The following is a 144179-nucleotide window of genomic DNA, read 5'->3' on the forward strand; positions in this document are numbered from 1 at the left end:
TTAACACCTCTTACCGCTTCGCCATTAAAATATTTCCCAAGTCATCGCCAGTCCCTATTATTTTTCAGATCACTTTTTTCTTTCCCGTTATGGTTTTTTGGTGTAACCTTTTCTAAGGCCTAAGGCCGAGCTCCGCGTAGGGCCAAAGGGCCAAAGCGTCCAGGGAGGTCAGTGCTCAAACACAGAACAAAAGTTCGTATCTAAAAGCGAAGGCTGAGCTCCGTTTATGGCCGAAAGCCCGAAGTAATTCAACAGGGCAGTGTTAAGACACTGAACAAAAATATAAGAATCTAAAGGCGTAGGCGGTAGGCGTTTTTAAGGCAGAACAACGCAAAAGAAATGTCTATCGCGTCTTTCGATCTAAACTCCCAAAAATATCTATACATTTTCTACAAAACTACTAAATATTTTATTGAAGGGTAAGGGTCAAATTGTTTCTACAAGGCCACTTCACATCCGTCAGGGTAATTGGATAATATAGCGGCATTTGGTGGCCCGACGCGTCCAAGTGGTGAGTGCTTTAACAAAGATCAAAAATATAAGTGTCTAAATGTGATGGTGGTATGCGTCTTCGACACAGAATAACTCAAAAATAATATAATCCGCATCCTAAACAAAAAAAAAATATTTTCTACAAAACTACTAAATATTTTATTGAAGGGTAAGGGTCAAATTGTTGCCACAAGGTCACGTCACATCCGTCAGGGTAATTGGACAATATAGCGGCATTACCCATATATTTACGACGCCCGCCGCGTGTAAATATTTAAGGAGTTGGCAACGGCTTTATGGGCGGGGATAGGGAAAGGTGAATAAAATTCGGGGGAATTTTTGTTTTGGCGAAAGTGGGAATAGGCCTCCTACTAGTCAAATCAGCTTCTTTTTAAGAACTGTCAAAACGATTTGCCAATATGAAATTACTAGGAAATACTGAGGAGTGACGTCACGGTCAATTCATTTACTTTATATGTTTCTCTTTGACTTATTAAATATAAATTATGTTTAAAAATAACTACTGTCCATATTTTCCTTCTAACTATGTGGTGCTTTATTTCGTGCACTGCATAATTTTTTTTAATTTTAAGTATAGGAAACTAGCCTATTAGCTTCGAAAACTTCAGCGAAACATTAACATGTTCAATAGGCAACTTGACTGTAGGTACTTCAAATAAAATATTATATACCTTGCACGAAATAAAGCATCAGATAAATATAAGAAAAACATCGATAGAAGTTATTTTTAAATCCAATATTTAATAAGTCAGGTAGAAATATATAAAGTAACTGAGTTGACCGTGACGTCACTTAATTCGATTTTATATTAATTCCATATTAGCGAGACGTTAATTCGTTTTGACAGTTCTTAAAAAGAAGCTGATTTGACTAGGAGGCAAGTAGCCTATGAGGAGCACACTCAAAGGTTATGACAGATGGCGCCACCTCATTAGTCCACAGAGCAGAAGAATATTTTTTTTTTCTTTCACACATATGAATGACAGTGACATGCCTAGACACTTGCACAGGCGCCGCCTGGCGGGATAAAATATCAGTGTGCCTCCTCATTATACCAATATCAAAATAGGGTAATTTCATATACTTAAAATGTAATATTTTATACATACATACAATCACGCCTAGTGAGTAAATACTCAAGAGTATTTACTCAGTATTTACTCAAAATACCCGTATTTACTCGTTTTTACTCAAATTGGTGGGTATAAACTATTTCGCGTGCTGAAATGGAAATACAAATTAGAAATATTGGTATATTTTGTTATCGACTACTAAGTTAAGTAATCAAATTTATATTAATTTTATTTTAAAGACGTGCTCTCCATACATGTAACTATTTTTCACAAAAATAAAATTCAGAAATTACCAGTGTGTTATACATCATCTGATAGGTCTTTAAAAATTAATTGAATGTTTCTAAAAAAGTTTTTTAATAATATGAACAGTTTTGGAATAAAACGATAATTAAGGCCGAAATAATGTTTATACCTTTATAACTTTCGAAATTGTTGTTGGAAAAATATCCAGAAACCGTCAAATTATTGGCCATATAATACAAAACACAAAACTAGTACTTTAAACGTCACCAGCTGAGCCATTTTTGAGTTTTCTTTAGAAAACTCTTAATAAAAGGTCGTAAGTGCCACATTAACAATCACTTCCGAACGTCATGCCGTTATCTAGAACATCAATTTCATTGAAGTCTCATACTTTTACTGTAAATACCTGCTTTCTTAAAACAAAACTGCTAACTAAACATTATCACTATTTTTTTCTCACAATGATTACCTTTTTTTCGACAAACTAAGACTCCTATAAGCTTCTAATAATATAAATCTCATTTAAACATGTCCATTGTCCACACAGTTAAAATAAACACGACTAAGTACTTAAATCTCATTTTTTAAATTATTTTTAGGTAACAGTTTCTACTCACCCAAATGAGTAAATACGAGTATTTACTCGGTGCTTTGAGTAAATTACGGGTAAATACTCAGTATTTACTCACCCCTACCCATCTCTAATCACGCCTGTATCCCATAAAGGGGTAGGCAGAACACATGAAACTACTAAAGCTTCAGTGCCACTCTTGGCAAATAAGGGGTTGAAAGAAAACGAAACTGTGACATTGCAGTGACAGGTTGCCAGCCTCTCGCCTACGCCACAATTTAACCCATATCCCATAGTCGCCTTCTACGACACCCACGGGAAGAAAGGGGGTGGTGAAATTCTTAACCCGTCACCACACAGGCAGCAGGCAGGGTAATATTTTATGCAGTACGCAAAATAAAGCCCCAAACAATTAGAAGGAAAATATGGACAGTAGTTATTTTTAAACATAATTCATATTTAATAATTCGCATATTTTATAAGTCAATGAGTTGACCGTGACGGCACTAAGTGCGTTGTCTATGTCTATGTCTATCATACCTTTTAATTCAATATAATCACGCCTGTATCCCATAAAGTGGTAGACAGAGTACATGACTACTGTCTCAGTGTCTCAGTGCTATTAATAATATATTCTAAATATATTAATAATTATCTGTATGAATTTAATTGGATGTTATTTTCGAGTATGTAGCAGTAAATGTAAAAATATTTAATTGAAACAATTAATTTCGTCATTTTGTTTTCTTTAAGAGCCTAGGCCGTTTTCACATTATCCGATCCGATATCGGATGTCGGAAGGATTTCAATGGAAAAAATCCAAGATGGCGCCTGCAATGTATGGGATATCGGTCCGACATCCGATATCGGATCGGATAATGTGAAAACGGACTTAAGAGTTAAGATCAATACATATTATTTACAAGCATGTCCTTTTAATAAAAAGTAATATTCATCCCGCAAAAAAACATCATAACATCCTGAACAGAAAAACAACATTTAAAAAACGCGCCTTCATATACATTCAGATATCCCTGTCTCAAACAAATATTTTAGAAAAACAACCTTAACCTGGTTGGTCTCTGAATACAAACATTTTCGTAGAAAACTTGTATCAACCAGTGTTTGAACTAGGGATGTTCCGAATATTCGGAAACTATTTGGCCGAATAGGAGGCCGCCAGTCTGGAACTCCTCGGTGTGGAGTTGAGTTCAGTCCTCAACTTTGACACCTTCATTGAGTCAAGCCAAAGCACAAACTGCGACCAGTGGCCCGTTTCTCGAAAGGTACAACCCTTGTAACAAGTATTACGAGTGTGTTTCCATGACAATCCATACGATTTGACAGTTCGCCCACTTGTAATACAAGGCTTGTACCTTTCGAGAAACGGGCCCCACAGTGGCCCGTTTCTCGAAATGTACAACCCTTGTAAGTATTACGAGTGTGTTTCCATGACAACCCATACGATTTGACAGTTCGCGCACTTGTAAATAAAGGCTTTACTGGATAACCCACTGTATTCAATACGTGAATTTTTTGACATAACTGTATAATTTATTATTCTCACTATCCTATTGTTATTATTCTGACATTGTTGTGTTTATTTTTATTCCTTATTTTAATTATATTGATACCATTTTCTTTCTTTTATGACGATCACAATATAAATTCTTATAAATTGACATAAACGTAATTTGTACTGTAATCATGTTGTGAAATAAATATATCTAATCTAATCTTTTCTTGTACCTTTCGAGAAACGGACACCTGAAAGCTGGGAATCCTAAATAAGGTGAAGCTATATCGATACTTTACACCTGGACAGCTTGTAACACTACAAAGCTCAAGTCCGATCCTGTAGGAGTATTGCAGCCACCTGTGGGACGGCTCAGCTAAATACCAACTCGCCGCTTTAGACTCAGTGGAGCGCAGAGCCAGGAGGATGATTGGCGACAAGAAGCTAACGGCCAAGCTACAGTCTTTAGCCCATCGGCGGAAAGTCGCCAGTCTGTCCGTGTTTTACAGGTTGCACTTCGGGGAGTGTGCTCAAGAGCTACACGAGCTTATTTCACCATCCCCATTCTACCATCGGACTTTTAGACGCACGGCCGGTTTCCATCCTTACTTGGTAGATATTCCGCGAATTCGCACGAAGCGCTATGTTTTTATTTTCTTATGCGCACTGCCAAGGAGTGGAATTCCTTGCCGGCGGCTATACTTCCGAGCTCATATAACCCGGCAACCTTCAAATCAAGGGTGAACAGGCATCTTCTGGGCGAGCGCACTCCATCGTAGGCCACGTCTTTGCCTTTGGCTAGTTTGTGGCCAAGAGTAAGCCCTTTATAAAAAAAACCGGCAAAACCGAATACCGAATAGCATCCAATGATTCGGGCCTTCCCTAGTTGCAACCCTTGAAATATATCCGATGTAACGGACGTCTTAGGTTAGCTTTCGTCTCACGTACACGGTGTATATGTATACACGATGTGTACAGGTATACTGTACCTGTATCAAATTTAAATATACATCGGGAGGGTACGTGCTTACTCATTACGGTGTATACAGGGGGTTTGGGTTTTATAATTTTTCGTTTTATTTAACTAATTTAAAACAAAGGGTTTTTTAATTTGAGCCATAAAAATATTGCTATTATTTAGGGCCCGCCCACATCTAGCGTCTCGCGAGCGTAGCGTCGTCGGGCCAACTGGAAAAGACGACGTGTCGGCGCGTGTGCGGCATCTTTTTACATACAGTTGGGCCCACGGTCGAAGGCAAACAGACATACGGTCCATCTTATGGTAACGCCAGTGTGTGGCGATACTAGGTAATTTTTGTTTACCTATTATAGTGGTAAATTTGTATTTTGGTATCGTGTAAAATGAAATATACTATATTGTATAAAAATAAGAAATCATTATCATTCCTTTCATCAGTAAAATAATAATTTTATTGGTACCTATAGTTTTTACTTAGTACTTAGAAAAAATCCATTGCTCATATAAAACAGCATCCTGTAGCTGTAGAGAGGGGCAGTATCGAAAGTAACCGAGCGGTAAGTGCAGTATTTTGTACGAAATTATAGCATTGCGGCAACTAGGGAGGGGACATGGTGAATATTGTGTCGATATCGACAGATTAAATATTAATGGAATTAGGGTGATTGTTGATTTTATTATTTGACTATGCTAGTTACTACACTGACAGACACTTTCTGTCAGGTCACAGAGCAAAATATTTTTTTTTCTTGATGAACATCCATACTAATATTATAAATGGGAAAGTGTGTGTGTCTGTGTGTTTGTCCGTCTTTCTCAGCAAAACGGAGCGACGAGTTGACGTGATTTTTTAAGTTGAGATAGTTGAAGGGATGGAGAGTGACATAGGGTACTTTTTGTCTCTTTCTAACGCGAGCGAAGCCGCGGGTAAAAGCTAGTGATGCCATAATCCTGTGTTGTATGCATTATTGTGTTCTTTGAAAATAAATTTCAGGTCTTGCAACAAAGATGATTCGTACTGTATTGCTGTCTTATATAACGGAATACAAATAAATAATGAACACAAATAAAATATTATTAGAGTATTTTTGAATAAATAGTAAAAAAAAACATACCTTATTAAATTAAATGTGTACTCTTTCTTTGTTAAACTGTAACTGTAATCGTAAATTATTATGTAACTACTAAAAGTTCTATTTTAAAACCACAAAACCTTAATAATATCATAGATTAAATATAATATTCATCGATATCATTAAACACTATCGACAACTCATTACTCCCCGCCCTATAATAGTCCCGCTAAGTGCAGTCTCGCCGCCATAAGGTGCGCGACGTACAGCACTAATTATCGATACTGACTACATCACTAGACTGTATGACAAATCGTCTGCGAGTGCTTTTAAATTGATATTTGTTTTATTTAATGCTCTGTCTGGTTAGGTCTTGAGAATAATGGAGGACATGTTTGTGTGAAGTTTTTTGAATGATTGAATAGATAGATAGATAGATAGATAGATAGATAGATAGATAGATAGATAGATAGATAGAATACTCTTTATTGGCACACCTCAGCAAAAGATACAGTGGAGACAAAACAAATGATTATAAATAGAGGCAGACAACAGGCGGTCTTAACGCTAAAGAGCGATCTCTACCAGACAACCTGAATATGTTGCGAATCTTTACTTTCGGATCTATATAAGTTTTAAAAGTAAACAATTGTCTACACCGTGTTTTTTTTGTTTTCCGTTAAATTCGACACGCAGTTAGGTTCATCATCAGGAATACAGGTGGTATATCGCTTTTTGTTAAATTCGAAAATAGTTATTTGTTATACAAGGGGGCAAAGTTGTATTTTAACGCCGAGTGTGGAATTGAAAAACGAGCAAGTGAAAGGATTCTATAGTTGAACCACGAGCGAAGCGAGTGGTTCGAGAATAGAATCCTGAACTTGCGAGTTTTTTAACACACGAGAAGTAAAATACATTTGCACCCGAGTGTAACACAAAACTTTTCCCCTCACTATAGCGAGGAAACTACACCGCAAAAAATGCGTTTATCACTGCTTCCAGTAGTTCCACAGGTGGTAAATTATCTTTATTACTGGGTTCACCTACTTTTATCAATTTTAAAGCAGTTAATTTGACTTTATTCAAGGTCAAATTACTTTACCCACTAGTGGATAAAATGCGTTTTTACCCGCTGGTATTAAAGGACAAAACACGTGTTTCCGAGCTAGTGAGGGGAAAAAAAAGTTTTTCGTTTCCATACATAATAAATGGATTAATTAGTGTGAGAGGACCTTAATCATAACATTAAACGCACACGAACGCAAACAAGCACAAGGAATTGAAAACAGGGTACTGAATAATACTGTTGTAATATCAGCTAAAATTGCTAAAAATTATTGAGCATTACACTTTTTGTTCCTCGCGACATCTATTGACAAGTAGCAGTAGTGATTATTTACACTGATATTACTCTGGAAGTCTCTAGACTCTATCCTGATTCAGGATCTATCCTGAATTTAATTTTTGAATTTCTTTTGTCCATATCCTACTGCTACCGCTTACCATGGTCAGCTTGTTTCTTAACAACAGTTGTAAACAACATCTAATCAAATTACTCCTAACTCCCTAGTGCAATAAAATGCAGCATGCAATACAAGTGCATTAATATTAGATCCGTCTGGTAGTAATAAAATGCAGGAGTGTATTATTTAATAGTTTGAGTTCCGGTCCAGTCGGATGTTGTTACGGTACGACGACGTATATAGTCGTCAAACCCATACTAATATTATAAATGGGAAAGTGTGTGTGTCTGTTTGTCCGTCTTTCACGGCAAAACGGAGCGACGAATTGACGTGATTTTTGAAGTGGAGATAGTTGAAGGGATGGAGAGTGACATAGGATACTTTGTCTCTTTCTAACGCGAGCGAAGCCGCGGGCTAAAACTAGTATATTATATTAAGTATATTGTGGTGACGGGTTAAGAATTTCACCACCCCCTTTCTTCCCGTGGGTGTCGTAGAAGGCGACTATGGGATATGGGTTAAATTGTGGCGTAGGCGAGAGGCTGGCAACCTGTCACTGCAATGTCACAGTTTCGTTTTCTTTCAACCCCTTATTTGCCAAGAGTGGCACTGAAGCTTTAGTAGTTTCATGTGTTCTGCCTACCCCTTTATGGGATACAGGCGTGATTGTATGATTGTATGATGATTAGACTTATATTGACCGGGATATAGACCGTGATTACCTTTTTAACCGACTTCAAAAAAGGAGGAGGTTCTCAATTCCACTGAATGTTTTTTTTTTTTGTCGAGCTCCCGATATTTCGACGCAGTTGCATGCATCATGATCGGGAGCTCGACAAAAATCAAAAAGGTAATCACGGTCTATATCCCGGTCAATATATAAGTCTAATGAAAATAACCGTGAATCATTCAAAACTCTTATTGTATGATGATTGTATATTACATATCCGATCCATATCGTTTTCGGAGTGTAATATTAGACGAATTTAAACTCGAATCAGCCGTGCTGAAACAAGATCAACCATTATCCATTTTACACCTGAACATTAGGGTAACCATACTAATAAATTGTAAGAGACAGAATAAAAAGCTTCTCATATGCAATAAAGCTTTTAAAAGCTATAAGCACGTGACAATAACGTGGCGTGTCAACAAACAGTAAACTAGGGTAGGGTGGCCATGTCTTGGGGTAAATTATAGGAAAGTCCTAGATGAAATAGGCAATTAGGATACTCTTTTTAAACTACATATCGTCACTACTTTAAAAAAAAACTGGTATCTTCGTCTGTCAATGAAAAGAAAACTCGTCTGTCAAAAAAATCAAAACTGTTCGACACAAAAAAAAAACATTGTTCTATCTTCAAAAACCAGGAAGGAAATAGTCGAGAGCGTTTGTATAGAGAATTGACCCCTCCTCTACCGTCTTAAACATATTACGTTGTATTTTATGAAATGAAATGAAATATGAAATGAAATGAAATATTTATTTTCCAAGTAGGCATATTACAATGCGCTTATGAACGTCAAATAAAGCTACGCCGGCTCTAACCCTACGCCTCAGCCTCGAGAAGATTTCAGTCCCCCCTCAGTTGGAGGGAGGTATCCACTATGGGACCGGCAAGAAACTCGGCGGGCCACTTCTTTTCAAAACATTACATCTTATAATTAACATGCATTAAAAAACGAGATACAATTTAATCAGCAAAAGTATTCATCAAAAAAAAGAAATATTAAATTAACAGACTAGGGTTCTCAAGTGAAGTAATAGTTTCGCCATATACAAAAAGAGGGGTGATTTGTTTTCGCTGCAATTTTCCACAATATACGATAGAAAGTGTGGTCACCCTACAGTGCAGTGTGGAGGGGCCCGTCCCGTTCAAATACAACCGTTTAGCGGAATGAGCTACGACAGAACAACATCGTAAACAGATATTAGCATTTATATTATGGACGAGTGAATTTTAAGAATGGGCAGAATATCTTAAAGAGTATTAAGAAAATGTACAATGGTCTTGACTCTTGAGGACATCGATCTAAACTACCTAGATGCACCATCACGGCTTAGAATGTGTCCGCAGCAAATTGTGCTTGAAAATGTTCTAAGCACAATTGGGCGGTCAGTAGCGCTTCATCCGCCGTGTCGGCAACATGCCTAAGTGCTCCGTAAAAAAGTGCAAAAATAACACCTTATATACGTTAAAAAAGGATGACGTATCGTATTTCGGGTAAGTAATTGTTAATAATTTTATAATGTTATGCATTTGTGGCCAAAATGGCTTCCTAACTTACTAAAAACATTTATTTTCTAGAATAATTGAAGTAAATTCCTTGATTTGGTCTCACGCAGTTTGTCTCTTTCTCTCGCGCTATACTAGTAATGAGCGGACGGCGACAAAAGATGGTTGAAGTGGAACATAGTTAAAAATGGAATGATGGAGTCGCTAATTTATATTTTTTGTAAAAGAAGCCTATTTCATATTAATAATGTATGTATTTATTTATTATTATGGACCAATAAGTCTGAAATAAATGATTTCAATTCAATAACATTAATACATATCTTATAAATTACTTTAATTATAAAAAGAAACAACCCGGGAATAGCAAATTCGTTTTTAAGTAATAAAAAAGGTTTTTATTCCAGATTCCCAAAACAAGACGTTGAAAGGGAAAAATGGCGTAAGATTATAGCTGAGGAGCGGAGAGAAGATTTACCCACACAAATCTTTGAAAGAAATTACGTAGAATAATAAATTAATGTCATCATTCAATTCTTCTTTGTTTTAATAGCTACTTAATTCATATTCTCCAAGTGCACCATCCCTCACACACACGGCACCACATACAATCCCTCAACTGTTTACCTTCACATAATCGCTACACATACACTCACTACACGCACACACACACACACACACACGTATGTTATATATATATATATATATACATACATACGTTTGTCAAAAATGCCCTTTTTCTAGCACCCTGTATGTTTTTTCCAAAATCTGTAAATGCCATTTTTCATAAATTTGAAATTGATGGATGGTCCCCTTAGACTATTTTCATGTAGGACTACGGGATCTCATACCGGCCTTACTGACCCGCTATCAAAATACACCCTGTATAAGTCCTCATAGTAAAAATTAAAAAAAATTAAATGCACTTTTACTAAGTTTTGAAAATAAAATGAAGTCTTCTTTCAGCAAAATATGCTATCTACGATATTTAAGGTACTTTCCCTCCATGTGGCATCGCCGTGGGACACCCTGTATATACCTCAGTTGACTCTATTTAATAATGCAAACATTGCAAAACGTGGAGATATTGATCAGTTGCAATTTTCCCCCAGTCCAAATTGTCCCGCCGTACCTTATATATTTTTTTGTTTGAGATAATATCAATAAAAATATCATACAGTAAAAACTCATTTTTTTTCGCTTAAAATACGCAAAATCTCGAAAAATGTTATACCAAACGTTTTGTTCCTTAAGAAATTTTCTATCTAATAGGATTTTTTAAAACAGTTTTTCGCAAAAATACCGCAAATTTCCTCATTCTCGCCTTTCATCTCATAGCGCGACTCCCATGATGCCTCTGTCCATCCTCGTTCCCAATGTAAAAATGGCGTTTAGATTGTTGCAGCGCGAACGAAATTAAACTTATGCTGGTTGCAATAAGACGTAGATTTGTTTAAAAATATGCACACCTGCGATCTGCGGTAATAAAATTTTATGGCTTTCGCGATGATCACATTCATTAATGTCATAACCGCCAATTGCTTGCATTTGAAATTGAACTTTAAGTACTAAGAAATAACGTTGTTTTTGTAAAAAATTAAAGTAGTTTTTACTACATTGCGAAGTTTTCGTTTGTCAACTAGACGCACACATTTGCAACTTGGCGATCGGACACTTTTGAGTGTCGAATTTGTAGGTGATAGTGTATCTTGGTAGTTTAGATCGATGCTTGAGGACGACAAAATTATACATAAGTATATTTAATTTGTAACTAATGATGAGTCTGGGTGTGATATTACAAATTTAAAAAGGGCTACATCAAAACTTGACATGTTCTACGGAAGATTCATTTTTGTCGCAATTTTTTGGGCTTTGTAACATACTAAGTTGGCCAGTATGGCCTATGTATATATCCATACTAATATTATACATAGGAAAGTGTGTGTCTGTTTGTTTGTCCGTCTTTCACGGCAAAACGGAACGACGAATAGACGTGATTTAGAACTGGCAGTTGAAGGGGTGGAGAGTGACATAGGCTACTTTTTGTCTCTTTCTAACCCCCCACTTCCCTAAAATGGGGGGAGAACATTTGTATAGCGCATTACGCAATCTTTAAAGCCGCTGGCAAAAGCTAGTTCACCCATAAATTATGCATAATTCGCCTGCCCTTATTCCAGTCATTTGGGGTCGGCGCAACATGTCCTTCTCTTCCATACCTATGGCACTGGTCCCACCGCGAGCTAGTAAGCTATGAGCTATCGGCTATAAAAACGAACAAAAGATAAGCATTCCCGTGCAAATAAAAGAGACACGGCGATACTGATAGCTCACCGCTGGTCGAGTAACTATAAACATCGCCGTGTCTCTTTTATTTACGCGGGAGTGATTACCTTTTGTTCGTTTTTATAGCCGATAACTCATAGTTTCAACTCCTTCTATATGCGCTGCCTGCGTAAGATCTTGGTTTGGGCATATCAAGATTATCAAGGCAAGACAGGGTGACAAACCAGAGGGTTCTAGAAATCGCACAGCTGCCCAGTCTGACTGCGCTTCTCAAACAGAGGCAACTGCGTTGGCTGGGGCATGTGCACAGGATGGAACCCTCCCGTTTACCACGCCGTGTTCTTCTAGGCGAAGTAGCGAATGCCAAAAGAGATGTTGGGAGACCATTGCTTCGCTTCAAACACTGCGCCAAGAGGGACATGGCAGCCTTTAAAATCGAATACCAAAACTGGGAGAAGCTTGCGGAGAAGCGGACGGAGTGGCGAAAGTGCGTTGGAGATGGTCGCAAGTTCGTCCATGAGAGCTGGTTTGCGGCACTTGCTGACAAAAGGGAAAGAAGACACCATAGCGAAACGTCGCAATCGGTTGCAAGCTTCCCTTGTCAGCTATGTGGCAAAGTATGTCGCTCTCGCATAGGTTTCTTTAGTCATCAAAAGCGATGTCTCTCGGACATTGCACCATAAATCGTCCGAAATAGACGCTAAGGCCAGTAGTAGTAGCTCTTAGCTTACTAGCTCGCGGTGGGACCAGGGGGGCGATTTTTGAATCTCACAAACGGGATTTGTCACTAAAATACGGGTTGAAAACGGTGACTTGCTTATTATTTTCAGTGACAATTTTCTGAATTCGAACGCGTGAGACTCAAAAATCGGTGCCTATCACCCGTCATCTCATCATTCACTTGTTTCCGTTTCATATTATCTTTCACACAGTCTATCCACCTTTTCCTTAAATAAATTACTGAGGGTGACTTTATACAACACTATGTAGCTTTTGCCCGTGGCTTCGCTCGCGTTAGAAAGAGACAAAAAGTAGCCTATATCACTCAACTATCTCCACTTACTCACGTCAATACGTCGCTCCGTTTTGCCGCGAAAGATGGACAAACAAACAGATTTTAACAGATACACACACTTTCCCATTTATAATATTAGTATGGATGTATAACGGTATTACTATTTTAATTTCTCAGCAAAATGAAACACAGATTACAGATTACAAATATTTATTTTTAATTCGTAAATATCAAGCTAAAATAATGCACAATTGCATTAAGGTACATAACATTAGTTGTTCAAAGTTGACTCAGTCATATCTTAAACAGATTCTCCAACTCCATCCTATATTTTATTATATTTAACAAAACTGTCATTTTCTTTTACCAATGCGCTTAATAAATCGTCCAAATTCTTCATTTCATCCTCAACATTCCTTGCTACATCTCTGTTATTTAAATTACCTTCACCAATTTCATTATTTTCAAAGAATCTATTACCTTCATGTTTACGGTCTTTTATATCATCATTTTCTTTTCTCATTTCTTTTTCTTTTATGTTCTTATAGTCTTCAGTAATGTCATCAATGGATGTACGTTTTGTATGTTTCTTTCCGTAGTAGTTTAGGAATTTGTATGATTTCCGTTTTCGTTTATTGTGTAATTTTGGCTGCCGGCGTTTTCGGACCTGTTCTTGATACACAACTGATGACTGAAAAAGACGAGAAATTTATAGAAATTTGTGGAAGATACGAATTCTTTTCATTTTCGTAGTAAGTAGATCAAGCATTTTTAGAACTGAAGTTCGTGGCTCCCACTCTTGGCTTCAGTTTTTCCCATATAATGTTGAATTGTCCAAAAAAAAACACCTTTTTCTGTTACTGAATTTGTTTTATCGATATCTTTCTGATTTTGATAGATATCAGAACAGAAGGAAGATTATGAGGGAGGAGGGGAGAAAAATGTTAACTCAAGCAGTAAAACTAATAACAATACTAAAATTAAATTAGTATTTTCAACTATGATATCGACTTAAAAAGAAGAAATGGGTGAATCAACTTTTTCTTGCCTGTTATTGCCATGGTTACGGTCCCCTGAGTCACGCTGGTTTTTTGCAATATTATGCTACTTAAACTATGGAAACATGCATTTTTCTGGCGTTAAGCAAGCAACGTTCCTTAATTTGCCACCTACAAACATGGACTGCATGCTTGCATAATTTCAGTAGCATAATTGTGCATAAAACCAGCGTGACTCAGGGGACCGTAATTATGGCAATAACAGGCAAGAAAAAAGTTGATTCACCCAAATACATAATACATTTCTACATACCCCATATTCATTGTAGTTAGACAACTGTTGATGTAGATAATGTAATTGATGTTCTAGATATTCTCTCACACCGCTCATCTTGCTCTGAAATACAAAAAAAGAACCTAAAAGTACTTTCCTTTAAAATTATATATCAATGTGTACAGTCAAGTGTAAAAATATGGGTGCGTACAACTTATCAAAAATATGTCCCATAGCACTTTATGTCGGCGGAATAAGGTCTCGGTACATATTTTTGAGCGGATAAAATCGATACGTATTTTTGCACTTGACTGTACTTAAATCAGTATTTATTGTAAAATTGAATATCGAAATTAACACTGTTGACAAAAAAATACTCTGTCTAAATAGAAAACTAAAAATCAATGATTAAGGATCACTGAGTTTCAAAATCATTTCTGAAATTGTGCTCAATTTGCCCTTTTTAAAGGACGCTGGGACGTGGTAGGTTAAAAGTCAATAGTTACATCTCCTTTAGTGCTATCTCTGTATAATTTAGATTGTATAATCTAGACACTCGCTCCCTACATCGGGAAAATATGTCATTTCTGTTATTGGTATCTCTGTCACTCTTTACTGATATATTACCTTGTCCTCTTCACTCATTTCATCATACTGCATAATAAGGTCTTCAACATCGTGTATGGTGCCCAGACACTCGCTTCTAGCGTCGGGTGACAATAGGTCATCTAGGTTGTGCATTGCCGACATGGGACCTAAAAGCAAAATTGCTATACATAAACCCTGTTTTTATTGAATTCCATTAACTTTAAGGAAAGGTTCTTTAGATCAAATACAATTAATTTCTCTAAGAAGCTAGCGTCCTAACTCGGTTATCGATTTATTAAAAGAATAAAGATAATTACTGAACACGCGTGTGACAGCCTTTACCAGTTCCTAATGTTATTTGTTTTGACATATGCCGTCAATCACTTGACACTAACTAGAATGTTATTCTTAAAGGTCTCTCACGCTAATAAATTCATTTATTATGTATGAAAATGCAGAATTTTTCATGCGACTTTAACTAAAAGTGATATACACGTGTCGAATTTAACGGAAAACAAAAAAAAACACGTTTAGTTTTCTCAATGTAAAACTAGTAATGGCTCTGTGAGCTCTTGCAAAGTCTACCTTGCAGGTTAGAAATGTCAGAAAACTTTTAAGTACTTAGTATTTTCTTTATAATTTGACTTGCGTGACGTCATATTATTTATTTATTTACAAGAACGGTTTACACCAATTATACTTGCATTACATTTATATATATATACATTTATATGGCGAACAGCTCATTATTTCCGAGCTCTGATTATCACAGTTTAATGCCATGCCAATTGCGTCGATGGCGCTTAAAAGTTCTTTTTTTCTATCAGTTCCACTTTATGTAGGATAACTAAGAAATTTCTATGGCCCCGTATTTCCTTAAGAGTTTAAAATAGTAAGGAACCCACCAGAATCGAAAGTGTCGACGGAGAAACCGTCGTTTCGTTCTTCAGTGTTTGGCGACATCAACCAGGCGAGGAAGCTGCGTAGGTCGTCTGGTAACTCTGGAACATGTTAATTCATGTTTTCAAATTATCCCATGAGGTTCAAAAGTTTTGAGCCTGTGTCGAGAGATGGCAGTCTATGCTCTGTGACTACACATTTTACTTTAACAGTAACTCTCTGTATACTCGATCCTCTTTAGTTTTATACAACCACATTCCCCTTTTTCTCGTCTTCCCCCCCAATACTTCCCACATTAATTTTTAATACATGTACCTTTAAAACAAACTTCTTTATATTTATTTTTACTAGGTAGCTTAATTCTGCGGCTTGGCACGTGTCGTGTAAAATGCAAAAATTCCATACAAACTTCCACCTCCTATTTTAGGGAATTGGGGGGTTAGAAAGAGACAAAAAGTAGCCTATAATGTCACTCTCCATTTTTTTTTCAACTACATATCTCCACTTGAAAAATCACATCAATTCGTCGCTCCGTTTTGCCGTGAAAGACGAACAAACATACTTTCCCAATATTATAAGTACCTACCTATGGATGGATAATAGACACATTAACTTACGCATGCACGTCTTCTGTTTGACCTGAAGGTCTACCAGCTCCGACATTAGACCGACTACCTGCTGCATCAGGGAAGTCGCTTGATCGCCATCAGCTCGCACTGCAAAACAATTTTCTTTCAGAATAGAAAATATATAGAGGAATTTCTCTAATTGCCTTGTCCTAGGTAGTGTAAACACCCCGATCTCAGTACGCTCTGCCTCTTACGAACGGAAAAGAGGGTGAAACGCCAGAGTAAGTTTTTAAGAAGAATGCCATTAATAATTTAAATTATCACGATATATTGAAAACTTAGTGAATAGGGCCGTTCCCCCTTCTCTCCAGGAGAAGGAGGAACAATGTCGAGTCCCACACAGCTTGCGCAATTGCATTTCCACTCCGTAAAAAAAAGGTGCTGTACCTCAGAAAAGAAAAACGGAGTCCCTATAGGATCACTTTGTTGTTCCAAGTTGTGAGCGTCTATCTGTCTGTTGGTTTGTTCGTCTGACAATCTTTATCTCGAGAATAGATGAAGTTATCGAGTAGAAATTAAATGTATCTCTTATTTGACCTTGAAACTATAAAATTAAACGTCTACGTTCCGTGATAAAGAATAGGGCCGTATTACACCGCTAAAAGCAAATGATTCTACTTTCTTTTGATCTAAACATTCTAAGAATTGTTTTTTAAAAATAAGACTATTCTTATAATAAATTAATACTATTTATTAAATTCAAAACTGTTGATAGTCACCTTCCCTATTGGTAGTTTCGTGAATCGCTTGGGCAGCTTCTTGGCACACTTTTTTCATGTTTGCTGTCAAGTCCTCAAATACACGCTTGCCGGAGTCCTTTAAAAATATTATAATTTAGTCTATTAAAACCAAGAGTTACACAAGGCAGAGAAATAGCGCAAGCATTGCTTTCAACTGGAAACCGCAGAATGCCCGAATGCTCTGAGTGCCCTGTTCACTCATGGAAGCGGTCCGTCGAGAATGAGCTGCGAGCAGCCAGGTAAAGCTGGAGCGAGGCCACGATGGTCGTTGAAGATGGAAAGGCGTAGCGCGAGCTCGTAAAGGCCCTTTGCACCTCTGAGGCTCCTTAAGGCTGCTTTCAAAAAAAACGTCAAAATAATGTAAAATTGATAGTTTTAGTCGGTGAAATACTACACTTTCCGTTATCCAATAGATTTATTTAATTCAAGTTCCAGTTAGAGCATCTTATTATCTTGATTTTTATTTGAAAACTAACTCACTAAATTAATTATGAATTTTTCTCTAATGCACGTTTAGAAAAACGCACGTATAGAGCTGAATCAGTCGATCTTATTTGTAAAATTTGGACAATTTTGAATATTAAAACGGGTAAATTTATAATTCGTATATCCTGTACCACAATCATTTCAGACTAGATTTTTATTTTAAGTTTTTGAAAAAGAGTAAACTAGCCTAAGGCCAATTCAATTTTTTTCAGAAATTACCTAAAATTAAGTGACAATTTCTTTGAAAATCTACATCACATCGAAGCAAGTTTTATACTAAATTAATCTGCAACGTTTACTTAAATTGCTGTTATGCCTTAGTGATTATACATTGCTATTATTGATTTTTGCCAATTTTTTGAAAACGAGCCTTCACCGGTACAATTATTACCACTTTTGGACATTTTCTCATATTTTGTTAGACCAAGTAGAAAAAGTCCTATAATGTGATATATATTTATAAACTACTCGCAAAGCCCTTTAATTTGATACCACTAGGGTTTGCTCCCGAGAAATACCGGTACCGAAAGTACCGGGAATTCCCGGGATTTTTGGCCAAGCAAAGAACCGGGAAATCAACTTGAAAAATCCCGGTACTTTCGGGACTTTTTAGTGAATTTTTTTGCTACAAAATTGATTTATTTCTGTTTATATTATTTAAACAGTTAAAAAATAGGCATAGGTACAGTAACACTCGCTTAATCACTATTTGATAGCGGGTGGCAGTGGCAGCCTGGCAGCCGTGGCCACCGCGATACCCAAGCTAGCCCCACTAGCCAGTTCAGCAGTCTAGTTTTGTATTTTTGGTAAAGGTTTGTTATATTATTTGTGTATTTATTTTTTCTCTCTCAATTTCATTTCTCATTTGATTCATTTTTCTGCATGTTATAAAACTGTGTTCGCGAATTTTGCGATAGACTTAAAAACTACTAAACGGTTATTTATGCGTTTTTCACCTATGTATGAATAGAGTGATTCTTGAGGAATATTTAAGGTTTTTTTTGTTATACATTTATTATTAAAACATGACTATATGTGCTAAAAGTCGGTAAAAATCACGCTGCTTAAGAGCTTCAATCGACCCTGCCCGTACGTACCGATCGACTTATAACAAAATAATTTATGGTGGAATTGTCACTCTTATACATAAATTTAGGCCTAGAAAAAAGTCGGCAATGGCTTATGTCTAACTTTTAAGGATAACTGCTATAAACATGCTTAACTATAAAAAAATGTTTACATATAATGTGGTATTACGGTATTCCACAGAAATTTCCAGAAAATTACTAATTTTCTAGAGAACGCTGACTAGCAAAAAAAATAGTGCATCATCTCAAATGTTTTGTTTCCTTTAGTTTACATTCTTTGCTTCAAATTACATATTTGGGGAATTTTGTAAGGTTTTACTACCGGTCTTTAATCAATTATTACATTTCTTTAATCGTATTTGTCTTATTTCTTTAACTAAGCGATTATACATCTCCCAGTAATAGCAGATCGCTTAATCGGAGCAATGTATTGCAACGGTAACCATTGATGCCTATGTTTGCCAGATCCGAATCCGGGTTTAAGCGGAATTCTTCGCGATTTTTTGCTTGTTCTCCTGACTTCCGATCCCGAGTCATTATAATAAAAAAAGACATAAAATAATACGCCGAGCGAAGGCGGTGCGGTTCGGTTATGGTAATATGGTAATAAAAGATGTAAAATGCCAAAAAATATGTTGTTTTATTTGAAAAAGCGAAAAAAATTGACCAGTCCCGAAAGTACCGAAAATCCCGGGAAATCCCGGTTCCATATTGCTTCGGTACCGAAAATCCCGGTTCTTTAAAACAGTACCGGTACTGCAATCCCTAGATACCACACACGGTATGATCGAGCGCTCGGTTGCGATTTCACTATTTTTAACACGAAAGCCCTCTTAAGACTACAAGACACACAAGCTTATTCCAACGTCCCCATTCTACCATCAGACTTTTAGACAAACGGCCGGCTACCACTCTCACTTGGTAGATATTCCATCAATTCATTATTCCATCAAGCGCTTTGCTTCTTCTTATGCGCACTGGCAAGGAGTGGAATTCCTTGCCGGCGTCTATATTTATTTTCCCAGCTGTTATAAACCGGCAAACTTTCAAATTAAGGGTGAACAGGCATCTCCTGGGGGAGCTTACTTCATCGTGGGCCACGCCTTTGGCTACTCTGTGGCCAAGGGTAAGCCCATTTATTAATAAAATGTGCACTCCAGGAGTGGAATTCCTTGCCGGCGCGGCGTCTATATTTCCTAGCTCATATAACAGGCACCGTCTGGAAGAGCTTGCTTCATCTTAGGCCACGTTTCGCCTTGGCTGATTTGGCCAAGAGTAAGCCACCGCAGCCATTCTCATATTTATTTGAATCTTTCTTGGTGGCTCACTGCAGGACGCGAATTTTTTGATGATACATTTTATAAGGTTAATAATGTTGTAAAAATTGAATGGGATGGTCTTAAAAGGGAAAAATTACACTTACGTTGGATACAGAAACAGATCTCTTGTTATGGGTGCTGGTTCTGTTTCTGAAATCGAAATAATTCAACACTATAAAATGTACTGGCAGAATCACTACCCACGAGGCCAAACCGGTCGTCAAATCAATAGATAAATTATAGGAAGTAGCAAGTGGTTGACTGGTAGCTGTGCTGGTAGATGGTGTCTTTAGGCTATAATTTAACTAAATTCTATTTTATTTTTTACCAGATTTTGCCCGCGGCTTCGCTCGTTTTGAATTTGTATATTGCGGAATGCTCCATACAAATTTCCACCCCCCGTTTTTGGGAAATGGGGGGTTAGAAAGAGACAAAAAGTAGCATCTTTATCTCCACTTACAAAATCACGTCAATTCGTTGCTCCGTTTTGCCGTGAGAGACGGACTAACAGACACACACACTTTCCCATTTATAATGTTAGTATGGATAGTGAGCAATAAAGATACCATGTCCCACTGTTTTGCTTCTGAACTTTGGAATTCTGGAGTACCTTCTAAAATATTACGCGAAATCTTATGGCAATTACAAAATGTTGCTCTTACCTCGCATTTTTAAATTTGACATCCTTCTTCCTTCCCATCTTCCGATTCCTTCTGTCTTTAAAACTTTTAGCAAGCATTTTAAACTTCGTGCCAATCCAATTATCTTTCCCCATAAGATCATTAAATTTCACAGACGATTTGTCCTTCATATCATCTTCCATGGGGTCTTTAATGCCATATTCATCGTCGTACATATCATTCCAAAATATACTATCGCCGTCTGCACTCCTTTTCACTACAGTTCTATTTGATTCTTTGTTTTTGGTTTCAATTTCGGATATGTTTGCTAGTTTCGTTTCTGAGGTCATGTTTGCTTGTTTATCTGTAATTTTAAAATGTGTTATACTTTTGGAGTTGGACCCGTGTCTTTTAGACGCCAATATCACTGGCGCAAATGAGCCTATTTTAACCATTTTCTAGTCATAGTACGTTTCATCGACCATATGCGTGTCAACGCGATTTACAATATAAACAATGCAATCCAGGGTACAAATTAAGTCTAATTTTCCAAAAAGTGATTCGCCTTAAAAATATCGCCGAAACATCACTATTTAGGATACGGGCCTGGAAAAGGGTTAAGTATATCGTAGTTACAAGTTTTAATCACAACAGTGACAAAACTCTTTAAATAAAGACAAAAAAAAAGGTTTCTTTGTCAATGGGATTAGCCAGTTGAAAAACCATATAAATGGCGTTATCGCAGTTTGCTACCTCAATGATGCCTAGAATTGTATAAATATTATTGGCCATTATAATAATGCCTAAATTGTATAAATATTGTTGGTCATTATAATAATGCCCAAATTGTATAAATATTATTGGTCATTATCATTATAGGACGAAGAAACAAACGAATCTACATGTAATGTTGCTCCACTACGCATATTTACAATAAATATATTAAATTACCTTTATTTTTCAGTAAATAATTGTATTTGGCCTAACATAAAAACGTTACAACATTAGTTAGAGTGAAAATTAGTACTTATTAGACTGTGAAGTCTTTGTTATAACTTCACCAATCTTATTTAGCCAATCATATTCTAAATCCGTGTTTTATTAAGATTTTAGGTAGGTACTTTGACAAAGATTATTAATAAGTTACTAACGTAATAGATCCTTCACTTACCCTACGCTTTATTTAACTAACTAGTACTAATAACTTACTATGTAAAACTCATAAGAAACTCAGTAGATTAGATACGTGCCACGCGACCAATCCCCTGTAGTCTTACCGCGTAGTTTTACCAGTTGAACCATTGGCAATTTTCTTCCCAATAGACTGAATAGACTTACCGATTGTAAGACTTTGCTTTTTTTGTACGAAACCAGACGCGACAACTGTTTCGACGGAGCCCCGCTGCGCGGGGTTCCTGTTTCTAGATTGTTTGTCCATCGGGCATCTATAGGTACCTAACAAACCTAACCTACCTATTGCCTAGCCCTTACTATCAGCACAGTATAATAAAGAGTACTATCGTACAGTATGGCCACTCCCGCTCCCCGCTGAAAGTGCCACCCACCCCCTCTCGGTTACCTCACAGTTACCGCCTGTCAAAAACGCGAACAGTCGACCCGTCATATTTCACTCATACAAGCATAGTACGCGTTCACCTACACGAGCTTAGAATGTCTGCTAGGAACGCGCCTCTTTCATATATTTCATCGGCAGTGTCCGAGGTGTGCTATCAGTAAGTCTATTGGGAAGAAAAATCCCAGTGGTTCAACTGGTAAAACTACACGGTAAGATAAGATATAGCCTTGCCACGCGACTACACAAGCCTACACAACTACAAGCCGATAAAGTTAGTTTGTCCCTTTCCGACGTATTGGTGTGATAGAAAAGGACAAACGAACTTTATCGGCTTGATAACTTTAGAATACGTTTACGAATAAGGGGGTTAATGTGGCGGAAGGAGGGTAGATTATAACTAATATAATATCACAATAAAATAAAACAACATAAACTTAGAATCGCTCATTTATTTTCAATTTGACACATTCCATTGCTAATATACAATATTAACAATGGAGGTAGGTAAATGCATCAAAGCTCTCCGAAGTTTTTTAACTCTTTCCTGTAATAAATATTTTCCAGAAATCATTAACATTAAAAAAAAAATTGGACATGCACTTTTGTGTTCTATATCGTCACTACTTTTAAAAAAACCGGCCAAGAGCGTGTCGGGCCACGCTCAGTGTAGGGTTCCGTAGTTTTTCGTATTTTTCTCAAAAACTACTAAACCCATCAAGTTCAAAACAATTTTCCTAGAAAGTCTTTATAAAGTTCTACTTTTGTGATTTTTTTCATATTTTTTAAACATATGGTTCAAAAGTTAGAGGGGGGGGGACGCACTTTTTTTTCCTTTAGGAGCGATTATTTCCGAAAATATTAATATCATCAAAAAACGATCTTAGTAAACCCTTATTCATTTTTCAATACCTATCCAACAATATATCACACGTTGGGGTTGGAATTTAAAAAAATATCAGCCCCCACTTTACATGTAGGGGGGGTACCCTAATAAAACATTTTTTTCCATTTTTTATTTTTGCACTTTGTTGGCGTGATTGATGTACATATTGGTACCAAATTTCAGCTTTCTAGTGCTAACGGTTACTGAGATTATCCGCGGACGGACGGACGGACGGACGGACGGACAGACAGACATGGCGAAACTATAAGGGTTCCTAGTTGACTACGGAACCCTAAAAATCTCGTATCTCACGCTGTTCCTCAAAGTTAAAACGCAGTAAGTCTATATGCATTCCATACATACTTACTACAATTTTCTTTTCATTGACAGACGAAGATACAAGTTTTTTTTAAAGTAGTGACGATATTACGGTACAATGAGGAGGCACACTCAAAGGTTATGACAGATGGCGCCACCCATTAGTCCATACGTGACAGCGAGAAGATGATGTTTTTTCTCTCTCTCACATATGGCGCCGCCTGGCGGGATAAAATGTCAGTGTGCCTCCTCATTTATTTAATTTTTAAAAAAGTTAAGAAGGTGGCTCTTAGAATACTCCTTCTATGACATAAAAGATTTCTTTGACCTACCAAATAACTTATATTAGAATAAAATAATAATGATGTATAAAATCAAATTAACAAATCTAAATGACATATCATATGTAATATAATCAATGAATGCATCTTTCGATTAAATATTCGAAATTATAACTAGACTGAAATTGTAATAATCTTAATTTAATTGCTGTTAAATAATTTTATTGATGAACGTGTAATATTTATAATATTATTAATAAAATGTCTATGTCTATGTCTATGTCTACCTGTACCTAGTCTGTATCTATGCAGTTTTTCTCGTCCGCAACCCCAGGCGTCAGGCAAAGGCAGGCGATGTGGTAATAGTGGCTCTGGACGTATGTGCCAGGGGTACAACCCGCCAGATCCTCTGAAAACAATAGATAATCAGATTATATAATACAAGCTTTTGCCCGTGGCTTCGCTCGCGTTAGAAAGAGATAAAAAGTAGCCTATGTCACTCTCCATGCCTTCAACTATCTCAACTTGAAAAATCACGTCAATACGTCGCTCTGTTTTGCCGTGAAAGACGGACAAACAGACACACACACTTTCCCATTTATAATATTAGTTTGGAAGAATGGATTAGATTATGCCCGCGGCTTCGTTCGCGTTAAATACTAAAATTCGTCACTACTTTGAAAAAATCTCGTATCTCACGCTGCTCCTCAAAGTTAAAACGCAGTAAGTCTATATGCATTCCATACATACTTACTACAATTTTCTTTTCATTGACAGACGAAGATACAAGTTTTTTTTAAAGTAGTGACGAATTGCAAGATTCTCCATACAAATTTCCACCCCTCATTTCAAGGAAGTGGGGGGTTAGAAAGGGACAAAAAGTAGCCTATGTCACTCTCCATCCCTTCAACTATACATACCTCGTAATCTTCGCATGCAGTAAAGGGTTAAAAATTATTTTTTATATTATAAATGGGAAAGTGTTTGCTTGTTTGTTGTCATGGCAAAACGGAACGACGAATTGACGTGATTTTTTTAAGTGCAGATAATTGGATGGATGGAAAGTGACATAGGCAAAAGATTTCAAAAAATACGGTACTAGGTATTTCAGAACGCCCTAGGGAGAACGATTTCCTATACTTAAAATAAAATATTTTAATATTTTATTTTATTTAATATTTTATTCAAGGCATGAAATGAAGCACCACATAATTAGAAGAAAAATATGGACAGTAGTTATTTTTAAACATAATTTCTATTTAATAAGTCAAAGAGAAAGATATAAAGTAAATGAATTGACCGTGACGTCACTCCTCAGTATTTCATAGTAAATCCATATTAGCAAATCGTTTTGACAGTTCTTAAAAAGAAGCTGATTTGACTAGTAGGAAACTAGCCTATTCTACAGTGTGGAAAAATCGAATGCCACATGGATGGCAACTACCTTAAATATTGTAAATAGCACATTTTGTATAAGGGAGACTTTCCTTTGTTTTTAAAAACAATAAATTCTGCATTTAAGGATTTATGAAAAATCGCTTGCCTCAGTCGGGACTCGAACCGGTCAACTATGACAAAAAATAACGTGCCGTATTTTATGATGCAGATTGAAAGGGTTACTGATAAGGTTCATTTTTCTCTAAATAACAAATACAATCAGAATAACGGAAGGCCATGAAACTTTCTTCTTAATTGCGGTGCATTTCGCGTGACGGGTGAGATAAAATGTAAAAGGTAATTGTTAGTTTTCATGGCCTTCCGTTATTCAGATTGTATTTGTTATTTAGAGAAAACTGAAACTTACCAGTAACCCTTCCAATCTGCATCATAAAATACGGCACGTTATTTTTGTCACAATTGACCGGTTCGAGTCCCGACTGAGGCAAGCGATTTTTCATAAATCCTTAAATGCAGAATTTATTGTTTTTAAAAACAAAGGAAAGTCTCCCTTACACAAAATGTGCTATTTACAATATTTAAGGTAGTTGCCATCCATGTGGCATTCGATTTTTCCACCCTGTATAACTCCCGCTCCACCTGCGTGCAATTACTTACACATTTACTGTGGGAGCGTGATGAAAAGTAAATAACTTACGTGGGTCATATTTGGGTGGCGGCAGCCTACAATGGCTGTAGTCAATGGTTAGAACCAAAAGGAGACCCTGAAATATAGACTGTATCGTTAAGTATGAAGACAACTTTGAGTAGCCGTATTTATTTGCTATTATATTTTTTTCTCATAACAAGCCATGGGCTTAATAAGGCACATAATAAGGTACACATTTTGTCCTAGAAACTCGACGTAAAGCATATCGTTTAGACAGTATTGACTTAATCCTCCCGAGTACCAATTACGATTCCGGACAAATGCTACTAGAAAATTCACAAAGTGCGTAAAAGACGATACGATTGCGAAAAAAAATTGTATGGTGCGAACCTCAACGACACATGATCTACAAAGCAGAATATCTGGACATAGTCTAGCCACTGTTATTTAAAAAAAAATAGTTCAGGATCTGTGTATGGCGGCCATTTAGAGAATGTGGCATGGTGCTTACTCTAACTCCGACTTTGATGTCGAATTTGACTATCATACATTGTTTATATCGATCTGGTTTAAGCACTGTTCAAACACAATGAATGTCAATTAGACTTTGGCCTATGGCTAATTTTTTTATCTGTTTCTCTCATCCTGCTAGCATCAAAAATTTACGGCAATCCGGAACGTTGCTCAAAATTGCGTTTTTTTAAATTATATAAATTCGCCGCATTTATTCTACAAGTACCCAATTGGAAAAACCATGAAGAGGAATCTTAAAGAATATATTTTGGCAGCATATTAACCTTTGTTTGTTGAAATCGTACAAAGAGTCATTGAAATATTCTCAAATTAAGCCAGATAGGGGTTGTCCGAAATTTATTTGCTAGACCTTAATGAAAGTACCATAAAGTCCCTAAAATAAAAAAAATATCAGACCTTCTTATATCAACTAGTACTTACCAATACCTTAAGATCATACTCTCGGAACATAATAATACAAAATTATGCACATGTCAACATTTAGACGAGGTTTGTTTTGTCCTTATACTTAACGATACAGTCCTTATACATTAGAATCAAAGAAACGACCGGTCTGGCCCAGCCTGCTACGCCGCGGTCCCGGGTTCGAATCCCGGTAAGGGCATATTTGTGTGATGAGCACAGATATTTATTCCTGAGTCATGGATGTTTTTCTATGTATATAAGTATTTATATACTATTTTTTTTGACATTACAGTGAGATTTCGCCAATAATTATATATATATCGTTGTCCTGAGTACCCACAACACAAGCTTTCTTGAGCTTACCGTGGGCCTCAGTCAATCTGTGTCAAGAATGTCCTTAATAATTATTTATTTCTTATTTTTTTACATAAAAATCGAGTGTATAGAAAATTACTGTCAAAGTAAAATGACAATTAGGGCCAAATTCTTAACTTGGAAGGTATGTTATAATTTTAGAACTAAATGGGACTTAATCGCGTAAACACTTACATGGGTGAATCAACTTCAATAGGTATCGAGACAAACCTTAGTGGTTTAACGATACTATGTAAATTAATTAGAGATTTATGTTTGTAATTACCTAAAATAAATAAAATAAATAACTTTTTCTTGCCTGTTATTGCCATGGTTACGGTTACGGTCTCCAGAGTCACGCTGGTTTTATGCAAAATTATGCAAGCATGCATGTTGTCATGTTTGTAGGTGCCAAATTAAGGAAAGGGCTTGTTAACACCAGAAAAATGCATGTTTTCATAGTTTTAGTAGCATAATTGTGCATAAAACCAGCGTGACCCAGGGGACCGTACCCATGGCAATAAAGGGCAAGAAAAAATTGATTAGCCCACATGATGCAATCGTGTGCAAATCCTGTTAGGTAGTTTAAATCAATATATTGGTAGGTATGTGTTAAAAACTCAAAATTTATAAATAGGTAGTAATACACATTAGCGCCATCTAGCCGAGGGCCAACTAAACCTGTAGCGCCATCTAGACGACCGTACATTTTTCTTGATGGTTCCGAGGTGGGTTAGTTTTGTCTTAGATTTTATCTGGCTGTAGGTATGAAAAGCGGCTTTTTAGGGTTCCGTAGTCAACTAGGAACCCTTATAGTTTCGCCATGTCTGTCCGTCCGTCCGCGGATAACCTCAGTAACCGTAAGCACTAGAAAGCTGAAATTTGGTACCAATATGTATATCAATCACGCCAACAAAGTGCAACAATAAAAAATGGAAAAAAATGTTTTATTAGGGTACCCCCCCTACATGTAAAGTGGGGGCTGATATTTTTTTTCATTCCAACCCCAACATGTGATATATTGTTGGATAGGTATTTAAAAATTAATAAGGGTTTACTAAGATCGTTTTTTGATAATATTAATATTTTCGGAAATAATCGCTCCTAAAGGAAAAAAAAGTGCGTCCCCCCTCTAACTTTTGAACCATATGTATAAAAAATATGAAAAAATCACAAAAGTAGAACTTTATTAAGAATTTCTAGGAAAATTGTTTTGAACTTGATAGGTTCAGTAGTTTTTGAGAAAAATACGGAAAACTACGGAACCCTACACTGAGCGTGGCCCGACACGCTCTTGGCCGGTTTTTTACGGATAAAATAGGTACTACGAACTATTGTATGACCTTTTGGTTTTAGCACCTAGCATGGCTGTGACAATAAATGACTGATTCTGATTCTGATTCTTTGGTTGTAAGCAATCATAATAAAAATGGTAAGATAGATTAGTAGTAAAATAAACTTACCAAAATAAAAGCGTGCACGTATTTCATCTTTCACCAACAGTTTTCAATTAACTTGCAACTCGACAACTACGCCCAATAAACGCTGCATTTCACTTATATACGTACCCGTAGCAAATCGTAGGTTGCCAGTCGAACAAAACGGATTTTTTAAGATATAGTACATTACGATACAAGTGCGTAAAAAAGGAAGTTCGAAACGAGTGGCGATAAATTAATTTTAAATCGACACGAGTTACGAATTTCCTTTTCGCACGTGTATCGTACGACGTTTTTCAGTAGGTCCTAGTTTTATGGTTATTTTTCAGTATGCAAAACGCAGTCCCCTCTTCATTTATATTATGTTTTTTTTTTTTTTTTTTTTTTAGTATAGATAGGTAGACGTTTGACCACGATCACACCTGATGGTAAGTGATGATGCGGTCTACGGTGGAGCACGCTTACCTATGAATATTTTATGATTTTAGGCACAATTTTGTATGAATCGCCCATGATTGTTTGTAGTTATTTTACTGACACGAACCATCCAACTCCTATAAACTGGTTACTAAGATTTCAGAAGTGAAAGACTCTTATAAACGATTTTTGGTATGCAGTATCAAAGCAGTACTGGATATTCACTTTTTTCAGTTAGTTGAATATCTCGCCCAGTCCGCAATGTTCGCAGTTAAATTTTCCAACTACAATACTTTTTAAAAATATTATAAAAAAATAATACAACAAACTGTAATAGAAATGTCTTTTAGAATCCGTGAAGGGGATTAAATTGACGATTTAAAATGATAGACATGGAATAAAAATCAATTATATTTAAATAGATATCGACATGTATTATTACAATAGGACACTTATTGTGCCTAACCCTGTACAAACTGTAATACATTTGAAGACCAATTTTACGACCCACCTTAAGGGGCTCCACAGCTCCACATGATTTTCATCGATTTTTCACAAGTTTTGAGTATGAACTTCTAAATTTGTTCTACAAATAGAATTATAAGACCAACGGCCATCGGTTCTTCAATATTTTATCTCTATTCGTGAGAGAGATATTTCAAAAAAAAAAATATTTTTCAGATTTTTTTAAACATGGTCTAAAAAAACACTTTTATCGAAATTTGATTTTTGTGAAGGGTGTTGACATACATGGAATCCACGTGTTTGGATTTACCTCTGACTTTTCTAAAAATTCAAGAGAAATTTTAATTTTAAAGTGATTAAAACAAAAGTTATGACCAAACAAACAGTTTTTGCTCTTAAAATTGTTCAACTTTGATGCCAAATATCACAGAAACAATGAGCTATGAAGTAAGTATGAGGTCCTATTTTGTTTAAAGACGAAGCTGCTAATATGTTTTAGAAACTGTCTTAATATCAATGGATTCAAATCAAAGGTCATTGGCGTAGGGAACGCCCTTAAGGTCTCAAGTTAAAAATTGTATTACTTTCGCGTTCTTAAATATTCAAGTGAGCCTTGCCTGAGCCAGTTGGTGTGACGAAAAATATTATCTTTTCGGCTCATGGTCATAATAAACTGACTTGGACAAATAAGAATATTTTCATGTATCCAAAGGATAGGAAGGTACGGATGACGACTTATACGACTGGCAAAAATGATACAGATGTAGTGCATAATTGAGAACGTTTCAAAATTTTCAATGTCCCTAAATCGAAAACCATTACGAGATATACGCTTGTAGATCACAAAAATCATTTTTTTTCCGCATTTTTAGTATAAAAAATCTTAAAAATAGTTTAAAGGGGAAGTGACGTCAAATAGCTGATTTAGAGCTGCCACTATATCAAAAAAATCTTCCAGTTGGGATGTCACTTGAGTTTGACAGTGAAACTTATCACAGTTCGTAGCAAAGATATTAAAAAATTCATGGCTTAGTCTATGATTCGTAGTCATTCACTATTGGTTGACAGCACGTTGACAGTGACACTTGACAGTCAGACATACCGTGAGCGTCAGAATGGCGGGTGTACATCAAGCAATGTGCCAAATGTGCGCCAAAATTCAGGCAATGTGCTCTTTGAACTCCAGAGATATTTAAGAAATTAATGACACCCGCCATTCTGACTTCAGGTTGGCGGGTGTACTCCCAGTTCTAACTAATGGCTGCTTACTCGAGGGTGAAATTACTGTCTAAGGTTAGTGCTCGCAATGTGCTTCCACATGTATGAAACACACACTAATTCAGAGAGCCGTTGAAAAGTAATATAAGATTGAATAATTATATCTATAACGCCTGCTGCAATAAAATAGCAATGTTCATTGCCTGCAATGCAGCATTAACATGCAGGCGCTTTTCACAAAAAAATGATACTTATAGATATATTTATTCAATCCCATATTACTCTTCAATGGCTCTCTGAATTAGTGTGTGTTTCCTAGATGTGGAAGCACATTGCGAGCACTAACCTTAGGCAGTATTTTCACCCTTGAGTAGGCAGCCATAAGCTAGAACTGGAAGTACACCCGCCAACCTGACGTCAGAATGGCGGGTGTCATTAATTTCTTAAATATCTCTGGAGTTCAAAGAGCACATTGCCCGAATTTTGGCGCACATTTGGCACATTGCTAGGACTAACTCCTGACGTATACCACACCAGGATTGCTTGATGTATACCCGCCATTCTGACGCTCACGTCATACCGGTCTGTTTAAGCTGACTGTTAAAACTTTTTTTTTAGGAATGATTTTGTCGTTTTCTTAGGTGTATGAAACAACACATGTGACGTCACGAAGCTGTGTCTTGACGTTTGTAACTTACGCTCTTTCTGCTCGAAGCAGTAATAAAAAGGGAATTTCTCATTAAAATAGCAGTTTTTGGAAAAATAAAAAAATACGTGTATCTTTTAGTATTGAGTTCTTTCCAACCAAACAATAAAAAGTAGTACTCAAAAATATGAAATGTTGTCAATTGTTTTCCTTACGTTCTCGGAAGCTATCGTATTTATCGAGCTAGTTTGATCAACGTTAATACTTCTTGTACTGATACCGACTGAAATAGCATGATAAGTTCGTCAGTCTCCGTGAAAATACGAAGGAAAAACATTTCGCACTACATCTGTATAACTATTCTGTCAGCCGTAGTTGAAATAAAAACGTCAAATACGTCGTAGGTGAGCATTTCTTTTTTTGCCACTTTTATTAATTGTGATATTTTTGATGAAAAATATGCTATTTCTACTCAGAATTGCCAGCTTTTTCAATCTTAGTAGTTAAAAAAATTGTCCCATACGATTTTTTTTATTTTGTTACCATTTTCCGTACATGTTGTATGGGGTAATAAAAGAGGAAAGTAACAAAAATGTATGAACATTCTGGGACACCTTTTGTCTCCCAGTGAAAGTACTCGTCATTCTGAGTACAATTGACCTAAAATTCCCTAAAACAATCAAATTAAAAAAAATGGCAAAAAAAAAGAGAAATGCTCAGGTTTGAATTTAATTTTATAAAATTTAACATTGTCTTCGATTACCGCGATAGTTACTCATGAAATAAAACTATGGAAACGGATTAAATCGCGTATAGTGAATTTACAATTCATCCCGACGTTTCAAACACTTTACAGCATTTGTGGTCAACGGGTGACTGAGGAAAAATTACAATGTGCAAAAGCTAACCACGTACAAGAAATATTAACGAACCATGACCATAAATAATATAGATGTCTAAGGCAGGTTCACACGCTATAAATACTAAAAAGCTAATAGTTATACGATATTCAAAAAACCGGCCAAGAGCGTGTCGGGCCACGCTCAGTGTACAGTTAGGGTTCCGTAGTTTTCGTATTTTTCTCAAAAACTACTGAACCTATCAAGTTCAAAACAATTTTCCTAGAAAGTCTTTATAAAGTTCTACTTTTGTGATTTTTTTCATATTTTTTAAACATATGGTTCAAAAGTTAGAGGGGGGGGGGACGCACTTTTTTTTCCTTTAGGAGCGATTATTTCTGATAATATTAATATTATCAAAAAACGATCTTAGTAAACCCTCTTCATTTTTAAATACCTATCCAACAATATATCACACGTTGGGGTTGGAATGCAAAAAAATATCAGCCCCCACTTTACATGTAGGGGGGGTACCCTAATAATACATTTTTTTCATTTTTTATTTTTGCACTTTGTTGGCGTGATTGATATACATATTGGTACCAAATTTCAGCTTTCTAGCGCTAACGGTTACTGAGATTATCCGCGGACGGACGGACGGACAGACAGACAGACATGGCGAAACTATAAGGGTTCCTAGTTGACTACGGAACCCTATAAATTACCATCACTACGTTGAAAAAACAATTAATCAATTAATCTACACAAAATTGACAAAAACAAACTGTACATTTTTTAAATATTGTATAACTAGCTTTATTTATTATGTGTGAACCTGCCTAAATCTATATTATTTATGGTCAATGTGGGTAGCTTTTGCACATTGTAATTTTTCCTCAGTCACCCATTGACCACGAACGCTGTAAAGAGCGTCCGCACGAAGGGAGTATTGTTATCGGAATAAGTAACTATGACTATGACATAAATCCACAAGGTAAACTACAATTCGTAGTATATTGTAATTTTATATTTTTAAATTAATTCTAAAGGGCCTCATTGACGGTACGATTAATCGCCTCGATCGATCAGACAGATATCGTGACGATCGGTCGCATTGATCGTTACGATTGAGCCACACACGAAGCAATAGAGCGTTACGGTCGATCGTCTGCTCGGACGAAACGTAATAATAAAGTCAGTAGGTAAATATGAGAAAAATCGAATCGTTGATCGCAAGCGGCCACACACTTTCGATCCATTGTTGCGATATTCATGATAGCACAGGATTTTGTTGCGATGTTCGATATCGTAGTAAATCGTTAACGATATTGAAATACACTGCCGATCGGTCGTTGCGATGAATTTGTTACGACGGATCGTAAAGATAAATCGTACAATGTATAGGGCCCTTCAGGCCAGTAACTTTTCATATTTCAGCACTAATTTTCTGTTAAATTCTTCGGTCTTTTAGTCGGATGTGGTTTAGATTTACCATCGTCTATGTATCCGTCGGTTCTTATGCATTTTTTCTCGTCTATAAACCCTGGTGTTGTGCACAAACAGGCTATGCTGTAATTGGGACTTTTCACGTAGGTTCCAACCGTACAGTCGATTGCGTCCTCTGAAAATAATAAATTTATACACTTGCAATGCATAAACAACTGGTCAGTAATGTACAGATGCAGTGCGAAAAGCTTTTCCATCGTAGTTTTACGGAAACGTACGAACGTTTCCGGAAAAATACGAAAGAAAAACTTTGCGCACTATATCTGTATCACAAGAATGGTTGTCCTTAAAACCAACGCCAAAATGAATAGGGGTGACAGGACATCTCATTAAGTGAATTTAAGGCCGGCAACAGACAGTCTTAAAAATTCATAATCTTAAAAAAGATTTGTATGCAAACTGACACTGACAGATCTGTCAGTGACAGTTTGAACTGTCAGTTTGCATACAATTTTTTTCTAAGATTATGAATTTTTAAAACTGTCTGTGGAAAGCCTAACACTAGTGAAAATGTCAAAGGCTCTTTAGATATTGGCAGTTTAATTTATAAAACGTAAAAAAAATGTAAAAAAGTGCCAATATCTCGAAAACCATGATATTTTATTTTCATTAAGACCAAATTCGCTTCATGGGTGAATCAACTTTTCTTTGCCTGTTATTGCCATGGTTACGGTCCCCCTGAGTCACGCTGGTTTTATGCTAAATTATGCCATTTAAACTGTGCAAAGCTAGACTCCCCTAAATCTAGAAAGATCGATCTAGCTAGGTTATATTTGTCGGAAGCTTGAATAAAGCCTCAATAAAGAAATATACCAAAATATTTTAAAGAATGCAGTGCAGTTGACTGCGATACTTTCCAATTCAAATCTAACTGACCGTTCCTCTCCGGATCCAACTCAACACGGCTGTCTTAATGACAGTGGTCATCTTAACCAGCCAGGAACTAATCCATTTAACAGCTGTTCGGGTCATATAAATAACAGACACTGTATCGCAGTCAAACACACTCAAGCATAGACTATTTCCATAGACTATATCTTGACATTCCAACATCCGCAGCCGTCATGCTGCGACACGGCCATTCTGACCTTCCACACGTCCGCGTGTGGAGAATACGATCAGGTCCGCACAAGTAAACACTTTAGGTACAGGAGTACACATCCACTCGGCTATCCTGACCATAATCATACGTGCAAAAGCCAAAACAAGTTCGCAATAATCATTTTTAAATGACTAATGAAAATGAAACAATGCCCTAATTGCGTAACCCGCAATCTGCATCATTGGCCAAAACGACCAATGAAAAACACACGGCACACAGCCCACATTGCGTAACCCGCAATGCGCTTCATTGGCTAACCACCAACGGGAAACTCACGGCACACAGCCCACATTGCGTAACCCGCAATGCGCTTCATTGGCTAACCACCAACGGGAAACTCACGGCACACAGCCCACATTGCGTAACCCGCAATGCGCTTCATTGGCTAACCACCAACGGGAAACTCACACGGCACACAGCCCACATTGCGTAACCCGCAATGCGCTTCATTGGCTAACCACCAACGGGAAACTCACACGGCACACAGCCCACATTGCGTAACCCGCAATGCGCTTCATTGGCTAACCACCAACGGGAAACTCACACGGCACACAGCCCACATTGCGTAACCCGCAATGCGCTTCATTGGCTAACCACCAACGGGAAACTCACACGGCACACAGCCCACATTGCGTAACCCGCAATGCGCTTCATTGGCTAACCACCAACGGGAAACTCACACGGCACACAGCCCACATTGCGTAACCCGCAATGCGCTTCATTGGCTAACCACCAACGGGAAACTCACAAAAATGTATGTATGAAATGAAGGTACAGGAACATTATTGAAGTACTCATTGCGAACTTGATTCAGCCTATGCTTCATCAGTATCGTCACCATCTAGATTAGTTGGATGTGGAGTATTATGTGTCATTTTAAACTAATGTAGGGGATGTTATTGTTGGTAAACCGATTGCCAATTAATGGTACTAATGTGTTCTATCACTTTTGTCTTCCGTTGTTACTAGGTACTAGGCACTCAAAAGGCATTTATTCGAAACGATGCACGATAGCACGGCTCAGCTGTTCTACAGCATACTATATACGGTCCGGTCCACCATTGTACCTACCCCGCAACGTGATGTACATAAAGGTATCTAATTGACCGGTAATACACATCCTCTGGGTTCCATTTTAAATTAAATCCGTTTCGCATCAAGTCGTATTTTCATATCTCGTTTAACCAATGCTGTTATTCAACCAATCATATGCAACCAATCATCTTTCACGAACGCTTTTTGTTATGTAATACTGGTCAGTATTTTACACTTGACGACGTGAACTTTATGATATCATCCATCGTAATATTTGAACGGAATAGAAATGCGATTTAAAAGTACAGTGAGCACATCAATACTTGCATTAATTAACTATTTAATATGATCATTATTTTCTTCTCATAAGATCGGAAGTGATTCTGAGTTAACAAGGAGAGAGATAGAGAGAAATACTGGAAACCTAAAATGAAATTTGAAAGTATAACTTTTAATATAAATTTCTTAACACCTTCGTTGCGGCAATTAAAGTATGTATACTTCGTAAGAAGTCTAAAGACCCCTACTGCAGTGAAAGTGTTAATCCATCCTTCCATTAAAAATGTGAATAGTGAACATTTTTACTTAGTAGATACATGGCTTTTATCTTCTATGCTGTTCCTGAAATGAAGACTATTGATTGTGTACTGAATTGAGTATTTTCATTTATCCGCATACTCTACTGTGATAAATGTCACCTTATTAAACACAACTTAAATATGGCAAATGTGCTTAATCGCATTCTCGTCGCGGTTCAGGACCTAGTAATAAGGAGCCAGGATTTCTTCGATTTCCTTTGTTTTAGTAAGTGTATACCTATGCTAGAATAGCTATTTAAAAACTAACGTTGTCATTTTATATCTCATTGTCATCGCTGGGCATTTTAAATAAACAGAAAACAAATAATAATTGTAATTGACAACGTTGTTATTTGACTTTCTTGATTCGATTTCCATTCATCCTACCCCTTGGGAGAGAAGAAAAAAAAAATCGAATTAAGGTAGTCTTATAACCCGCTGCATTTTAAGCCGTTGTACGCCGCGCTGCACACATGTGACCGTTTTTTGTATGCGAAAATTAAGAGCGTGAAGACGTGCGAACGAAGCGTTTAAGCAGAAAAAATTTAGCAATGAGATTAAACGTTCGACACTTGCATTCAGTGTCCAAACTTCTATAAGTATTGCCAAGATTCAAGCCCAAGAAAATATCAATCACGCAATTCAGGAGGTAAGTACATTTAATCGTCAAGTAATTATACTATAACCGTAGAATTACGCATTTAAATGTTAAGTTAAACACACTTCATTTTTTTATGGACTGGCATCAAGACGGTTCTAATAAATTCAAACATATGTAAACTATGTATATCGCTTGAAAGAAACGTTATAATACGGAGTCGATCGGGTATTATAATACCTAATCTAGGCTTTAGTAATTTCTAGATAAACTCATATCTGAATCCGTAAAACTAATAATGTTAGCTTTACACATTATACAACACATTAGCTTCAATCGCTTTAGTGCCAATTCACGTAAACAAACTACGTATTTTTTTGTTTTTAAACGTTATGAAGAGCGAACGGCTCTATTTAAATATTTGTTTATCAATGTCGAGCAATCATCTCAATTAAGAGTATATCATGTCATATTCATCAATCTTACCAAAAGATAGACAATTTTTTTGTGTTAGAGGCGTCAATGTCGCAAATATCGTTCAAAGATAATGGATAGAGAGGATTTTTGTCAGAGCAAAATGTGTAGCCAAGTTTTGCACAATCCGTCATACCCCGTAACAGGGTCGAATCAGGGCTTAACTCGTAGTTATGGTTCCGAGGTACGTTTTTCTTTTTTTACTTTTCTTTTATCTTTATTGTCGTCGTCTGATCAAGTGATCACCATGAACAAAGGCATTTAAAGTTGTCGTGCCCGCCGCAGTTAGCGCAAAAACAACTTTAATACATCAAATGCAGAAATGAAGAGAAAGAAGATACAGTTTCGCTGTCAGCACGGTACCTAGCCAACGTCACAATCGCTCACGCTTCGCAAGCGCATCGCAGTCAGCCCTCCCCATCGCTCCTCTGCAGCGGCGCGACAGAGCCAGACTGATGCGTTTCGATTGCCGCGCAGCGCTCACGACTGACACTTCGGCTAAGCCCGCAACACATTTAAGATGTTTTTTTTTTGTAGTATGTGATTTTATTGCAATTTATAGCAAAAGAGCGTAAAGTCAGGTGCAGTAAGGCAGTTTACTGCTTTGGTTGTAACGAATTCAAATATATGAAAAACAAAGGTTGATAAATTCCTTCTTCAATAGTCGTACCAAAATTAGCCAATGTACTAATTCCGATCGAATTAAAAGAGCGCATTATTCTCATTTTTTTTTCATACTAGCCATTAATATTGTCTGCGTGTTAACTAAAACATTTTTGCTATCAAAAAGTCACCAACATGAAAACGGCTCACCAAATCTGTCAGGTGCAATGCATCGTCAGCAGGACAGGAGCGTTCCTTCAACCAAGTCTCCACACCAACACCAACCGGACACGAAGTTAAACAGTTTAAGCGGCGTGCAGCATGCAGCTAAAGTAATAGTAGCGGCAGCAGATCTTCTGTTTACCATAGCAAGACTTTCCTGGAATTGTGTTTATATGGTATGAATACTAAGCAGTCATTTGTTTTCTAAGGATGTGTGTGGTACGGCGCACCTACCAGCAGAATTTTGACCACATCTCAACAATCATAAAAATATTAAAGTGCAAATAATATTGGTTGGAAAACAAACTAGGTAGTTAATATTTTCATGGCGTTGACTTCAACCTCGTAGTTTTAGATATTGTATGATTTTAAACCTCGCTTATTCTTCTCTAACAATATCATTAATTTGAAAATTCCATTTCAACAACGTTTTTCTGGTACCTACTGGCCAATGGGACAGATTCAAGCCTCTGAACTGTTTAATCAGCAGCGGCAAGATATTTGACATCATATGTAAAATGTAAACACATCTCTACTATGAAAAATACAGTTTAAAATTGAATGAGTAAGTCAAACGTCAAAATGGTTAAAGGGTTCATTTTGAATGTAAATAAATTCATACATACTTTAAAATGGAGTTGATAATCGTGATGTGTTAAAGTCAGCGCGAAACCATATTCACGCGAGTAGTATGAGCAAGCAAGTAACCAAGCGAGGCATGTATAGACTTTACTGTTGAGGGTTGCGCTATTATCGTGGGAAAAACTAAATTTACTTATGCCTTAATGTAGAAATCAACAGCAATAGTATTTTGTTGCTGCACATGAAGCGAAGCTCACAAAATGGCAACAATTGTTGTAAGTATAGTTCTATGCATAGTTTACGGCGAAATATCGGTCAGAATTTTGTGATTTATTAATATAATCAAAGATTCTTGCCGTAACTTCCTGCAAATCTGTCGTCAGTGTACCCCTAAATACACGTAAAAGTAGAACGAAACCTTCCCTTAATTACACTTCAAGAAGACGGACAGGTCTACGTGCGCTCATACATTTGCTTGGTTCGTGGGTCGTGTCTGTCTGATATACATCCAGGTGAATCCCGTGAAGGCCCGGGCTGCCGGAGGACACTACGCTCAAGTAGGTTCACCTGTAATGTTAATTTTCATCCGAGCATGACAAGTTTTAGATGTAAGCACGAACACAGTTTGTAATGTCATGGATCATACCTAAACTGTAATTAAAATCTTAATTAGTTCACTTTTCTATTTAAAATATAACATTTGTTTTGACAGTTGTTTACCAACATAACAGTTGCTAGGCAACTAAGTTTGTAATCATGATTTGTCATGATGTACATGAAGGAAAAGGTTCGTAACCTTTTTAACAATAATAGGTCTATAATGTACTAAATTATCGGAATTCAGGGAAATTAAAAACCGTATGGTAAGAGTTTGACTTTAGGGACAATAAACAGACGACTTTCGTATGTACTTGCTCGTATCACACGCACATTTTTAGGAAGCCTCTGGTATCCTTCACCACCGTGGTAACTACCAAGAAGATGGGAAATGGAACTCAGTCAATTAATATTCTCTATATAAAACATGCGAGCATGCTAGAACTCACCGGATGTATTTTCATAAAATAGCTGATCCGTACATTTAGATGTAGCCTTACCATTACCAAAATATGCACAATGGTCCGTGCGTGAAACAACTTATTTTTAAATGATTCTGTGGGAACAGGTCCAAGGGAGAGGTCTGGCAGATCGTGGTGCTTTGCCTCCGCCTTTTAACGACCACTTCTGATGTCGGAAGCTTGAATAAAGCCTCAATAAAGAAATATACCAAAATATTTTAAAGAATGCAGTGCAGTTGACTGCGATACTTTCCAATTCAAATCTAACTGACCGTTCCTCTCCGGATCCAACTCAACACGGCTGTCTTAATGACAGTGGTCATCTTAACCAGCCAGGAACTAATCCATTTAACAGCTGTTCGGGTCATATAAATAACAGACACTGTATCGCAGTCAAACACACTCAAGCATAGACTATTTCCATAGACTATATCTTGACATTCCAACATCCGCAGCCGTCATGCTGCGACATATTATATCGCTGGTAAAACTATAGTTTCTGACATTTAAATATAAGCCACAAATGTCACTTATGATTCGACATGAAGTTAGGTTGGAATGCTATGACGTCACTACATGCCTGACAGCGTTTTCGGTGTCCAAAAAAACATTATCATTTTTAGTCAAAACTACGTAGTCAACACGCACTTTTAATACCTCAAATCTACCTCTATATTGGTTTCTAAAGTTAAATTATATATAAAACAAACATTTATTGTGCCAATTTCGATATTTAACTCTCATCCTGCCTGCCTGGGAAGCCTGGGGTCCACTTTGACAACTAATCCCAAGATTTGGCGTAGGCACTAGTTTTTTACGAAAGCGACGGCCATCTGACCTTCCAACCCTAAGGGTAAATTATTGGAAGTAGTCCGGTTTCCTCACGATGTTTTGATTTGAGTCTAGTAGCATATTATTATTTGAGTATGTAATTTAATTTTTCTTAAAATACGAGTACCTAACATAACTTACGTGGTCGAAATCTTGGTGGCATAATGCTGCACTCGCTATAGTCAATAGTTAGAATTAAAAAGAGCCCCTGAAATTAAAATCACATTTTTATTAATTAATTTTATCGGTATCCTGGGTGCGATAGCGGGCCGGCTTGATAGTCGCTATATGCAACACTGGTCGAACCTGCACATCTCCCTAGCCAATTTTGAAAATAGTATATATTAATTATGTTGTAATTAGGTACTAAGGCAACTAACATAGTGGTAGTATTAGGTGTGTAGTACCTTGTATGGATTTTGTGGTCCGAAATAAATGTTTTTTTTTTTTTTCGATTGCAACCTTGGACTACTATATATTTTGTGATTGCAACTTAACGCACGGCTCGGTGAAAAAAGCAAAGCGGTTAAATGGTTAAAATAAGCATAAATTAGAAGTTGTACCGCAGTTCCTCGTGGAAGTGAAAATAATTGACGCTACGTGGCGATCGAACTAAAAAAAATCTTGAATCTCCTGGCCCCGTAGCCGAATGGCATTTCTGCATCGCGAAACGCCACCGAAACGCCGCAGAAATGTAGGCTGGCTCTATCGCGCCAACACGCAAAAGCGAGTGTTTCGTGAACCTTTGTGCATTCGGCTACGCACACTGACTGACTGCTGCGTTTCGATCGGCGTCTAGCGTCCAACGATTGTATTTCGACTAGGCCGGTAGAAGAGCGTTTAGGGAGAGCTAGCTTCGATGCATGTGGGTGAATCAACTGTTTCTTGCCTGTTATTGCCATGGTTACGGTCCCCCGAGTCACGCTGGTTTCACGCAAAATCATGCTACTGAAATTATGCAAGCATGCATGTAGTCCATGTTTGTAGATGGCAAATTAAGGAAAGGGCTTGTTAACACCAGAACAATGCGTGTTTGCATAGTTTAAGTAGCATAATTTTGCATAAAACCAGCGTGACTCAGGGGACCGTAACCATGGCAATAACAGGCAAGAAAAAGTTGATTCACCCATGTACGAAGAGTAAACTATTTTGACGTTGCCTATGTATCCTATATCCTGCTAGGGATACCTGAACTGAGCTGAACCGAGCGACGTCATGTCGGTTTAAGTCGAATTTATTAGTGTGAGAGTCCCTTAAGGATCACATTCAAGTTAGTATCAAGTGATTGACTGCACATATTAAAAAAATAACATTAGGAATTGGTAAAGGCTGTCACACACGTATTCAGTAATTATCCTTATTTTTTTAATAACTTGATAACCGTAAGAGTTAAGACGCTAGTTTCTCAGATAAATTAAACGTATTTGATCTAAAGAACCTTTCCTTAAAGTTAACGGAATTCAATAAAAACAGGGTGTATAGTAGTGTCTGCATAGTAAAATTTATTTTTTTAGCATTGTTTACAAGTATTTTTTGTATTTTGCCTACTATTTTCTACATATGTTAAAGATACTAACCTAAGATGAAAGAAGAATAAAATATTACGTTTATACTTACCAAAATAAAAACTTCGAAGTATTTCATTCTTCACCACCAACTGTTTTCTACTCAATTGTATCTTAAACTGTAGCTAAAAAACGTTTTATTCTAATTTATATAGTTATCCGTGAAATTAGTCGAGTTGCCATGCAATAACAAAATATATCGTACAAGTAAATATCGTAAAATATATAATACATATAATCACGCTTGTATCCCATAAAGGGGTAGGCAGAGCACATGAACTACTAAGTTTCAGTGCCACTCTTGGCAAAAAGGGGTTGAAAGAAATCCAAATTGTGACATTGCAGTGACAGGTTGCCAGCCTCTCGCCTACGCCACAATTTAACCCATATCCCACAGTCGACTTCTACGACACCCACGGGAAGAAAGGGGGTGGTGAAATTCTTAGCCCGTCACTACACGGTAATATATAAATAGTATATTTTTTTAATAAGGATTTTTGTACAATGCCACGGGGTATCGTTGGTAATTATCAAACTTATACGCAAACGAACACTGATTTAGTATTTTTGATAGTTTTTTCTTTTAGTCTTATAATTCCAGAAAGAGGGATATGTGGGCCATTTTTTTAAAGTCCCCTCACCCCACTTTTTTTTAATTTGGAAATTTTTATGTGGTTTCCACTTGGATTCCACTCAGAATCGCGAGCTCTTTCAATCCTAATGGGAGAAAAAAAGTGTCCCAAGGTTTTTTCCCATTCCGTTACCATTTAATCATACATTTTATATGGCGGTAACGGAATAGAAAGATTGAAAAATGTACGGAAATCTTGGAACATTTTTTTCTCCTATCAGGATCGAAAGACCTCGCGATTCTGAGTATGAATCGCGTAAAATACCCATGTTACAAAAAAATTGCGGCGGACGACTTTGAAAAAAAATGGCCCAAATATGTTTTTATTTGTAGCTTAGGTACCTACTGCGCTGTTTATAAAGCAAAACCTTTAATATTTTCCTCAACCATATCAATAATATCGTCAATTACGTAGTAAAGCAGCATCCGTCATCTCTATCATACAAAACAGATTCATCCATCCAATATAAAGTGTTCGTGCCGCTTGGAACCGGGCGGCAAGCGGCGCGGTAAGCGGGGTGGCAAGCGGCGCGGTAAGCGGAGCGGCCAGCAGTGTATACGACCAAAATGTATAGATTTCTATAGACTTGTTTTTAAAGACAGCTGCGGATTTCTTCAAATCTGCTGCCTTATTGAATCTGCAACACTTTGTATGTGGGTGAATCAACTGTTTCTTGCCTGTTATTGCCATGGTTACGGTCCCCCGAGTCACGCTGCAAAATTATGCTACTGAAATTATGCAAGCGTGCATGTAGTCCATGTTTGTATTGTAGGTGACAAATTAAGGAAAGGGCTTGTTAACACCAGAAAAATGCATGTTTGCATTGTTTAAGTAGCATAATTTTGCATAAAACCAGCGTGACTCAGGGGACCGTAACCATGGCAATAACAGGCAAGAAAAAGTTGTTCACCCATGTGCTATTTTAATAATTTTATTCTACCGATATTGATAAACATATAAGTACCTATTTTATTGATTTAACTCATTTTAAATTTCAGTGATGTTCTAGCAACACCGATTTTAACGAATCAAATCGATTTACTTTGGGTATGGTGTTAAATAAATAAACCGATAAAACTAGTCATTAAAAAAAATAAGAGCAAATAATAACACCGTGTAAAAAATCGGTTAGTTGCACATTCAAACATGTTTAATTTATACTAGTTTTAACTGCCCGATAACTTTCAAATGGAATAAAGTATATTGGGGCAAATCTCGACTGGGGGGGGAGGGGGGGCAAATGTAACTGGTCCATTTTTTTCATGTTTTTGGTACAATGTTTGCATTATTAAATAGAGTGTCCATCGGTTATATTTACGGTAGGCATGTTCAGTGGATACATGTAGAACTCAACACCATAGTGTAATAATGGATAATGGAAAAAATGGATTAGTTACATTTGCCCCCCAGTCGAGATTTGCCCCGTTGTAACTTATGTTCATATCCCTTTCAAAAATAAATGGAAAAAAAACCTAATGAGGCTGATTTCAATTGAATTGAACTCAAATACGAATGTTAAATATATATTTTTATTTGTTTTCGTAGTGGAGCAACAAAGCGGGAAATTTATCGATATATCCTAGTTCAACCTTTTTGAAACTATCGATATGAACAGCATTGGCCGAAATATGACAACATTTGTGCTTAACCTTTCTTTTAAAAAATTAAATTATGAGGTGCCCATAATTAATTTTGGCATAAATCAAAATTGAGTGTTCATATTTGACATATTCAAAGGTTAATGAACTGTCAATTTAGTTCGCCTGATTCTGGAGGCGACTTTAGGCCACCATACACAGTAACACTTTCTAGGAGAGAAAGTGTCTCAGAATTTCCACACATTGTTGTTTCTTTTGTTACCTCATACAAATTATTTATATGGAAAATGGTAAGTATACTTAGCTAAAGTCAGTTCAGCCTTACTTGTCCAATATAGTAAACAAAGGAAACGTCAAATATGGTCAAAGACAATTACTAGGGATTGGAAGTGTCGATAAAATTATGTATTAACGATAGTTTTGCTGCTGACGTCATCAGAGGATTTTCAATTTTACGTCACACAATATCTATGTTAAAAACAAATTTTTCCCCTCACTAGCTCGGAAACACGTGTTTTGTCCTTTAATACCAGCGGGTAAAAACGCATTTTATCCACTAGTGGGTAAAGTAATTTGTCCTTGAATAAAGTCAAATTAACTGCTTTAAAATTGATAAAAGTAGGAGAATCTAGTAATAAAGATGATTTACCGCCTGTGGAACTACTGGAAGGAGTGATAAACGCATTTTTTGCGTTGTAGTTTCCTCGCTATAGTGAGGGGAAAAGTTTTGTGTTACACTCGGGTGCAAATGTATTTTACTTCTCGTGTGTTACAAAAACTCGCAAGTTCAGGATTCTATTCTCGAACCACTCGCTTCGCTCGTGGTTCAACTATAGACTCCTTTCACTTGCTCGTTTTGCAATTCCACACTCGGCGTTAAAATACAACTTTGCCCCCTTGTATAACAAATAACTATTAATTCTTTTTCGTCACACTTGCAATAATCCTGTGAAAAGGGCTTGTCTCACTTTCGCTTTCTTCAGAAACATGATTAAAATCGGATCATCAATGGCTCTCGGAGTCATGGGTGAACATAAGTACATAAAACATAAATACGAAACTGAATACAGAACCTCCTGCTTCTACGTAAAGAAGTCTGTTAAAAATCTGATAAGTTATTGTAGTTAATATCAACGCATTTTTTCCAAGCTATACAAACTCTAACGTTAATATCGATCGTTCATAACGATAAGTTGTCATCCCAACATTGCGACTTATAGACAATCTAGACTTCGTAATGTCAGGAGTTTTTATGTCATCCGTTCGTAATTACAATTATTGATGAAAATCGTTCTAAAAATGATATTATTCAGTGATTTTTTTATTGATTTCAATACTTTGTGAGTTTATTTAAGTGTATAATAACATTTTAAGTGATGGTTAATGTGTAATATCAGAGAAAATTGAGATAATGTTTTCCAGCAGTGTTTGTTTACATGATTGGACAAGTAAGCCTGAACTGAGTGTAAGTACACTTTTTTACCTATTAGGATTGAAAAGTTGTGCAAAAAAGACATGCTCTAATAAATCTAAATTACTTCTCATACTTTTGTCTTACTTGTGACTACGTACGATTCATTCACTTGTTCAGAAGCTGTCGAGGTAACATTTTCCGCAGGTTCTTCAAAAGAAAATAGAACTCTAGACTTGTGGCCTATATTTTCCATAATTTCTTTATCAATCGAAGGTTCCATAGGTTGTGTATTATTGATTCCTTTTTCTGGCACAGTATTGTTTCTTTGCAAATAGTTCGGATTTAGCATTGTCACGAAATCGTAAAGAAACCTACAAAAAAATAACAATTTAGTTGTGGCAACACTGTATGGGAGCAACCTTACTTACCTTTGGCTTAAAGGTCTCGTAACCAGGCCATAAAATCCTCCAAAAAATCTTACTTACCTACCAACATTTTCTTTTAAATTTGGAATATTTTTGTATTTTTTTTTTCAATATTAAGCTTCTTAGTGACAACAGTGACAATAGGCTAGTTTCCTACTAGTCAAATCAGCTTCTTTTTATCAGCTGTCAAAAAGCGATATGCTATAATATGGAATTACTATGAAACATCAAAGGAGCCTTCTGTACTTGTACTATTATAATTATATTCTGTGGAAATACTGAGGAGTGACGTCACGGCCAATTCATTTACTTTATATCTTTCTCTTTGATTTATTAAATAAAAAATATGTTTTATCATAACTGCTGTCCATATTTTTCTTCTATATATGTGATGCTTTATTTCGTTCACTGCACAAAATATTTTATTTTAAGTATAGGAAACTAGCCTATATTACAGTCAAAAACAATCATTTCTTGTGCCAAATTCGGTTCATCTTTACTTGTCCTATCATGTAAACAAACGAAACGTCAAATATGATCAAAGACAATTACTAGTGATTGGAAATGTCGATAAAATGATGTATTAACGATAATTTGTAAATAAACGCTGCTAACGTCATCACAGGATTTTCAATTTTACGTCACACAATATCTATGTAAAAACCAAAATTTAATTAGGTTTCGTCGCATTTGCAACAATCCTATGGAAAAGGCTAGTACAGTATTCATTTTATACTTAGTACCTAACATTAACATTAATACAACAAAAAATATACTGATAGTAAAATATTTATTGTAAAGAGGTAGGAAATAAAACTTAAAGAAGTCGGTTAATAAATCTGATAAATTATTGTAATTAATTAATATCAACGCATTTTTTCCAAGCTATACAAACTCAAACGTTAATATCGATCGTTCATAACGATAAGTTGTCATCTCAACATTACGAGTCATAGACAATCTAGACTTCGTAATGTCAGGAGTTTTTGATGTCATCCGTTCGTAATTACAATTATTGATGAAAATCGTTTTAGAAATGATATTTTTCAGTGGTTTTTTGATTGATTTCAATACTTTGTGAGTTTATTTAAGTGTATAATAACATTTTTAGTGATGGTTAATGTGCAATTCTAGAGAAAAGTGAGATAATGTTTTCCGGCAGTGTTTGTTTACATGATTGGACAAGTATGGTTGAACTGAGTTTAGAGATTTTTCTTCATTAGTAATATGGATAATAGTATCATTCATTGTAATATTGTGTGCATTATAAGGTTCATATTTTATTTCTATGATATCACTTAAAGAGTTCTGATTATTTTCTTTATTATCCTCAAGATGATCATTATTGATAACACGTGATTCAATATCATTTGTCGTAGATGCAAATCCATCATTCAGTTCATCAATTTTTACAGATTTTAATGATCGTCTATGACCAGAAAACATTATATTACGTTCTTTATGTTTTTGAGTTGTTTTCATGGTAGGTTTAAAAGTAGTAGTCACAATCGTCATCGTAGAGTTTTTCTCCAAAACATTAGACGTTTTTGTAGTTTCAACTTTGACGTTCTTCATTTCTGACCAAAATTTCTTCGAGAATATGTTCAGTATATAGTTTTTTGAAGACGTATTATTCGGTTTTGATGCGCCATTCGATTTTAGTCTTATTCTGTGCCCGTGCGATTCATCTTAAAAAAAAAAGAAAGGCCCTGTCAAAAATATTACAAAAGTATTGCAGTCTTCTTTTATATTACACTTACCAAAGTTATTGTTAAACCAGAATGATTTGTGTGATTTTTCCGATTGTATTGTATTAGTATTCGCTGGTGCCAAATTGTTTTCAACTCTCTCTTTCTTACTGTCCAGTACACCATAATCACTATATGCTTGATTTGCTACTAACTCATTATAGTTAACATCTTCTTTCATATCTTCTTTATTTTCTTCAAAGTTAAAATTATTTTCTTTACGTTCCTTGCCATCTATCTTACCTGATTTCATTTTCATAGCTGCATCAATGAGGAAGTTAATTTCTTCATTAACATTATAAAAAGGCGTTGTTGGTCCAAAATCGATTTTTTGTGACGTTTTCGGTTTCTGTTGTTTTACTTTTGGATGTACATTTCCTTCTGTTTGCACGTTTATTTCCTGGAACAATTAATTCTGCAGAATATTATTATTTCAATTTTAATTCAGTGCATATCTTTATGTGTATATCTAAAATTAATGCATGTTTCAGAGAATCTTAGAACAGAGAAAAGTGAAACAGCACTGAATTTTTTTTTTTTAATATGCTGCATTTTCATCAAGAACTGTCATTTTCCAATAGATATATGTATTAACTGAGGACTATTAAGTTAGTAATTAAATAGATGATTTGGGTATTATTAGAGAGGTAACATTTTTTATTTAAAAATGAATGTCAATGGTTCTGTTCTGTACAGAACATTTTTTTTAATGGCATTACAACAACGAGTGATGAATCAATTCTCGAAATTAGTTGTCAAGGCGGACCCTAGACTTCCATGAGCCAGAGTAAAATGATAAATATTCATAGTTAGATTATAAATGACTTATATCCCATAATGTCGTCATAGCCATCAACATTTGGTAGTTAGAAACAATAATGATTCTTTTATTTAATGGCAATAATTATAAAACTAGACTAAATCCAGAACAGTTTAACATTTTAGTGTTTCAATGTCATCAGGATGACGATGTTAACATTTTTCTGGCTCCTCACGTTGCACCGTATATGTCCTAGTTCTTTTTTTTTCTCATGATATTTTTTTCAATAAAGTTTAAATTTAAGTATAAACCTCTTAACTTAGTACTTCAATGACCTCTATTCTAATGAATATAATAATGCATAGTTTATTGGAGCAAACGTTTGTAAAATTTAAACTACTTATCTACGACGTGAATTTATTCATCAAATTGTTTAAATAGTAAAATGTTTCTCATATAAATGAAATGTAAATTTCTTCTTGAAAAATAAAAGATTCTTTAAACAAAAAGCTGAAATCGCAAAACCAAAAAAAAGAATATTTATTCAATAAAAGTGAAACAGTTTTTACATAAAACTTTCCGCCAAACTGTAGAACAGTTTGTTGGCAGGAATAGGCTCCCTTTCATCACATTTACTGTTGTTTCTTAACCTTAGGTGCTAAAGTGTTAGTACAAGTTACAAACATAGTTAGTTACTTAATAATATTTACTAAATTATTTTATTTTATTTTAATTACGTAATTAACAAAAAAAAATTTGGCTGTTTCATACATTTTGGACATCATGGCGCCGCTGATTTCTATGGAATAGACAATTTCTCTGTCGAGATTTCAGCATTAGTCCCATAATGAAAGTTGTTCATTATGACCTCAAAAGTCACTATGCAAAGTTTGAACGATCTTTTTTATTTCACCCTGTATATCTATATATTGATTTAAACTAACACGATCTTCACTCATATTATTAAATTAAAACGGGACTTAATCGCGTAAAACTTACGTTTTATATTTAACCCGACGTTTCGGACATGACATTACGTCCGTGGTCACGGGTAGACTACGGGTATACGGGTGGTACGGGTATATCTATATTTAAAAAAAAATGTTATTAACTGACCAATTTGATGTGTCCGGCTGTCCTTTTGTCCCTTTCCCAAGGTTCTTTTGTCTGTTCTTCATAATCTTCAGTAGCTCCGTCTTCATCATCATCATCATCATTCTGGAGCAACCTACGATGCTGAGTGGCTGAAGATTCTCTGAAATATAAAATGTTTATTATAATTTAATAGTTATTTATGTAAGTGTTGCATAATGAGAGGTATTAAAACACGAGTGTTGTTTTACGCCTTTATGAGACACTAAGACTAAGACTTAGACTCTGGGTTGGTACGACACAATAATTGACAATAGTTTGATTACCAACTTATATTTTATTCACGTTGTATCCCGATTTCATTGGTCAAAAAACATCAAGTGTCATTTTGCCAACGACCAATAAATAGAGTTGTCCAGCTGTATATGGGAAATTTCAGAATTTCGGTACCCCCAATGAGCGATGATGAGTTCGCTGTCAGTTTTGTGACGACAACTAAGCATAAAATTTGTATAAAAATTTACCTTACATTCTGAACGTAGATTATCGCTTAAAGTTTATGTAATTAACACAAAAACAATATTTTTATTGAAATTTCACGCTTAATTGTGTCGCTTAACTTCAAAACTGGGTAAATCCATTCTGGTATAAGGTGTATTATCTTAAAGATCATATTATATTTTTTATACACCGTGTTTCACTTAACACTAAAAACCTGAAAACCGTTTGTTCAGAATTGATAGTAGAATCGATTGAGCTACATCTTGATGGGGGTCATACTATATATTTTTTTAATTTGTATTATTAGTTATTTTTTACGTGCCCATTCTACAAATTCGTAATACACCATTGTGCATATCGCATTGCTAGAGGTTGTATACCTTTTTCAGTATTTAGGCGTATTCATACTGGCTGGTTACTTGGACGACTATTTTTTCCGCTACGAGTTTGACGTTGTTTGTCAGTTTAATTTTAATGTTTACCTCTAATAAGTCATAACAAATTGAACTTGTACCTAATTACAACCTTGTTATTTTAAATGTTGGGTTTAAATTTGCTTACTGAGATTACCTGTTCAATTTGAAGTTTGCTGTGACAAAGCTTTAAAGTGTTTTACATTGACATATGGTAAACCTTATGTCGTTGCAGTAACATACACAAATAAGTAGTTTTAAGGTTTTTGATGGTAGCTAGCAATTATTTTTTTGAGTGTAGAGTTAAAAGTCGAGTAGAGCTGTACAGAAATTTAAATATTAAATTTAAAAAATAAATAAACATCAGATTAAAAAACCGGCCAAGAGCGTGTCGGGCCACGCTCAGTGTAGGGTTCCGTAGTTTTCCGTATTTTTCTCAAAAACTACTGAACCTATCAAGTTCAAAACAATTTTCCTAGAAAGTCTTTATAAAGTTCTACTTTTGTGATTTTTTTCATATTTTTTAAACATATGGTTCAAAAGTTAGAGGGGGGGGACGCACTTTTTTTTCCTTTAGGAGCGATTATTTCCGAAAATATTAGTATTATCAAAAAACGATCTTAGTAAACCCTTATTCATTTTTAAATACCTATCCAACAATATATCACACGTTAGGGTTGGAATGAAAAAAAAAGATCAGCCCCCACTTTACATGTAGGGGGGCTACCCTAATAAAACATTTTTTTCCATTTTTTATTTTTGCACTTTGTTGGCATGATTGATATACATATTGGTACCAAATTTCAGCTTTCTAGTGCTTACAGTTACTGAGATTATCCGCGGACGGATGGACGGACGGACGGACAGACAGACATGGCGAAACTATAAGGGTTCCTAGTTGACTACGGAACCCTAAAAATGAATACTCTAGATAAGTTTAAAAAAATAAAAATCAGTTGGGGTGTCTGAGGTTTTGAGTGATAACGGAAACACCGTGTATATTCAACCTTAGAGCAGAATGGATTTACCTAGGTTTGAAGTTAAGCGACACAATTATCGTCTCAAAACTGACAGTGAGTAAATTTTTGTTAACAACTTACTAGAATTGGGGGGGTCCCAAATTCTGAAAATGCCCATATATATGTGCATCGTTTATCATAATTATGTACTGCTGATACTGGTTGTCATACTTAAATAGAAAAATGCTGATAACTCATACCTGCCAAATACGTCCTCCCATTGGGTATACTTATTAAAAGGTTTCATGTTATCTTTTGCCTTTTCATCTTCAGTTTGAAACGATTTAAATTCGTTATCATCTTTTTTATCTAATTCATTATCATCTTTTTTATCTTTAGCATCACGTTGGTGTTGAAGTTTTCCTTCCTTTATGAAATAATATCAAACACATGTTATTTGTCCCTTTCTGTCGTGTTAACTTATGTATTTGTGAGAAAGGGACCAAACACTTTTTAACTAATCAGTTCAGTAACTTTTTTATGAATGGGGGGAAGGGGGGGTGCTTATTGTGTCTGTAATGTTTTATGTACTTACCTAGTGGAACTAAAAAAACATCTTGAATCTCCTGGCCCCGCAGCCGAATGGCATTTCTGCGACGCGAAACGAAAACGAAACGCCGCGAAAGGTAGTCTGGCTCTGTCGCGCCAATAAGCAAGAGCGATAGAAATAGATATCTACCCTCGTAGCGCCCACCATACAAAATGTTTGCTAGGGAATTTTGATTCTTATTGTACGTCAGATTGAATTCAAATTCATTTGTTCGAAAAATTTTAGAAACAAAAGAAATATTTTATTTGTTTACATGAAAGTTAAAATTCCATTGAAACCATTATGTACTTTAAAGTACATTGGGCGCCACGAGGCTACGAGCGTTTGTGCCATTCGGCTACGCACCCTGAGAATCTAATGAGTTGGCGTCACTTTACAGGATATCTGATTCCTATTTCAGATCAGAGGATTTATGTGGTTTAACTTTCTAAATTAGTATAGGTACATGCAAACATGTTAAAATTGAATTACCATTTTTTTTTTTTTTTTTTATTTATTTATTTCACACATACAAATATCATTACAGGATGAACCCAATGCGATATTGTAGTAAATCAAACTAAAATTCCTATTAAAATTCCTATTAAACCTTAAATGTACTAAATCAAACTAAAATTCCTATTAAACCTTTTTAAGTTCTAATTTTCAATACTAAATAATTAAACAGCAATATGTTACTTACTTTTCCTTTCTCCAAATCATTAGACCTAACTGCAGCTTCCTTATTCTTTCCAGCATCTCTCGCTATTTTCATACCATCAGTCTGTCTATTATTAAAATTCCCTTTATTTGTCTCATGTCTCCTAGGAGCCCCGAATATTCTGAGAGATCTCTTCAATCTAGCGTTGGGATCCGGCACTTCTAGGTTAACTCGCTTATTGGTATTAGCGAAGCCTTTTTTGAGGTTCTTGATTTGTATGTCGGTTTTTAATAGTTTCCTGTAGAAATCTGTAACAATAATGCCATTAAGAGCTACGAATTTGATCATAATGTATTTGGAGAAGTTAGCAACAATGAACAAATAAATAAAAATTATACGACATTCTTACACAGATCGACTGAGTCCCACGATAAGCTCAAGAAGGCTTGTGTTGTGGGTACTCAGACAACGATATATATAATATACAAATACTTATGTAAATAGAAAACATCCATGACTCAGGAACAAATATCTGTGCTCATCACACAAATAAATGCCCTTACCGGGATTCGAACCCGGGACCGCGGATTAGCAGGCAGGGTCACTACCCGCTAGTCGGTCGTCACAAAATAATCTGAATACGCTTAGAAAAAACAATGGTAGATGAACCAAAATATTGACAGAATGGTGGCCCCGCTTTCGGAAGCTGCGCCTGGCATCCAATGGCTTGATGGGTGGACGACATTTGCAAAACTGCAAATAAATTTACGCGAAAGCTGTGAGTAGGCAACTAGGCATCGACTACCTTGACGTTACCTGGCCATCCTAAATATCGTTAAGCGGATGGAATGGAGGCAGAACTCCGTGAACTCGGAGTTGGCGAGGGCTGGCGAGAGGTCGCTCTGGACCGCGTAAACTGAAGTGCTCTTGTGTTGGTGGTTGTGTTTGTGGTCTTTGTGTTCTGTATGTCTTTCCTTTTTTTCAGTTTTGCGATTTATGTGTATTCTTACTTTGTTATGTAAATAGTTTTATTTTTCTGTCCCTTTTCGTCCTCTTCTTTTTTTATTGTTGTGTGTTTGTTATCTGTCGTGGCATCACCGAATGGGCCCTACGCAAGACCAGCGCTGGCTTCCAGCTAGCGGAGTTGGCGAGGGCTGGCGAGAGGTCGCTCTGGACCGCGTAAAGTGAAGTGCTCTTGTGTTGGTGGTTGTGTTTGTGTTCTTTGTGTTCTGTTATGTCTTTCCTTTTTTCCGTTTTGCGATTTATGTGTATTCTTACTTTGTTATGTAAAAAGTTTTATTTTTCTGTCCCTTTTCGTCCTCTTCTTTTTTTATTGTTGTGTGTTTGTTATCTGTCGTGGCATCACCGAATGGGCCCTACGGAAGACCAGACCGCTGAGTTGGGTCCATTTCGTGATGCGCACTTAATGTTCTGTTCTCTGTTTTTTTTTGTTCTTTTCTTGTGTATATGTACGTAGATACGTGTTTGTGAGCGTCATTAATAAATGTATTTTATCTTTATCTTTATATTTTGTAGTACTTAGAGGCCAAGACTCATTTTGGGTCATCGCGCCCACAAAGTTCATAAGTAAGTAGGTACCTTGACGTTTGGTCTGAGTTCGGGCACGCTAAGTAGATGCGTTTGCTTGTTCATTATGGTATATTTATGAAATCTGTGTATCTGGGTTATTGGGCCAAGTAGTACAAACCTCTCAAGTTATTGCTGCTGTAACCCTCGTTGACCTTTATGGGGTCCAGTATGCTTGACAGGTCTGGTGACAGGTATTCTGGGTAGTCACCCTGCGGACAAAATTATGTTATCAGTATACTATAATTCCCCTTCGAAGAGGAGCTACCAACAGCTGAGGGAATATGGACTGAGCTGGAACGAGGCCAAGGCGGTGGCTCAAGATATAAAGGCGTGGAAGGATCTTGTGGAGGCCCTATGCACCTATGGTGTGTCTTAGGACATTCAACAACAACAACGACATACTATACTGTTTTGTTACAAGAATACCTACTCAACTTGTTATACGAGGAGCCCATGTGACGATGGATTTAGAATTTCACCACCCGCCGCCATAGTTTCCATGTCTGACTATACGAGTATTATAGTACTTAAAAGGTCGTTCTCGCGACATCTTGGACACTGGCGGTAAAATATATGAAAGAGGCACGTTCGTTAGCACACATTCGCTCGTGTAGGTGAACGCGTCCCATGCTTGTATGAGTGAAATATGACAGGTCGACTGTTCGCGTTTTTGGCAACTGTGAGGTAACCGAGAGCGGGTGGGCGGCAATTTTAGCGGGGAGCGGGAGTGGCCGTACTGTACGATAGTACTCTTTATTATACTGTGAGATTGTGTGTTTGTGCACGAAAGTGTTACCGAATACCTTCTTAAATACTACAGCGATTTTGATGCGGTTTGCGGTATTTTACGATAAGCAACATGGTGTATAAGCAATAGCATATCTTTTGATTGAAAATGGCACATTTGTTTAACCTCGTTCTGGTGTACTTGTACAGTGAACCAATTGGAACCCTAGGCCACTGTAGAACTATGTCATAGTAACGTTATAAATCAGATTGTAAGAAATATCTTACTGCTTGTCATTTTGACATGGTTGTAGAGTGGCTTAGGGTTCCAATTGGTTGACTGTACAAGTACAATAGTTTCTTCTTCTTCTTTAGTCGTTCCCTCAATGCTGAGAATCGTGACGTCACGTCATTCTTCTGAAGAAGAAGGTCCCTCCCACAGATGTCATATATACCATAGATCAAGCAAACGTATCTACTTAGCGTGTCAAATGAACTCAGTGAAATCCACTGAGTTGTCCGTCTTTAATCGCAGCTTGCAGCTTTCGGGCGTCAATTTTTGTAAGTTGAAGTCAATCAAAACAAAAAATGCCTCGTTACGTGATATTCAATTGCAACAACACAAAAATTATGAACAATCAAGAGCCTGAGACATATTTAAAATTACAGGCAAGAAACAACTTCAGTACAAAATTTGACACGCTCGGCCCCTATACAAATAGATGAACTTGTTTCCTCTATCTAAATGTAGTTCTGTGGTCCCTCCATAGGCATCTGTTCCTCGCCAAGCGTATGGCCTCGTGCAGTTTTAATCGCATGGGTACAGTAATTAACAAAAGTTTACATACAATTTATTTATTAAATTCAGCATTTTCTTCAGATTAATTCTACTACTACACCGTGTTTTTACTGAATTCCGTTAAATTTAAGGGAAGGTTCTTTAGATCAAATACAATTAATTTATCTAAGAAACTAGCACCTTAACTCTTACGGTTACAGAGTTATTAAAAAATAAAAATAATTGCTGAACACGTGTGTGACACTTCCTAATGTTATTTGTTTTGACATGTGCCGTCAATCACTTGACAGTAACTTGAATGTTATCCTTAAGGGTCTCTCACACTGATTAATTCATTAATTATGTATGAAAACAATTTTTTTGGTGAATTTAATTAAAAGTGATATACAGGGTGGTTGTTGAGACCTGAATCCTTTTAACCAAGCACGAAAAAAAAAATGTACTTAGCTCTTATTTTGCTTAGCTTAAGTGAATTAGCATATTACTTTTTTATTCCATTGCTGTACTCTTTTTGTGTTATGGTAATAAACGTATTTTTATTTATTTTTTATTTATTTATTCCTGACAACCAAAGAGGATCGAGTATTATAGAGAGTTACTGTCAAAGGAAAATGTGTAATCACAGTGCATAGACTGCCATCTCTTGACACAGCCCATATTCTTAGCTCGATATGTTTAAAATGTCAAATATTAATATTAGCGCCATCTAGCCGACCGTATCCCAAAGGTGTAATGCCATCTAGGCCACCGTACCTTTTTCTGTATGGTACTGAGGTACGTATTTTTCATAGACTTTATCTGTCTATACGGAGTTATATACGTCTTTGCTGACAACGAATCTAACAACGTGTCGAATTTAACTGTTAACAAAAAAAAAACACTGTGTATAGTGCCTTTAACTTTGATTTTACTACAATCAAGACCAATGTCTCAGTTCTACCTTAAAAAAGTATCAAAACCTCACTTAACCCTTCCCATAAAAACCGTTGCATAATTAACCCTACCGTCGTTAGGGGCTAGGTGCATAAACTCGGCGCAGGTGCCGGCCTTGAGTTATATGCGCTTTATTTTGCTAAAGTGTTTACTAATACACTAGGGAACTAAGAAAACAGTAGATAATAGTACATTGTGCAACAAGGGGAGGAAGTGGAATATTACTAACGAGAGTAAGTTAAATCGCGACGGCTTGCCGGAGCGATTTAAAGACTCGAGTTAGTAATATTCAATTATTCATACTCCCCGAGTTACACACAATGTTTTTCATCACACTCGCCATGTAAAAAATATGTAAGTAGATGTAAAAAAGTAGATGTAAAAACATCGTGAGTGTACGAGCCGTACACCTTAGATGATATGATTCTTGATGGTTGATTGTAGTCTTGATAGAAACACTGATTTTGATACAGTTATAAATTTATTGATAACCAAGGTATATTGAGTACTAGCTAGGAGCACGTATAAATAAACGTAAACTAATGCATAAATCGATGTATGGCGTAATCGCAAATACAGCAATTAAAATAAAGTCATAATTATATTAATTTTAATGCTGACGCGAGAAATGTGCGATGCTTGCATTGTACAGTGAGGAAACCGGACTAATTTCAATAAGGCCTAGTTACCCTTCGGGTTGGAAGGTCAGATGACAGTCGCTTTCGTAAAACTAGTGCCTGCGCCAAATAATAGAATTAGTTGTCAGAACGGACCCCAGGCTCCCATGAGCCGTGGCAAATGCCGGGATAACGCAAGGAGGATGATGATAATTTTTTGTCCCTAAAATTCCCTGCTGTTGTTAGCTCCACTGTGTCATAATTACTGGGCACTCAATTTATTTACTTTCTTGATAATAGCAACACAAGGTTACAGTACGTCCTTACACTTTTGTATTAAGGATCGTAATTGGTTGGCAAATAACGGCTATATTGTTTCGTGAATAAGTAATTTACTGACAAATAATTGTCAAGTGAACGGTTTTCTTAAAAGGATGAAGCCTATTTTGTAAGCCCCGACGCAAAAACGACGGGGTGTTATAGGTTTGACGTGTCTGTCTGTTTGTCTGTCTGTCCGTCTGTATGTCTCTGTCTGTGGCATCGTAGCTCCCGAACGGATGAATCGATTTGGATTTCGTTTGTTTTTGTCTGAAAGCTAAGTCGGGAGTGTTCTTAGCCATGTTTCATGAAAATCGGTATACTATGTCGCGGTCGGGGTTTTTTTCAAAATTTTAATTTTGTGGTTATCTTAAAAGGATTAAGCCTATTTTTTAGAGTTACTGGTTATTTATACTTTTAACATATTTATAATGGATTTTTTGTGTATTTTTCAGGAAGAAGAAACTCAAGCCAACGCAAGACTTCACAAGAGGCCGATTTTTAGGGTTCCGTACCAAAAAGGTACAAAAGGAAACCTTATGGCGCGACAGTCCGTCTGTTGTCACATTCCTAAATATCTCGAAAAATAGAAAAAGAAAGAGAAAAATATTATCGATTTGAAATTTGGCATAGTTATGAACGTTGTTAACCTCTGTATGTATATTGAAAGTATTATTTTTTCCCCTCACTAGCTCGGAAACACGCGTTTTGTCCTTTATTAATACCAGCGGGTAAAAACGCATTTTATCCACTAGTGGGTAAAGTAATTTGACCTTGAATAAAGTCAAATTAACTGCTTTAAAATTGATAAAAGTAGGTGAATCTAGTAATAAAGATGATTTACCACCTGTGGAACTACTGGAAGCAGTGATAAACGCATTTTTTGCGTTGTAGTTTCCTCGCTATAGTGAGAGGAAAAGTTTTGTGTTACACTCGGGTGCAAATGTATTTTACTTCTCGTGTGTTAAAAAGCTCGCAAGTTCAGGATTCTATTCTCGAACCACTCGCTTCGCTCGTGGCTCAACTATAGAATCCTTTCACTTGCTCGTTTTTCAATTCCACACTCGGCGTTAAAATACAATTTTGCCCCCTTGTATAACAAATAACCATTAATAATGTCATAAATTATTAGATTTTTTATAAGTATGTATACAAATTATCTTCCTTTATTAAAATGTTCCTTCCATTAGGTAATTTAGGTATGTCACGTTATTGGCAGGGTGCAAAGCGGGTGGAGGGGGTAGCTAAAACGATCACAGCGCTCACTACGGCCAAAATTGACATCTTAGTCGCTGACTTGCGCTGTCAAATCCATATTGCAGTAAACATTTTCATGTCGTTTTTGAGATAAATTTAATACGGGCCCAGTAAAATTTGTTATGGCGAATTGTAATGACTCCAAGAAAAGTAGCGACTAAATTCTAGCTATTTCCAAGACCGGGGTGGAAACGAAACCACCGTTTAAATGAATAGTTGCCGTAGGAAGAAAAGTGTCGTCCAATCTCTGAAGTTTTACTTAAAGTGCGTAATCATTTGATACAAGTATTGAATTGAATTTACGGTGAATTTATACTGTAAATTTTATTGGAGGTAGAAAAGCCGACGTGGAAGCCAATCCCAGTTATGTTCGAAAATCATTTTATTTGTTTCCTCATCTGTGCTCCTGTTTACAAATCGAAACGGATTGACGAAAATGCGTAAATATCGAGGTTTCAATGGGAAGAAGGAACACGAGAACAATAGAAGCAGAAACAGTCCATCCACTGAAGGCTTATCACATTTTAAATAAAATTCCTGAGAACTTATTTCATCGCATTCATGATTGTATTTGATGTGATATCTGGTAAACCTCCAATATTTTCAAGTAAATGAAACAAGTTTTTGTAATGTATATTATAATTAAACGTTATTATAGCTAGTTTATTTTTATTTTACAATAAACCCTGTACCCTGCAATGATATTTATAATACCTATAGTTAGCCTATGAATATGACAGGATAGCAGTAAACTGATCAACTATTTCAAAAGCCAATTATTTATTTATACTTTATTGCACATAGGTACAACATACATACATACATACATACCATCACGCCTGTGTCCCATGAAGGGGTAGGCAGAGCACATGAAACTACTCAAGTTTCAGTGCCACTTTTGGCAAATAAGGGGTTGAAAAAAAACGACGAACATAGGTACAAATGGTGGAATAATGTCTTCAATCTGTAGAAAATGCCCAGCTAGCACCAATTTATTGCCTATTCATTGTCTCAGGTTGGAAAATGATTTCGTGAGCGATGGCACGAAACCCCGTTTTAGTCACCAGTTTGTTAATTTCTCACTGAAAACAACGATTTTAATGTTATTGGCGATAATGTTGTAACCACCATCGTCCAAAATTGTCTAATGTAGTAAAATAGCAAAAGAATTCAATAATTTTTTCACAACTGTAGCCTTACCATGACTTTTTTGAGTTAAAAAATACGTTACGTTTTCAGTGAGAGTTACGGAAAATGTATGGAAAAACTGAACAGCGCTCCAAGCGGAAACGCTCACGTACTAAAATTTTCATCGGTACCATAAGTTATCAACGTGTTTACTCCGAGTTTTCAATACGTTCCTAACTTTACAGCTAAGGCGCTCTCTTTCTGATTGTATGAAGTCAATAGAACCAGAACTATTTGACAGTCTCTAGTGAAAACTCAATACTTTACGTGAGTAATCATTGACAGTCACTAGCGTAAAAGTAAACCACCAATTCATAGTCATAGGGCTTACGGAAAAAAACTGCATTTTATGCAGAAAGCAAACCACTTTGCACAGTGATACTAGGGACCAATACAAATGATTTCATCCGAGGAAACACGATTTTCATCCACTAGAATTCAAGATGGCGGACATTTTCCAAAATGGCGGCCGCATATTTTTAAAAATTTATAGAATCATAACGGTTGCACCGATTTTGATGGTTGAGGTGTCTATCAGTTCGTATTAAAGAGTTTATTAATATAAAAAATTAAAGTCATAAAACAATTTAAGATAGCGGCCTAATAATAAGAAAAATATGAAATTTTCAAACTTTTTTTTTCATTCTCGTGAAATTTACCAATAAATTTTCTATGACATGGCTGCATTTTTATGTCTTTTAATTAAACCTGATAATATTACCTACATAAAATAATAAAAATCATGAACATCTGTTGAGTAGTTTTTGAACTATACCCAATTTCAAATGGAGCGCGTGGATTTGAAAGACGTTTTTGCACGTGATGTAAAAAAATTTGGAATTATAACGGCTGCACCGATTTTAATGGTTGGGGTGGCTGTCAGTTTATATTAAAACGTTTATTAATATAAAAATTAAAATCATTTAAAAAATTAAAGATGGCGGCCGAATAATAAGAAAAATATGAAATTTTCAATTTTTTTTGTATTCTCACGAAATTTACGAATAGTTTTTCTACGATATGGTCACATTTTTATTTATTGAAATAAAATCTGATAATATCATCTGCAAAATAAAACAAAAAACATTAAAATCCGTTCAGTAGTTTTTGAACTATATGCATTGCAAATGAAGCGCGCGGGTTTGAAAGACGTCTTTGCACTTGATGTGATGCATCGTATCGTTTGGTACCGCTATACACGCAAGACTGATTATTTATTTTGGTCACAACTTACTATATTACTGTTCAGAATCAATGGTTTTAGTATTTATATACATTATTAGTTTTTTATTCCGAGTTTAGGTATATTTAGATAACCCCCGTAAACTTTGATGATCATAATTTTTATTTTAACACCTACCTAAAAGAACTTACATACATACATACAATCACGCCTGTGTCCCATGAAGGGGTAGGCAAAGCACATGAAACTACTCAGGTTTCAGTGCCACTCTTGGCAAATAAGGGGTTGAAAGAAAACGAAACTGTGACATTGCAGTGACAGGTTGCCAGCCTCTCGCCTGCACCACAATTTAACCCATATCCCACAGTCGCCTTCTACGACACCCACGGGAAGAAAGGGGGTGGTGAAATTCTTAACCCGTCACCGCACGGGCAAAACCTAAAAGAACTTAAATGCAAATAACATAACATTTGTATTAATAGAGAACTCCAGAGATAATTCTCGACAACTTCTGTAGGGGGCTACAGAAATATCTATGTATAAAATAACTTATTTTCTTTTCTCGTCTACTTAGCCTACGTTTGGAGATGGTCTGCTTGTTATACGACAAGGAGCCTATGTTATTGTAGTGCTGACGATGTTGGTGGGATGCTGGTTATTAATTTTGGTTGGAAACAGTTCCTTGCGCACCAAGTTCACCGATAAAGGATCATATATAGGCCGCAGGTGAACTTTTCAAGCTTGGCCATTATTCCTCCAGGAATACACTGACAACCAACAAGGCTTTTTCCAGAAACTGTAGCCTGTTGATGTTATTAGTGTGGTGAATTGTTTGTCTAAACAATTTACTCTCTCAGAGTACATTTGCTCTGCTATTTCAGGGTAAACCATATTAGGAACGTAACCGGAATAAGCCGATAGCCTCATTGTATCTCAGGGACTCACGCGTATCATCAGATCTTCCGATCTGATGATATTCTTGTCTTGGTATTTAAATAAAAACTACTGAACTCTGAAGTACGGGTGAAGGATAGATGTAAAGTCAGTGGCCAGATTCGGGTTTGGACCTAGCTTAGAGCCTCGAAAGGTCTTTTCCTCATGAAGAGGCCTCGAGTGAGTTCAGGGTGGCAAAGTTCACGCTTGCTCACTAAAATATGTGTTAAGAACGGTCCCAATTTGGCATTTAAGCATGGGATCTATGGAGCGCATTATATTGGGAAATTTTAGTCTTGTCTAGTATATTTTCTTAATATTTCAAAGGAGAATAACCTGCCAGAGTATAAGTTATAAAATAGCCAACACTTTGGACACTGGAAGACCGACTGCTCTTCGTGGTTTTTACCCCTTTACGTATGACACCACTTCTTTTTTCAATACAAAAAGAAAAAATCATATTCTAAAACATTGTTTGCACGCCCTGAAGTTATACCAACTTTGATAGAAACATCGCAGTAACTACAAAGTCTTCCTGGAGGAATAATCGCCATGATTGAAAATTTCACCTGAACTTGGTGAGCAAGAAACTGTTTACCACCAAAAATAAATTAGTAACCAACATCGGCACTTGCGCTCCGTGTCGTATAACAACAACAACGCCCCATATTCTGGATATTACTTATATGCCTATGCCATCATCCTGGGGTTGGAAGACGTACAATGATAGTTGAGTACTGCAGTGGTCTGAAAACAGGGAGATATGGTATGAATGGGTATACTTGGTCAATTGCGGTTGTGAAAAAGGCTGCGAAACAATACGCTGTACGTGTTGTGGGTCTACCCTGCGCAATGCAAATAATGCAATGTAACATTTGCAAAGGCAGCTGCCGAAAAAAGTATATTGCAAAAATGATATTATAAATTATTTATTCATTATTTCTATTTATTTATTTATTTATTTATTTAATCTTTATTGTACACAAAGAAAGAAAAACTTATAGTACAAAAGGCGGACTTAATGCCAGACAGCATTCTCTACCAGTCAACCTTTAGGCAAAGCAGAGATATTGTGGGCGGTGATATTACTAAAACTTTACATAAGAAGTTACATAATAAATATACATAAACCTAAATATATATTTCCAAAAATACATACATACATACATACATACATACATACATATATAAAAACAACTAGGAATCCTTCATTCTACCAGCAATGAAAGAACGTACAGATTTCTTAAAAGCGAACTTATTTGGAGCATTTTTAATATGTAGTGGAAGGCAGTTCCAAAGGCGCGCTACATGCACGCGAAAAGAGTAAGACATAAAGCCAGTGTGATGCGGTGGGATGGATAAGGTCATATTGCCAGAAGAGCGGAGCCGGCGCTCGCGAGAGACACCATAGTACTGAAAGAGGGACTTGAGGTACACAGGAGCGTGTGGATCATTAAGCACAGAGTATAAAGAGCAAAGCATGCGGACACTGCGTCGTTGACGGATGGGAAGCCAGCCAAGCTGGGAACGATAAGAAGAGATGTGATCATATTTGCGTAGGCAAAAAATGAAGCGTATGCAGTTATTGAGAAGGCGATCCAACTTATTTAGAAGTTCTTCAGAGATGTCCGGATAGCATACATCACCATAGTCAATTAAAGGTAGAATAAGAGTATTTACTAAAAGAATTTTGGTCTTAATCGGCAAAAAGTGCTTGAGTTTATTGAGAAAGTGGAGAGAGCTCATAACTTTTCGGCTGATCTCGTTAACTTGCGCCCTCCAGCTCATCGTACTATCCAACAAAATACCAAGGTCTTTGACGCTATGACCAAAATGAATAGCTGTACCATTAAAGTTTACTGGAGCAATATCATTGAAATCTAGTCTAGCAAGTTGCCGAGAACTGCCAATGACAATGGCTTGGCACTTGGAAGGGTTTACAAAAAGGCCATACTTCTCAGACCACTTCTGAATGTGTAAGAGGTCCAGGTTAAGTCTGTTGATAGTGCTCGGAAGTTCAGTAACAGCACAATGATCGTAAAGTTGCAGGTCATCGGCATACAAGTGGTGAGAACAGCGGAGGCCAGGTGTGATAAAATTAATAAAGGTGGAGAACAATAGTGGAGATAAAATACCACCTTGGGGCACGCCAGTCGCAAGATTACACCAGTCAGACAGAGACCGATCAACCCTGACTGCTTGTTGGCGGCCACAAAGATAAGAAGCGAACCAGTTTAGGGCAGTAGGAGACACATTCAAATGTTTCAGCAGAGCAAGAAGTATGTCATGATCAACAGTATTGAAAGCGTTGGAAAAGTCTATTAAAACAAGTACTGTGACCATTTGATTCTCCATGCCCTGTCGAATGTCCTCTGTGACTTTAATAAGTGCAGTGCAGGTGCTGTGACTGGGACGGAAACCTGACTGTACCGGGCTCAACAAGTTGTGCGAAAAAATGAACTGAGATAGTTGCTTGTGCACCGCCGCTTCAGCTACTTTAGAGAGAAAAGGGAGTATGGAAATTGGTCGAAAATTACTGAGGGCGGTGGGATTGCTAGTTTTCGGTAGCGGAATAACGAAAGCCTTACGCCAAAGGGAAGGGAACTCACCAGTAGCCAGAGAGCAATTGATGATGTCAGCTATTACGGGAAGCATACAGTCAAGGACTGATACAATCATGTAACGGCTGACATCATCACAGCCCACGGCTTTTGACTTGATGGCTGCAATTATGGATTTAATATCGGATACGGAAACAGGTGAAAAAGAGAAAATATCAGTGACAGGAGATGGCAAAGATGAAATGTTAGAGAGGGTGACGGCCTTAGTTATATTGTCAACAGAAAGGGCAGAAGAAAAATGACAGTTAAGGTCATTAAGAGAAAACGTGCTATCAGATAAACCGTTGGCAGGTTTTCCCATGCCAAGCGATTTGAGAAACTTCCAGACATCGGCCATAGAAGAAGATGAGACATTGTGATGTATAAACCGTCGCTTCGCTGTGCGCACCACCTGATTGCAACGATTACGAGCAGTCTTAAAAAGTCTAAAGTTCTCGTCGGTACGGTTACGCTTAAAAATGGTAAAAGCTCGGTTCCTTTTCCTCATAGCATCGCGGACAGTCTCGGTGATCCAAGGAGCCGGTGGACGTTTGACACGCACGGTGTGTATGGGTGCATGTTTGTTAAAAAGTGTCAGAGTAGCAGCGTTAAACAATGAGACTTTGGTTTCGGCTGATGTAGCCGTGAGAACAGGAGACCAGTCGATTGACTTGGCATCTTTTAAAAGAGCATCAGAGTTAATCTTAGCAAAACTTCGTATGCTAATAAGAGCGGGCTTATATTTAGGTGATTTAATTTTATACGATGCAAATATAAGATCATGGTGAGAGAAACCAGGTGCCGAGAACTGACCATGTTTAGCAACAAGACTAGGTGATGAGGTCAGAATGACATCTAACCACGTATCTGAAGAAGAAGTGTGATGGGTAGGCTCCAGGGGAAGAAGACCAAAACTAACTGAATTAAGTAGAGATGTTAATTTACGAGATTGAGGTGTGTCTTTGCATAGATCAGTGTTCAGATCACCCATGATCAGGTGGTGAGTGTAGTCTGCGCTCAAGGTCTCAAGAATGCGTTCAAGGTCGGAGAAGTAATCGACGGTGGGGGGACAGTAAACCACCCCAAGAACGGCCCTAACCCCTTTGACATTTATCTCAAGAAATATCCATTCCGCAGTACCAGAGTACAGAGATTGAGAAACAGAAAGGATTTTATACGGAATGGAACTCTTGAGATAAATGGCAACACCACCACCACCCTTGCCAGTTCGGTCATTTCTGATTAAAATGTAACCAGGCAAGGAATAAGACGTTGAACTAAGGGTGGGTTTTAACCAACTCTCCGACACCAGAACCGCATGCAGAAATTCGGTTTGAAAGGAGTCTATGAGCTCGCTATAGTGAGAAGGGATGCTCTGAGCATTAATGTGACACACGTTGAAGTTACTAGATTTATGAAATTCGCGGGACACAAGATCGCCCAGTGTAAGAGAACAATCAGAGTTACTGTGTAATGAATGAAACAAAGAACTATCATCGCTAGCAGAATAGAAGGATTCGATTTCGTCATCTGACATATAAAAAAAAAAATACAATTAAATATAAATATATACACTAAAATAAACCTAAATAATATATGGAATAACAGTTGATGCAAGATAGCCACACAATTCCGCTAATCCTGCTGGTCCTGTGAGATACATACAAACAGAGAGAAAGGAAAATAATAATTAAATCAAATCAACATAAAAATAAAACACAAAACTGCTTCAAGCGCTCAATATCCTCTTCGGAACCGACGCGCTCGCGCCGGCCGCAGGCCAACTTCACGAATATGATGCCGTCCTGCGACCAGCAGCTCCGCATCCCAAACGCCTTACGTGCATGAATGAACAACGCCTGTCTCTGGGGCGTGAGAAACTCTGATATTGAGTATCCAGAACCTTTGCACGAAGTCTTCTTTCTCCAAACCTCGGACTTTACGTGCATGTCGTTGAACCGCACAAGAATAGGCCTGATGTGATCTTCAGACTTCTTACCAAGCCTATGGCAAGCCTTGAGCGAAGCAGCGGTGATGTCCGGTATCTTGAGTTGTTCGGTGATGATGTCAACAATGCGCAAACTTACGGCTTCCGCAGGATCTTCAGGAACACGATTGAAGAGGAGATATTTCCTACGGTGTCTCATTTCTAACGTGTCCTGAGTGTCACCAAGTACCCTGATTTGGTCCTGAATAAGTCTCAGCATAGACAATGTCTGCTCCTTGAAGGCGGAGAATTCATCATGGAGAGTCGCAACAGTTACCTTTACTGCTGGTGATTTGCTTAGTTTGGCCTCAATCTCAGAGAACATCCTGTTCACATTGGCCTCCAGCGACTTCTGTGATGCCACAATCTCCAAATAATTTGCCATAGTGTTGTTTTTGTGTTTGATAGGTTATAATTTTGACAGGACAATGACCAGCAGGAATAGCAAGTGTAATATTTATAGAACTATTGCATTTACAGTGCTGCAAATAATAGTATAGTGCCAAAATATCACAAACTGAATTTTACAAGTGCTGAGGGCGTCAAAATGTAAGTATTTATAATATTTTCCAATAAATTATCCAAGACTGATATGTTTCTTTTTCTATGCCTACCGCCCAAAAAAAGTGTATGTATATGTATATAAATACTAAAACCATTGATTCTGAACAGTAATATAGTAAGTTGTGACCAAAATAAATAATCAGTCTTGCGTGTATAGCGGTACCAAACGATACGATGCATCACATCAAGTGCAAAGACGTCTTTCAAACCCGCGCGCTTCATTTGCAATGCGTATAGTTCAAAAACTACTGAACGGATTTTGATATTTTTTGTTTTATTTTGCAGGTGATATTATCAGATTTTATTTCAATAAATAAAAATGTGACCATATCGTAGAAAAACTATTCGTAAATTTCGTGAGAATACAAAAAAAAATTTGAAAAGTTCATATTTTTCTTATTATTCGGCCGCCATCTTTAATTTTTTAAATGATTTTAATTTTTATATTAATAAAAGTTTTAATACAAACTGATAGCCACCCCAACCATTAAAATCGGTGCAGCCGTTATGATTCCAAATTTTTTTACATCACGTGCAAAAACGTCTTTTAAATCCGCGCGCTCCATTTGAAATGGGTACAGTTCAAAAACTTCTCAACGGATTTTCATAATTTTTACTTTATTATGTAGATAATATTATCAGGTTTAATTTAAATACATAAAAATGTGGCCATGTCATAGAAAATTTATTGGTAAATTTCACGAGAATGAAAAAAAAAGTTTGAAAATTTCATATTTTTCTTATTATTCGGCCGCCATCTTAATTTTTTTATGACTTTAATTTTTTATATTAATAAACTCTTCAATACGAACTGATACACACCTCAACCATCAAAATCGGTGCAACCGTTATGATTCTATAAATTTTTAAAAATATGCGGCCGCCATTTTGGAAAATGTCCGCCATCTTGAATTCTAGTGGATGAAAATCGTGTTTCCTCGGATGAAATCATTTGTATTGGTCCCTAGTATCACTGTGCAAAGTGGCTTGCTTTCTGCATAAAGTGCAGCTTTTGACCATAATTTCGCCGTAAGCCCTATGACTATCACTGTGATGTGTCATTATTACTGTCAAATTATATAACAATCCCACAACATTTTCTCGTTTATATTTGCAATTTTAAATACAATTATGACTTATATGTATTAATTTATAATATTACGTGTAATTCAAGAACAGCTTACATGTACCAGTTAGTCAGTAGTTCGATAAAAAGATAAACCAGTGATGAAACCAGTGTTTGATACTTTTACAAAGGTAATGAGTTATATTTATTCATCATTTTGTACTGTTTAGCTACAGTTGAGATGATTATATTGGTTGCTTTCAGAAAAAGAAGATATTATTGAAAACAATATTTCCATGCCAGCCGTATGGTATTCAGCAAACCGAACGTAGAAGATTGTTCAAATTGATAATGATTGAGGCAGTTAAGAATCAACTGATTACCTACAGCAGCAGGCAGTACCAATTCATGGGCATGTTAGTTCCTCAATGCACAATACTTGTACCTGTAGTCACCATAACACCATATCTCGTGGGTATATATTAGAAGTGAACCAAAGGAAAAAACTTCAAAAAAATTATCCTATTACTGAAATAAAGTATCTCATTCTGTGACTTTGTTTAATTTGTAATATTCTTGAGTAACTGGCTAAGTATTTAATAAATTGATGTGAAACGAAAACTAAAAACCTAAAATTCAGCGTTTTCGTACATATCAAACATCAATTACAACGACATCGACATAGGTAAGGGATCATCCATAAATTACGTCACACGTTAAGGGGGAGGGAGGGGGTCGACGAAGTGTGACAATGTGTGACAAGGGGGAGGGAGGGGTCCTAAATTTCGTGACGTCACATTTCAAAATCTATTATAATCTAAGGGTTAAAACACGAACTATAAACTTTCTTTATGAAAACCTCATAAACATATATATATACAAATACAGAATGATCGGTAACCGGATGAAAAGCCAAAAGTAGGCGATAGTCTAGGCCATTTAGAACATTCTTATGTCTTGGACAAAATTTGATTCGTCGTTTTTAGGTTTTTTTTTAAACTTCTCGGTGAAAACTCCAAAATGTCAGACTAAATTGATAAGCGTACTCTTGTTACTGTAGATAGTTGTTTTAGTTTTATTTCGTATTGTAAAATGTCTATCATATACTATACTATAAAATAAATTTGACATATCTATATCTATTTCCTCCTGTAGCACACAGTATGCTAAAAACTCTTTCTTTAGGCGCACTTGTAACTTTTATAATAATTCGATTAATAATATTGATATTTTTGCTCATAATTTGTCCAGTTTCAAGAACAAGGTTCGGCAATTACTGTTTTCTTGTTAACTGTATTATTTTTTCATTAAGTAGATTTTATAAGATGCATCCTTACGTGTGTACCTACTCAACTACTGCGTGTGTAATTTTGTTAACTATTTTTACTTAAATTTATCCATCTAGTAATGTAGGAAACTCTAGGCCTAGATTTATATATATTTTTGTAAACCGTACTTGTAAAAGGCTGTTTGATTTCTAAATAAATTAAAAAAAAAAAAAAAAAATATCTGTGTCTAAAGAAAATTAAACTACAGCAATTTGAAAATTGAATAACATAAAAAAATATTTGAGCGATTACTTAGGTCGAAAAAAAAACTAAAATTTGTCTAATGTATAGCTAAACATGTTGGAAATGGCCTAGAATATCACCTATTCTCGACTTTGCATCTGGTTATAAATATAAGATACCAATTGTTTTGTCGACCGATTCAGAATGTGGAATCTTGAGCGTTGCGGGGGTTTCAAGGCACGTAGGTTAAATAAATTTGTCACTCACACACCAACACGTGGAAAATATTAACTGCAAAACATCAAACAATGTAGTTTGATTCATATTTTTTTTAACATTTAAGAGTCAAAATCATCATTTAAACGTTTATTCTACCAGCCACAGCTAGTTGTGGACATCAAGTTAAAATTTCTATGAAATTACTTTGCACTCTTGTAGATAAAATGAAACTTTGTCATTCATTTTTGAAGTATCAAGACAGCCTTTACCCGTTGGTGGAGTGAAGAATAATTTAAGTACATAAATGGAAATAAGATTGATTTCTACCCGCTGTTTTCATTCAATAATTTGTACGTGTAAATTTGCAAAATATGTGACGTCACACTAGGGAGGGGGGAGTCTAACAAATGTGACCAGCTGTGACAAGGAGGGGGGGAGGGGTCAAAAATCACGATTTTTAGTGTGACGTAATTTATGGATGATCCCTAACGACAGTCTAAGGTAAGGTATAGAACTTTTGAAGGCGATAAGCCATTATGGGGTGTATATGAAGATTATAATTTGATACAAAAGTGAGTAGAAAAAGCATTTTGAAACAAGTAAAAATTGTATCTAATTTTTTGGCAGGGCACGTAGCCAAATGCACAAACGATTATGATTAATATCGTTATCGTAGCTTAGCTATCTCTATCACTTTTCCGTATTGACATGACAGAGCTAGACTGAATTTCGATCGGCGTTTAGCGCATAGATTTAAAGTCCATGGTTCAGCGTCAACGATTGATATTTCAGCTAAGTCCTAGTGTCAAAGTTGACAAAGTTATTTTTTTTTAATTTATTGGGAGCATTGGCAACTTGGCAATCAGCACAAACATACAATATTTAATACAACATACAGCAGAAGAAAAAATTACAGGAATAACAATTACTTTGTTAATCATAAAAGTAATATTGCACATATTGAAATGCTAAACTTATGACTATTTAGTAACTACACAATACAATGTTTTATGAATGAAAAGAAGTATTTTTGAACAATTACAAATTATTTACAAAGCGCCAATAGTGTGCAATTCATAAATTATAGGGTTTATGCCTACAGCCTTCAAGTTCATTTCCCGGTTCTTTGCTTGGCGGAAAATCCCAACAAACCCTAATAGGGATAGGGGTAAGGTTAGGGATAGGGGTAATCGGTCGGCAATCGGTAATTGTAAGCGATAATGCGAGAAAGTACTTTTTACCCACCGACAATAGTGCCCAGATACGGAGCTATGTGAGTTCTGTTGTACAATATGTAATTTCCTCAGTGTATATAGAATACATACCTACTCGTACCTACTACCTACGCTGTGGTTGCTGTGTAACATTTGTACAACCACTGCAAGCATTTCTTTTTTAAAAACAATAGTAATATGAGTAATTGAAAAAAACGCAGACAAACGTCTGCATAGAAACCTACGGATCCAAATGAAAATTTTATTATTTGTATATGTTTGAATAAGAATTCTTTTAGTACGCGAGCGAAACCGCGGGCAAAAGCTAATTCTATATAAGATGCTATGAACCCTTTTTCTGTAAAAAATATTTCTATTTCTTTACTACTCAAGAACATCACAAATAAACAAAGTCAATTAATGAAATACTTTATTTTAGTAACAGAATTATTTTTTGGAGTTGAGGTTTTTTCCTTTATTGGAGCACTTCTATACATATACCTGTGATGATCATGGCCAATAATACCATTAAGTGTATCGCGGAACAAAAACACCTATAAATTGGTACTGCTCCCCTCTGCTGCCCTAAGGTTTTGAGTAGCGTAACTGCCAGAGTGCCACAGTTAATATCAATTGAACCATCTTCCACGTTGACTGAATACCATACGGGTTTGTTCGGAAATATTGATTTCAATCATAGCTTCCGTCATCTTTCTGAAACCAAAAACTGCTTTGAGCATTATAATAATCATCTCAATTGTAAATAGTACAATATGATGGCCAAAAATAACTCATTACCTTATTTGATTTGTTTACTGGTTTATCTTTTTATTCAATTTTAGCTAATCTTGAATTTCACGTAATATTATAAATTAATGCAATATGTTAGTCATAATTTTATTTAAAACTGCAAATATAATTGTGAAAATTCCGTGTGATTTGTGTATAACTTGACAGAAATGTCATGTCAGAATGACGTGGCCTATGGTTTGAGGCCTACTACCGAATACCGAAGTTATCGAAATGTGGACATGCGTCTCTTTTACTCTTATCAGTATAAAGTGAAAGAGGAAGAATCCCTCAGTGCGTATGTTTCGAAATTTGCAGTAGACCCTATATTGACAGATTTCGATAGGTAAATTACATTTACTTATGATTTTAGTTCCATCGCGTAAACACCAGAGGCGTAGCATTCGCCTATAGTTCTTTCTCCGTTTATTGATAAACTTAGAAAGGGATAGAAGCAGCTTCTTTGGCGTGAAGTTAGGCACAATATATTGTAAACAAACGTAAACTCACTTACTTTCTGAGTAAAGTAATACGGCTCTCACTTGGGCAGCCCATGGTAACGGTACTGTAGCCTTACCATGACTTTTTTGAGTTAAAAAATACGTTACGTTTTCAGTGAGAGTTACGGAAAATGTATGGAAAAACTGAACAGCGCTCCAAGCGGAAACGCTCACGTACTAAAATTTTCATCGGTACCATAAGTTATTAACGTGTTTACTCCGAGTTTTCAATACGTTCCTAACTTTACAGCTAAGGCGCTCTCTTTCTAACTGTATGAAGTCAATAGAACCAGAACTATTTGACAGTCTCTAGTGAAAACTCAATACTTTACGTGAGTAATCATTGACAGTCACTAGCGTAAAAGTAAACCACCAATTCACTGTGATGTGTCATTACTGTCAAATTATATAACAATCCCACAACATTTTCACGATTATATTTGCAATTTTAAATACAATTATGACTAATATGTATTAATTTGTAATATTACGTGAAATTCAAGAACAGCTTAAATGTAGCAGTTAGTCAGTAGTTCGATAAAAAGATAAACCAGTGATGAAACCAGTGTTTGATACTTTTACAAAGGTAATGAGTTATATTTATTCATCATTTTGTACTGTTTAGCGACAGTTGAGATGATTAATATTGCTTGCTTTCAGAAAAAGAAGTTATTATTGAAAACAATATTTCCATGCAAGCCGTATGGTATTCAGCAAACCCAACGTAGTAGAAGATTGTTCAAATTGATAAGGAATGAGGCAGTTACGAATCAACTGATTACCTACAGCAACAGGCAGTACCAATTCATAGGCATTTTTGTTCCTCAATGCAAAATACGTGTACCCATCCATAGTCACCATAACACCATATCTCGTGGGTTAGAAGTGAACCAAAGGAAAAACTTCAAAAAAATTATCCTTTTACTGAAATAAAGTATATAATTCTGTGACTTTGTTTATTTTGTGATATTCTTGAGTAACAGGCTAAGTATTTAATAAATTGACGTGAAACGAAAACTTAAAACCTAAAATTCAGCGTTTCCGTACATATCAAACATCAATTACAACGACATCGACATAACGACAAAGTCTAAGGTAAGGTATGGAACTTTTGAAGGTCATTATGTGATGTATATGAAGATTATAATTTGATACAAAAGTGAGAGCATAGTGAAAAGAATTTTGAAACAAGTAAAAATTATATCCCATTTTTTGGCGGGGCACGTAGCCAAATGCACAAACGATTATGATAACATCGTTATCGTAGCTTAGCTATCTCTATCACTTTTCCGTATTGACGTGACAGAGCTAGACTGAATTTCGATCGGCGTCTAGCGTCAACGATTGACATTTTCAGCTAAGTCCTTGTGTCAAAATTGTCAAAGCTAATTTTTTTTTTTATTTATTGGGAGCATTGGCAACTTGGCCATCAGCTCAAACATACAATATTTAATACAACATACAAATAACAGGAATAACAATTACCATGTTAAACATAAAAGTAATAATTGCACATATTGAAATGCTAAACTTATGACTATTTAGTAACTACACAAAACAATGTTTTATGAATGAAAAGAAGTATTTTTGAACAATTACTAAATTATTTACAAAGCGCCAATAGTGTACATAATAAATTCATAAATTACAGGGTATAATTTTGGATATTTTAAAAGAGCCTTCAAGTTGATTTCCCGGTTCTTTGCTTGGCTGAAAATCCCGGGAATTCCCGGTATTTTCGGTAGGTACCGGTATTTCCCGGGAGCAAACTCTAATAGGGATAGGGATAGGGTTAGGGATAGGGATAGGGATAGGGATAGGGTTAGGGATAGGGATAGGGGTAATCGGTCGGCAAGCGGTAATTGTAAGCGATAATGCGAGAAAGTACTTTTTACCCACCGACAATAGTGTCGAGATACGGGCTATGTGAGTTCTGTTGTATGTAGTTTCCCCAGTGTATATAGAATACATATCTACTCGTACCTACTACCTACGCTGTGGTCGCTGTGTAACATTTCTACAATCATTGCAAGCATTTCTTTAAAGACAATAGTATGTATGTATGTATGTATGTATAAGCTTTAATAAGCTTAAATAGTAAGCTTAAGCTTTAATAGTAATATGAGTAATCGAAAAAAACGCAGACAAACGTATGCATAGAAACCTACGGATCCAAATGAAAATTTTATTTTTTGTACATGTTTGAATAAGGATTCTTTTATTACGCGGGCGAAGCCGCCGGCAAAAGCTAATTCTATATATGATGCTATGTACCCTTTTTCTGCAAATAAAATATTTCTCTTTCTTTACTACTCGAGAACATCACAAATAAACAAAGTCAATTAATGAAATACTTTATTTTAGTAACAGGATTATTTTTTTGGAGTTGAGGTTCCTTCCTTTATTGGAGTACTTCTATACATATACCTGTGATGATCATGGCCAATAATACCATTAAGTGCATCGCGGAACAAAAACACCTATAAATTGGTACTGCTTCCGAAGGTAATGAGTAGCGTATCTGCTACAGTGCCACAGTATTCATATTAATTGAACTATCTTCCATGTTGACTTGTTGACTGAATACCATACGGATTTGTTCGGAAATGTTGATTTCAATAATAGCCTCCTGAGCCTCCATCATCTTTCTGAAACCAAAAACTGCTTTGAGCAATATAATCATCTCAACTGTAAATAGTACAAAATTATGGCCAAAAATAACTCATTACCTTATTTGATTTGTTTACTGGTTTATGATGAATTTCACGTAATATTATAAATTAATACAATATGTTAGTCATAATTTTATTTAAAACTGCAAAAATAATCGTGAAAATTCCGTGTGATTTTTGTATACTTAAGTTGACAGAAATGTCACGTCAGAATGACTTGGCCTATGGTTTGAGGCCTACTACCGAATACCGAAGTTATCGAAATGTGGACATGCGTCTCTTTTACTCTTATCAGTATGAAGTGAAAGAGGAAGAGTCCCTCAATGCGTATGTTTCGGAATTCGCAGTAGACCCTATATTGACATAATTCGATAGGTAAATTTATGGAGATTAGAGGTAAGAAGCGAAAGCTTTAAGTATCAGAAGTGCACATATAAAAGAAAAGATAGGTGGCACTGGAATAGCAGGTACATAAGGGTTTGACAATCTCTTAGCCTTCTCGGTAGTGACCCCGCCTACGGAGCAAGAGGTCCCGGGTGCAAACCCTGATAAGAGCTTTTTTATTTTTTTCTACTACATAATATCTTTTCCTAGATTATTTTATATTTTTACATACAATCACGCCAGTATCCCATTAAGGGGTAGGCAGAGCACATGAAACTACTCAAGTTCCAGTGCCACTTTTGGCAAATAAGGGGTTGAATGAAAACGAAATTGTGACATTGCAGTGACAGGTTGCCAGCCTCTCGCCTACGCCACAATTTAACCCATATCCCACTGTCGCCTTCTACGACACCCACGGGAAGAAAGGGGTGATGAAATTCTTAACCCATCACCACACGGCATATTTTATAATTTTAATATCAAAAAATATTTTGTTTTGTTACAACTTTTCGAAATTTCATTCGCAAGACTTACAACATTACCTAAGAATCCTAAGATGGGGCAAACAATGTAAAAGGGCTTAAGTTGACATTAAAACAATAATTAAACACAATTAAAATACACAAAATGAAAATTTAAAAAAAATCAAAAATCAAAAAGAACGCTGTCAGGATCGAACCTGAGAACATCTGCATACGAAGTCAGCGCACTACCACTACATCTTGACTTGTTCGGTATAACGAAATCAGCCTAGAGAATAGAACGTCTAATGTCATGTCACGTCGCTGATAATTGAGCAAGACATGAGAGATTTGTAACCTCAATTACAAGGCATCAGCCGGTCATTTTTGCGACTGTTCTACTTCGACAGATTTTCCTCCTTACCTCTATTCTCCCTGGGTAAATTACATTTACTTATGATTTTAGTTCCATCGCGTAAACACCAGAGGCGTAGCATTCGTCTATAGTTCTTTCTCCGTTTATTCATAAACTTAGAAAGGGACAGAAGCAGCTTCTTTGGAGTGAAGTTAGGTACAATATAATGTAAACAAACGTAAACTCACTCACTTTCTAAGTAAAGTAATACGGCTCTCACTTGGGCAGCCCATGGTAACGGTACTGTTTACTTACTTCTCGCTTGACAGCGGTTACAATATTGTCACTGTCACGTGGCGTTGTCGTCGCGCACGGTCCCAATAGTTAGATTTTTTTGCAAGGTTGAAACTTCGGAGGGCCATCTGTACTGAAAAACGTCGTACTATACACGTGCGAAAAGGAAATTCCTAACTCGTATCGGTTTAAAGCACTCGCTTCGGTCGTGATTTAATGTATCGCCACTAGTTTCGAACTTAGTTTTTAATACCATAAGTAGTTTCGGAACGCATCCTAAATTGTTTACATTTATCATGTCTCGCTCTCACATCATTTTATCATATATATTTATCTCGTCTGGGGAAATTACGGGCATGCGCAAAAGGCATTATCTTTAGAACAAGATTTAAACAATATGACATGAAAGAAGAAAAAGAATATGTCAGAAGATGAAGAAAGAAAATCGGTGACGTTCACGGCGGTGGTGAACTGCGGAAAGAAATAAAGAAATAAGAAATAAAACGGCGAGCGGAAAAACCGTGGATTTAATTAAAACCAAAAGTGCGGCAAAGGCCTATACGTCAAAGCGCGGGTGAGTGTAGGGCTTTTATTTATATATTTTTCTTTTAAGTTCTCCCCATTTGTTCGCATCCCGAAAACGGGTGCAATCTTCCTAAGGTGCCGATTTCCGGACAGAACCAGCGCCCTTTTGTCCAAAGAACCCAAACTCACGCCAATCGGGTGGCGGGGAGGTTCTCTGGTACATTTGGTCTTCGAGCCGGATTTGCGGAAATTCGAGCTCATTTTCGGCGCCTTGGAATATTTCACCCGTTTCATTTCACCAAATTATATTTCGAGCGGTCGAAATATAATACTCATTTCATACAATTGGGGGGACATTTGTTTTTGAGTTCTCATCTTTTAATATTTTTTATGTTTTGACTGGGGATTTTATTTATTACATTCTCGTTCATATCTTACATTTACAAACAATTTCGTCTTTTGGATTTACATTCGCGGCAACCCATTATGGTATTTTGAAAACTAACATTTCAACATTGAAATTTATTACATAAATTCATTAGAAATTCAATTTCTTATAAATTTATTTTATCGTTGACATTTCAAATTAAAACAGTTTGGTTGCTAGGTTACCATATACTCCATATAGGAAACTATAGGATTATTTCGGCTAGGTAACCTAGTGCTTGATTAGCCTTGCGGTTATAAGAGTGGTTTTAGAAGCTGAAGGTTGGAGGTTCGAACCTCAGCTCAGGTGTGGCTTTTTGTGTTTTTCTAAACATTTATATTTCTTACAAAAGTGGTATAGAGCATTATTTATCGGTATTTGATGCTATTTCGGTACAAAATAAAATTTCAGGGGTCTTAAACATTTTCTTAAAAGTTTAAAACATAAACATTTTATAATATATTAAGGTTAGCGGTAAAATCTTAATGTATTATTTGCGGCTTGCGGGTTATATTTAACTTAAAATTTCAAGATTTATTGCGGTGATTTACTAGTGCGGAACTTTTAATTAAAAATAATGTGTAATTGTTACGTGTAGTTTTCATGTTGTGGTTTGTGTTAGGGTTTGGGATTCTATTGATTATATTGATTTGGGTTACGTATTCAAATACTACCAACGGAAAGATGGCGGCAGCTAGGCGGATACAGTTGTTGCAAATAAAACATCATACAGCGTGTCGTAGTATTGACGTATTGGATGCGTTGGCTCGGAATCCTGAATTGTCTCCAGAACAAGAAAGTGATTTCATAGTGAGGTTTCAAGACTTAGAAAAGGTTTATGAGACATTTACGGAAATGTTTTATGAACTTCAGCTCTCTGCTGCGGATATAGAGAGCTTTGATTTGGAAAGTCATCTTCAGGAGTATGACGCGTATAACAAAAAATACTATTTTATTAAACAACGGCATTTAGGGTTGACAAATTTAAACGCTTCAGCTAATGCGGATAATAGCTGTAGCAGCGGTAACAATAATGACAATCCTAAGAGCGCGCGGAATAGGGCAGTTCTCCCTAAAGTGAAACTTCCTACCTTTGCGGGACAGGTGGAAGAGTTTGTTCCTTTTATGGAATTATTCCAGTCGTTGGTGGGCAATGATGCCACCTTATCGGATACTGAGAAGATGTATTATTTAGCGGGGTCGCTTTTAGGCGAACCAAAGACTTTGACTCAGCATCTATCAGTCACAGGAGATAATTTTTCGGTCGCGATTGATTTATTGAATGCGCGGTATAACAACAAAAGGTTGTTAGCGGATCGTTTGTTGCACAACTTATTGAGTGCACCTCATGTAACTTCTAAGGGGGTAACTGGTTTAAAAATGTTTTTGAACACATTAATTGAAAACACAAAAGCGTTGGAAAAGATGGAATTTCCGGTGGATTCGTGGTGTTATTTGCTATTCTACATCAACTTCCAAAAGTTAGACGGTAACTTGAAAAAACACTTTGAAGACAAGCACGCCGATAAAGAATTACCCACATTCGCGGACCTCATTAAGTTTTTGGAAACTGAAATACGGATTTTGGAATCCAGTGCGGAACCACAGGCCAGTACGTCGGCGGGAAGGCGTATTGGTGGTGGGCAGAGCCAGGCGGTAAAGGCTCATGCGGCATTTCAAGGTGCGGGTTCGGCGTCGGCGTCGTCGTGTCGGTTATGCGGAAAAAGCGGACACTTTATTGCGAAGTGTGAGAAATTCCTGGAGATGAAGCCTGCAGCTAGGAAGCGTCAGGTCGTTTCACTTAGATTGTGCTTCAAGTGTTTGAACGGTCACAACATTGATAAATGCACTTATAACAAGAATTGTTACAAGTGTAATTCGGCTAAACACCATTATTTATTGCATTTTGATATTCCGGCAAGTGGTTCAGATCGTGAACAACGTTTGACGTCAAACGTGGCTACAAATGGGAAGTCTCACAATTCTGCCTCGTCCTTTCCAAGTGTTCCTGTTGTCAGTGCGCCCTTAACCAGCGGCAATCCAGAAGGTGCGGTTCCTGGAGTCTCTGGATTGATGGCATCACAGGCAATGAAACCAAAGGTGTTACTTGCGACGGCAATAATTAGAGTTCTGGATAGCAGCGGACGCTACCAGGAGGCGCGGGCCTTACTGGACGGAGGGAGCGAGAGCACATTCATATCGGAGTCTTGTGTGCAGAGGTTAGGCTTAGAGCGGTTTAAGCCTGATGACCCAATCACAGGACTGGGCTGTACTCCTATAACCGGTTGTAGGGGAGCAGTTAATCTGACCATGACACCTAGGCTGACGGATCAGCCAGTGCTGGTGACCACGGCTAATGTCTTAAATAAAATCAGTTATAACCTGCCTGGATATTCGTTGCCGGCTCAGTTGGCGGATAATTATCGGGGACTGGATCTTGCGGATGAACAGTTCTTTGTGAGTCGAGAGATTGATATTTTATTAGGTGAGGATTTACTTTGTGACATTGTACTCAGCGGACGCATCAAAATCCATGATAACATTCCACGGGTGACAAAAACGGTGTTCGGACACGTTTTGTCAGGTCCTGTCAATATTGGAGTTTCCCCTCGAGTTTCTTGTGTGTCTCAGGTCTTTTTCTGTAGCACAAGCACAGATCGGATCTTAGAACGGTTTTGGGAGGTTGAAGACATCCCGTTTAAAGCGGAAAACCCTAAAGATCTCGAATGCGAGACCATTTTTAGAGATACCCATTCACGGACTGAAGAGGGTAGATACTCAGCACGGTTGCCTTTTATATCGGACGCCCCTGAACTCGGTAACACTGTACCCATAGCTATGAAGCGGTTTTTAGCCATGGAGAGGCGGCTCCTTGCAAAAGGCAACGAGGTCTTCAGGGAGAAATACACGGAGTTTATGCGGGAGTACGCCGAAACAGGACACATGTCACTGTGTGAAGGAGAACCAAACGACTACGCCAGTGGTAGTTACATTATACCTCATCATGGAATTTTTAAAGCGGATTCTGATAAAATTCGTGTGGTTTTTGACGCTAGTTGCGCATCTACTAATGGTGTTGCGCTAAATGATTGTTTGCATGCGGGTCCAAAACTACAGCGGGATATCGCGGAAATTATATGTAGGTTTAGGCTACATCGTTACGTGTTTACAACGGACATCAGGATGATGTTTAGACAGATTTTGATTGCTGAGGAGGATCGGCGTTTCCAGCTCATTTTCTGGCGGGAGTCCCCAGACTTACCTTTGCGTGTGTATCGGCTAAATACCGTAACCTACGGGATGAAGTCAAGCCCATACCTTGCGATTCGGACGCTAAGGCAGTTGGCAGATGACGAAGAGATGCAGTTTCCTGCTGCGGCACAACTTCTGCGGTCTTCGGTGTATATGGATGACATTTTAGGTGGAGCCGATTCCATAGAAGACGCAAGCAAGTTGAAGCAGGAACTGACGGATTTACTACGCTCTGGCGGTTTTGAGCTTAGTAAATGGACGTCAAGCAGTAAGGAAGTCTTACAGGACATAGCAGAGGAGCATTTAGAAAAACCTCGCAAAATATTTGACAATGCGGATGGGCCTAGTTTCTATAAAATCCTAGGCGTTCAATGGGATTCTAGCAGTGACTGTTTCTCATATCGTACGAAGCTGGATGACACTAGTGGATGTACTAAGCGGTCAATATTGTCAACTTTAGCTAGGGCATTTGATCCTTTGGGGTGGATCTGCCCAGTAATCTTTCAGGGTAAGGTCCTCATGCAGCAACTCTGGCTGAAAAATTTGTCATGGGATGCGAAAGCTCCTGATGACGTAGTTGCGGAATGGCAAGGCATTTTAAAAGATATGCCTCTTATTTCAAATCTGCGGTTGGAACGCCTTATCTTATTAGACGTCAAATCGTGTTCTCTGCATGGTTTCTCAGATGCATCAGAACTTGGGTATGGTGCAGCGGTTTATCTGAGGACTGTGGGACATGACGGAAGGGTCAAGGTTAGTTTGATGATGGCAAAATCGCGAGTCTCGCCGGTTAAATCGAAACTAACTATACCGAAACTTGAATTAAGCGGTGCGGCGTTGCTAGTCAGACTTTTGAAATACGTTGTTGCTGCAATCAGTGATGACCTGACGATAGACGGAATCTTCGGATGGTGTGACAGCACTATCGTTCTCTCGTGGTTGAAGACATCGCCACATTTGTTGCAGACTTTTGAGGGCAATCGAGTTTCTCAGATTATAAATTGCGGTTTAAACATAGCCTGGAGACACTTACCTTCAGAAATGAACCCTGCTGATGTCGCGAGTCGCGGTTGTCGCGCGTCAGTACTATTGGAGCATCCTTTATGGTGGGGACCTCCTTGGTTGTCAGGTGATGCGGAGACCTGGCCCAGGAATATAATGGACAAAGCGGAAGATCCATTACCTGGATTGCGGAAAGTGAAGGTAAATGTTCAGGCCCTGGTCGGGATTGTTGACAAAGATAATATTTTTACGCGGTTTAGTTGTTTAAATATGCTATTGACGGTCGTAGCATATTGTTTCCGGTTTGTCAACAATGCCAGGCCTTTGTCCGAGAAACTTAGGGGGGTATTATCAGTCCCAGAGCGACGGTTCGCTTTGCAGCGGTTAATCAAATTGGTTCAGCAGGAGGAGTTTGCGGATGATATCCACTGCTTAGACCAGAATAAACAATGTTCCAAGCGGCTACGTCGGCTTTTGCCGTTTATTGCGGATGACGGTTTATTGCGCGTTGGAGGTCGTCTGGAGCATTCAAGTTTGTCTTTTCCACGAAAGCATCCGGTGATTTTACCAAAATCACATGCTCTAACGGTTTTGATCGTGGATCATTTTCATGTGACCTATTGCCACGCGGGGGCAACGGTTTTGATGTCGGTATTACAGCGGCAATTTTGGATTATTTCTGCGGGACAAGTGACTCGTACACGAATTTTCAAGTGTATGAAATGTTTTAAAACCAAAGCCAGACCAACAGCGCCGATTATGTCAGCGCTGCCATGGGATCGAGTTAATTCAACTGGTGTGTTTCACACAGTTCAAACTGACTTTGCTGGTCCATTCAGCATTAAGCAGTCTCGTTTGCGGAACGCAAAAATTCTGAAGGCGTATCTTTGCGTATTTATCTGTTCTGCATCCAAAGGGGTTCATTTGGAGTGTGTCACTGACCTTTCGACAGAAGGGTTTCTTGCGGCTTTGACACGGTTCACATCTCGACGCGGAATGCCGAGTGTGATACGTTCAGATTGCGGAACCAATTATACAGGTGCCAACAGATACTTGGATGATGTGCGGAAATATTTGGCTTCTGAGGAAGCACAACAAGGGCTTAGCGACGGCGCGGCCAAACAGTCTATAACGTGGCGGTTTAATTCGCCAGCGGCGCCACATTTCGGTGGTCTTTTTGAGGCGACCGTAAAGTCGGCTAAGACACTATTGCGGCGCGTCATAGGTGAACAGGTTTTAACGTTTGATGAATTGGTAACGGTATTTACCAGGGTGGAGGCAGTCCTTAATTGTCGTCCTCTATGCCCATTGACCCAAGATCCTAATGAATTGGAGGTTTTGACGCCTGCTCATCTACTTATTGGAAGACCTTTGCTTTCGGTTCCGGAGTACAATTTCGAGGACATTCCGAACTCACGGTTGAATCGGTTTAACTTAATACAAGCTATGTCTCAACGGTTGTGGAGAAAATGGAGTGAACAATACCTCCATTCTCTTCAAATGCGTAGAAAATGGACATCTCCAACTGATCCGCCTCAGCTGGGTGATCTTGTCCTGATAAAGGAGGAGAATTTACCTCCTCTAAAATGGAAATTAGGAAGGATAGAAGAACTGCTACCCGGCAAAGACGGTGTTGTTAGGGTAGTACGTCTCAAAACTTCTACAGGTAGCCTCACGCGGCCTGTTGTTAAAATTTGTAGGCTTCCTTTGGACGACTAAGCGGAGTTAGCGGTACCAAATTGTTTTAATTTAGTGTTTTATTTTCTTTGTTTATTGTTGATAAAGGCTTTAGCCTTTCTCGGGCGGGGGAATGTTTAGTTTTTAATACCATAAGTAGTTTCGGAACGCATCCTAAATTGTTTACATTTATCATGTCTCGCTCTCACATCATTTTATCATATATATTTATCTCGTCTGGGGAAATTACGGGCATGCGCAAAAGGCATTATCTTTAGAACAAGATTTAAACAATATGACATGAAAGAAGAAAAAGAATATGTCAGAAGATGAAGAAAGAAAATCGGTGACGTTCACGGCGGTGGTGAACTGCGGAAAGAAATAAAGAAATAAGAAATAAAACGGCGAGCGGAAAAACCGTGGATTTAATTAAAACCAAAAGTGCGGCAAAGGCCTATACGTCAAAGCGCGGGTGAGTGTAGGGCTTTTATTTATATATTTTCCTTTTAAGTTCTCCCCATTTGTTCGCATCCCGAAAACGGGTGCAATCTTCCTAAGGTGCCGATTTCCGGACAGAACCAGCGCCCTTTTGTCCAAAGAACCCAAACTCACGCCAATCGGGTGGCGGGGAGGTTCTCTGGTACAATAATCATCTCAACTGTAAATAGTACAAAATTATGGCCAAAAATAACTCATTACCTTATTTGATTTGTTTACTGGTTTATGATGAATTTCACGTAATATTATAAATTAATACAATATGTTAGTCATAATTTTATTTAAAACTGCAAAAATAATCGTGAAAATTCCGTGTGATTTTTGTATACTTAAGTTGACAGAAATGTCACGTCAGAATGACTTGGCCTATGGTTTGAGGCCTACTACCGAATACCGAAGTTATCGAAATGTGGACATGCGTCTCTTTTACTCTTATCAGTATGAAGTGAAAGAGGAAGAGTCCCTCAATGCGTATGTTTCGGAATTCGCAGTAGACCCTATATTGACATAATTCGATAGGTAAATTTATGGAGATTAGAGGTAAGAAGCGAAAGCTTTAAGTATCAGAAGTGCACATATAAAAGAAAAGATAGGTGGCACTGGAATAGCAGGTACATAAGGGTTTGACAATCTCTTAGCCTTCTCGGTAGTGACCCCGCCTACGGAGCAAGAGGTCCCGGGTGCAAACCCTGATAAGAGCTTTTTTATTTTTTTCTACTACATAATATCTTTTCCTAGATTATTTTATATTTTTACATACAATCACGCCAGTATCCCATTAAGGGGTAGGCAGAGCACATGAAACTACTCAAGTTCCAGTGCCACTTTTGGCAAATAAGGGGTTGAATGAAAACGAAATTGTGACATTGCAGTGACAGGTTGCCAGCCTCTCGCCTACGCCACAATTTAACCCATATCCCACTGTCGCCTTCTACGACACCCACGGGAAGAAAGGGGGTGATGAAATTCTTAACCCATCACCACACGGCATATTTTATAATTTTAATATCAAAAAATATTTTGTTTTGTTACAACTTTTCGAAATTTCATTCGCAAGACTTACAACATTACCTAAGAATCCTAAGATGGGGCAAACAATGTAAAAGGGCTTAAGTTGACATTAAAACAATAATTAAACACAATTAAAATACACAAAATGAAAATTTAAAAAAAATCAAAAATCAAAAAGAACGCTGTCAGGATCGAACCTGAGAACATCTGCATACGAAGTCAGCGCACTACCACTACATCTTGACTTGTTCGGTATAACGAAATCAGCCTAGAGAATAGAACGTCTAATGTCATGTCACGTCGCTGATCATTGAGCAAGACATGAGAGATTTGTAACCTCAATTACAAGGCATCAGCCGGTCATTTTTGCGACTGTTCTACTTCGACAGATTTTCCTCCTTACCTCTATTCTCCCTGGGTAAATTACATTTACTTATGATTTTAGTTCCATCGCGTAAACACCAGAGGCGTAGCATTCGTCTATAGTTCTTTCTCCGTTTATTCATAAACTTAGAAAGGGACAGAAGCAGCTTCTTTGGAGTGAAGTTAGGTACAATATAATGTAAACAAACGTAAACTCACTCACTTTCTAAGTAAAGTAATACGGCTCTCACTTGGGCAGCCCATGGTAACGGTACTGTTTACTTACTTCTCGCTTGACAGCGGTTACAATATTGTCACTGTCACGTGGCGTTGTCGTCGCGCACGGTCCCAATAGTTAGATTTTTTTGCAAGGTTGAAACTTCGGAGGGCCATCTGTACTGAAAAACGTCGTACTATACACGTGCGAAAAGGAAATTCCTAACTCGTATCGGTTTAAAGCACTCGCTTCGGTCGTGATTTAATGTATCGCCACTAGTTTCGAACTTCCTGTTTTCTGCACTTATATCGTAATGTATTATTTAACAATTCTAATATTCAATGGTTTTTGACGACCGGTCTGGCCTAGCGGGTAGTGACCCTGCCGGCTAAGCCGCGGTCCCGGGTTCGAATCCCGGTAAGGGCATTTATTTGTGTGATGAGCACAGATATTTGTTCCTGAGTCATGAATGTTTTCTATGTATTTGTATATTATATATATCGTTGTCTGAGTACCTACAACACAAGCCTTCTTGAGCTTACCGTGGGACTCAGTCAATCTGTGTAAGAATGTCCTATAATGGTACCCATTTTGAAAACGCAGCTAAATCATCTGCAGTTTTCAGACTCCCGGAATGTATTTCCACTCATTTCCCGCAATGTCCCAAGATCCCTGGCGGTTTGTATACTTTGTATATACATACAATAACAAAGGGCCGTCCGTCCGTCTCGCAGATTATCTACCACTAGATCTACCATCATTGAAAATATAGACTTAATGTAATTTTCACTCAATCACTTATTAATACTAATTCGAACCCTGAATGGCTTATGCCAAGGATTTTCATATGCTCGGTCGATTAGTGAGTAATATCCATACTAAAATTATAAATGGTAATGTGTGTGTCTGTTTGTTTGTCCATCTTTCACGACAAAACGGAGCGAGGAATTGACGTGTTTTTTTAAGGGGAGATATTTGAAGAGATGGAGAGTGACATAGGCTACTTTTTGTCTCTTTCTAACGCGAGCGAAGCCGCGGGCAGAAGCTAGTAGTATATAGTAGATCCCAATGCCACCGATAGCTAGCATTATTATCAATCATAAAACATCATATTTAACACTTAAACATGTAATCACGTAATCAGACATAAGTAAATTTACTTTTCAAATAGTGCTTAACCAAAACGTCTCTGCCTTTCTCTCTCCATACCTGCCCAAGATCCTCGACTACCAGATACGTGGCATCAGAACAATAAATAATCTCTGTATAATGATCAGTGTGGATGAGGCCTTAGCGAATGACGTAGAGAGTGTAGTGTGCAACCCAATAAATGACAATTATGCCGAAAATGAGGGTAGTTTCGCCCGTCCTTACCGCCGCCGACCCCCGCGCCGAGTCAGCGGTCGCAGCGAGCTGCGGCCCGCAGTCTGCGATGGGACACAATCGTCATCGCGCGAGCTCAATGAAAATGTTCCTCGTTATGGAGCGAAACATGACCTTACCGCCCTTACCGGGATTCAAACCCGGGACCGCGGAGTAGCAGACAGGGTATATGTTTAATATATTCAATAAATAATCCTCTGTCTAGTGAGAGGTTATCTGTCGTCTGTCCGCACCGTAACAATAGGCCCGCGGCGGCGGCAGATTAAAAACCAGCATTAGCCGGTAGGTGTCTCTGCGTTTTGTTGCACGCAATGCGCGAACCTTGGTAGCTTAGTGGTAGGTATATATAGTTGTTGCTCAAAATTCTTACTATTATTACTTACTTATTACTTACTTACAAAATTATTACTTACTTACTTGGCTGGCGCGATAACCCAAAATGAGTTTTGGCCTCCAACACAAGAGCATGTCATTTGACTCGGTCTTGAGCGGTATCGCGCCAGCTTTCGCCGACGCCGAGCTCACGGAGGTCTACCTCCACTCTATCCGGCCAATGATATTTTGGGTGTCCAGCAGGACGGCGTCCAATCGGTCTCCCCAAGTAGGCCCTTTTGACTGCCCGATCTTCTCCCATTCTTTCAAGGTGACCTAGCCAAAATTCATCTAGTTAAAATTCTTCTGTTGACCAAAATTGACCTTAGATTTTAGAATTTTTGGTTACTTTACTATGTTTTAATAGGCGAAATCTTAGCATACCACCAGGGGCGGCTCACTCCGCGATTCTATCGCCGCGCTACAAGTACATGCCGGCGGCCGCGAGTTCGCGGCCTGATCAGGGGTGGCGCGCGTTCTCACGGAACGCACGTTCGCACTTTCTATTGTTACATTACGTAGCGAGTTTTTTTCAAGGTTCATATGCAATGTCCACGTGTGGAATGGCTAATAATGCTTAGTTAAATAGACATCATGAATAAAATAGGACAATCTTACACTGATCTTATTGATTAAGTCCCACGGAAAAGTTCAATAAGGCTTGTGATGCTGAAGGCTGTAACAAAAATATATAAATACTGTATATATACCTAGAAAGTACCAAAGACTTGAATATATTGTATAACTATTTATCTGAGAATTAATGCGTTTTAAACCATAGGCAACCCTATCCTCCGACGCTGCGCACGTGCGGCTCGTTTCTTTGTTAGAATTTTGTAGGCATTTAAAAAGGCGGCATTTCGTGAACATCAAAGCAGTGGGCCTTCTGTACTTGTACTATTATATATTCTGTGATACCACTCGGTAGCTTACTTGGTGGTAAATTTCCCGTTGGTATCCAAGTAAATACCATGACGTGCCATGACATAATTCAAATCAAATGGACACGAGTTTTGAGTTTTCCCCTATTTTATTCTTCTAATTAATAAGGTTAATTTTGCAAATATATTGTGTAACAAAGTTCGTCAACCAATAAAGTTATGAGTTTACCTAATACTTAATACTTCGATAGACTCCAATATACTTAAGTTGTCCGTCGTCTATTTAAAATACAAAACAATTAACTTAATGAAATTCCGCAAAACGCATTAAAAACTCAAACATATTCTCAGTTAAAACGGTAACTTTCCAACATAAGCGGCCATTTTGTTCATAAGTCCACCATTTTGAATTCGCTGTCAAACGTCATATTTCGAAGGTTATTGAACTAAGCTTCTACTACGAGATTCAAATATTTTTAGAATAAATTATTTAATAACCCAATTTGATATTACAATACAATACAAATCATTTATTCGTGATAAACAAGATACAAATAAATATTGTATTTAATACAAATAGTCAGTTAAACCCCCGACGCAAAAACGACGGCTGTTATTATTTGATCTGTGGCGTAGCTCCCGAACGGATGAACCGATTTAGATTTAGTTTTTTTTTTTGTTTTTGTTTGAAATTTGAATTAATCGGGAGCGACCTGTTTGTTGGAAATCGGTCCACTATGTCGGGCTTTTTACACTACTCGATACTAGGTGTCAACAGTGTCTCGTCTGACAAAAATAATTAATTATGTATATTAGAATAGTTTACAATTTATATTACGAGCAGACGGAATTGAAAACAGAATACTGATTAAATACTATTGTAATATTAGCTAAAAATTTATGAGCAGTAGACTCTTCGTTCGTCGCGACATCTATTGACAAGTAGCAGTACTGATAAATTGATATTTTACGCTATTTGACGTGTGATTGTCGTTAGATGTCAATAAAAATAACTCGCGTTTACTGATGTATGGAGTCTCATCCCTTACTTATTCCTCTATCATTGTATGGAGAAAATGAACAGGACCCTCAAAACGGCCACTTGAGCCCCAAACTATACCTTGTACTTTTGGCACTTGAAAAAAGTGTAAACAAACCTGAGCTGTCAAATTTGAGGGTTGTTTATTAGGTAACGTTTGGTTCCTGATATTTTTTCTCTATTTAAAAATAATTGAACTCACTACTATTTTCTATTTCATTCCACTAACATGTAATTTCGTTTAATTTGACGAAACGTATACACCTTCACGAATACAAACATATCGTCATTACATTTAATGAATATTATTATTTTCTTCAGGGAATCATCAACCAAAAAGTACCTAATTTTGCAGAGGTTTAAAACTCATGGTTGCATTTTAATCTGGGTGTAACTCCGGTTTCACATTATCCGATCCGATATCGGATGTCGGAAGGATTTCGATGGAAAAATCCAAGATGGCGCCTGTAATGTATGGGATATCGGTCCTACATCCGATATCGGATCGGATAATGTGAAAACGCACTAACTCTACTAAAATATAAAGGTAGTACACCTTACGCGATTCTTAATTTTATCTGTCTGACATTTGCCATTGCTTGTTATCAATCATCATCATCATCATCATCATCTGTTCCGAGTTCGATATTTGTGTTGATGATTGTTATATTTATGTTTTTTAGGGTTCCGTACCAAAAAGGTACAAAAGGAACTCTTATGGCGACGCTCTGTCCGTTTGTCTGTATGTCTGTCACATTTCTAAATATCTCGAGAACTACTTACGCTATCGATTTGAAATTTGGAACAGTTATGAACATTTTAAACCTCTACAAGCTAAAACTATTATTTTTAAAAATATATTAATATTAATTATAGAAAATGGCCAAAATGGAAGGGGGGCAAACTGTAAATGTCAAGTTACTAGGTCAAGTGGGGTATCGTTAGAAAGAGCTCAAATTGTACATATCAAAACTATTTTTTATAATTTTGTTGTAGTGGAAAATAAAAAGAATTATGAAAGAAAATGTAAAAAATAAAATACCATTTCCCGTACTTTACCAACGAAAAATTATGACTTTTTACGAAATATTGGTTTTAAGCTAAATTTTACAAGAAAAGATTTCTGGCCTCAAAAGGTTCACTATCCCTTGATCTGTCAAATTTGACGGCTCCGGTTTGTTTACACTTTTTTCAAGTGCCAAAAGTACAAGGTATTATTGGTTCGAGAATAGAATCCTGACATTGCGAGTTTTTTAACACACGATAAGTAAATACATTTGCACCCGAGTGTAACACAAAACTTTTCCCCTCACTATAGCGAGGAAATTACAAAGCAAAAAAATGCGTTTATCACTGCTTCCAGTAGTTCCACAGGTGGTAAATCATCTTTATTACTAGATTCACCTACTTTTATCAATTTTAAAACAGTTAATTTGACTTTATTCAAGGTCAAATAACTTTACCCACTAGTGGATAAAACGCATTTTTACCCGCTGGTAATAAAGGACAAAACACGTGTTTCCGAGCTAGTGAGGGGAAAAAGTTTAAAATAGATTTTAGAATATGAGAGAAAATTGTACATGAGGACTTACAATTAGGAGAATAAATACCCACTTTTTTTTTGGGTTTGGAAATTGTTATGTGTTTTCCACTCACAATCGCGAGCTCTTTCAATAATAATAGGAGAAAAAAAGTGCCCTAAGGTTTTTTCCCATTCCGTTACCATTTTTTCATACATTTTGTATGGCGGTAACGGAATGGAAGGTTCGAAAAAATGGATGGAAATCTTGGGACATTTTTTTTTCTCCTATCAGGAACGAAAGAGCTCTCGATTCTGAGTATGAATCGCGTAAAAAATACCCATGTTACAAAAGTAGGGTGGACAACTTTGAAAAAAATGGCTCACGTATATGTATCATATTGTTTTAGATATCACGGTATTTCTATAACATAGAATTTGATTAAGTAAGGTACATGGTAGGCGTGTTCAGTGGATACATGTAGAACTCAACATCATAGTGTAATAATGGAAAAAATGGATTCCCCAGTCGAGATTTGACTTATGCAACGTTGTTTTTGTGATCATTCAAGTACTAATATCAAAAGCACAAACTTCCCCTTAACCCAATTCAAATTAACCCCCCATTACTAACATGTGACGAACGTGTGGCTGCAAATTAATTTCCGTCCTTTTCCCACCCCCCTTGTTAGAGGGGGACGGAAAATGAAATACTAGATGAGATTAAACTTGAGGTGATTTGGAGTCAATAACGTGGAAGGTGAAAGGGAAGTTATATATAAATTAACATTCATAATTTAATTAGGTGAACTGAAAATACATATTCATAATTTATACTAATTTTATACTATCCATACTAATATTATAAATGGGAAAGTGTGTGTGTATGTTTGTCCGTCTTTCACGGCCAAACGGAGGTTTATTTATTTATTTAAACTTTATTGCACTAAATAACAACTTAATGTACAAAAGGCGAACTTAATGCCATGAGGCATTCTCTATCAGTCAACCTTTGGGCAAAGCAGAGAAGTAAAGAAAAGAGAGAAGTTAGTATTGATTGTAAAATAGGTACCTAGCCTAAGAATGAAAATAAATACAGATAAGTATAAGTAGGTAAATACGATTGACAACATTTCATATTTTTGAGTACTACTTTTTATTGTTTGGTTTGAAAGAACTCAATAATAAAAGATACTTACCTTCTTTTAAAAAAAAACTGCTATTTTAATTTTAACGCGAAAATCCCTTTTTATTACTACTTCGAACAGAAAGAGCGTAAGTTACAAACGTCAAGACTCAACTTAATGACGTCACATGTGTTATTTCATACACCTAAGAAAACGACAAATTCATTCCTAAAAAAAAGTTTTAACAGTCAGCTTAAACAGTCCCAGATGTCTGACTGTCAAGTGTCACTGTCAACAAATATTGAATAACTACGAGCTATGGAATGTAGAAGTATAAAGAAGGAAGGAAATCTGTCAAAGTAGAACAGTCGAAAAATTACGTGTCAACCCTTATGTACTTGCAATTGCAGCGCCACCTATCTATGGTTTTATATGTGCATTTCTGATACTTATAAAGCGTTCGCTCCTTACCTCTAATCTCCATACTACGAGCGGTCATAAGTGTCACCGTCAAACTCAAGTGACATCCCAACCGGAAGATTTTTTAGTTATAGTTGCAGCTCCGAACAACTATGTAAACCTTTAAACTATTTTTAAGATTTTTTTACTAAAAATATGGAAAAAAAATATTACAAAAATTATTTTTGTAATCTACAGGCGTTTATCTCGAAATGGTTTTCGATTTGGGGACATTGAAAATTTAGAAACGTTGTCAATTTCTTACTTGCATACTTACTTTAGTCACATCTCGGATACTGGCAATCAAATAAATGAAAGAGGCGCGTTCCTAGCATACATTCTAAGCTCGTGTAGGTGAACGCGTACCATGCTTGTATGAGTGACATATGACAGATCGACTGTTCGCGTTTTTGACAGGCGGTAACTGTGAGGTAACTGAGAAGGGGTGGGTGGCACTTTCAGCGTGGAGCGAGAGTGGCCATACTGTACGATAGTACTCTTTATTATACTGTGATTTAGTTCACATTTAAAACACGTACGTTCAACTTGCCACAAGAAGTAAAAAAAAGGGTAACGTTGTGAGACATTTCCTCGTTTACCCTCTTATAAAAACGGTAGCGAATATCAACAAGTATTTATGAAAGCAACGAATGGCAAAATAAAAGGCTGTGGACGCGGGCCTCATCATAATGTTGTAGGCTAAGAGCTAGCGTCGGGAAAACATGGCTAATTTCAACTTGAAAGTAATTGTTTTTTTTTTCGTATTTATAAATTAAAACCTTTTGAACGCTACCTCAGCACCCTCTTTCTTCTCGTGGGTGTCGTAGAAGTCGACTGCGGGATATGGGTTAAATTGTGACGTAGGCGAGAGGCTGGAAACCTGTCACTGCAATGACATAATTTGGATTTCTTTCAACCCCTTTTGCCAAGAGTGGAACTGAAACTTAGTAGTTCACGTGCTTTGCCTACCCTTTAATGAGATACAGGCGTGTTTGTATGTATGTATCTATGAACTCTACCTATAGCGTCAAAATGTGGCCTACACCCCACCTCTACTAGTAAATGCGAAAATAAACCTTAAGTATCCGTCAGCAGGACAATTGCTTTGATAACGTCCGCTATAGCAGCTTCAGGAGTGGCTGGCGTCGTAGGCACGACAGCACATGACGCAATTAGGCGTTCTTGGCGGTTAAAAGGTTAAATTGGGGAACACCTTACACAGATCAACCTAGCCCCAAACTAAGCAAAGCTTTTACTATGGGTAAATTAAAAAAAAAGTGAATGAAAAGGTCTACAAAAATACGAAGATTAAAGTGAAGAAAGCTCTTTATCAAATTTACAAGATATTACTTCTTTTAGCTAAACCTAAACAGAAATATTGTGATCGTTTTTATTTCAAATCGTTCACTGAGAGAAATTTGCATTGTGAATATAACAAGTTCGACTTGTTGCGAGTTTATCCGTTTGAAACAAAAGTATTATTAGTAAATGGAATAAATCACAATATTAATGATAAAATAAAAGCCGAATTTGTTCGAACAACAAGGTCAAACTTGTTAAAAGATATTTAATTGAATCATTTGCCAAATTCCAAACATAATGGTTTCATATTGCTTTTATAAAATTGACTTGTTGATTCAACTATATTGTTGATTCAAATGACGAGTAACTTGTAGAATGTACTAGTTACAGTAAACAAAATGTATAACTATTTATAACTTAACTATATTTTATAACTTGTTGTTTGAACCAAAGAGCACGTAGGCGCTATTTTAACCAAAAAACTTATTAATGAACATGAAAACCGGTTGTTTTTTCTCTCAGTGTATATTTATTTGTTTTCTGTGTTTTAAACTTTTGCCTACTTAGACGCTTATGCTTGTCCTAAAAAATAATATTGTTCATTAAAAAAGTTGACTAGCTCTTAGCCTACTGCAGATTGTCCTGTGCCCGAACGAGACTTGAACCCTGGACCTTTTTGCCTCGCCAGCTCTTTTGTGCAGTAACGATAGTCTGATGTCTGGCTGCTGTAATCAAAATATTAACTACAGACGTACAAAATGTGTATTATTCGGCGTTTTTTCAAACGTGCGTCCCAATGGTACATTTTGCAACGTGGGGCGTAAGTAAACAAAAGTACGTTAAATTGCAACGGCTTTTTAGACGTTTTACGTTTTAGGCTTTTTAGAGGCAAACCAGATCATTTTAAAAACTCGAGTTTGCAATATTCTTACGCCCAGTTACACAATGTTTTTCATCACACTTGCTGTGTAAGAAAGAACTGTATGTAAAATGGTTTAAAAAAGTTGAACACGGCACTAAAGGTGTCATAACTCCTTAGCGCGAACGATTTTTCTATATAACTCCCGCTTCCCCTGCGTCACAGTATAATAAAAAGTACTATCGTACAGTATGGCCACTCCCGCTCCCCGCTGAAAGTGCCGCCCACCCCCTCTCGGTTACCTCACAGTTACCGCCTGTCAAAAAAACGAACAGTCGACCTGTCATATCTCACTCACACAAGCATGGTACGCGTTCACGTACACGAGCTTAGAATGTGTGCTAGGAACGCGCCTCTTTCATATATCTGATCGTCAGTGTCCGAGATGTGCCTGCGTGCAGTACATTCAGTGTGTGAGTGTAAACTGATAAAACTTCCTTTTTTTCGCACTTGTATCGTAACGTACTATACGGCTTTTTCAGTATAGATAACCCTCCGAAGTTTCGGCCAGACAAGAAATGAACCACTTCTCGCACTAGTGCGTAAAAAAGCACCATCTGTAGGTAAGGTACAGCGGGGCAAATCTAGACTGGGGGACAATTGTAACTAAACCATTTTTTCCATTATTACACTATGATGTTGAGTTCTACATGTATCCACTGAACACGCCTACCATACAGAGTGTAACAAAAATGGTGGTGATCCGTTTAAGGCGAGATGATCTGTCAAACTAACCAAACCAAGGGGGTGAGGTGCGCGGCGTCCGGGCCGCCCCGCCCGCGCGGCTCTGTTCGCTTGTCGCACACGGGAACTCAAATTCGCGCGGCAGCATGACACAGACGGATCGCAGTATAATGATCGCCGTATTTTAACTGGGCTTTCTTAGTTTTTTCATGAAATAGGAGGCAAATGAGCAGCTGTATCGCCTGATAGTAAACGATTACCGCCTTATTTTTTTTTATTAGGTTTCATCATTTGTGTAAGTAATACGAATGATTTATAGTTACAGTATGTTTGGTCAGCGTTGTCGTTGCTTTTAAGGACGTCCCTAAGCTACAATCAATTTTATCGATTTTTTCGGATTCTCCAACTGCCATCGTCGAAACTTCTTAGTAATCGCACTTAGCTACAGATCGACAGAGTGAAATGAAAAGGACCATTCAAACTTTGCATAGTGACTTTTGATATCATTATGAACAACTTTTATTAAGGGTCCAATACTGAAACCACGAAAAAAATATTGGATGTTCCATAGAAATGAGCTGTATCATAACAGTCGAAATGTATACAATAGATTTTTTTTGTGTTTTCATCATTAGTCCCATAATAAAAAGGAGCATAATTTGAAAATTACGAGTTACAATTATTTACCTGCAAAGATAATACTGTGTAGAGAATTTTATAGAAATATACCTACTTCTCCTAAACATCATAACCGTAGCTTTTACGGTTTTCCTGAATATAATAAAAAACTGAAAATGGGGACATAAAAATGGGGAGGCGGGAAGAGGGGAAAGATTAACATCTCGGCATGTTTTCTACTTTATGTAGAAGTTTTTTCTTATAAACCTATTGTTAACAAAACACAGTAACCATCAGCTTCTTTGACCATAGACTTTATGTAAAAAGATATTATGTCATGTCACTGTTGTTTAAAAAGACACATAAAATTTGTCAGTCGTGAATAAATAACGCTTTTTCTTTTTCATATTGAAAGCCTTTAAGCTGTATATATGCCAAACTTTTGAATTTTATTCTTGTTGTTTATGAATCTACAACTTCAAACATGATGAAGTCACTCAGCCAGTCACTGATGAAATCTGTGCTATACACCGTGTTTCCGGTATCACTCAAAACCTCAGACACCCCAACTGATTTTTATTTTTTTAAACGTATCTACAATGTTCATTTTTTAATCTGATGATTATTATTTTTTTAAATTGAATTTTTAATTTTCTGTGCAGCTCTACTCGGCTTTTAACTCTACACTCAATAAAATAATTGCTAGCTACCATCATAAACCTTCAAACTGTTTAATTGTGTATGTTACTGCAACGACATAAGGTTTACCAATAGACAGCTATGTCACTGTAAAGCACTTTAACCTGTGTCACAGTAAACTTCAAATTGGACAGGTGACGCAGTAAGCAAATTTAAACCTAACATTCAAAATGACAAGGTTGTAATTAGGTGCGAGTTCAATTTGTTATGACTTATGATAAACTTTAAAATTAAACTGACGCACAACGTCTATCTCGTAGCGGAAAAAATAATCGTCCAAGTAACCAGCCAGTATTAATACCCTTAAATACTGAAAAAGGTATACAACCTCTAACAATATGATATGCACAATGTTGTATTACGAATTTGTAGAACGGGCACGTAAACAATAACTAATAATACAAATTAAAACAAAAAATATTACCCCCATCAAGATATAGCTCAATCGATTCTACTCTCGATTCTGAACAAACAGTTGTCAGGTTTTTAGTGTTAAGTGAAACACGGTGTATATATTAAGATATGAATAAAATCTAAAGTATGAAAACTATGCAACTGAAACTTTGTCTATTTAATACAGTTGCTATTGATATCATATCCTGACAATTATATTTATCTGGTTTAAACCAGACCCAAAATTCGAGGATTCAGAAGAACGATAAAATGCTTCAAGAAAACAGCTTTTCTCTTCGCTTGACTTGTGTTGGCGGGGGCACTACCGCCACTACCGTACCTCCAAATGGAATACAACCCAGCACAGGATAAATTATCAATACCATTCTATGCCTACCTTGAATTCTCAAGTAATATTCATATCAAGTATCAACTATTGTCAAAGGAGTCAGACAGCTTGTTGAAGGATTCATATAATCTTGCAAATTAGACAAATACCTTTAAATATCAAGTACCGTAATCATACCCACCAAATAAAAATAAAAAAAAATTGTCCAGCTTTATCAATGTATGATTATGGACTTTCATCAAAATTTATTGAGAAGTTAAAATACTGAAATCTTTTAACTATTGTGGAAAAATGGCGATAGTTGTCAAACAAAATTTCTGTCAGGCTGGCCACATGTTTGGCATAGACACAGAAAAAATATAGACGGAGGGTAGCACGATCTAATTAACCTTATACCAAATTTTGAAAGACAGAAATACCTACCGTATCTGATCTTCAATCAGTACTGTACCTACCGCCGCCTTTTCTTTCGAACAATTCAATATTTTTATGAAAATTTTGCGTAAATTTGTTCACTAGCTGGACATCAGTCATATATTTTCTAAGTGGAAAAGTTGTGCTGTAATGACGTCACAGACCCGTCATCTAGGGGTTTCTAAAATCTATGATGTTTAGATATCGTAAATGTCACTTGATAACATCATATGAAAATGAAATACTTACGTGTATATATAAATTATCATTTTCTTACCTTTTCACGGGCTTTGATTAGAATTTTCTTTATTTATTTGTTTTCTAGCACGCAATTATTATTTCTGCCTCCTCAAAGCTTTGTTCCCCATTGCTTCAATGACACGTGACCACGCGGAGAAAACTGACACAGGTCCATCCTCTGAAAGCGCCGCCGCGCGACTGAAGAGGCCATAAGTGCCATCGAAAATGTTTTCAATTTCAAAACTATTTTCAAAAAAAAAAATTTTTTTTACAAAAACAGGATTAGTAACAGGTCTTAAAATTGGGTTCATAGTTGTTCCATCTTTCCTTTGCGGATTTGGTAGTATTTGGTAAATATTATATTATTTTAATGACGCTACCGGCACAAACTTATCAGATTCGTCTAGATAATCTTATTACCTATCTATTGAAGTAAAAAACAAGTCAAAAAAGTTCTTATCATAGCCATGGGAACGATTTATTGTTAAGAGAAGAGGTAACTTTGGAGTCATTTTCTATCGAGCGAAGTTGTAACATTCATGGTGTTCAACTCCATAACATACTCACCAGATCCTGAAATTTAACATATATCGTTTTCAGATTTTTCCATTGCGTTTTCCTATGTTTTTAACGGCTTCAAAAAACGAGTGCGCGCAGCGTCTACGGAAATATATCGCCTCAGTATCGTATTCTTATCAGGAAAAAGTAGAAGAAAATTTTTTTTTCGCTAAAAAAATTTTCACTTTTTTATGAGCCGGGCCGCGCGAATCGGTCGAATCTCCATACAAAGATAAAAAAATTTTTTGCGAAAAAAATTTTTATCCTACTTTTTCCTGATGAGAATACGATACTGAATACGCCCTTAAACGGATCACCACCATTTTTGTTGCACCCTGTATATAACCGGTGAACACTCTATTTCATAATGTAAACATTGTAAAACATGGAAAAAATGGACCAGTTACATTTGCCCCCCACTCGAGATTTACCCCGCTGTACCTTACCGATTTTTTTTTCGCACCTGAACAATTTAATTAAGGCGAAGCCATTCAAGCGCTATTTAAAGCCATTATAAATCTAAGCGAGTTAGTGACGGTAATACACAATGTCTCAAACTCAATTAGGAGAACGTTCAATAAATACGCCGCGAGGGGGCGGTAAAATTAAAATGTGGGCCGGCAATAAATACGCTTCAAGGGGGTGGTAACATTTTAAATGTGGGGCACATTTGTACTGAGTTTTTCGAAACTTAAGTGACACATTTTTTTTAATCTATCGCGTTATCGACCAATCAGAGACGGTTATTACAAACAATTGGTTGCCAGGTAATTCGATGTTGATACAATGGTGAACGACGCTTTTTTCGTCTATTGATGATGAAGATGATGACTCATAGAAAAAGTATTGTATAGAATAGTGATATAATGAAGCTTTTCACTCTCGTACCGTACTATTAGGCCACTCAGCAAGCTTCGTGGCCTAAACATGGTACTCGACTGAAAAGCTTTGTATTATATCACGATTGTATAAAATACTAGTATACAATAGAGATATACTTAATTAAGCTTTTCACTCTCGTACCGTACTATTAGGCCACTCAGCAAGCTTCGTGGCCTAAACATGGCATAATACAAAGCTTTTCAGTCGAGTACTGAAAAGCTTTGTATTATGTCACGCTTGTATAAAATACTATTAAAGTTAAAGGATATCAATTTGCCAAAAACTCACAAAGACAAAGAAAAATGTGTCTCCTGTGTCCTGAAATTCCCAATCGTGTAGAACATAAATTTATTTCTAATAGGGAGGACCACAAATCACTTAAGGAGCGCGACGCAAATAAATAAAACGGAACTAAGCTGGTATGATTTGTCGGAGGGGCCCTTAACAGATACAGGGTGATTGTTTTTAGGGGACAACAAGTTTTATTCTCTTCATAGCATTTATTCTCTTCTGCCATAAATATCTCGAAAGAAATAAACCTTCAAATCAAGAGTGAACATTCATCTTCTGGGCGAGCTCACTCCATCGTAGGCCACGTCTTTGCCTTTGGCTAGTCTGTGGTCAAGAGTAAGCCCATTTATAATTTAAAAAAAAAAATATTTTAAAAAGATCTTTAAAAAACTTTTTATTAGAAAAAGTTTTCTACAATTTGAAGGAATTTAATAATTATCTAAACTTAATAAATTAAAATTTAGTATCCATACTAATATTATAAATGGGAAAGTGTGTGTGTCTGTTTGTTCGTCCTTCACGGCAAAACGGAGCGACAAATTGACGTGATTTTTAGGTGGAGATAGTTGAAGAGATGGAGAATGACATAGGCTACTTTTTGTCTCTTTCTAACGCGAGCGAAGCCGCGGGCAAAAGCTAGTAGGATATAAGTTCAAAATTCAGTTTAAGGCCATTGTATGCCAGAAAAGGGTAAAACTGTCACTGAAAAATGTACCTAGTGTTACTTCGTGTACCTACACAGTTTAAACAATGAATATTTCTGATTCTGATTTCTGATAGACTTACTAGCCTTATATTAATCGTTAGATTTGGCAAACGATACGTCTTAGATTTGGCAAATGTGTCAAAAATGTGAACTTACAAATCCGGGACAATAGTTAAACCTAACCTAATGATTGTATTACCTATTGTCCCAGATTTGTAAGAACCTCTTTTTGACACATGACAGCGTCCACAATACGTAAACTCGCGCAACCTAATGAAATTTTAAATACAATCCTGTAATAATATTTAAAAAAATCAAGTACTTAAAAACAATATTTCGCTTACTTTAAACATAATCTAACACATGTTACATTTTTGCTGATCTTCGTTAGTGAGTATTTTACGATATTAATTTATCACCCAGGATTTACTTATTATGTCATTTATCATTCATTTTTATTTTTAAACTAGTGCTGTGGTAGAGTCTGTCATTTCGATTCAAATGACATTTCAGTAAGTTGATAGAAATCGTATATTTGTTTAAGCGCCTCCTTGTACATAGGGCCTAATCGATTCAACCAATTCGAAATTAATCGTTAGATTTGGCAAACGATACGTCTTAGATTTGGCAAATGTGTCAAAAATGTGAACTTACAAATCCGGGACAATAGTTAAACCTAACCTAATGATTGTATTACCTATTGTCCCAGATTTGTAAAAACCTCTTTTTGACACATGACAGCGTCCACAATACGTAAACTCGCGCAACCTAATGAAATTTTAAATAAAATCCTGTAATAATATTTAAAAAAATCAAGTACTTAAAAGCAATATTTCGCTTATGTTAAACATAATCTAGCACATGTTACATTTTTGCGGATCTTCGTTAGTGAGTATTTTACGATATTAATTTATCACGCAGGATTTACTTATTATGTCATTTATCATTCATGTTTATTTTTAAACTAGTGCTGTGGCAGTCGGTCATTTCGATTCAAATGACATTTCAGTAAGTTGATAGAAATCGTATATTTGTTTAAGCGCCTCCTTGTACATAGGGCCTAATCGATTCACCAATTCGAAATTAATCGTTAGATTTGGCAAACGATACGTCTTAGCCACATCGCAATATACTTCAAAACAAATGTGTCAAAAATGTGAACTTACAAATCCGGGACAATAATCAATACAACTAATAATAATGAAGTGTGAAAGCTTGGGCCCTGCCCCGCTGCTGGCGGCACCCTAGGTTAGGTTTTTTATAATGTGTTTATATAATTATTTTGTATTGTTTTGTATGTGGTTTTGTATTTTACTTTTATAATCATATTATAAAAATACCTAGCCTAAGAATTAAAATGAATAAAGAGAATAATGAAGTGTGATAGTTTGTTTAACAATGAATTGTCATAGGAACATTAATCCGCCGCATACAGTGTAGTGTAGTTATATTGGTTTCATATAACGTTTTTTTTTTCAATAGTTTATCCAAACCAAATACAAATTTTAACAGCAGGAGTAGAGATAATTTAGATAATTTAAGTAAAAAAAAGTTTATATTAGTATTAAGTTATGTTTTTGTTTTATATCAAATTTATTTATTTAAGTACTTATATCTAGAGCAATGAGCGCCTCTCGCCATCAAACGTTACAGTTTGGCGAGGATTCATGTAAACTGTTAATTATACGTTTTCTATTTTGAATATATAAAAAAAACCTTTCATATCACTTTAATAAATAGTAAGTAATAATAAAAAAAAACACTTACCTAATACAAAGTTATTATAAGAATGAAACAAAAATATCATATCCATATTTTTCAAAAACTTGTCCTTCTCCTTCTCAACTTTCCCACTTTCCCAAACACCCTGTGTATATTAGCTTAAGGCACCAATTGACTCCCTTCACCTCAGAAAACAATATATTAATATTTATATTTCAAGAAGGGTTCCTTACATTATCTCTTACAATATAACCTCTAAGAAAATATCAAAAACAATCACTATACGAATAGAAACAAAGTCTAATTTCACTATGAAAATTCAGCAGACTTGCCAGTTTTTGGCAAAGATATTTCACTTACCATCATATATATCTGAACAGGCAAAGTGCTCAAAAATCGGTAAACGCTTTGGTAGGAGAGGCGTGTTCCGATGTTTATGAACACTTTGTCCGCTGACATATATCTGACTGTGACTGTACAAGAAAATTTCAATTTTGTTGAATAAGAAATTGGGTATTTTTTTGAGTGAAAGGTTATTTAAGTAGTCAATATTGTCGCGGTTGTTTGAATTATTTATTTTTAAAATTATGGATCCTTTGGAGGATTGAATAATCATATTTTATGATAGAGGTGAGTGTTTTTTGTGTGAATTTTATGATTTATTTGTTTATGTTAATGAAACAATCATTATTTTTCTATCCTCTGGCCGCAAAGCGTTGCGCCGGCTCTGTTGAACATAAATAGTAGGATATGCCAAAATGTTATTTTAAAAACACATTCATTTATTTTGTATACACCGTGTTTTTAGGGTTCCGTAGTCAACTAGGAACCCTTATAGTTTCGCCATGTCTGTCCGTCCGTCCGTCCGCGGATAATCTCAGTAACCGTTAGCATTAGAGAGCTGAAATTTGGTACCAATATATATCAATCACACCAACAAAGTGCAAATATAAAAAATGGAAATTTTTTTTTATTACTTTACCCCCCCTACATGTAAAGTTGGGGCTGATATTTTTTTTCATTCCAACCCCAACGTGTAATATATTGTTGGATAGGTATTTAAAAATGAATAAGGGTTTACTAAGATCGTTTTTTGATAATATTAATATTTTCCTGTTCCTGATTATGAACCTAACTGCGTGTCGAATTTAACGGAAAACAAAAAACAAAAACAAAACACGGTGTATAATATACAAAATCCATACTAATATTATAAATGGGAAAGTGTGTGTGTCTGTTTGTTTGTCTGTCTTTCATGGCGAAACGGAGCGACGAATTGACTTGATTTTTTAGGTGGAGATAGTTGAAGGGATGGAGAGTGACATAGGCTACTTTTGGTCTCTTTCTAACGCGAATGAAGCCGCGGGCAAAAGTTAGTAGTATATATAAACAGAAGCCTCCTTTTTTTTAACAAAGCAACCACTTGGACAATCAGCCGGCAAGTCCAGACTATCACTTTACAGTTTAAAAACTCTTTGTCACTCGGCGGGCCCCTTTAATTCATCAACAGACAAAGGACGATGCGGAGAGATGGAAAAATATACAAATATCGTATACTAGCCATTTTTTTCAAAGTTGTCCACCCCACTTTTTTAGGATTTGGAAATTTTTATGTGTTTTCCACTTACAATCGCGAGCCTTTTCAATCCTAATAGGATAAAAAAGTGTCCCAAGGTTTTTTTCCCATTCCGTTACCATTTTTGCATACATTTTGTATGGCGGTAACGGAATGGAAGGTTCGAAAAAATGTATGGAAATCTTGGGACATTTTTTTTCTCCTATCAGGATCGAAAGAGCTCTCGATTCTGAGTATGAATCGCGTAAAAAATACCCATGTTACAAAAAAAGTGGGGTGGACAACTGTGAAAAAATGGCCCAGTTATAGCAATAACCAGACTCAAACATAAATAAAAGTCTAAAAAAACCTTTCAAACAGTCTAGTCGAAATCTACTTTTTTGTGGGCAAGACAACTATAGCACAGTATAATAAAGAGTACTATCGTACAGTATGGCCACTCCCGCTCCACGCTGAAAGTGCCATCCACCCCCTCTCGGTTACCTCACAGTTACCGCCTGTCAAAAACGCGAACAGTCGACCTGTCATATCTCACTCATACAAGTATGGTACGCGTTTACCTACACGAGCTTAGAATGTGAGTCGGAACGCGCCTCTTTCATATATTTGATCGCCATTGTCCATAATGTGACTATAGTCTGTAGATTCTGTAATCTGTATCTTTAGGTATTTTAATAAATGTAAGCAAAATCTACCCTCAAAAGGATCTTTAAATCATTTGAGCGTAAATGACAATATTACACGACCAAATAAGAAGGATAAAAACAGGTCGCTCATTGACAGATCCGCTTGGATTGTATTCGATTTGTATTTTATACCTATTTTGTATTTGAGAATTTAAACACATATGAAGTTAAGAGTATGGGGAGTATGAGTATGTCAAAAAGAAGGTTCAAAAGTTTTAAGCCAGTGTCTGATGGCAGTCTATGCACCGTACATTTTACTTTGACAGTAGTTTTCTATACTTGAACCTCTTTTCCTAAACCTAAGAGTTATTGTCTTTGAAACACAAACCAAAAAAAAAGGATTATCCAGAGCACAGATGACACAATCCCTTCGCCAACGTTTAAAAACATCTTCCCTCAACCCCTTCGTATATATACGTCGACGTGTATATACGTGAGTTGTTTATCCCGCGACGCAATCCCTTGCTCGAGGGGCCGCTGCGTTACTAACGGTTTGTTCTGATTATGTGAGACTGTAGTGAGTATGTTATTAGAAATGAACAAGCATTTATAACGGCGACTAACAATGTTATTCAGACAAAAAAATCCTATTTGACATTTAGTTAAATTTTCTCGATAGAAAATAAATCCAAAGTATCGTCTTAAATTTACTCCAGTTTATCTCCGTTTTCATCTTACTTTTCAAGGAACTTGAAACATTACGTAGTATATTATTTATACCTATATATTTATGACAGAGTTTTGATAGGAGAATTTTCTTATCATCATCAGAATCAATATAAACACAAAATTAAAATTTTGAAAAAGGGGACCGCGACATAGTGGACCGATTTTCATGAAACATGGCTAAGAACACTCCCGACTAACTCAGCTTTCAAACAAAAAAAACTAAATCGAAATTGGTTTATCCGTTCGGGAGCTATGATGCCACAAACAGACACACACACAGACAGACAGACAAACAGACAGACAGACAGACAGACACGTCAAACTTATAACACCCCGTCGTTTTTGCGTCGGGGGTTAAAAACTGAGGGTTTTATCGCAAATATTGGGAAGAACATTTTGTTATATTATATTTCACTTGACTTGTCAACCCGCCAAATATACCAAGAGTGATAGAATAAAAAAAAATCACAATAAGTAGACAAAGAGGGAAAAATAACACTTGATATTTTTACACGTATACTAGATATGGTTGAGATTAAATAGGTATTAGCGAAGTTATTGCATGATAATTGCTAATTTAGAATACAAGCACATGAGGTCATTACGTCAAAACTGTAAGAAGCCATTTATGACTAGTGCACAACCGTAGTACGTTGTACACCATCGAAAAATCTGATACAAGTCAACAAAAGATTTTTTTTTTATACTACGTCGGTGGCAAACAAGCATACGGCCCGCCTGATGTAAAGCGGTCACCGTAACCTATGGACGCCTGCAACTCAAACAGTGTCACATGCGCGTTGCCACCCCATTAGAAACTTGTACATTCCCTTTTGCTGTGTTAAGTACACAGCAAAAGGGAAGAATTAAATAATATATCGTCACTACTTTTAAAAAAACTTGTATCTTCGTCTGTCAATGAAATGAAAATTGTAGTAAGTATGTATGGAATGCATATAGACTTACTGCGTTTTAACTTTGAGGAGCAGCGTGATATACGAGATTTTTTAAAAGTAGTGACGATATCCTATTCTACGAGGAACATAAAAATTGAGACCGTAGTACCGCAGTCTCAGACTGATTGATAAAAATTACTCCCAAAACATTAGTCTGGAAATATAGCACGCTGTATAAAACCCGAGGGAGCTATACGTCTGTATCGAACTTATATACCCGCATAAAACATAGTTTACAAGCGACAAGTTACTAAAACCGGCCAAGAGCGTGTCGGGCCACGCTCAGTGTAGGGTTCCGTAGTTTTCCGTATTTTTCTCAAAAACTACTGAACCTATCATGTTCAAAACAATTTTCCTAGAAATTATTTATAAAGTTCTATTTTAGTGATTTTTTTCATATTTTTTAAACATATGGTTCAAAAGTTAGAGGGGGGGACGCACTTTTTTTTCCTTTAGGAGCGATTATTTCCGAAAATATAAATATTATCAAAAAACGATCTTAATAAACCCTTATTCATTTTTAAATACCTATTCAACAATATATCACACGTTGGGGTTGGAATGAAAAAAAAATATCAGCCCCCACTTTACATGTAGGGGGGGTGGTACCCTAATAAAACATTTTTTTCCATTTTTTATTTTTGCACTTTGTTGGCGTGATTGATATGCATATTGGTACCAAATTTCAGCTTTCTAGTGCTAACGGTTACTGAGATTATCCGCGGACGGACGGACGGACGGACAGACAGACAGACATGGCGAAACTATAAGGGTTCCTAGTTGACTACGGAACCCTAAAAAGGTGTTTCGAGAACCTATTGTCCCGGAGCTGTAAGAACCTCTTTTTGACACATGACAGCGTCCAAAAAACGTAAAGCCGCGCAACCTAATTAAATTTTAAATAAAATCCTGTAAAAATATTTAAAAAAATCAAGTACTTAAAACAATATCGCGCTTACTTTAAACATAATCTAACCACAGAACTTAATTTAGATAGAAGAAACAAATTCATATATATGTATAGGGGCCGAGCGTGTCAAATTTTGTACTGAAGTTGATTCTTGCCTGTAATTTTAAATATGTCTCAGGCTCTTGATTGTTCATAATTTTTGTGTTGTTGCAATTGAATATCACGTAACGAGGCATTTTTTATGTTTTGGTTGACTTCAACTTACAAAAATTGACGCCCGAAAGCTGCAAGCTGCGAGTAAAGACGGACAACTCAGTGGATTTCACTGAGTTCATTTGACACGCTAAGTAGATACGTTTGCTTGATCTATGGTATATATGACATCTGTGAATCTAACACATGTTACATTTTTGCGGATCTTCGTTAGTGAGCATTTTACGATATTAATTTATCACGCAGGATTCAATTATTATGTCATTTATCATTCATTTTTATTTTTAAACTAAAGCTGTGGCAGAGTCTGTAATTTCGATTCAAATGACATTTCAGTAAGTTGATAGAAATTGTATATTTGTTTTTTAAGCGCCTCCTTGGACATAGGGCCTAATCGATTCAACCAATTCGAAATTAATCGTTAGATTTGGCAAACGATACGTCTTACGCCATGTCTTGCGTGGGCGACGGTCGCGCGACCGTCGCCATCGCATCGTCTACTTCCATATCGATAAGGTTTGATTTCGTATGCGTCGCATCGCCGTCGCGCGACCGTCGCCCACGCAAGCCACGGCGTTAGCCACATCGCAACATTCAGATTTTTTCAGAATGAATTTTTCCCCTCACTAGCTCGGAAACACGTGTTTTGTCCTTTAATACCAGCGGGTAAAAACGCATTTTATCCACTAGTGGGTAAAGTAATTTGACCTTGAATAAAGTCAAATTAACTGCTTTAAAATTGATAAAAGTAGGTGAATCTAGTAATAAAGATGATGTGCCACCTGCGGAACTACTTGGAAGCAGTGATAAAGGCATTTTTTGCGTTGTAGTTTCCTCGCTATAGTGAGGGGAAAAGTTTTGTGTTACACTCGGGTGCAAATGTATTTTACTTCTCGTGTGTTAAAAAACTCGCAAGTTCAGGATTCTATTCTCGAACCACTCGCTTCGCTCGTGGTTCAACTATAGAATCCTTTCACTTGCTCGTTTTTCAATTCCACACTCGACGTTAAAATACAACTTTGCCCCCTTGTATAACAAATAACTATTAAAATTGATCTGATTCAGGCTTTTTCTTATACCACGTCACGAAAGCGGTCACTGTAACCTATGGAAGCTGTGTAAGAACGGCCTTAAATATGATTGTAACCGACAGACACAGATATGTAAAATTTTCGATGAAGTAATGAATTATATCCCGATCAAGGTAGTTACATTTTCGTGTATGTTTATTGTGTTGTATGAGGAAATATAACACGCGGTATAAAACCCGAGGGAGCTGTACGTCTGTATCGAACTTTTATACCCACATAAAACATAGTTTACAAGCTACTTGTGTGACAATTCGTCTATATAGAAGTTTTATAAAAACGTATAAAACATAGTTTACCCACAAAAAAAAACAAGTATGTAATATATTTCTCTGAGGAAAACTATATATTTTTAGATTTTTTTTTAATAGTGATGCTGTCTTTTAATAGTATAAATAGTATAAAAACACTCACCCCGCTATGTAAATTGCTGTCTCTGTTATCTGAGAAAAGAATGAAAAAATTAGACATTACTAAGTATTTATAATATTATTTGGTCTGTGCCTTGCCGTAGATTTCATAACCTTGTTCGATTCCCGACTTCGCCACCAGTGGGCATGATCGCTTTTTCTTTAGTGTATGGTATCTATTTCAGTTTATAATTTATATAATAGTACCTAGTGTTACTACATAAGAACAAATCAAAAAATATTTAATAAAATAATTTGAGTTGTTCCCTACATCGACTTTTAAGTTTTTTCAAGACAAAAATACGCTGTCAAAGTAACCTTCATAATCATAAACCAGCAGTTCTCGAAAAGTTTGTACAAAAATTAAGGGAAAAGTTAAATTTGTTTTTATTAATTCCTATTTTGTTACCAAGATTTTGTTGATAAATTGAGATTTTATTAAGTTTTATTTCGTCATTAGGGTTCTCTAGTATCTATATTTTCTTAATTACAAAAATTATCCTGTATATATCTTACGAAAGTCGAATTATATTACAAAATGTTGGTAACAAAATAGGATCAATTAAAATTTGCTGACGTGGCATTGTACAAAGTTGACGGGAATTGCTGAAACACACCAAAGAAACACAACAAAGAAAATTAGCTTTACCTTTTCCTATAAGCTCGGAGAACTCACTCATCAGCTTCGATTTTGACGCCTCCCAAGGTTTTCTGCAACAAAAATTAAAAATCCGTCATTCTACTAAAGGTTGAACACGCCAAAAATGGGGCACACTTAAATGTTTATTATAAAAAAAATATAATAAATAAATAAAAGATGTTTGATTTAAATATGACCAAATTTAATGTATTTTAAATGCAAACCATAATTAGTCAAGGTTTCTCGACGAATAAGCCCTCGATCGTACTTTTCTTCGAACACGACTCATAAGAGTTTGCACCATCACGTCAGGATACCTCTTTGTCGCCAGGTCCACAGTTTTCGCCGCTCCTCCGCGGAATTGACCTCCGCGCCTCTCTTTTTAAGAAACCCTTTCATTATACTCCAATATTCCTCGATAGGCCGGAGTTCTAGGCAATTTAGTGGATAGCTATATTTCGGTACCACGGCTACACCATTTGCTTTGTACCACTCCATGACAGGTTTCGCGTAGTAACACCTGGCAAGGTCTCTCCAAAATAAAGGCCAGGAGTGGTGTTTCTTAATAAACGGAAGTAATCGCTTTTGTAAGCACTCTTTTTGATAGATGCTGCCCTTTATTGTTCCGGTAGTGACAAAAGAGCTGCTTCTTTTCCCGCAACTGCTAATTGCCTGCCAAAGTAGGTATTTTTTTTGGAAACTTAGATCTTTTTTTATTTGACAGTCTTTGGGAGCCTCTGTGCTACTTTTGCTAGTATAAAACTCTTGGCCAGGGATTTCTTAGAAATCGGATTTTATGTAAGTTTCACCATCCATCAGAACGCAGACAAATTTTGTTAATAAATTTTCGTATAGTTTCTCAATCGAGTTCCTGCTGCTGATTTCTGTCTTATATTCCGATCTGGTGCCTTTTTGTGCTTTAAAACTTCTTAGCCCTGCTCTACGTTTCACCTTTTGAACATATGATTGGGACATCTTTACTTTTTAGCCTCGTTCCCTCTATTTGGCATAACTTTAATTGTCCGAAACGATTTTCGCATAACAGACTTCGCATAATCGATTTTCGCCGAATGTTAATTTGGCAGAAAACTTATTTGTCATAATCGAAAATAATACGAATAACACATTGTCCGAAAATAAGTTCGCATAATTCTGTTTACGCCGATTGTTCTTATGAATAAAATTAATTCGCATAATTGTATTTGGCATATTTCTTAAAATCAGAATATCCACCCATACTAAATGCTGTTAAGAGAGTCGGTTTGGTTAGGTTAGAACTGCGACCTCAACAAATAAAACATTTTGTCAAGAATTTCGGTTAGGTTAGGTTAGAACTGCAACATTAATATAGTAGTATTACCTATGATAAAAATTCTGCGTAGTAAATTTCCACTAAACCATGTTATGCAGAAATAATTTATGCATAAAAACCATTCGGCGAATAACCATTATGCATGAAATATATTCGGACAAACAAAAATATGCCTAGACAAACTATGCGTAACTATACTATGCCATAACAGATTATGCGAAAGGTGAATTATGCCAATATAGATTATGCCAAAAAGAATTCTCGATTGTAAAATTATGCCAAAACAAGGGGAACCCACGAGGTAACATCATACAATTTGAAGCAAATATCCTTAAGATGCGTTCCTTCTTTTTTTTATCCTTTATACCCTGCAACCCACCAATTCCTGGCTTTCGTTCTAAAGTTAGGCGTTCCCGAAGCCTTTTCAATACGCAACAAACAGTGGATTGTGGAAATTTTAATCTTTTACCCACATCCCTGCGCTGTAGCTGAGTTTTGGATTTTTTGTGTTTTCGTGCAAAATAAGTTCACGTTGTTTCAGTTGCCTGTTTGATATCGCTACATATATAAATCTTTCACAAAAGTAACTGATATATTTAAAAACTATACTTTTTTACGATTTATTTGGCATCAAAAAAAATTCTATATACCTTTTATTATAAATTATAACGAAGCAGCAAATGAATTTATATGCCTCAGTTTTGGCGTGTTCAACCTTTAGTAATTCATCTTATTAACTACTATTCGTTCCGAACTTATTGTCTCGAAATGAGAGCTTGTGCTCATACTGTCTAAAAACTACCGTGCACCTTCAGGTCTTCTTTTTTTAAGGTGCGCGGGGCCCGAGGGCCCCGCGGGCATTTATTTGTCTTTTGGCTTTGGGGTGATGAGTCACTGATCACCCTTGGTTTGAGTAATTCGCCTCATACAGTAGTAGTTACCGTGGCATGAGAAGACATTTAGTTTTTAGATTTGACTTGTCGTTTACAAAAGTGTTTCGCGTGGGAGCGCACTCTCTGTCCGCAGCTCGGCCTGCGGCCGCGCGTGCTTGCGAGCCTCACAGACACGCTCCGGGCCTTCGGCCCTCCGCGTAGTTACTGTGGGGGTTGTAGGGAAGTTGGAGCTTAAATACGACCCAATAGTAAAAGCACGGTATAATAAAGAGTACTATCGTACAGTATGGCCACTTCCGCTACCCGCTGAAAGCGCTACCCACCCCCTCTCGGTTACCTCACAGTTATCGCCTGTCAAAAACGCGAACAGTCAACCTGTCATATCTCACTCATACAGGCAGGTTACGCGTACACCAACACGAGCTTAGAATGTGTGTTAAGAACGCGCCTCTTTCATATATTTGATCGCCAGTGTCCGAGATGTGGTAAAAGTGTCTTGAGAAGCTCACAAGATCACCCTGACTTAGCCGAAATACCAATCGTTGAGGCTAGACGCCGATTGAAACGCAGTTTGGCTCTGTCGCGCCAATACGGAAGACGCGACAGAGATAGCTAGCTATGATAAAGATATTATCGTAAGCGTTAGTGCATTTGGCTTCCTATTTGGCGCCATCATTAGTTTTATTGATGATGATGATGATGATTTACCTCAAAAATTCGTTGACAGCGTCGTTAGGTCTCCGTCAGGTCAGATATGGCAGGACTGCAGATTTTTTTAATACTATGTCGGTGGCAAACAAGCATACGGTCCGCCTGATGGAAAGCGGTCACCGTCACCTATGGACGACTGCTATTCAAGGAGTTGCCAACTCATTAAAAACTTGTACACTCCTTTTTGATGTGTTAAGCAACACAGCAAAAAAGAGTGTACAAGTTCTAAGGAGGGTTTGGGTTGCCGACGACTCAAAGAACAATAGACGGAACAAATTAGTCCTTCCGTCACCAGCACACTGCACCCTCCTTGAGTTTTGGCAGCCTTACCGGCAGGAACACAACACTATGAGTAGGGTCTAGTGTTATGACACTATAGGACCATCAGTTTTATTGATGGTGATGATATTTACCTCACAATTTCATTGACGGCGTCGTTCCGTTTTTCTCTCGTCTCCGTCAGATCAGATATGATGGCTGGACAGCAGATACACTTCAACACCAGGATGAGAGTGAGGGTCCCAACAATGATGATGAGAGCCATCATCAGTTTAGGGGATTCGGAGGCGAGAAGCTTCTTGAGTCTGAAAATTAGAAGTTTCAAGTGGCATCTAATTTTGTCAAGTTTTAATATCGTCTTCGGTTAAAACACAGACCAACCCCTATAGACATCCATTACAAGACGACTCGCGGTCGCCAGCCTTCCTAGTATTTGCACTGATATAAGCGCGGGCGCTCGCCGTGCCCGATCAGTAGCGACCAAGTAACAGACCCGAAAGCAGCGCGTGTTTTTCGCAGTAAAAAAATTGAAAAAGGGTATTTTGATGTCTTAAATATGTCCACCTGTAGTGTGAAATGGTGTGGAAAGGTAACAAGAAGCTCAAATTTAAAAACAGACGTCATTACATTCCACATAAAAGTCATATTTATAATTTATTCAGAGCCGGCATAGGTCAACTTACATTGGCCACTTACGCGTCAGTCCCTTTCATCTGGCGCGACTGCCCGCCGTCCTTGAAACGGCCAATCACAGCGCGCTTAACACATTCCCCGCCCGCTCCTCGCACCCCTGGCACTGGTGACTCGTATCGCGAACAAAATATACAAGAATGCTACTCTATAGGAGGTTCTCTGTGGGTTAAAAGCACGATACTACTTAATATTGGGTAGGTACTTAATTTTCAACCTGCGCTTCTTATGAAGCGCTGGTAGCCTAGCGGTAAGTACGTGCGAATTTCGTTCCGGAGGTTCCTTACAAGGGTAATTTCTCCATTTAATTTTGCAGGTTACTGTAGGTACTTACGAGCGAAACGAAAGCCCACATACTTCGCTGGTTTACTGACAGAATGGGAAGCGGTTGATACTTTTGAGGGACTAAGAACAAGCGTTCTTGGGTCGACCCGCCGGACGGCCACCAACCAGCCGGTAGACCCAAGAACGCAAGTATCGCTGGAAAGAGTGACTGAGCTGCTTTTTGATCATAGAGCCAAAATATATAGTTGAACTAGCTTTTGCCCGCGGCTTCACTGAGATAAATTTGCATTGTGAATTTAACATGTTCGACTTGTTGCGGTGTATCCGTTTGAATCAGCCAAACGTATGTTTAAAACAATATGTGTCAGGTTGTTTTTATAAAATCGACTTGTTGATTCAAATATATTGCCGATTCAAATGACAAGTAGCTTGTTGTTTGAACCAAAGAGCACGTAGGCGCTATTTTAACCAAAAAACTTGTTGAACGAACATGAAAACTGGTTGTAGTTTCTCTCAGTGTTTGCTTGCGTTAAATTGGAATATTAAGGAATGCTACATACAAGCTTCCACTCCCCATTTCAGGGAAGTAGAGGTTTAAAAAGGGACAAAAGCCTATGTCACTCTCCATCTTTTCAACTATCTCCACTTAGAAATCACGTCAATTCATCGTTCCATTTTGTCGTGAAAGACGGACAAACAAACAGACACACACACTTTCCCATTTATAATATTAGTATGGATAGTGAGTACTTACGAACAAGAGGTAAATGAAAATGTGTCATCAGCGTTTTTTCCTGGCTTCGTGTTGTGCTTACTGTTACTCGTCTGCATAGCCATGTCACAGGTGACGCATTCTGGACACTGCAAATAAAAAAAATTGCCATCAAATCGCTTTCGCAAAACTAGTGCCTACGCCAAATCTTATTTGTCACAGCGGACCCCAGGATCCCATGAGCCGGAGGACTGTGAAGGCTCCTTGATACTTCAAAATCGAAAAATTGAATTTTATCCATAAAGTAATTTCATACAAATTTTAACTTGCATAAAAGTACTTTGGTGTGGTGAAACTACTTTAAAACTTTTAAAAGGGTTAAAGGTAAAGGTGAAACTGTATACCATTTTTTGTGGTTGTGGTGATTTCTTCTTCTTTACTTTCACAAGATTCACCGTTTCGGAACTGGAACCAAACAAAAACATACAGGGTAACTCAAATCAAGGTAATATTTTTTATAATTATAAATAATATAACGAACCTCATGGCCCTGTAGCCATGAGTAAGCTCATTTATAAATTTTATAATAATAATAGTCTGTGCGTTTTGGTCCATCTTTTTCATCCAATAGCCGAGTTCATTCTAGATTCCAACAAGGCTTTCAGCCTCAAATAGTCCTCACACCCTGGCGGGTGTTGCCTCTGCGTGTGTCCCTTGATACGGGCAAGGGCAGCGTCCGCTCAATGTACCCCTTACATTTCATTAAAGTGTCAAAAGGGCCTCTACGCCTTGGCTTAAGCCCCGCGCACACCTCCCAAAGGTCCGGAACACCATTGTTCCGTGATGGGAAAGACATACTAGTGATAGGTAGACGTTTGACCACGATCATACCTGATGGTAAGTGATGATGCGGTCTACGGTGGAGCACGCTTACCTATGAGATACCCTTTTACTCTTGCTTTAAAGAGACCTGGATTGTACTCATGCAAGAAAGACATGATGTTTCTGTGCATTTCTGAGCTTACCGTGGGACTCAGTCAATGTGTGTAACAATGTCCTATAATATTTATTTATTTTATTTACTATATAACCCGGCAACCTTCAAATCAAGGGCAAGGCACTTTCTTAGGCGAGCTTTATTGAGACCACGTCTTCGCCTCAGTTAGTCGGTGGTCATAAAAGTCAGTGTAGCGGAATGCACAAACGCTCAGGATAATATCTGTTTCATAGCTATCTATCTTTATCGCTCTTGCGTATTGGCGCGACAGAGCCAGACTGTTGTGTTTCTGTCGGCGTCTGGCCATTGCCATTCGGCTACGACGGCATATGTACCAAGCCGTCTCGTCTGTCACTGCTTCAGATTGTTCGCAAAATTGTATGAAAGGTTCCACAGACCTCTGCTGGCGTTGCTGCGCCTGTTACCCGTGGTCAATGCCTGTGGACTATTCACCACAGTGACTTTGACACTCGACACTGATAATTACATACATACAGTCACGCCTGTATCCCATAAAGGGGTAGGCAGAGCACATGAAACTACTAAAGCTTCAGTGCCACTCTTGGCAAATAAGGGGTTGAAAGAAAACGAAACTGTGGCATTGCAGTGACAGGTTGCCAGCCTCTCGCCTACGCCACAATTTAACCCATATTCCATAGTCGCCTTCTACGACACCCACGGGAAGAAAGGGGATGGTGAAATTCTTAACCCGTCACCACACAGGCAAACACTGATAATTATGTGTCTACTAGCTTTTACCCGCGGCTTCGCCCGCGTAATAAAAGTATTCTTATTCAAACGTTTACAAAAAATAAGATTTTCATTTGGATCCGTAGGTTTCTATGTAGGTACATTTGTCCGCAATTATTTCGATTAAGGTGCAGCGGGGCATTATACTTCTACATGTATCCACTAAACACGCTTACCATATATATTCCCCGTCCCCGTCCCTCCCCTATCCCTATTTCTATCCCTATCCCTATCCCTATTTCTATCCCTATCCCTATCCCTATCCCTATCCCTATCCCTATCCCTATCCCTATCCCTATCCCTATCCCTATTACTATACCTATCCCTATCCCTACCCTTATCCCTGTTCCGGCTCGTCCCCTCCCGTCTCGTCCCGTCCCGCCCCGCCCCGCCCCGTCCCTGTTCCTGTCCCTGTCAAATTATCATGTTAGGCGGTGAATTTTGAAAAATTCTTTCTTAGTGCTCTTCTAAGGAACTTACGTGTAATTTGAAATCTCTTGAACCAGAAGTAAACATAAAAAAGAAATCCATATGGCTATTTTCGATATTTAAACCCCATTGCACCACAACAGGGGAAAAGGTATTTCACTTCCGCCACGTCAGATTTTAAAAACGTTGTATTTATCGTGATCAGCGACCCGATAAACCATAAAAACGATACCCATATTGGTTTTTTGACATTATCACCCCTTTTCACCCTTTTAAATGGTACATTTTTAAAAAACTTGAAACACGTATTTAGTCATATGTCTTTAGCAATCCTCCTGTGAAGTTTCGCATAAAACAGTGAAACTAACATTGTTTCCCTATACAAACTTTGAACCCCCATTTGACCCCCTTCGGAGGCGAATTTTGAAAAATCCTTTCTTAGTGCTCCTTTACACTATATAAGGAACCAACGTGCCAAATTTAAAATCTCTAGGACCAGTGGTTTCGGCTGTGCTTTGATATGTCCGTCAGTCAATATATTTTTTTGATATTTAAACCCTTTTGCACCACAACAGAGGAGATGATATTTCACTTCCGCCTCATTAGATTTTTAAAACGTTGTATTTATCGTGATCAGCGACCCGATAAACCATAAAAACGATACCCATATTGATTTTTTTACTTTATCACCCCGTTTTCACCCTTTTAGGGGTTAAATTTTCAAAAAACCTGAAACACGTATTCAATCATATGTCTTAAGGAATCTTCCTGTGAAGTTTCGAATAAAATAGTCAAACTAATCTTGTTTCCCCATACAAACTTTGAACCCCCATTCGACCCCCTTAGGAGGTGAATTTTGGAAAATCCTTTCTTAGTGCTCCTCTACACTATATAAGGAACCTACGTGCCAAATTTGAAATCTCTAGGACCAGCGGTTTCGGCTGTGCGTTGATATGTCAGTCAGTCAGTCAGTCAGTCAGTCAGTCAGTCAGTCAGTCAGTCAGTCAGCTTCTTCTTTTATATATTTAGATTTCTGGGTTGATAACTAACATTGTTCCTCAGCGTCATCAATATTTGTTGTTGAACAGGCTATGAACGACAAAGTGTCACTGTCGGGCAACTATTGTCACTATTTTGGAATAGCCCAATAGCTCGTTCACAAAAAACTAGCCTTGGCACTTTCAAGTAAGATTTACGCTAGATCGCTTTAAAGTTTAACCTTTTGAACGCTTTGCTTCTCGCGTCAAAACGTGGCCTACACGCCAATAACTCGACCAGTAAATAACGAAAATAGGGAAACCTTATAATAATAAAATAATATAAATAAATGTTATAGGACATTCTTACACAGATTGAGAGGCCCACGGTAAGCTCAAGAAGGCTTGTGTTGTGGGTACTCAGACAACGATATATATGTAATATATAAATACTTATATATCTACATAGAAAACATCCATGACTCAGGAACAAATATCTGTGCTCAACACACAAATAAATGCCCTTACCGGTATTCGAACCCGGGACCGCGGCGTAGCAGGCAGGGTCACTACCGACTGCGCCAGACCGGTCGTCTTATCTGGTTATCTGTCAGCATGACAGTCGCTTTGACAGCGTCCGCCATAGTAACTTTACGCGTTGCTGGCATCGTGGGACACGACAGCACATGACGCCTTTAAGCGTTCTTGGGTGTCAAAGGGTTTTTATTTTTTATTGGTATTCAGGATAACTACAGCCGTAAATATAACTAAGACATACTACTGCTTACGTATAAGAAGGCCAATAACAGTCCAATAACGGTTAAAAGGTTGAGTCAAAATTTAAAAAAAAATACCTGGAATCAGAGCCCCGAAGTCTCCCAAATAGTTTAGTGACCGGTGACTGTGTCTCCTGTGGCTTGCAGAGTACACTGAAAAAACAAATTGTCCTATGTGAGTGCGCAAGCTCCCGGTATGTCTTATCTCTGTCTTTTCTATATCTATTATGTGACAAAGACCTACGATAAGAGCTACGCTGTACCTGTTTGTTTGTCCGTCTTTCACGGCAAAACGGAGCGACGAATTGACGTGATTTTTAAGTGAAGATAGTTGAAGGGATGGAGACATAGGCTACTTTTTGTCTCTTTCTAACGCGAGCGCAGGCAAAAGCTAGTATTTAATATAAATGGGCTTACTCTTGGCCACAGACTAGCCGAGGCAGACGTGGCCTACGATGGAATGAGCTCGTCCAGAAGATGCCTGAACGTTATAGTACATAATATTTTTCGGGATATGGGCTATATACCGGCGATGGAGACCTAGGCTACTTTTTGTCTCTTTCTAACGCGAGCGCAGGCAAAAGCTAGTATTTATTATAAATGGGCTTACTCTTGGCCACAGACTAGCTGAAGGCAAAGACGTGGCCTACGATGGAATGAGCTCGCCCAGAAGATGCCTGAACGTTATAGAACATAATATTTTTACACAGATTGTCTGGGTCCCACGGTAAGCTCCAGAAGGCTTGTGTTGTTAGTAGGTACACAGTAGACAACTAAATATAAGTATAAAATATACTTACAGATATCATAATTATATAAACACTTAAACCTCATTACTCAAGAACAAATAATCAGAAGATATTCGCTCATCGCACAAATAATAGTTATTTGTTATACAAGGGGGCAAAGTTGTATTTTAACGCCGAGTGTGGAATTGAAAAACGAGCAAGAGAAAGGATTCTATAGTTGAACCACGAACGAAGCGAGTGGTTCGAGAATAGAATCCTGAACTTGCGAGTTTTTTAACACACGAGAAGTAAAATACATTTGCACCCGAGTGTAATACAAAACTTTTCCCCTCACTATAGCGAGGAAACTACAACGCAAAAAAATACGTTTATCACTGCTTCCAGTAGTTCCACAGGTGGTAAATCATCTTTATTACTAGATTCACCTACTTTTATCAATTTTAAAGCAGTTAATTTGACTTTATTCAAGGTCAAATTACTTTACCCACTAGTGGATAAAATGCGTTTTTACCCGCTGGTATTAAAGGACAAAACACGTGTTTCCAAGCTAGTGAGGGGAAAAACAAATTAAACCCGGTGCCATGAACCAACTGCTTTTCTAAAGAAAACCAGTTTTTTAAACTGAAATTTGTCAGCCTAGTTAAATTGTATCATTTATGTATCTTGTATATCTTAATATATTATAATTATAATCCATACTTATATTATAAATGGGAAAGTGTGTGCATGTTTGTTTGTCCGTCTTTCACGGCAAAACGAAGCGACAATTTGACGTGATTTTTTAAGTGGACATAGTTGAAGGGATGGAGAGTGACATAAGCTACTTTTTGTCTCTTTCTAACGCGACCGAAACCGCGGGCAAAACCTAGTATCTATATACATATATTAATATAATATCTTGTATAGTAGATTACTCATATGGGAGATATGGGAGATAATTTCGACCTAAGCAACTGTGACCTGGGTGGCCGAGAGGATACAGGAATCCGCCGCGATTGCAGAGTACGCTGGTTCGATTCCAGCCTCAGGCACTGGAAGCCTTGGTAACTTTCAATCACATATGTATTTAATTTATTTCAGTTTCAATTTATATATCTAACAATAAATTATTCAGACAGTAGCGCTGGTAGCCTAGCGGGTCGCGGGTTCGAACCCCGGCTCGCACCAATAAGTTTTTTGTAATTTATGTGTGAAATGTCCTTTTATATTTGCCAGTCGACTTTGCCAGTAACTTATAAGGTCTAGTTTACCCTTCGGGTTTGAAGGTTAGACGGGGGTCGCTTTCGTAAAAACTGGTACCTATGTCAAATCTTGAGATTAGGTGTCAAAGCGGACCCCAGGCTCCCAAGAGCCGTGGCAAATGCCGAGATAACGCAAGGAGAATGATGAAAATATTCATAGACAGTAAGTACCTACTCAACAATACACAATTTTATTATTTAGTTATACATAATACATACCATTTATTACTCTGGAACATAATAAACAAATAATAATAAAAACTTCACTTATAAAAATGCTTTTCACTTTGACATCTGAGACATCTGTTGTTATTTCTTTATTTTTTTTCCGCTAAAGTAAAATCTTGACCAAATAGTTTGTACTGGCTTCAAGTCTAAAAAGGATAATAGGTACCGGCGACCGCGACATAGTAGACCGATTTTCATGAAACATGGCTAAGAACACTCCCGACTAACTCAGCAATCAAACAAAAAAACACGAAATCTAAATCGGTGCATCCGTTCGGGAGCTACGATGCCACAGACAGACACACACAGACAGACAGACACGTCAAACTTATAACACCCCGTCGTTTTTGCGTCGGGGGTTAAAAATACTCGATCTTGTTGACGTGTTCTGAGTTCAAAACTTTTCAAAAACTAATAACTAATGCTGGGGTCCGATCAGGTCCCTAAGGGCCAATACCGCAATTATAGCTCACATCAAATATCATTTTACCGCCAGTAATGCTGCACGCAATTCGGCTGAGTGATACTACTTCTTTTTTAGGGGTCCTTGGGTAACAACGCCAATAACTAAACACGATTAGGGTTATAAACTGAAATAGATACCATACACTAAAGAAAAAGCGATCGAGCCTACTGGTGGCGAAGCCGGGAATCGAACCCGGGTCTCCAGCTAACGTGGCTGACGTGTTCGACCGCTACACCACCTCGACCGCCGAGGTACCCGTCGAAATTTCTCTAGTGTATGTTATCTCTGAAGGCTAGACGCCTTTGACCAAATCTAAGGGCGAGAAATTTTGTGCTCGCACCTCCTATATGAATCCTTTTCCAGGATTACGATATAGCGAGAGATATGGTGGTGCCATCTATTATTTAATAAAATAATTTGATTTGTTCCCTACAATGATTACGCCGTGGCTTGCGTGGGCGACGGTCGCGCGATGGTCGCGCGACGGCGATGCGACGCATACGAAATCAAATCTTATCGATATGGAAGTAGACGATGCGATGAGACGCGACGGCGACGGTCGCGCACGCAAGACACGGCGTTAGGGTTGAAATGAAAAATATTGTAAATTTTACAATTTTGTTCGTGTACTTTAATGTTGTAAATTGATCATTTATTTTAATGGGTATTTTTTTATATAGCCTATAATGTGTCCCACTGCTGGACAAAGGCCTCCCCTGTTTTCCGCCACTCGTCACGGCTCTGTGCATGCTCCCGCCAGCCGCCACAAAATGAGTCCAGGTCTTTCCGCCATCTCATCTTTGGTCTACCTCGGCCTCTGGTAATTTGTGGCACCCATTCGGTCGCTACCTTGGCCCATCTCTCCGAATGCATCCCACAGACGTGTCCCGCCCAATCCCACTTAATACGTATATGGGTTTAAATTATTATAAAATATTTGACGAAATAAGACCGTGAGAAATCACGTTTTCATATAAATGTGACAGTATTTACACCTGTGTGTATGTGTGTGTGTATTTAGTTATTTACACCTGTAAAGATATTTTAGATCTTTTTTATTTGTATCTGTTTGGTGTTTTTTTTTAGTATGATTTTTAGTTCTTTTACGATTTAGAGACTTAATAAATCTCTAATAATTAATTAATTGTAGTCCTTTTATAATTCAACTAACTAACCAGGATGACGCTAGATGTCACTACAAATAACTTGCATTTACTCATGTATGTAGTTACAACTCTTTCCTTACTTATTCCTGTATGTTTATTTTCCTCTCACTAGCTCGGAAACACGTGTTTTGTCCTTCAATACCAGCGGGTAAAAACGCATTTTATCCACTAGTGGGTAAAGTAATTTGACCTTGAATAAAGTCAAATTAACTGCTTTTAAATTGATAAAAGTAGGTGAATCTAGTAATAAAGATGATTTACCACCTGTGGAACTACTGGAAGCAGTGATAAATGCATTATTTGCGTTGTAGTGAGGGGAAAAGTTTTGTGTTACACTCGGGTGCAAATGTATTTTACTTCTCGTGTGTTAAAAAACTTGCAAGTTCAGGATTCTATTCTCGAACCACTCGCTTCGCTCGTGGTTCAACTATAAAATACCTTTCACTTGCTCGTTTTTCAATTCCACACTCGACGTTAAAATACAACTTTGCCCCCTTGTATAACAAATAACTATTATAGAGTTGCCACCCCCTTCCTCTTTATACTACGCCACTCATACCAAAGTACGGAACCCTTATTTTGAACCTCAACTTATCCTCCATTTTTTTATTACACATATTTTACGGGCACTTTATTTGGCCGCTTTCGGTGAAGAGAGTTATGAGTTTGATCCCTAAATGTTTTACTGTAGTTTATAGAATGTTCCACTTTATGAGGTTATGGTATTTAATGTATTTTTCAGTACAGATGGCGTTTTTTTTACGCACTAGTGCGAGAAGTGGTTCATTATATGCCAGCTCGAAACTTTGGATGGCCATCTGTACTTAAAAACGTCGTACGATACACGTGTAAAAGGAAATTCGTAATTCATTTCTAACTTCCTGTTTTACGCACTTGTATCTTAATGTACTATTCTTTTCACGTTTCTTATTTATTTAGACAAACTACTATTAAAAGTATGGGAAAGTGTATAAGTATAATATATAAGCAAAGCGTCAAATACTATATCAATTCATGGCAATTGCATTTTTATACAGCATTTTGTTCAGAATATCTTTGGTAAAATAAAAGATTTAGGTATAGATACATAATACTACATTACGATACAAGTGCGAAAAAAGGAAGTTCGAAACGAGTGGCGATAAATGAAAACACGACGAAGGGAGTGTTTTAAATCGACACGAGTTACGAATTTTCGCACTAGTTCGCAAAGTAGTAATTATATGTACATATCTTGTCAGGTCGAAGCTTCAAATAGCTATAATTATGTACTGAAAAATGTCGTACGATACACGTGCGATAAAGAAATTAATAACTCGTGTCTCGTGTCGATTGGTCACTTCCTTCGGCCGTGTTTTAATTCATCGCCACTAGTTTTGAATTTCCTTTTTTCCGCACTTGTATCGTAATGTCTTATTTTTGAAAATAATCTGTACAATTTAAAATGATTTTCCAGATGTTGGGAACCTTTTCAATCGTACTTCTTGGTTGATTTATATTCCCCGCGCGTTCCGCTAAATGGGATTTAAAAGCAAACGCGTATTTGGAGTGCTTTATGCGAGATGTGAACCAACCAAAATAAAATAATAATTATTAATAAGTAAGGCGCATTAGGGTAATTCCGAAAGTCATCTAATTAGGAAAGTCGCACAAAAATCACCATTATTTCCATCATATCAAGATTCCCCTTTCGGAATTATCCCAGCATATGTGTCAATCAGAATTACCCTAATGCACCGTATTTACATTTCATTAATCCTTTAAAAGGGGGACTCCCTTTCAATTTGGACATTTTAGTTAAATATATTAGTGTCATTAACTAGATTTTTGAATAACACACCTTTTTTGCGCCAAAATCAATAAGGCCGTTTTTGAAAATTTTTGATGGGCTCTATCTAGCGTCTTTAAAAATAAGAATATCAAGAAAGTCCGGTCCGACCGGGTGCGTAACCGAATGGCACAAACGCTCACGAAACGAAACGCTATTAGATATCTATCTCTATCGCTCTTGCGTATTGGCGCGACAGAGCCGGACTAACTTTCGCGGCGTTTCGTTTTCGTTTCGCGTCGGAAAAATGCCATTCGGCTACGGGGCCTGGTAGGTAACCTGTATATTTTTGTATATTTTTCTTGCACAAAATATTTATCATATTGTGTGCCAATAAATTCTCTATTCTACTTAGGTCTCCAGGACGATTATGATAGATTTATGAAATTATGATTTCCTTTTTTAGTCTAGCCCGTTAAAGGGTTAAAGTGCCGTGCACAAATAGCCGGTTAAATTTATTAAGGATTTTATATTTATTTTCCTACTCCCGAACTGTTATTCGTCATTTACAGGGTCGTGCATAGATCTTTAAAACCCTACATAAAAGTCTATTCCCTAAAGCCAACGTCCGCCGGCTTTCTGAGCATGCGCGCAGTATCGAAAAAACTGAAAACGCATTGTTTGGCTCCGTAACCATGGCAACGCATTGTTATAACGATACTGCGCGCGTGCGCGGGAAGGCTTTGGGCAGCTGAGCTGACAGTGCAAACCTTTGCGTCAAAATACAGGAAACAGTGTGAATGTCACGAAAGTTATTCAAGAAAACTATTAAAAACTAAGTGCATAGTCGTAGAAAAACTATTGTATGCAACGGTGTTTAACTGAATCAAAAAATACTAGTGGCGTCTTAATAACAATTTTCAGCTTCGCCTCAAACTGTTACCTACGCCATTCGTCTTTTTAGGGTTCCGTAGTCAACTAGGAACCCTTATAGTTTCACCATGTCTGTCTGTCCGTCCGTCCGTCCGTCCGTCCGTCCGCGGATAATCTCAGTAACCGTTAGCACTAGAAAGCTGAAATTTAGTACCAATATGTATATCAATCACGCCAACAAAGTGCAAAAATAAAAAATGAAAAAAAAATGTTTTATTAGGGTACCCCCCCTACATGTAAACTGGGGGCTGATATTTTTTTTCATTCCAACCCCAACGTGTGATATGTTGTTGGATAGGTATTTAAAAATGAATAAGGGTTTACTAAGACCGCTTTTTGATAATATTAATATTTTCGGAAATAATCGCTCCTAAAGGGAAAAAAAGTGCGTCCCCAGCCCCTCTAATAAACCATATGTTTAAAAAATATGAAAGAAATCATAAAAGTAGAACTTTATAAAGAATTTCTATGAAAATTGTTTTGAACTTGATAGGTTCAGTAGTTTTTGAGAAAAATACGGAAAACTACGGAACCCTACACTGAGCGTGGTCCGACACGCTCTTGGCCGGTTTTTTAACCTCCTTTAAACGCCTGTTGCATAAAATACTATATTCTTGATGCTGCATGTTGCATAAGCCCATCCCCCCAGGTGGGCCCACAATCGGGAAACGTAATAGATATCTACGCGTTCAACATTACATCGCTCTCATATGATTCCAAGTTTGCAGTTTTTTGAGGTTTTTTTTTAGAGGGAGGGAGGGAGGGAGAGAGGGGGTATATTACGCTCGCTCTTGACTTTTAGACTTGTGTGTTTATACGACGTGTGTTTCTTAACAGAGCATTTCTTTTTTTGGCATTTGTTTATTTTGATTTTTTTAGGGAATTTTAGGTCAATTGTACTCAGTATCACTTTCTTTTTTTTTTGCCACTTTTATGAAGTGTGATATTTTTGAAACAAATATGCTATTTCTACTCAGAATTACTAGCCTTTTCAATCCTAGTAGTTAAAACATGACATGGGGTTCTTCAAGGGTGCGTATCGATCGGTATAACTTTTTTTGATATATTTTTAGTCGATATAACGATCATTTGATATAACTATTGAATCATATAACAACAAATAATATACTGACAAATTGTATAATTGTTATTTAATATAATGATCATTTTTTCGAATAACATTTATTATAACATACTTTGAATATAATGCTTATTTCCGATAATAAATAAATTGTATAACACAAATTATTTCTAAAGCACAGTTAGAATTGCACAATAAATTAGATCCATCATTTACCAGAAAAGTAGATTAGGTTAGAACTGTGACCCTTACACACAACGCGCTGCTACCAGACAAACAGGTTAGGTTAGGTTAGAACTGTGACCCTTAAACATATGTACTGCGATCAGAAAAGTAGGTTAGGTTAGGTTAGAACTGTGATCCTTTCAAAAAATAATAAAATTAATTCATGAAATGTTTTATACTGTTTGCTAGTTATATTATACCAGTCGTATATCAATAGATAGTTATACCATACCACGATTATTATAAATAAGTGTTATACGAAATAATGATTATACAAAATAAAAGTAGATATTTTGTGGTTATACCAAATGTTAATTATGTCAAATGAGTGATTATACCCTCTAAATATATACCAAATGTTGTTATATCAAATGTTACTATACCAAAAGAAGTTATACCAATCATTACACACCCGTTCTTCAAGAAGCAGGTATTTAGGGTTCTCAAAGGTCGGCAACGCATAAGTGGCTCCCATGATGTTGCTTATGTCCATGGGCGGCGATGACTGCTTACAATCAGGCGGCTCGTCTGCTCGTTTGCTGCCTATTTCATAAAAAAAAATGTCCCAAACGTTTTTTTCTGATTTTGTTACCATTTTCCGTAGGTACATGTTGTATGGGGTAACAAAAGAGGAAAGTAACAAAAATGTATGGAAATTCTGGGACACTTTTTGTCTTCCAGTGACATTGGAAGTCTCGTGATTCTGAGTACAATTGAACTAAAATTCCTTAAAACAATAAAAAAAAATTAGTGGCAAAAAAAATGCTCAGGCGGCAATTTTGTTTCCCTTATTTTCCGAATATATATTTATATCAAACACGATCTTCCTGATTCGAACTTTATACGTCACAAATTAAAAATACCTCTTGATACAATATTGATGTACTTAAATACATTAATCTCAAAAGTGACCATTGTTCTATCAAAAATCTTTTACAACCGACGGATCTGATCCATTACCTTATTTAGAGCCAATTTTCAACATGTATTACGTACGGTTCGAAACGTCCCATTTCTACGAGTAAGTTTGGAAATTCCTGATCCTAGTAATAACCAGTTTGACAGCTGAGCATGTCGTCAACAAGCTTGAGCCAGGCTTAGGAGAGATTTGACAGGAATATAGTGAGGGCGTGTTGAACTGGCTCTTGCTTTACATTTTTCAAAAGGTAACCATCATCATCATTCTCTTGCCCTTATCCCAGTCACTTGGGGTCGGCGCAGCATGTCTTTCTCTTCCATACATCTCTGTCACTCGTCATCTCATCATTAACTTGTTTTAGTTCCATATCATGTCTCACACAGTCCATCCACCTCTTCTTCGGTTTTTCAAAAGGTAAGCATGGATTGTTTTTAATACCTTGACGTTATTCAAATGTATTGCAGGCTAATAATTATTGAATTATGTATTAGGAAATTGAGGAACGCAAACTGGCAAACAAATCACTTGATAGTATCACCTATGAGCGACCAACCAACGAGAATGAACTTTTAAAAATGCCAATCCACCATTTCAAGTTCCCGATGAAGGTTCTCGTAATAAAAACGATATATTTTAAACAACCTTCGTCGTTTTAAAATATACTCATGTGAGAAGTTATATTCTCACTAAAATTAGTATTAGTGTAGCCCGTGTGGTGACGGGTTAAGAATTTCACCACCCCCTTTCTTCCCGTGGGTGTCGTAGAAGGCGACTGTGGGATATGGGTTAAATTGTGGCGTAGGCGAGAGGCTGGCAACCTGTCACTGCAATGTCACACTTTCGTTTTCTATCGACCCCTTATTTGCCAAGAGTGGCACTGAAACTTGAGTAGTTTCACATGCTCTGCCTACCCCTTCATGGGATACAGGCGTGATTGTATGTATGTATGTATTTACAATTTTATTTTAGGTATTAATTGCATAATAATTAACATAATTAATTATAGTTCTGTTTAGATAACAAATACTAATTTATATTGATTTAAACTAACACGATCTTCACTCATATTATTAAATTAAAACGGGTCTACCCGTGACCACGGACGTAATGTCATGTCCGAAACGTCGGGTTAAATATAAAACGTAAATACTAATTTAGTTAATATTTACATCTGTAATAACCTAATCACAAAATTAAAATTTTGACAAAACCCCCGACCGCAACATAGTAGACCGATTTTCATGAAACATGGCTAAGAACACTCCCGTCCCGACTAACTGAGCTTTCAGACAAATAAAACTAAATATAAATCAGTTCATCCGTTCGAGAGCTACGATGCCACACACAGACACACACATACAGACAGACAGACAAACAAACACGTCACGTCGTTTTTGCGTCGGGGGTTAAAAAAATAAACAAAAATGTTGTGTGTGTGTTGTGCCTGTGTGGTGACGGGTTAAGAATTTCACCACCCTCTTTCTTCCTGTGGGTGTCGTAGAAGGCGACTGTGGGATATGGGTTAAGTTGTGGTGTAGGCGAGAGGCTGGCAACCTGTCACAGCAATGTCACAGTTTCGTTTTCTTTCAACCCCTTATTTGCCAAGAGTGGCACTGAAGCTTTAGTATTTTCACGTGCTCTGCCTACCCCTTTATGGGATACAGGCATGATTGTATGTATGCATGTATGTACAAAAATGTTTGCGAGGAGCCAATTTTCTTGACACCGACTGTAACAGCCGTAAAAGAGAAGTACAATCGTAAAAATGTCTTGTCTCACTCCGTGGCATTACACATCGATACCTCGATACAGGGGCTGGTGTAAAACATAAGATATACCGGACAGGGAAAAAAACACTTGAATTTTCATCTTTCAATCTTAATATTTTTCACCACACCAACTGTTAACGGCTTACTTTGCTATTCATTTAATTTAATTCAAATTGCATTTTATCCACAAGAGTGCAAAAGTAATTTCATACAAATTTTAACTTGATGTCTTAAGCTGGCTGGTAGAATTTACCTATAAATGATGATTTTGAATCATAAATATTGAATAAATTGACGGATTTGATTTAGTTTAATGTTTTATACTTAGTCAATATTTTTTGTTCGTGTTGGTGTGGTGAAAAAAAATGTGTTTCACTCGGTGGCAAATTTTGTTTAACCTTCGTGCCTTAAAACCCTCGCAATACTCAAGTTCAATATTGGAATCTTTCGCTTGCTCGGGTATCAATATTGGCACGTGCGGTTAAACAACTACTTTGCCCCCTTATAAAACAAATAAATTTTTTTTTTATTTTGACAAAAATATAAGGCCGTTCCAAACATGACCGTGACAACCGGTCTGGCGCAGTCGGTATTGACCCTGCCTGCTACGCCGCGGTCCCGGGTTCGAATCCCGGTAAGGGCATTTATTTGTGTGATGAGCACAGATATTTGTTCCCGAGTCATGGATGTTTTCTATGTATATAAGTATTTATATATTATATATATCGTTGTCTGAGTACCCACAACACAAGCCTTCTTGAGCTTACCGTGGGCCTCAGTCAATCTGTGTAAGAATGTCCTAAAATATTTATTTATTTATTTAAACATGCTGAATTTTGGAGCAGCCGGTCACATAGCTTTTAACCAACTGAGCAACCAAAGCTTAGCGGAAGGCGAAATTTTGCATTCATTTAAATAAAACCATCCGATTGACATAACATAAGACACAATTATATTATGACTAGCTGTTGCCCGCGGCTTCACTTGCGTTAAATTCGAAAATTGCGGAATGCTCCATACAAACTTCCGACCCCCATTTTAGGGAAGTGGGGGGTTAGAAAGAGACCAAAATTAGCCTATGTCACTCTCCATCCCTTCAACTATCTCCACTTAAAAAATCACGTCGATTCGTCGCTCCGTTTTGCCGTGAAAGACGGACAAGCAAACAGACACACGCATTCCCATTTATAATATTAGTATAGATGACGTGAAGCTGATTTGACTGTGGAAATAGAGAGAATGTTTCTTGGGTTTTTTACTTTTTAGCATCTCCTCGATTAGTTTTGTCTTTAGTAAGAAAAATATAGAATAGAATAGAATAGAATAGAATAGAATAGAATAGAATAGAATATTTTTTATTCGAAAGCACACAGATAATAAACAATTTTACACTGACATAGAATAGTAATAAAGTGCCACGAAATGGCCAATCCAGTGTGAAAAGGGTTTCCTTCGTATTTTTCCGGAAACGTTCGTATTTGTCATGCTAGTTCAGTCAATCTCATATGTAAGCGTGCTCCACCGTAGACCGCATCATCACTTACCATCAGGTGTGATCGTGGTCCAACGTCTACCTATTCATACTAAAAAAAAAACCGGCCAAGAGCGTGTCGGGCCACGCTCAGTGTAGGGTACCGTAGTTTTCTGTATTTTTCTCAAAAACTACTGAACTTATCAAGTTCAAAACAATTTTCCTAGAAAGTCTTTATAAAGTTATACTTTTGTGATTTTTTTTCATATTTTTTAAACATATGGTTCAAAAGTTAGAGGGGGGGAGGACGCACTTTTTTTTTCTTTAGGAGCGATTGTTTCCGAAAATATTAATATTATCAAAAAATTATCTTAGTAAACCCTTATTCATTTTTATATACCTATCCAACAATATATCACACGTTGGGGTTGGAATGAAAAAAAGTATCAGCCCCCACTTTATCGTCACCGAGTATCATCACACCTTTTTTTGCGCCATAATAAAAAGGCCTTTTTTGGAAATTTTTGATTCGCTCTAGCGTCTTTAAAAATAAAAATAACAAAAAATCAAAACGGTCCGACACAGATAAAAATAATAATAATCTGTGTTGAAAAAATCATTGCTCCATCTTCAAAAACCAGGAAGGAAATAGTCGAGAGCGTTTGTGTGGAGAATTGACCCCTCCTATCGTCTTAAGGCACTAAGCTGTTTAAATAAATAACTCAGCTTTCAGACAAAAAAAACTAAATCAAAATCGGTTCATCCGTTCAGGAGCTACGATGCCACAGACAGACACACACACAGACAGACAAACAGACAGACACGTCAAACTTATAACACCCCTTCGTTTTTGCGTCGGGGGTTAAAAAGTATCCCGCTACCGCTTACACCTCGGTCCCCCTAATTTGCAGTGTACCCTCGACCTACACCTATGGGGTAAACCAACCATTTTACGACCCGGCTCTAGTCCCATGTTCCCACAGACCCACACCTACCCTTAAGAGGATAGGACGCTTCTCCATACAAATGTAGACCTCATTTTTCTCTCTGAATTTTGATTGATATACCTAATTAAAAAGTATTTTTAGGCCTTTTGGTGTTTTTAAGCAGAGATATGTCTATACAAGGTGCTCGCGAGGAACCCGCATAACTTAAACCACGCGTTTCTGAGGCAAAAAGAAAGAAAAAATGTTAAGTATATGAATTTTAAAATTTTTCGCCAAAAAAATTTTTTTTTTGTTTTTTTTTTTACTTTTTTGGACGTATTTTCACATAAAAAAAATTTTTATCCATAAAGTTGGCAATTAAAATGAGTTCCTTCATTTATTTTTCTAGAAACAAAATTATTTGGAAGTTTTTCTTGTCACATTTTGACATTATCAATGACTACTGTTAGACTATGCTCCACAATTGCGCATCAGCGCCGTTAAGACGGTCCCCCGTTTGAATGCCCTCGCTCGATCGCGCTACTTCCCCTCCCCGCACCCCTGTTATACGATACGTCGATCGAGATTCAAAACCACCATACGTAACAAGTCGCCATCTAGGAGGAGTTGCTTGTACTAGATCGCAATACTATAAGCTACTAGCGCCAGGAGTTGCCTGTACGAATGTATGGGTACTAATACACTTTAATGCTATAAATATGCAAATTTTTTTTAACGAGAAAAACTACTAAACATATTATAAACGGAAATAAATGCAGTAAACTAAAGAAAAGTGACCAAGGCCTTCAGTTACCCGCGGCTGGAATGCTGTCGTATTATGGAAGATTTTTTTTGTCAATAATCAATATGAATGTTATTGTATTGACGTATCATAAAATTACCTTTAAACTCGAACCAGAGGGCCCTGTGGCATCATCAATGACCGTATCGATAACCGGAACAAAATGTATCTAAATTATCATTAGATAATTCCTGTTTTAGTACTAAAACAAATTGTTTAATTCACAATGTATAATGTGAAAAGTACTAGCGCATTTTGGCCACTAGTCATAAGCAGAGTTTGGCACTGTGGTTTGTAACGCCGCTTACTGAGTGTAGTACTAGTATGGTCTGGGTTCGATTCTGGCCTGAGGAATATTTTTTTGGTTTTTATTTTTTTTCAAAACCGATAAGTTTCTACATTATAAAGGTTTATATCTCCCGTTTACAATATTTATGGCAAGATTCATTGTTTTGTATGTTTTTCCTGATGTAAATTAATTGTAGGTTCACATAAAAAGTATCTTTTTTTTGCAATAAAACAGGACGCGTAGCAATAAATATAGGTACCTATTATAAATATTCACTTAAGCTAATGCATGTGCCTTGTGTTTGGGGTTGCGTTGCGACTTGCGAGTTGCGAGGTAGGTAGTCCGCAGCGCCGAGCCGGCGAAAGACTGCATACAGGCAGACTGCATATTTAGCACGCACAGTACAACTCAAGTACCTATAAGTTACATTTTGAATAACGAGACATTTTAAAATTCGACCTACCATAGAAACGTTGAATTTTGTTACAAATATCATACAGGGAACCAAACTATACAGGCAGTAATTTTTATAACAAGCAATATTTTCTGCATATGGGCTGCCGGCTGGCTGTGTGAAAAAAAGAATAGAACATCAAAATTCATCATCAATTTTGTTTATTACTTATGTACATTTTAAATCTTCGATTCTGTCTTCAAAATACTCTTCTCTCTCTAACGCTCCTCTATCACGAGGCTATTCAAATGAAGCGCCACTGACGGGTCTCTATTGGTTCCCATAATTTTTTAAGTCCGATTTTTACTATCCATAACGTTTTCCGTCATAATTTTTCTTAGTCATATTATCACTAGTCATAAAATTAAACGTCAGAAATTGTAGTTCTGATTTTTGAAAGTCATAAGTATTGTTAGTCATAAAATTTATTAGAGAGTTTTGAATGATTCACGGTTATTTTCATTAGACTTATATTGACCGGGATATAGACCGTGATTACCTTTTTCAAATCAAATCATTGGATTGGGTGCAAATCATTGGATCGAGCTGCATAGTCCTAAGGTAATTTCGACGGAACGCCACTACATACCGAGATTGGTAAGAGAAGCCATTGAGATTCACAAATATAAAAATTTCAATCGTGAGGATGGCTTCAAACTATCTAATGTATGGAATCCAGTGATTTGTTTGTGTAAAAAACCGATGAAGTCAGAATTGAACAAACGTAGTGACACTGTGAGTGTAGTGTGTTTGGACAGACCATCGAGTGTGAATGCGACCAGTGGTAACGCTGAAAGTGAACGCAGCCGACGCGCGCGAAGGAGGGTAGATCGCGCGCTGTCTATGCAACTTTAACATCCACCCGCCTTCGTCAGTTTTCCGTGATTATGATGCATGCAACTGCGTCGAAATATCGGGAGCTCGACAAAAATCAAAAAGGTAATCACGGTCTATATCCCGGTCAATATAAGTCTAAGTCCATAGATGTACAAATCCATAATGTTGAAGGAAATAAACTTATTCGGAATAATTGATCTAAGGATTTATCACAAGACATAACGATTAATAACCGGGTTACCCTCATCTGGTAGAATAATTTTAGTCCGAAACACACTTCGCATAACATGTTTCGCAGAAACACTTTCAGTCGAATGGTAATTTTGCAGAAAATTTAGTTGGCATTATTACTACCATGCATAAGACACATTTGGCAGAATATTGTTTTACAGAACATTACTTTGGTCGACTTTGATTTAGCATAATTGTGTGTACCATAATAATCTTATAGCATAATATTGGCTACCTAATGATTCTCCGACAATTTTTTAGCCGATTATTGATTCTCCGACAACGATTCGCCGAATGCCATTTAGCCGAATAATCAAACTATCGCTGTCACTTTTGGTCGAACAACATTACGTAGAATCTTGGTTCGCATACAGTTCAGTTCGCTTCTGTGCAAATTATCCGAACTATTATTGGACATTTTTCATTTAGCCGAGTAATATTTCCGTTTAGGCCACGTTTAGTCGAACAACGTTTCACATTATACATTGTTAAAATATTTTAGAATTAATGAATTATCGCTGTTGTAAAAAAATTACGCACTTAAATACACTTTTTCTCCTAAACAATGTATAATGTGAAATTCTTTTCGTTGCGGTAATAAATTACATATACTGGCAACATTATGTTCTTGAACAGAAAGGTGCTAATTTCCGAATGGGAGAACTAATTTTAAAAATAAAAATTGGGTGAGTTGAAAACAACAATTTATAATTAATTTAGTAAAATTAATCCTTAGAATCAGAACATGATAATATAAATAAGTAAATGAAATAAATGTGAGTTACTCTTATAAACGATCTAACTGGATTTTTGAATCCGCAGAACACTTTGTACGCAAGTTCCAGTTAACTCACCAAAAAAAAAACCTAATGTTCACTCGACGTATTGTGTTTCGACGAATTATTTGTCGGCCGATTTTTACAAATACTAAATGATTATTCGTCGAAAAGTAAATCGACGTATCAAATTTCTGCTTACGAACGTTTCCGTTTACGAACGAACATTATGCGAAATGAGAATCTTCCAATCGTTATTCGGCAATAATAAACGTCGGCGAATCGTTGTCGGCGTACCGAAAATCGGCGTATTTTATTTCGGAATATCAATCGGGCACCCATAATATTACATTAGCAGAATTATTACACGCTATCATAAGAGAAAAACTGCCCCAGAGTCACCGTTAGGTACGACGACGAGCGAAGCGAGGAGGAGTGTTAGGTATCTTGCATCCCCAACACATCCAACTCGCTATCAAATAGCAAATTGCAACTTTATGCCACCTAAATATTATGCACAAATATTATCTGCAAAAGCAAATGTTCGACTAGAAGACTATTATGGTCATCAACATTATGACAACAGATGATTCGGTATTACAAAAATCTGCGAAATGATTTATGCCAAAGCATATTCTGCGTAAGGTGTTTCTGCCAAACATGACTTCTGCCAAGAACTATTATACGAATCAAATATATGCGTAAAAAGTTTCTGCCAGATAATAGTGAACCTTAATAACCATGTGTTTCTTCACTAATAGCATTAAATGGTTCTCTATTGTTTCCCATAAAAAAAGTTGCAATGTTTTTTTCGTCTGCATTTTCGAAACTTGTAATTTGGCTTACTAACTTCCTCAGTGTTTATTAAATTTTCATGGCACTTATTAAACCATTTGGTCTCGCCAAGGAGCCGACGTTGACAATTTCTATATCCGCTTTTAAGGACAAAAGATAACTAGCAAAAGGAAACTAACTACACGAGGTAAAGGGTTACTTTTTGAAACAATTTTGTTCCGCCAATAAACCGACGGAGCCCGCTACGCGGGCCTCCTATTTCCGCTCTAAGGTAACTAACGAACCTACACGAGGAAAAGGGTTTTTAAAACAATTTAGTTCCACCAATGAGTAGACGGAGCCCCGCTACTCGGGGCTCCTAATTCCGCTCTAAGGAATCAAAGGAAACTAACAACCTACCCGAGGAATAGGGTTACTATATTTTTTTTCTGTGTAATTATATGTATGTCTGAAATATAATATACTTTAGGAATTTTACACATTAAATCTATATGCAGAAAAATCAGTAGGGCTTCAAAATATATGCCTAATAATATTTCTGAATAATTATTGTTATACTTTTCAATTTTATACTCATCAACTTTATGACTTTTGAGATTATGATATCCAATATTATGGTTTGTTATTGTTAGAACCATGAAACGTTATTCGTAACAAAAATTATGACTAGTGATGTTTATGACCACAAAATATGTGAATAACAACTTCTGACTAACGAAATTATGAACAATAAGTTTATGGGAAAGAAAGGGATCCCGCCACTGACATGTGTGCTTAGTCCGCCTGCGCGCGCTATGTATCTGCCCATTCCATGAATTTCACATTTTATCTTATTTATATTTTAGCTTTTAGAAGACAAACAAGCGGTGTACACCATTTGAGCGACGACTAACACCAGTACTGGATATTTCACAGAATGACTGATAGGATGCTTGCGAGTATCCATGATAACGCTCGCGCACCAAACATAGAAGGTTTTGAAAGAGATTTCTCAAGGAATTGTATCTAGCATAATGACGAATACATGTATACAGGGTTACGGTGATCGCTTTCCATCAGGCGGACCGTATACCTGTTTGCATATCTTTACGTTTGCTTTTATAAAAAAGGATTATACTATTCTACATACGTTTTTTGCGTTGTACTTTCCTCGCTATAAATAGTGGAGGGAAAAGTCTCGTGTTACAAACGGGTGCAAATGTATTTTACTTTTCGTGTGTTGAAAAGCTCGCCAAGTTCAACTTTGCACCCTTGTATTAACAAATAACTATTACTTATTAGCTTTTATCTACGCCTTACTTTTATTTGATTCTATTGATGATTTATATTGCTTAAAATTATCAAAATGGGTAATTATTCGCAGTATCCAATGCCTGGAAAAGGGGTGACACCACCTCCGAACCGAATCAATGTACAATATATTTAATCATGGGATAACGGTAAGCAAAAAAATAACATAGTGCAATACAATACATATTAGGTTTCTTTAAGTTTGAAAGTATTATTTTTTTTTAAATCAATAATACATACTAAAACTATATTACATTTACTGTAATTTTGTTCTTTATACTCACTCCCTATCGGCAATAGTTCCGGAGATATGGCCTTTGAAAAAAAAAACGAACCACTGTCGACCACTTCACCCTACACACACAGCGCGCACAGGCGAGGCGGACGAAGCACAAAGTTCAGTCGCGTACCATCTGAATAGTCTCGTGAGAGAAGAGTGTTTTGGATACAGAATGGAAGGATTAAAGTGTATAAACAAACACGATGTAAAAATTGTTCTTGAATAAATAAACTGAAACTGAAACTATATAAAATTTAACGAAATATAATATTACATTTTCAGGTTCCATTATTTTTTAACATATTACTTGTTATAAAAATTACAGCCTGTACAATTTGGCACAATATTTTTAACTAAAAATGAATAATATTTGTGATAAAATTCTATGGTAGGTACCGTATCTTTGATCGTAATAATTATATAATTTTAAAATATTTCGTTATTCTAACGGAAACTACGAACACCTATCTACAAATTTAGATTTTTGTTAGTTGCGGCATACGGTACGTATTATGGTCACGTTATAATATAAAGAATAGTTCAAATTTATTTATATATCACCTTTCCTTGTTACCTATATCATTTCGTGCTATGTGCGCGAAGCCGCGAACTAAAACCTACCTGCAGGGGTTGCAAGGTCAACGACCCCACCCGAGCGCGCGCGCCGGCTCGCAGTAGGTACTGTGGGTAATACCTAACCAAATCTAACCATGCCTGCGCGCTCGTTTACAAGGCACATGCATTTTAGCTTGTGTGTATTTTATATAAAATAATTATGTATTCATTTTCATATTTATTTATTGCTTTTTTTTTACACAGCCAGCACATGTAAACTATACAGGCTTCCTGTATAATATTTGTGATAAAATTCAACGTTTGTATAAACTTTTACATACTTATATATGAAGCTTCAAATAATTTTCATCAGCGAGAAAATACGAAACAATGAATTTTGCCATAAATATTGTAACCGGGAGATATTAAAACCTTTATAATGTAGAAACTAATCGTTTTTGAAAAAAAAAAACACAAAAAGATATCCCACTGCCCGGGCTCGAAACCAGGACCGCATTGATCAGTGAGAGCCGTAAGCGGTGATGAAACCCACACGGCCAAATTCCACTTGCGACTGACGGGCAAAATTCGCCAATACATGTCACATAGTACATTGTGAAATAATTTATTTTTGTCCTAAAACAGGAATTATGTAATGTACACTTGTAATAATGAAATGATAATTTAATTTCATTTTGTTTCGCTTCTCTATTCTAAGAAAAAAAATGGCTCGGCGCAGCGAGCGGCACAGCCCCTCCGTCCGAGAGCCGGCAGGCAACTGCCGCGCGGTGCGTGGCGCGTTCAAAGGTAGCCCCTTAAGAAACCTTTTCTACTGAGTAACAATACGGAAATGTTTTTTTTAAATTGGCAATAACTCTGAAACTAGACGAAATCTAGAAAAGTTTATATGACATTTTAGTCTTAAAATGTGACCAAGAATATGCCGTTAAAGTTATATGGGTTCCTCGCGAGCACCTTGTATAATTATGTATCCAATTTTCAATTATTATGAAAGTCAAAACATAGATACGTAAACGTATTGCCTAAAGGGGGTAGATCACATGAAACTGCTCAAGTTCTTCCACGTTTAAAGATAAACAAATAAAAAAAATAGTTTATCGACCTTATTTTTACAATAAACAAAAAATATACATAATCAAACGTCCCCTACGTTACACAGCTATTACCCGCGGCTTCGCTCGCGTTAGAAAGAGACAAAAAGTAGCCTATGTCACTCTCCATCCCTTCAACTATCTCCACTTAAAAAATCACGTCAATTCGCCACTCCTTTTTGCCGTGAAAGACGGACAAACAGACACACACACTTTCCCATTTATAATATTAGTATGGATAGTATTAAATACATCAAATTGTGTAATAATAGTACATTACTACAGAGGCCTTGACAAAGGGGGTTGCCGGCCGAAGACATATAGACGGCCGAGCGAAGCGAGGCCGGATAGGTGTGAGGCGGGCAACCCCATTTCCCGCCGAGGTATGTATAGTGCTTTTCTCAAAAATAATCGAATTTTCGTTCCCCTTTGATGCCCCGTATACGCTTATAAAAAAAACAAAAAGTAAAAAAAAAATTCAAAAAAAAAACGAAAAAATTTTTTTTTTGTATGAAAACGCACCCAAAATCAAATATTGTCTAGGGCCCGTACCAGTTGCAGTCGGCACGTCTATAAAGCCCCTTATAGTTTTTTTTTTATTGGCTAAATACCTGGATGTTATGTCACAATTATCTGTGTTTGGAAATTAAAAAAGAGGACTTTGCCGGCCTTGGCCTGCAAGGTTTGTATGAAATTCCATTATCTATCAATCGTCCTAGCCGCACCTGCAACGTCATACTTCGCTGCCAATTATAAGGCACATAACATCAATATTTCATACCATGTTTGAGAAAAAATAGTTCCAATATCTATAGAGAAGAACAAGAAGTAGGTTTGTATGAAAAAGCGTTTTCCCGTGGGTCGTCCCCGTTTGTCTTAATAATCTACAAATTTCAACACTACTACTTTCGTAATAAGAACTAAAAAAACTTTGAACATTCCTCCTATACCTGAACTCATAGCGCCACAAACTCAACTTTGTCACCCTACTTTTAGGGGCGACAAAAAATTTAGGGGCGACAAAAATTTGTGGGATGTTTTTCGTAATTGAATCCATGTTATCGATTTCATTGGGGTCGGCCAGGGTTTATTAGGGTTAATGGAGATCACCTTGTTCTGTCGTTGCCACGTAGGAAAGTATATTATTTTGGGAAATTACACACGTTGTTGGGGGTTGCTATTCTTTTACATAGAAAAATTAACTGTATTTTAGATTCAACTTTTTTTTTTTTTCTGTAACTTCTGATTCCAGTCCCCGCGAATGATACGGGCGGCTGAATTCAATTAATCTTTTTTTTTTTCCTGTATGCACATATAAAATCTGTGTGTAATAATGAAATATGTGAAATAATGTAATGATGAATAAATGAATGATAATGAGTTATGTACCATTTTTTTTGAGTTTGTTAATTATATAAGTGATAAATTTACAGAATGATTCTAGAGTCGAGTTTAGATTCAACTAGGGAACAAATCAAATTATTTTATTGAATATTTTTCGATTTGTTCTTTTTTTTCAAGTAGTCACACTACTATGTACACTTGTACAGGGCCCACTGGAGAACCGAACTGAAGACCCGGGTTCGATTCCCGGCTCGGCCACCAGTGGGCCCTGTCGTTTTTTCTTTCGTGTATGATATCTATTTAAATTTATAATGTATTTTAGATTGTTAATGTTTCACGATTTTTATTAGACTTATAGTTTTTCAGTGACATATCCGTACTAATATTATAAATGGGAAAGTGTGTCTGTTTGTTTGTCCGTCTTTCACGGTTTAAGTGGAGATAGTCGAAGGAATGGAGAGTGACATAGGCTACTTTTTGTCTCTTTCTAACGCGAGCGAAGTCGCGGGCAAAAGCTAGTACATACATAAACTGTATTCCCTAATGAGGTTAGCAGATCACATGAAGCTGCTCAAGTTTATGCCACCATTTTAGTGTTAAAAATATTCAAATCAACATGCATGCAATCACTTATCGGTCCAGATTTTTACAATAATTAAAAATGTGAGTGTGCACGGGAAAACGTCACACTTTGTCGGTTGCTACAAAGCCGCTATGTCAGTTTATTCATATAAAGATACAAGTAAATCTCGCCTTAATGGTAACCGACAAAGGGGGACGTTTTACTAAACACACTCACAAATGTAAATAATCAAACGTCCGTTACTTAACATAGATTTAAGTACAAATTGAGTAAAAATATTCTAAAAGAAAAATGGGTTTTTTTAAAGTAGGTACTAAATTTCTCTTTATATCTAACTTGTTTATAGAAAATAACCACAAAATTAAAATTTTGAAAAAACCCCCGACTGCGACATAGTAGACCGATTTTCATGAAACATGGCTAAGAACACTACCGACTAACTCACCTTTCAGACAAAAAAACTAAATCTAAATCGGTTCATCCGTTCGGGAGCTACGATGCCACAGACAAACACACACACAGACAGACAAACAGACAGACAGACAGACAGACAGACAGACAGACCGACGGACGGACGGACGGACGGACGGACGGACAGACGGACAGAGAGACAGACAGACGGACAGACAGACACGTCAAACTTATAACACCCCGTCGTTTTTGCGTCGGGGGTTAAAAATGAGCAATAGATATCCCAATAGGAAACTTGACTGTAGTTAAAATAAAATATTTTATACCATGCACGAAATAAAGCATCAGATAATTATAAGAAAAACATGGACAGAAGTTATTTTTAAATCCAATTTCTATTTAATAAGTCAGGTAGAAATATATAAAGTAACTGAGTTGACCGTGACGTCACTCAATTCAATTTCATATAAATTCCATATTAGCAAGTCGTTCAAATTCGTTTTGACAGTTCTTAAGAAGAAGCTGATTTGACTAGGAGGCAAGTAGCCTATACCTAACCCCACACTGCCTTTACAATGCTACACGTACTGAAAAAAATGTTTCATATAATATTAATACTTACATCTAACTTCTTACACCAAAACCGGCCAAGATCGTGTCGGGCCACGCTCAGTGTAGGGTTCCGTAGTTTTTCGTATTTTTCTCAAAAACTACTGAACCTATCAAGTTCAAAACAATTTTCCTAGAAAGTCTTTATAAAGTTCTACTTTTGTGATTTTTTTTCATATTTTTTAAACATATGGTTCAAAAGTTAGAGGGGGGGGGGCGCACTTTTTTTTTCTTTAGGAGCGATTATTTCGAAAATATTAATATTATCAAAAAACGATCTTAGTAAACCCTTATTCATTTTTAAATACCTATCCAACAATATATCACACGTTGGGGTTGGAAATAAGGGTTCCTAGTTGACTACGGAACCCTAAAAATGACCAATAAAAACTCACCATAAGCCCCATTGCGCCCCACGGGGCGAAATAACAACATTATCCGCGGCCGTAAACAAGGAATCGAACCCGGACCCGCGCGTTGTTTATGTGCGTCTGTCACTCACATATTAGCTGGTAGGGGTGGCAAAATTTTATGTCAAGAATTGAAAAATAGTATTTTTTGCAACCGTTGTTTTAGAGAGGTCAAAAAAGCATGTGGGTAACAATTTGAGGCGAAACCGAAAACATTTAGAAATACACACTTTACTGGATTTTACTTACTTTGCTGGAAGACACGAGTTACGAATTTCTTTTTCGTACGTGTATCGTACGACGTTTTTCACGACAGGGGATCGATTCTTGAATTTCAAACGCACGAATTCGCCGTTCGAAAGTCTGTGGAAAACTACGTTATGCTATTTTTAAAAAAGGACGGCTAGTAATTTTAAAACTAGTGGTAATGACCACTCGTTTTCGATTCTGTTGGTAGAATTTAAATCGCTAGTAGAGGAGATATTATTGAACGAATTTCACGAAATTGAATGGCCGAGATTCAAAAATCGGCCCTCTGATTTTTTTATTGGATAGGAGGCAAACGAGCAGAAAGGTCGCCTGATGGTAAGCGATCACCGCCGCCCATGGACACCCGAAACACCAGAGGTGTTGGAGGTGCACTGAGAGAAAATACAACCAGTTTTCATGTTCGTTCAACAAGTTTTTTGGTTAAAATAGCGCCTACGTGCTCTTTGGTTCAAACAACAAGCTACTTGTCATTTGAATCGGCAATATATTTGAATCAACAAGTCGATTTTATAAAAACAACCTGACACATATTGTTTTAAACATACGTTTGGCTGATTCAAACGGATAAACCGCAACAAGTCGAACTTGTTAAATTCACAATGCAAATTTCTCTCAGTGTGCGTTGCCGACCTTTAAGATACGCTCTTTTCTCTTTTCTTGAAGATTTGAAGGTCGTATCGGTACGGAAATACCGCAGGCGATAATTCATTTTTTGAGTTTTAATGCTAAACTTGTTAGACTCTTCGCAACCCTAGCGATGCGGCCCTAAGATGATATTTGGCGGCGTGGCGTAACCTCCTTCCTTATTCACCGCCGGTTCGACTCCCGTTTATTACCACGTGCCTTTTGTTTTTTCACCTTAATTAAATATTTACAAATGGTACCCCTTTCTTACAAACTTACGATGGGGGTGAACGTATTGGTGCAATTTATTGTAAATTAGGGGTGACACAATTATGTAGAGACCCCTGAAACGTATAAGAAGAAAAGCGCTGCGGGCATTCGATTTCGTGAAATTCGTTCAATAATATCTCCACCACTAGAGATTTAAATTCTACTAACTGGGGCCGATTTTTGAATCTCACGGCGTTCGAATTCAGAAAATTGTCACTGAAAATAATAGGCAATTCACCGTTTTCAACCGGTATTTTAGTGACAGTGAGACTCAAAAATCGGCCCCCAGAATCGAAAACGAGTAGTCATTATCACTAGTTTTAATATTACTAGCCGTCCTTTTTCAAAATAGTACATTACGATACAAGTGCGTAAAAAAGGAAGCTCGAAACGAGTGGCGATAAATTAAAACACGACCGAAGGGAGTGTTTTAAATCGACACGAGTTAAGAATTTCCTTTTCGCACGTGTATCGTACGACGTTTTTCAGTGCAGATGGCCCTCCGAAGTTTCGGCCTGACGTATAATGACCCACTTCTCGTACTAGTGCGTAAAAAAAACACCATCTGTACTGAAAAATAGCATTACGTCGTTTTCCACAGACTTTCGAACGGCGAATTCGTGCGTTCGAAATTAAAAAATCGATTACCGTCCTAGCCTAGCGGTAAG

At 37.0% G+C, this 144179-nt stretch overlaps 1 protein-coding gene across 1 annotated transcript; it reads right to left on the reverse strand.

Moving 5' to 3' along the window:
* Positions 1–13294: 13294 nt before the first annotated feature.
* On the reverse strand, positions 13295–118761 carry LOC125238970. Its single transcript, XM_048146470.1, has 22 exons — positions 118706–118761; positions 115103–115163; positions 114741–114847; positions 113146–113316; positions 109826–109887; positions 109181–109209; positions 54688–54778; positions 53022–53287; positions 51990–52156; positions 49881–50019; positions 48248–48404; positions 47555–47944; positions 46260–46296; positions 45976–46154; positions 20654–20975; positions 20096–20141; positions 17078–17174; positions 16347–16445; positions 15735–15830; positions 14869–14996; positions 14281–14364; positions 13295–13660 (listed from the first exon to the last, which is right to left on the reverse strand). The coding sequence occupies exons 2-22, from the start codon at positions 115103–115105 to the stop codon at positions 13295–13297; spliced, it is 3036 nt and encodes a 1011-aa protein (XP_048002427.1). The 5' UTR covers positions 115106–115163; positions 118706–118761.
* Between the last annotated feature and the right edge of the window lie 25418 nt (positions 118762–144179).

The sequence above is a fragment of the Leguminivora glycinivorella genome, chromosome 24 (assembly GCF_023078275.1).
Source record: "Leguminivora glycinivorella isolate SPB_JAAS2020 chromosome 24, LegGlyc_1.1, whole genome shotgun sequence".
NCBI lineage: Eukaryota > Metazoa > Arthropoda > Insecta > Lepidoptera > Tortricidae > Leguminivora > Leguminivora glycinivorella.

Bases quoted from the DNA above. Each gene is read 5' to 3' on its own strand.
- LOC125238970 (XM_048146470.1), bottom strand. The intron at 53,288-54,687 runs GTTTGTACTACT...TTATTGTTACAG, and splicing joins CAGCAGCAATAACTTGAGAG to ATTTCTACAGGAAACTATTA. The intron at 14,997-15,734 runs GTGGGTTCCTTA...TTTTGCTTTTAG, and splicing joins CGTCGACACTTTCGATTCTG to GTCCCATGTCGGCAATGCAC.